At 35.5% G+C, this 144,179-nt stretch overlaps 10 protein-coding genes and 1 long non-coding RNA gene across 28 annotated transcripts; 3 read left to right on the top strand and 8 right to left on the bottom strand.

Moving 5' to 3' along the window:
* Positions 1 to 3,026: 3,026 nt before the first annotated feature.
* On the bottom strand, positions 3,027 to 4,668 carry LOC110819805 (Galactose oxidase/kelch repeat superfamily protein). The gene is given in 2 exon segments (XM_022049117.2): positions 3,027 to 4,541; positions 4,544 to 4,668. Coding segments are annotated over 2 exon segments (1,308 nt in total). The 5' UTR covers positions 4,614 to 4,668; the 3' UTR covers positions 3,027 to 3,303.
* A 21,519-nt stretch (positions 4,669 to 26,187) lies between these two features.
* On the top strand, positions 26,188 to 36,147 carry MAG2 (RINT-1 / TIP-1 family). 5 transcript variants are annotated; one of them, XM_088211172.1, is made up of 5 exons: positions 26,188 to 26,704; positions 26,942 to 27,055; positions 32,396 to 32,499; positions 32,586 to 34,505; positions 35,857 to 36,147. In XM_088211172.1, the coding sequence occupies exons 1-4, from the start codon at positions 26,410 to 26,412 to the stop codon at positions 34,500 to 34,502; spliced, it is 2,430 nt and encodes an 809-aa protein (XP_088067298.1). In that variant the 5' UTR covers positions 26,188 to 26,409; the 3' UTR covers positions 34,503 to 34,505; positions 35,857 to 36,147. The 5 variants fall into 5 exon arrangements, with proteins under 5 accessions (XP_088067298.1, XP_088067297.1, XP_088067299.1 ...); XM_088211171.1 differs by having other exon boundaries at positions 35,822 to 36,147; XM_088211173.1 differs by lacking the exon at positions 35,857 to 36,147 and having other exon boundaries at positions 26,948 to 27,055; positions 32,586 to 34,736.
* Positions 36,148 to 41,096: 4,949 nt separating this feature from the next.
* EB1A (microtubule end binding protein EB1A) lies at positions 41,097 to 47,290 on the bottom strand. Its single transcript, XM_022048973.2, has 8 exons — positions 46,898 to 47,290; positions 46,014 to 46,082; positions 45,841 to 45,927; positions 42,613 to 42,719; positions 42,339 to 42,481; positions 42,171 to 42,244; positions 41,645 to 41,758; positions 41,097 to 41,429 (listed from the first exon to the last, which is right to left on the bottom strand). Exons 1-8 carry the CDS (start codon positions 47,003 to 47,005, stop codon positions 41,298 to 41,300), a joined length of 834 nt encoding a protein of 277 aa, XP_021904665.2. The 5' UTR covers positions 47,006 to 47,290; the 3' UTR covers positions 41,097 to 41,297.
* A 1,912-nt stretch (positions 47,291 to 49,202) lies between these two features.
* Positions 49,203 to 63,717, top strand: LOC110819677 (Plant invertase/pectin methylesterase inhibitor superfamily protein). 4 transcript variants are annotated; one of them, XR_015816492.1, is made up of 3 exons: positions 49,203 to 50,121; positions 55,443 to 55,507; positions 63,502 to 63,717. XR_015816492.1 is itself a non-coding variant. In XM_088211784.1 (2 exons), exon 1 carries the CDS (start codon positions 49,403 to 49,405, stop codon positions 50,117 to 50,119), a length of 717 nt encoding a protein of 238 aa, XP_088067910.1. In that variant the 5' UTR covers positions 49,203 to 49,402; the 3' UTR covers positions 50,120 to 50,121; positions 63,502 to 63,717. The 4 variants fall into 4 exon arrangements, 3 of the variants coding, with proteins under 3 accessions (XP_088067910.1, XP_088067911.1, XP_021904646.2); XM_088211784.1 differs by lacking the exon at positions 55,443 to 55,507; XM_088211785.1 differs by lacking the exons at positions 55,443 to 55,507; positions 63,502 to 63,717 and adding an exon at positions 52,661 to 52,675.
* On the bottom strand, positions 50,512 to 84,965 carry LOC110819806 (Regulator of chromosome condensation (RCC1) family protein). Of its 10 annotated transcripts, none has more exons than XM_088211774.1 (12): positions 84,209 to 84,964; positions 83,952 to 84,094; positions 79,750 to 79,856; positions 72,444 to 72,773; positions 72,079 to 72,165; positions 68,133 to 68,222; positions 61,362 to 61,442; positions 56,828 to 57,016; positions 54,683 to 56,737; positions 52,611 to 52,757; positions 51,282 to 51,602; positions 50,512 to 50,788 (listed from the first exon to the last, which is right to left on the bottom strand). In XM_088211774.1, the coding sequence occupies exons 4-11, from the start codon at positions 72,489 to 72,491 to the stop codon at positions 51,543 to 51,545; spliced, it is 2,757 nt and encodes a 918-aa protein (XP_088067900.1). In that variant the 5' UTR covers positions 72,492 to 72,773; positions 79,750 to 79,856; positions 83,952 to 84,094; positions 84,209 to 84,964; the 3' UTR covers positions 50,512 to 50,788; positions 51,282 to 51,542. The 10 variants fall into 10 exon arrangements, with proteins under 10 accessions (XP_088067900.1, XP_088067902.1, XP_088067907.1 ...); XM_088211776.1 differs by lacking the exon at positions 83,952 to 84,094 and adding an exon at positions 79,492 to 79,568; XM_088211781.1 differs by lacking the exon at positions 83,952 to 84,094 and having other exon boundaries at positions 84,209 to 84,313; positions 84,412 to 84,964.
* Positions 64,789 to 66,661, top strand: LOC148240254 (uncharacterized). Its single transcript, XR_015816493.1, has 2 exons — positions 64,789 to 65,681; positions 66,336 to 66,661. It is a non-coding gene; the product is annotated as an uncharacterized LOC148240254 (long non-coding RNA).
* An 8,340-nt stretch (positions 84,966 to 93,305) lies between the features above and the next one.
* On the bottom strand, positions 93,306 to 95,586 carry HVA22A (HVA22 homolog A). The gene is made up of 5 exons (XM_088212181.1): positions 95,178 to 95,586; positions 94,994 to 95,020; positions 94,737 to 94,859; positions 93,973 to 94,216; positions 93,306 to 93,722 (listed from the first exon to the last, which is right to left on the bottom strand). Exons 1-5 carry the CDS (start codon positions 95,237 to 95,239, stop codon positions 93,663 to 93,665), a joined length of 516 nt encoding a protein of 171 aa, XP_088068307.1. The 5' UTR covers positions 95,240 to 95,586; the 3' UTR covers positions 93,306 to 93,662.
* A 690-nt stretch (positions 95,587 to 96,276) lies between these two features.
* Positions 96,277 to 98,877, bottom strand: PYE (basic helix-loop-helix (bHLH) DNA-binding superfamily protein). The gene is made up of 5 exons (XM_022040761.2): positions 98,629 to 98,877; positions 97,925 to 98,027; positions 97,274 to 97,377; positions 96,971 to 97,098; positions 96,277 to 96,861 (listed from the first exon to the last, which is right to left on the bottom strand). Exons 2-5 carry the CDS (start codon positions 97,993 to 97,995, stop codon positions 96,421 to 96,423), a joined length of 744 nt encoding a protein of 247 aa, XP_021896453.2. The 5' UTR covers positions 97,996 to 98,027; positions 98,629 to 98,877; the 3' UTR covers positions 96,277 to 96,420.
* Positions 98,878 to 99,539: 662 nt separating this feature from the next.
* On the bottom strand, positions 99,540 to 107,623 carry LOC110813622 (uncharacterized). 2 transcript variants are annotated; one of them, XM_088212179.1, is made up of 10 exons: positions 107,312 to 107,623; positions 106,193 to 106,362; positions 106,052 to 106,116; positions 102,824 to 102,864; positions 102,515 to 102,603; positions 102,316 to 102,429; positions 101,747 to 101,824; positions 101,471 to 101,536; positions 101,206 to 101,286; positions 99,540 to 99,746 (listed from the first exon to the last, which is right to left on the bottom strand). In XM_088212179.1, exons 1-10 carry the CDS (start codon positions 107,466 to 107,468, stop codon positions 99,639 to 99,641), a joined length of 969 nt encoding a protein of 322 aa, XP_088068305.1. In that variant the 5' UTR covers positions 107,469 to 107,623; the 3' UTR covers positions 99,540 to 99,638. The 2 variants fall into 2 exon arrangements, with proteins under 2 accessions (XP_088068305.1, XP_088068306.1); XM_088212180.1 differs by having other exon boundaries at positions 106,193 to 106,344; positions 107,312 to 107,622.
* Positions 107,624 to 112,982: 5,359 nt separating this feature from the next.
* TCP14 (TEOSINTE BRANCHED, cycloidea and PCF (TCP) 14) lies at positions 112,983 to 114,729 on the bottom strand. Its single transcript, XM_022034888.2, has one exon. The coding sequence runs from the start codon at positions 114,523 to 114,525 to the stop codon at positions 113,278 to 113,280; it is 1,248 nt and encodes a 415-aa protein (XP_021890580.2). The 5' UTR covers positions 114,526 to 114,729; the 3' UTR covers positions 112,983 to 113,277.
* Positions 114,730 to 119,294: 4,565 nt separating this feature from the next.
* LOC110809161 (NAP1-related protein 2-like) lies at positions 119,295 to 124,528 on the bottom strand. The gene is made up of 10 exons (XM_022034898.2): positions 124,268 to 124,528; positions 123,177 to 123,299; positions 123,046 to 123,096; positions 122,770 to 122,841; positions 122,511 to 122,624; positions 122,023 to 122,084; positions 120,822 to 120,882; positions 120,641 to 120,697; positions 120,458 to 120,502; positions 119,295 to 119,721 (listed from the first exon to the last, which is right to left on the bottom strand). The coding sequence occupies exons 1-10, from the start codon at positions 124,394 to 124,396 to the stop codon at positions 119,644 to 119,646; spliced, it is 792 nt and encodes a 263-aa protein (XP_021890590.2). The 5' UTR covers positions 124,397 to 124,528; the 3' UTR covers positions 119,295 to 119,643.
* Positions 124,529 to 144,179: the final 19,651 nt, after the last annotated feature.

Here is a 144,179-nt window from a genome sequence, read left to right as displayed (position 1 = left end):
AATTATGTCATGTCAAAATACATAATAAATTATTAATTTAATTAAATAAAAGAAAAACATTCAATTTCACATATCACTAAAGTTACTATTGCTTATACCATATCTCCGCAACTCTCATACCGTGATGGCCCTATAGGCATCTTAACCTCTATAAATTCGTGCAAAGTTCAAACTGATATTAAATATTATTATGCATATTTTTTACTTCTTCTTTTCTTTTGAAATTTTAGAAAACGTAATCATGTAACTCATATTTTACTTATAAAATCATTTCTTATATTGACGACAAAATAATTGTGTATGAATAATTTATTTGTTTGATTCTCTTAATCAGATAGAAAAACTGTCATAGTAATTTATTATTATTATTTTTTTGAGATAGAATGAGAGATATGATTTAATTATTTTCGAAACTATTTTGGTTTTAAATAGGTTAACAATATCTAAACTTTTAGCTAACAAGCTAAAACTTCTATTTATATTCTTTAGTCTTTAAATTACGACTATTTTTCTCTATTTTTGGATTTCTTCGCATAATAAAAGAAATTAAAAATTTTTATTTGAACTTTAACTATAAAAATGTTGTTTATAATAGAAACAAAATACTTCCTTATTTTGACAATAATTAAGTAAAATAATTACGAGATCATCTAAATGGAGTAATCTTCATCATTTATAATTTTTTTAGTAAAATAATATATATAGCGAATTTGTAAAAGATTATAATTAAAATTTATTTTTCAACGTAGAAAAGCAAAGAAACTATTAGATCAAAACTCGTCATTTTTATCATCTTAAAACATAAATAAATAGAATATAGTTTTACTTTGTCGATAATCCCCAAGAGAATAACTCTTGTAAAATGTTGAAGTGTAAAACAATACTTTTTGCATCATACACCTAGGTCGGAGCAGCTGGAATCCTTAACAATATTATGACACAGAGAAGATCCTTCCCTAAAATTCTCAAAAAATAAATTTACATAAAAGATTATTGAATAATACGAGTTCCACTGTGCTAAGAAGAAACTGAAGATTTTCCATTAATAAATTAAACCTAGTAAATCATTTTTGCAAATCTAGTCAAAGAGCATAACTTTCCTTCTTTGCCTTTTCTTTCTCAGTACACCAAACTCCATATCACAAGTCAAATAAGCCAAAATAACATCAAGCCATTGTTGATGACGTAGGGGCCAATACTACAAAATGATTAAAGTAACACCAAGAGAGAAAAAGAAAAAGAAGTCACTTCTTGCAAAACCATTTTTCAAAATCTTTACTTTTTCAGTTTTCTGATTTAGAAATCAACTTATTATGTTTGGTAAAGAATTGATTCATCCTTCAAATTCCATCACATCAAGGCTGCTCATATTTTTTCTTATAACCCTTTAGTTCTTTGATTCTTTTCTTCGTAAGCTTTGTTGTTACCTTGTTGAAGCCCGTAACACGAATCTATAGTAATATTTTTCAATCATTGACCACAACCCTCAGTCTTGATCATTTATGAGAATGACTGAAAGTAGAAAGGAAGCTCATTATCTCATTTCGATATCCCGACATAGACTTTATCAGACCACACCTGCACGAAATTACGAACATCAGATAGATGCCATGAGCTAAATACATAATATATTTTGCATATGGTATTTAAATCAATAGTAGACCAAGGAGGGACTACCATCGATCTTTATGATGTTTGTTGTTTTTGGTAAAAGACTGTGTTCTACTAGAAAATATCCAAACTTTAACAAGGCCATCACTCTAACAAGTAATGCATGTGTTAAAATATAACTGGTATAAAGTTCAAAAACATACCAGAAATCATCAATCTTTTAAAAAAAAACTTATAGCACAAGGATGTATATCACAAACAACACTAAATTGTTATAAATTTCTTGCGCTACAAATTTTTTTAAAAAGATTGATGATTCCAGGTATTCTCATAAAAACTGTGGGTCTTGTAGTGTTGATATATACACTATTGATGCAAGGGACTAACCAGTCTACCAACAAAGAGAAAATTTATTGTATAAAAGTAATTACAGGTGATTTACAAAGCTGTCAAGTGTCGAATCAGTATCCTAATCCACATGTCTTGGTAAATTTGGGAAACTGAAGTACTAGTTTTCTTAGGCAAGCATAAGTGGGAGCATTACTATGTGATGATCCAACTAATCATTTAGCTTCAGGAAAGAGCTAGAGTTAGATCAAAATTGGGTTAGGAAAAATAGACTGCAAGAATTATCTATACTAACGATTTAAATACCCAAATAATGCATCCTTTCCTGATCAACTTCTCTAAAATGATGCTATAATTAATATTTTGGGTTTGCATTAAAGCAAATAATAAATGTTCCCAAGATTTCAAACTTTCAGAAGAGGTCTGGCCAGAATTGCATCTTATAGTACCAAATGAATTCAATACAATTCTATTTGCTAACCACGTCATTGTAGTGACTATTTGTATTTCTTTTTACTGAATTCTTCATGATAATTAGTATTTAAATATACATATCTTCAGTCTCTTAGCACCACTTTCGCACAATCTGATGCAAACTTAATTAATAAGAGAAACTAACCAATTTTTTCTACCTTCTCATGTTAAGATTAACAATGCTATATATTGCAAAAACTTCTTAATCAAATTAACAAGTTGTTAATATATAATTTGATCAACTTGCTGTATATAGCATTGCTAATATATCGCATTAGTTTAAGGAAACAAGCCGTAAAACCATAATGAGTTTAAGGACATGCTATATATTGCAACAATTTGTTAATCAAGTTATATATTCTTCTCCATGAAACCGGAACAAGCCATGGATTAGCAAAATGGAACTATTGTCATTTGTTTGGCCACATTGAGTAATAATGTCTTGAGCACCGAAAGTCAAGCAACTGATTATAGGGTAAACCATTGAACCATTCATGCAACGAAATTTTTGCGAACATTCAAGAAAAACAGAAAATGAAGCAACTGTACTTCTATTATTCGACTTTACAAGCTTTACATTATGCCACCTTTGAAAGACCTCTCATTTGTAACTAGACAAAAGACAAACTTGCTAACACCATAAAGACACTAGACAAGAAGACCTTAAAACGAAACAAAGCGGTAAGATTAACAAAACTAAAAGTCAAGCAAGTACTAAGACTTCCTTCTACAACCTGTAACTATGGATCTAAATTAAAACCTGAAGTTCACCCCAAAAGAAAGGTAGAGATTACCCACTTCTAGAGTCCTTTCTCTTCAAAAACCATTGTTGTCTGCTAGAGGAAGTTGGTTTCAGCTAAACTTGAGGTCTCAGCATCCCATCACTGTACAATTGTACACAAAACTTCCTGAGCGTTTTGATGCAAGCAATTCCCATTCAGGAGGGCCTTCAGTAGGAATCCAACTGTTGATCTCAATGATTCCTCCACTCCTAGTATGATGTCCACCGATAACAATTAGACGATCTCCACAGGCCCTAAATGCCAGTCCCCAGCCATTCATTGAATATGCTCGGGGAGGCAATCCCCCGATTGTGATCCACTCATTCCTCTGTTTGTCATATTTCCTTAACACCTTTTCTGCATAATCAGCAGCATACAGCTCATTCTTTACAACCGCAAGCAAAGGAGGGGCACAACCTGCAGCAGGTGTGTTTGATGCTCCTTTCAGTGGAGGGTACATGTTAGGTATCTCAGTCCATGTCTTTTTCTTTGGATCATACACCTCAGCACAAGGAAGCAAATCTGGATTGTCTACCCCCATTCCACCAAGAACATAAAACTTCCCATCCATGAATACAGCAGAACACATTTTCCTTGCTCTGTTCATACTCGGAATAATCTCCCACTGCCCAGTTTCGGAACTATAACGTTCGGCTGAGCTCAAAATCTTGCCATGTGGATCACAGCCACCAGCCAGAATTCCCATTTCTCCAAGACTGGCAGAGCCAAACAAACACCTGGGTGTATTCATAGGGGTGCCATATGACCATGTGTTGGTCAAGAGACAGTATCGGTAAATAACAAGGGATGTTATTTCTCTTCCGAAAACAAGAACTTCAGTACCAACTGCCAATGACTCCTTATCTGAAAACATGAAGCAGTCATTCGAAATCATCTTTGGCAAGTACATCCAGCGACCACGGTTGGGATCAAAAGCTTCCCATTCAGGGAGATTGCAAGAGAAGTAAACCCAGTGTTCTACCCGCCCAATCTCTCTCCTCAGCCTGTAGATCTCACCACTCTTGATAAGAGAGTTGAAGCTCTTATTCAGTAATGCAACAGCGCCATAATCAGACCTGGAGCAATGAAGGAGACAGTTGATGGACATGTCTCGGCCAAGTTGGTAGATGAGTTGACTGCAATCGCCCTTATCCTCATTTTCTTGAGACTGGTTCTCTGCTTCACCAGCCTGGGAAAGCAATGCTGGTTCTTTCTCACTGGCTTCACCTTGCCTGCAAATCTTCCTGTCTGCATGGTCTTTTCCTCCCTCCATCTGATACTGCATACCTGTCGAGAGTTCAATGACACAATGAGTATTATGGTTTACTTAGTTTCTTGTTCGCTAGAGACTGGTAATTCCCTGGAGATTAGAAAAATGGTCCCTCCATCATGCTGCATTGATAATGGAAGACTTCTTCGTCATAACGGAAATGCAAAACCAATCAGTCAGCAGGGCAAAATGACACTCTTATTCAGTAAAATAAGCGATCAAAGAAAGAACCACAGCAAATATTTTGCACAGTGCATGAATCCCCTATAAATTCAGAGGAAAAGAGAAAAAGAAAACGACCCAATCAAATCCTACAAAATACAAATCCGGACCATATCGATTCTCATAAATTCAAATCTCGCCAACCCGATACATAAACAAAAACAGAAGAATGCTACCATTTTCGTTTTCGATTACAAGAGATCATAAACTCTATCCATCATTAAAAACTCTGCAAGAGAAGTGTAATCCAGTAGCGAAAACGTTCAAAAGCAGCAAAACCTCAGAAACAAATAAAATTCTGAGCAGAATAAAACGAAAAGAAGTGAGAGCCCCCACCAACCGAGAAACGAGAATTACGAAAATCGAACTTCGATATTCATATCAATGCAGGTTTACAGAAAGAAAACAAACTTATCAACTGTGAAATCCCATGCGAAACGATAATCAAAATCACAACAGTAAAACCGAAATTCAACTCCGCGAAAAACAGTTTTCCCTCCAAAAAATAAAAGAACACAGAAGCACAGAAACGAAGATGAAACCATCATCGAAATCACCAACATTCGACGATAAACCGGTTTCTTCGTTCCCGATACAGAAGAAACGGATTCTCTTCCCCCGATATCCAAAACACGCGAAACAGAAACAGAAAAGAACGAGCATATAAAGAGAACAGCAAGATAGAGGCTGGCAAAGAGCGAGAAACAGGAAAAAGGAGAACAACTCACGAATCGTACAACAAAGAAGAAGGAGATTTTGCTTGAATGGTATATGAGAATTGAAAATCAAAAACCAAATTGGCGTTTCTTCTCTAACTAAATTCTCTCTAGTTTCTCTGGTAATCTGGGTTGAGAAATGAGCGAGTATTTTTTTTTATATTGAAAGTTGGGAGAGTTAGAGTGGGTTTATATAAGCAGAGAAAATATTATTTTAACGTGAAAAAGACCAGTGGGGTCCACAAGCGCTAAGAAGGGTTAGGGGTAAAATCGTCAAATCGGTTCGTGAAATTGCGGCCTGGCCACCAAAGGAGAGAGTCAGTAAAAACTGAAACCGCTAACGGCCGTTTCTGCACGTGTTTCAACTTTCAACTCCACCCCACGCTTTGGACAGGTCAGCACCAAGCCCTCTTTTTTTTTTTTACCATTGAAAAAGGTAAATAAGTTAATTTAACAATTAAGAATATATTTTTTTATTAAAAAAAATACAAAAAAAAATTTTACATCTTTTTTTTTTTTCAAACTATTCTTATTTTATAAATATTAAAAATATATATTTTTATTTAAATAACTAAACTACAATATCACATGTTAGAATTGAATTTAAAACTAAATTTTTATACATTATTAATAAAAATTTAGTAATTAGTGAATTAAGGTTCATTAATTCATGTGTTTAATTAATAGTCCCTAAATTTAATATCTTAATTCATAGTTAAATAAATTAAATTTTTATCAATAATTAAAAAATTATTCGAATCTTGATCGATCAACAAAAAGAATATATGTCCAAATAACTAGATAAAACTGTTACTTTTTTTTTATTTTATAACATAATTATATAAAATTTGTCGTTTTCTATAATTATAAATTATCGTTGGTTTTTAATTTAATTAAGTGAATATTTTGTTAACAAATTTTATTAAATTATGTAATCATATAATAAAATAAACGAAAATAGATAAGTTTTTGGACGCATCGATAATTTTAAATTGAAACTTTTGTAATTTACTTAACTGATATTAGATATTTTTTAGAAAAAAATTGGTTTCAACTATTATACTTTTTAATATAATGATGTGGTTCTTATCATCCAAACATAACATTTTCACTATGATGTTATGCAAATATATATATATATATATATGTATTGGCTTTTTCTAGAAGACAAAGACGAATGATGTTCCTTCATCCATATTATGAATTATGGAGATATATATATATATATGTATAAACATAGATGTAAAAAATCCTAACTCTTATTTTGCTATTGAAATATATATATATATATATATATATATATATTAAAATATGTTTTTGCAGCATAAGAATTGGAGCATTTTATTGTGGTAATAGATTAATTAATTTATTCATTATGATGAACTAGGTTGCAAAATCTATTTTCAAGCTATTAATTTAAATAATTAGGGTATAAATAATTATTAAAATATTAATTTAAATTTTTTGAATAATCAAATCAATTATTTAGATAATAAAAAAAAGGTAAATGTTTAGAATTTAAATAGTATTTATACAATTTCAACTTGAACTTATTTTTACATAAAATTTTATGGTTATGTATTTAATTCGTATTTTCAACTATTTAAATTTAAATTTATACACGGATGAACATATTTAAATATAAATAAATATTTATAGTCTTTCAATTTTTGGAATAATCAATTTAATAAATTACTTAAAGAAATTCACTTGTAAATTTTATTGACCTTAATTTATGAAATTTTTAACATATGGTTATTAATTAAATCATTTTAAAATGAATTCCATATTAGAAAATAATTCAAGTCTAAATTCATAATTTTTGTAAACATCACATTAAGTAATACATTAATACATTTACATAATTAAAATTGTATAAATAACCAGTAAAAAAAAAGAAGAACTTACTTCTTTCTAGAAGGAGTAAAAAAAAAATTACAGTGTAGGATTTACAAAAATTAAGTTCCTTGTTTTTTTGCACCAAGTGACAAATGGTGTGTGTGCGTTGTAATATTTGGATCTTGTGGGTTCGGTGCATTTGTCTCTTTCTTTACTTTTATATATATATATATATATATATTATATATATCTCACGTATCTATGTGGATTCTTCTTACCCTTCAAAATTTATGTCACACATTTCTTCCGTTTTCACATCTCCTCTTCCCATTTTAGACCCTATTTAATTCCTCCTCTCCATTTTTAGACCCTAATTAATTTTATATTACCAAAAATATTTTAATTTATATGGGTAAAAATAAATTCATGATCTTCTTTTTTTTGTCAGTTTGTTAATACTTACAAAATATATATATATATATAAACAGTAAGCTCCAGCTAATTTGACTAGTAAAATTAAATTTGTATCTATCGGTGTATTTATAATGAATATAAGTTATTTTAATATGGTCAACGAGAGAATTTTGAATTATTATTATTATTATTTTGGTTTGTTTGCAATGTATTAAGTTTAACCCAAATTTTAATTTTGTAAATTGAGAAATGGAATAGAATATAATTATTATTATTTAGAGAAGAATAGAATAGAATATAGTTATTAGAAGAAGAAAAAAATTGAATGAATTAAAAAAATTTCATGTAAGGAAGTTAAAAAACTATATATATATTTTTTTTAATGAATTAAAGGGTAACGACGTACAAACAATTGTATATTTAATATATTATATAGTTTACTAGCTTATATTATTTTAAAGAAACAAACTCAAATAAACAAAAAGGTAACGCAGGGGCGGTTTCGGTGAGAAATCCAGAGTCATAGTTTTGACTTTGAAGTTGGCAGTCCAAACGAAACTCCAATTTTGCTCATCATCATTTACTATCATCTTAACCAGGAAACAAGAAGACAAGGATATTTATACATACACAATTAAAACCATTATTATATAATACATACACATACCATCTCACTTAAAATCTAAATATATCACGTTTTTTTTTTTTTTTTGGGTTCTAGAATAAGCGGCTTATAAACTTATCTTATAAACAAAAAATAAGCTTCTAAAAGATTTAATCACTTTTTTTGCCTCATAAACTATGCTAAGAAAATAAAGTTTTTCTTCTATAATTTTGAACTAAATATCTATATTTTGAGTTATAAATTGTTATAATATACATATAAATTATAATAATATATAAACTGTTAGTATAGTAATATATATATATAAATTGTTAATTTAAAAAAAAAAAAATTTGAGTTTATTCTTGTTTCTATAAGATAAACTAATTTCTTTCTACAATCATTCCAACAACGAAATAATTTTGCAATTAGATCTCCTACATAAAATAAGAAATTTTAATGTTAATTTTAGTATATTTTAACTTGAAAACTATGAATTGTAAATCTTGAAGTTGATTTGAGATAGATAAATGATCTAACATTTTAAAACCAAAAATAAGTCATGACTTCAAATTTTACCCACAGCTTATTTTGTAGTGATGTGTTTATGTCTTAACATTTTGCTTTAGGATGCTCCTCAAGAGATCTAAGTATGGACTTACTCAAGATGTGGGAGAATCATGGGACTATCTTGAAAATTATTAAGTACGTTTTTTTTTGTAAGATTTTAGTGATCAAATAAAATGAATAATCTAACAATTTGTTTAAAGTGAGTATAATTAATTATGTTGCGTATTTATGTGATTGATTTATTACATCTACTATTTCCATATAATCTTTTAATCTTTCTCTTATTTTCTTATGAAATAATTGATTGTAGACAATCATCTCAAAATTTTATCCGTCTTATCTTATTCCGATCACGTTAATAATGTATATAATAAAGAATTCATCCAATAAATGAAAAAAAAAAATTGGTACTTTGTCTTTTAAAAAAAGGAATTGGTAATTGGCAGTATAGAAAATTTACTACTTGAATAGGTTACTTAGAAAGATTCAAAATAACAAAAAATCGATAGTGCCCACAGCTCTAAAACTTTGCAAAATGATTTTAAACCTAAAAAGGAGAATAAGAGTTGATAACAAATGATGATATTGCTTTGTGTGTTCGTACTTACATACCTGGATACAAAGAGAAAGAGGAATTGATAACAAATGATGATGAACCAGAGACGAAGAGAAAAATGAGCTAGTGGCGCCATGAAGATGAAGAAGAATTGATTGTCGGTGCGGTCGGTTGACTTGAGACGGACTGCGGCGACTTCTTTTAATAAAAGATAAAAAACAGGTTTAGGGTTTCATTTTTCTTACTCCTTCTTGGTATATATATTTATAGATTTAATATTTATATTAATAAACATATATATATAGGATCACATTCGGATCTTACCAAATTAGAATCCGACCCAAACTTATTAGTTGGTTGAAAAAATTGCAATAAGATAAATTCAAGTAAGTTCATATAAAATATGTTAATACTACTATATATTTGGTTAGAATACACGATAAAAAATATTCAAATATGAAGGCTAGATTGAATTATTTAGAATACAATTTGATGTATTTTATATATGAATCTTGATTGTATTACTAAAAATTAAAGTGTGCATACATATCCTGCCTCAAAACTTTTGAAAAAATTCAATTAAGTTGTAGAGAATAATTAAAATGTATATGGTGTCAAATTATAATAACGAAGATGATGGTGTAATTAAAAAATTATAATCTAGTTTTTATTATTTTTGTAAAGGCCTAGAATTTAAAATGAAATAAAATCATAAATTGAATGCAGAAGCAGAATAATTTAGGGTTTACATTTCTTACACAATAGTTTTAAATATCCAATAGGATTACGAGAATGTCCCTTATAAAAGAACAAACGAAAATCAAAGAAATAAACGAAAAGTAGACAACTTAGCATTTTATGACGACCTTCACTAGTTTTTGAAGGAGTCGGGTTGGTGAACTATTCACAACTCCCTTATTGATCGGGATCTGGGTCTTGGTCCTCTTGATATGAAATAGTTAATGAAGGGGTGAGCTATACTAACTCAGTAAGAAAATCACACTACTCACCGATACAGAAAATGAAAGTTGCTAAAAATCATAAAAATAACTAATGGAGCTCTTAATTTAATTAAATTCATTTATCATAAGTAAAACCATTTATTGCATACTTACCGTTGTGAGATTTTCATCGACCTACAGAGACAATAGCTCAACAACATCATAATCTCATATTTAAGTAAGTAAGAATAACAACTTTATATTTTTATTTGTTTACTGGTATCCATGGTGGTCCATAGGGATGTCCCACTACGCGTGAACCAACATTTAACTTTATCAATTAACCAGCTGTTCCCATACCCCATCCACAATGAGTGCTAAAAATATGATCCATCAATATCTCTTTTGGTATAAAGGTAAAACGGGCCGTCCCCATACCTCGTCTGGTATGAGCACCAAAAATACTAATTCTCGATACTTTGTCGGGTATAAGGTGACGTTCACGGTAGGGTTCCCTATGTAAGCAGTCCGTCCACCATCTCCTAGGATATTCAGTAAGACTACCATTCATTCATTCACTTAACTAATCAATTTTTTATTTACATTTAATTTTTAGTTTTACAATTTAACCGTAAATCAACGTAAGACAAACAATACATGTATTAAGAAAACACAACTGAATCATTTTACTAATTCCAGTATATTATCATGCATTTAAAGCTGTAAAATCAAACAATCGGTTAAATAGGACAATAATAATAAATAACCAGTTCTGCCTCCATTAGTAACCTATAATTAATTCTTGAAGCTTTCTAAATTACGCAAAATACCGTATTATTAATAATTAAACTTCAATTTCATAACAGAGAATAAGGTGAGAGATTCTTAACCGAATCGGTGTTCGAAACACCGAATTTTCAGTTGCACCTATTGACGATTTTTGGGTTTCCTGAATTTTCTTGCAGAAGTTAAAACACACTTAACGTATCTAAAAATATCCCAAAAAATCTAAAATTGGTGTTAAAAACTTTTTTAGGCCAATTTCGAAATTCTGACACGGTGGCACTGCCGTGCTCCAGCGACGGCAGTTTGCCTCAGACTGGTCATTTTCTGCCAATTTTGGCCGATTTTGACTGGTTTTATACCCATCCCTATGAGAAAATACGTTAAGGGGACTCGATTGACAAAAAAAGTCAAAAAATAAAAATTTACCGGCGACGAAATTTTTCGGTGCAGCGGCTCCGCCAGCTCACCTTCGCGGCTGGACTTTTTTTTTCAGTAAACCTATAAAAAACAGAATAGTGAACACAATTATGAAAAAATTGCATGAAACAGAAAACGAGAATGGGCTCATCAGATGCGATTTTAGGTTTTGCCTGCGCCTCTGCTGCCGCGCTTTATCCGTAATTTTCAGTTCATCCGCTATTCTTTTTGCTCTGATTTAGCTATGAAGGTGTTCAAAATCAAATTTCAAGCGGATAAGAGAATTTTTACTTTTTTTTTTGCGATCGGCGGCGAGTGGTAGTCAGCTCTCTTCTCCAGTGATTGCTTCTTCTTCTTCGGCGGGGGGCTGGCAGGTAGGGTTTGGGTTTAGTGTGATGTGAGATATTTATACCTGTCTCCCTTAAATCTGGACCGTTCATCACGTTTAATCTCGACCGTCTGATCGCATTTAAAGAAGAAATGAATCCGAACCGTTCATCGCGATTTGATATGGACCATACGATTGTGTTTAAAGAAGAAACGAATCTGAACTGTTCATCACGTTTAATCACGACTCTCTGATCGCACCTGAGGGGGAAATGAATCCGGATCGTTTACACGCGCAGAAACGCATCCGGGCCGTGTAATTGCGAGCACGCGGATTGCCAGCATAGCCTCTCACGTGGCATCGAGTCAGTGTGCCTTGCCACACGGGATGCTCCGGTTCGTCGGGATTGTTGACTGGGCGATTTTACGTGGTGTAATTTTTTTTAATTATGTTTTAACCCCCAATTTTCAATTTTTCTTTCAAAAATATCACTCGAACCCAAATTTTCACCTCTTTTTTTAAAAAATTATTTTTAATTTCATCATCCACCTATTTTTTTTTTCTAATTTTACATTAAATAAAAATTTATAAATTTAAAAATTATATGTTTATATATTTTTTATATTATATTTATTTTTTTTAATTTTAAAATTAATCTCAAGCCAAATTTCATACCCATAAATTATAACTCTCCCATTCTTAAAAGAAATTTGGTTCCTCAAATTTGTCTCTCTCTCACTCAATCAAATAGTTAGGGATACTGAGCTCTGAAGTCTGATTCTAGCTCCCATGTGGCCTCTCTGTGTGTGTGATTCTGCCATATGACCTTAACAAAAGGAATTTTTCGGTTGCAGAGTACTCTACTCTTTCGGTCCATAATACCCACTGGTATCTCCTCATAAGACAGATCTTCCTAGAGTGAAAAGAGTTCATGGGCCAAGACGTGAGAGGGATTCAGATCATACTTGCGTAACATGGACAGCTGAAATACATTATGGACTCTAAATAGTTCTGGAGGTAGTGCCAGTCTGTAGATAGTGATACTAATTCTGTCTAAGATTTCAAATATTCTAATAAACTAGAGATTTAGTTTTCCCCTCTTGCCATACCTACTGATTCCTTGAAGGGAGTGACCTTAAGGAACAATCGATCACCTTTCTCAAATTCCAAATCCCTCATCCAGGTATCTGTATAACTCTTCTGTCTACTCTGAACTTTCTGCATGTTCTTCATGATCTTAACTATTTTGGCTGTAGTCATCTCTACAAGATCTGAACCGAACAATTTTTTATCATCCCCCTCTTTCTAACAGATCAGCAATCTGCATGAGCGGCTATATAACGCCTCGTACGGAGCCATGCCGATACTTGCTTGGTAATTATTATTGTAGACGAACTCTATTAAGGATAAATAATCATCCTAATGGCTCCCGAAGTTAAGAACACAAGCTCAGAGCATATCCTTCAATGTGCGGATCGTCCTTTCTGATTGTCCATCGGTTTGAGGGTAGAATACGGTACTAAGAGATAGTTTCGTTCTCATAACTTGTTGAAAACTAGACTAGAACCGAGAAGTAAACCTGAGGTCCCTGTCAGATACTACTGTTACTGGCACTCTATGTAACCTGACTCTCTTTCGGATATACATTCTTATTAGCTTGTCCAAGGAGTCGGTCATCTTGATGGATAAGAAGTGAAAAGACTTGGTGAGCCGGTCAACAATTACTCAAATAGCATCATGTCCTGAGCATGCCCTAGGCAATCATGTCACGAAATTCATTGTGATGTGTTCTCACTTCCACTACGGAATTGGTAATTGTTGAAGTAGCCGCTTGGGTATTGATGCTCTACCTTGACTTGCTAACATACTAAACACTTTGAAATAAAGTCGGCCACCTCTCTTTTCATCATATTTCATTAAAATTGGGATCGCATACTTTGATACATCTTAGTGCTTCTAGGATGTATGCCAAATTTTGAGCTATAAGTCTCTATCATGATGTCCTTTTTCAACTCACCATCACATGGAATACACATCATGTCCTGAAATCTAAGTAACCTATCGGCAAAGACTCAAAATTCTGAATTCACTATATGTCCTGCATCTTTCTTGAGGACTGCTAGGGTGGAATCGACGGATTGGACATCCTTTATTCTCTGGATCAACTCAGGTTGAACAGTTAAGTGGGCCAAGCAAGTAACTCTCTTCAGGTTCTAAAGTCGTACATGTTGTACGACCTCTATTACCCTACATTCTGAAACCATTAGGTGAGCTAATATACCTGCATTTTTTCTGCTAAGTGCGTCAACTACCACGTTGCCCTTGCCCGGGTGATACAAGATGTTGCAATCGTAGTTCTTGAGGAGTTCTATCCATCGTCTTTGACGCATGTTGAGATCTTTTTGAGTGAATATGTGTTTTAAGCTATTATGGTTGGTATAGATATGAAAAGTCTTCCCATACAAGTATTGGTGCTAAGTCTTCAAAGTGTGGATAATCGCAACAAGTTCTAAGTCATGGGTGTGATAGTTTTCCTCATGACTATTCAATTGCCTAGACTTATAGACTATAACATTCCTATGCTGTATCAGAACACAACACAATCCTAGGTAAGAGGCATCACTATAAACTGTATATTCATCTGTCTCCCTCGGTAAGACCAATACAGATGCAGTAGTCAACTGCTTCTTTAGTTCTGAAAAACTCCTTTCATAGTCATCGTTTCACTCAAACTTGATGTTCTTCTTTGTGAGCCAAGTTAAAGGAGTAGGTAGACTAGAAAATTCTTCCACAAACATGCGGTAATAACCTGTCATCCCTAGAAAGCTTTAAATCTCCTTGACCGAGGTTAATTTTTTCCAATCAAGTATTGTCTCAACATTTTCGGAGTTCACGGACACTCTATTCCTTGATATGATGTACTCTAAGAAGGTAGTCTGCTTGAGGCAGAACCCACACTTACTCAACTTTGCATACAACTTCTTTTCTCTAAGAACTTACAAAATCTGAGTCAGATGGTGAACTTGTTCTTCTCTGTTTTTTGAATAGAATAGGATATCATCAATAAATACAATGACAAACTGATCCAGAAATTGTCTGAAAACCCTGTTCATCAAATCTATGAAGATGACTGGTACGTTGGTTAGTCCAAATAGCATAACTAGAAACTCATAGTATCCGTACCTAGTTCGAAAAGCTATTTTGAGAATGTCTTCTGGCTTGATCTTTACCTGATGGTAACCTGAATGCAGGTCTATTTTGGAGAAGACTTGGGTACCCTGTAACTGATCAAAAAGGTCATCGATCTTAGGGAGGAGGTACTTGTTCTTGATCGTGACTTTGTTCAGTTCTCGTAGTCAATACATAACCTTAATGTTCCGTCCTCCTTCCTTACAAATGTGACTCCAATACCCTAAGGGGACACACTATGTCAGATAAATCCACTATCCTGTAATTCATTTATCTGTTTTCTTAGCTCTTCCATCTCAACATGACTCATTTGGTATGAGGCAACCGAAATAGGCTGGGTGTCTGGCTGAAGATCTATGGTGACTTCAACTTTTCTGACAAGTAGCAGTTCAGATAGTTCATCAGGGAACACATCTAGAAAGTTTCGGACTATCAGAATCTCTCGAATATAAATTTCTTTATTAGGTTTGCCTAGTTAGAGAAAACAGCTGAGTTAAAGTACTTAGTAATAGAAAAATTGCCATGAGGGAATAATGTTTAAAGAATTTTATTAATTTGTAAATGACTCTTCATTAGGAGAGTTGAATATAAGTTTCATATGAAAATAATTTATGGTGGCATGATACGCCGCTAGCTAGTTCATTCATAGGATTATATCAAAATCCCCCATGTCAATCTCTATTAGGTCCACATTCAATTTTCTATCTGCTATATCTATGATACAGACTCTGCATATAATCTCCCCCCAGTAGTGTCCTACTCCTAGGGGTAGACACAAACAATACAAAATCAAGTCTTTCAGGTAATACAATCAAGTTTGGTGTAAAAGCATGTGAAACAAATGAATGTGAGGCACCAATATCAATCAAAAGATATGCAATATGATTACAGATAGTGTACGTACCCTGTATCACGTATGGGTTAGATTTTACATCTTATTGAGTGAGGTTGTAAGCCTTGTCCTAGATAGGAGGTCTGGTCTAGTTCTGATTCCTCAGGCACTCTCTCGTGTAATGTTGGGAACTCCCACATATACGACAAATATTGTTGTGGCGATAGCAGAATCGGTTTCCATGATCCTTACCGCAGTGCTGGTAAGTCCTATCGCATCTTGTTGTTGGAATTTGAGGAGGAGCCTGAGTCATTGGCCTAGGTCTCTTGTTCTGTTGAGCAAGTATTGTAGGTGCTGGTCTGCGGTGTGAAACCGATGGCCTGAGGTTCCTTACTACTGGAGAAAAAATGAGAATGTTTCTCTCTACTAGCTATGCCTTGACCAAAACGGTTGAGTAAGTATTGAACTTGAACACATATTACTCCTGTATAATCACAGGATGTGGGCTCCATCCATCATACTCTCAGGGGAATATCGGCCAAACTCTAGGAATTTTCGGGCATATTCTAACACAGTCATATCATCCTGGATCAGGTGTGCAAACTCTATTTTCCTTAGATGTCAGAGATGCTTTGGGAGGTACTCTACATTGAAGGCCGTCAAGAACTATTCCCAAGTGACTAGAACGGGCATGGTGGCCTGCTTTAGTTACCATCAGCGACCTGCCTCTCCCACCAGCATGTAGGTGACAAATATGACTCTCTGTTCGGGAATCACTCCAAGAGTCGTGAAGCCCTTCTCTATCTCAGCTAATATAACGGCCCCGAAAATATTAAAAAGAAATGAGTATTTAAATATATCAAATGCGGAAGCGAGATCGAAATTTCAGTTAACATCCCTTACACGAAAAACCAGAAACGTACTTAAAATATAAAAGATTAAACTAACTAAGAGAGAAACTCGAAAATAAAACTATGAGTATGACTACAGAGTCTCTAGGTATCCCCTTCGTCGTCCTCCTGCGGAACGGGCTCGGGAACCATGTCTTCCTGATCTGAAATGGTTAAATAAGGAGTGAGCTACACTAGCCCAGTAAGAACATCACGATATCTCACCGTCACGGAGGTAAAGGTGGGTAGAAAAACACAAAAGACCAATGGAGCATGATTTGCAATAAACTCGTTTATTAACATGAAAACCTTTACCATCCATTTACATCGGTGGAATTCATGAAACAATATAAGAAAACAATAACATTATCACAAACATGGAATAATATAAGCTGTAAAACATAGCACTTATCACGCCTCTTGTAATTCAATCATTATACAACATATTCTTTTCTCATTTACCAGCCTACTAGTATCCATGAGGGTCCATAGGGGTCCCGCTACCCGTTAACCTTTAACATTCATAATCAGTTTCCAGGGCCGTCCCCATACCCCGTCCGGTATGGGCGCCAAAACCATAAACCTCAATACCCCGTCCGGTATGAGGGTGAAGCGGGCCGTCCCCATACCCCGTCCGGTATGGGCGCCAAAACCATAAGATCTCCATACCCCGTCCGGCATGTGAGACCACAATCCCGGTAGGGTTCCCTACGGACCCGGTCCGTCCACCATCTCCCAAGATATCTAGTCAGGCTGACCCCATCATACAATTATCAGTCTATACAATGTTTCATTTCCCTTTTCCTCAATAAGCATCATCAATTCACATTTAAACAAGCAAATCGTAATTCTTGCCGAACAGACAACATACAGTATCAGTTCTTCAGTCATTCAAACCATAATTAATAAAACAGTAATATATGCACTCGAAACTATAAAATGAACACATCAAACCTCATAATGCATTTAAAGCTGTAAAACAGGCCAAATAACAGTAAATCATCAATTACACTGGACTCGGGCTCCATTAGCAACCTTAAGCAATTTCACACATGCGTTAATTCAAGAAATACCGTTTTTATCATTTTGAACTTTAATACCGTGATAGGAAATAGGGTGAGGGGTCCTTACTTGTTTTCGGGATCCGAATACGATTCACAGTGCGCCTGCAGGCCGTCCCTAATTTTCCCTGAATTTTTCCCGGGGAACTGAAACACACTAACAGTACTTGCACGTGTTCCAAAAAAAAATCCAAATTAGGCCCAGGGCCCCTTTCGGACCAAATCGCAACTCCGGCATGGCGGCTCTGCCGTGCTCCGGCGACGGCGAGTCGCCTCGGGTTGGCTGTTTTCGGCCGAATTCGGCCACGCTCGCATTGGTCCTTGTCAGAAAACAACCCTAGGGCCCTCGGGGGGCCAAAAAATCACGGAAAAACGGAGCTTACCGGCGGCGGCGCTCTCGGGTGCAGCGGCTCTCCGGCGAGGTTCGTGTTTTGGTGATTCGGCTTCGGTCAACCTGTAGAGAAAAGAATGGTGATCACGGTGATATAAAAATTGCATCGAACGGAGGCCGGGAAGGGCCTCGTCGGAGGCAAAAACCGAGAGGGGGCGCGGCGGCGCCGCTGGGCTTCGGCCGCGTATTCCGGCCGTTTGGCCGGGATTTCGGCCTCGATTTGGCCATAGGAGGAATCAGCGGGGAAAAACGAGTCGGGGGTATGAAATTTACCTCGATCGGCGGTCGGAAATTTCCCCGGTGCGGCGGCGAGTGGCGGCGGGTGGCGGCGGTCGGCCTCTGGCTCGTCTTCTCCGGTGAGCGGCTGGCGGCTAGGGTTTTTGGTCTGGTGTGGGGGTTCTATTTATAACCCCTTGCCTTTTGATCACAGCCGTTCATTTCGTTTTAATCTGGGCCGTTCGTTTTTGATTGAATCTGGGCCGTCCGTGCGTTTGAATCTGGGCCGTCCGATCGCGCGATTGATCTGGGCCGTCGGATCGCACCCACGCGGATCGCCAACGTGGCTCCTTTCGGAGTGACGCGATCTTGCCACGTGGCAGGCCCTGGTTGGCCGGGACTGCTGACCGGGCCTGCTGACGTTGCTGCTGACGTGGCCCCCCCCTTTTTTTTTTTTTTTTTTTTTTTTTTTTTCCTCCTCCTTTCCGGGTGCTACAGCTAACTAGTATTCGGTCTCTTCGAAGGAGGGTGCCCCTACAAAAGTATATGGATTTAGCTTTTTATACCTCTCAATGTAGCATGGGTTTATCATGGGAGGAATTGGGTCTCGTGAAAGAGGAACTGGATTGTGCTGGGGATGGATCAGATGGCCCTATGGTAGTACTGGATGATACGGTGGAGACACTAGATTGTACTGTGGTGGTGCCGGATGATGCGATTACGGCACCGAGCTATACTGTGGTGGTGCTGAGTGATGCGGTTAGAGCATCAAACCATACTGTGGTGGTGCCAGATGGTACTATGGAGGAGCAGGATCATACTGGGATGGCTCAGAATCCTCCCGCTGCAGGGATGACTCAAACTGTGGCAACAGGAGATGATTAGGTAGCTCCCTCCTTTCCTTCCGGACTTTCTGGACAGTGATGAGTCTCTACAGTATTTTAAATAGTCGGTCAACATTCTCTCAAAACGAACCCTCCCGGGCTGCTCGGTTTAGTGGGGGTCTTCCTCTCCTCCTTTATTTGTACCTGCATTTCACAAAGAATGGTTGAGTGATAATTCATTATTTTTGGTGTTTCATAAGATTTTTGTGTAAGGAATAGTTCCGATGAACGCGGCTCTGATACCAACTGTAAAGGTCAAGAACTTAAAAGAAAATAAAATCATAAATTGAATGCGGAAGTGGAATAATAAAGTTAGGATTTACATTCCTTACACAATAATTTTAAATACTCAATAGGGTTACGAGAATGTCCATTATAAAAGAACAAATGAAAATCAAAGAAATAAATGAAAAGTAGACAACTTAGCATCCTAGAACGACCTTCACTAGCTTTTGAAGGAGTCCGGGTGGTGAACTATTCACAACCCCCTTGTTAATCGGGATCTGGGTCTTGATTCTCTTGATCTGAAATAATTAATGAAGGGGTGAGATACACTAACCTAGTAAGAATATCATACTTATCAATACAGAAAATTAAGGTTGGTAAAAATCATAAAAATAACCAATGGAGTTCTTAATTTAAGTAAATTCATTTATCATAAGTAAAACCATTTATTGATACTTACTGTTGCAAGATTTTGAAAATTGAACTATAGAGACAATAACTCAACAACATCATAATCTCATATTCAAGTAAGTAAGAATAACAACTTTCATTTTTTATTTGTCTACTGGTATCCATGGGGGTCTATAGGGATGTCCCACTACGCATGAACCAATATCCAACCTTGTCAACTAACCGGCCATCCCTATACCCCATCCGATATGAGCACCAAAAATATTATTCCTCAATGTCTCATCCGATACGAGGGTGAAACGGACCGTCCTCATACCTCGTTCGGTGTGAGCACCAAAAATACAAATTCTCAATATCCCGTTAGGTATGAGGCGACGTTCACGGTAGGGTTCCCTATGTACTTAGTCAGTCCACCATCTCCCAATATATCCAGTAAGGCTATCATTCATTTATTCATTTAATCAATTAATTTTTTCTTTATATTTAATTTTCAGTTTCACAATTTAACCGTAAATCAACGCAAGACAAACAATACATACATCAAAGAAACACAACTGAATCATTTTACCAATTTTAGTATATTATCATGCATTTAAAACTGTAAAATAAAACAATCGGTTAAATAGAGCAACAATAATAAATAACTGGTTCTGCCTCCACTAGTAATCTGTAATTAATTCTTAAAGTTTTTTAAATTATGCAAAATATCGTATTATTGATAATTAGACTTCAATTCCATAAGAGAGAATAAGGTGAGAGATTCTTACTCAAATCAGTGTTCGAAACACCAAACTTTTAACTGTGCCTACTAGCGGTCCTTAGGTTTCTTGAATTTTTCTGCAGAGGTTAAAACACGCTTCACGTATCTAAAAATACCCCAAAAGACCCATAATCGGTGTTTAGAACTTTTTTTGGCCAATTTTAAAATTCTAGCACGGCAGCACCGCCACCTACGATGGTGGTTTACCTCGAACTAGCCATTTTTGGCCAGTTTTGGTCAGTTTTAGCCAGTTTTATACCCATCCCTACGAGAAAACATGTTAGAGGCCTCAGTTGGCCAAAAAAAGTCAAAAAACAAAAATTACCAGCAGTGAGATTTTTCGGTGCAGCGGCTCCGCTAGCTCACCTTTGCAGCTAAGCATTTTTCTTCGGTCAACCTGTAGAAAATAAAATGGTGAACACAATGGTGAAAAATTGCACGAAACAGAAAACAGAAATGGGCTCATTAGAGGCGATTTTGGGTTTTGCCCACGGTAGTGGCACCTAGCTTTACCCTCGATTTCTTGCTCATCCACCATTCTTTTTGCTCTGATTTCTCTATGGGGGTGTTCAAAATCAAATTCCGAGTAGATGAGAGAATTTTTATTTTTTGGCGGTCGGAGGTGGCTCCGGCACTACGGGCGGCGGTCAGCTCCCTTCTCGGTGACTAGTTCTTCTTCTTCGGTGGGGGACTGGCAGCTAGGGTTTGGGTTTAGCATGATGTGAGATATTTATACCCATCTTCCTTAAATTTGGACCGTTCATCGCGTTTGATCTCGACTGTCCGATCCCGTTTAAAGATGAAATGAATCTATACCTTCATCGGATTTGATCTGGATCGTAAGATCGCGTTTAAAGAAGAAACGAATCTGAAAGTTCATCGCATTTAATCGCGGTTGTCCGATCCCGCCTGAAGGGGGAACGGATCCAACCGTCCACGCACGTGGGAATACATTCGGGCCGTCCGATTGCAGGCACGCGGATTGCCAGTGTAGCCTCCCGCGTGGTACTGAGTCAGCGTGTCTTGCCACACAGCACGTTCCAGTTCATTGGGGCTGCTAACTGGGCGGTCCTACGTGGTGTAATTTTTCTTAATTATGTTTTGACCTCTAGTTTCTAATTTTTCTTTCAAAAACACCCATGAACCCAAATTTTCACACTTTTTTCTTAAAATTATTTTTAATTTCATCATCTACCTATTTTTTTCATAATTTTACATTAAATAAAAATTTATAAATTTAAAAATTATATTTTTATATATTTTATTTATTTCAAAATTAATTACAGACCAAATTTCGGATCCGGGTATTACAATTTTCTATTTTTTGTGATTTAATTACTAATTCAAAATAATGCAATTCTTACTTTCATGAATAAACTCATTTATATACAAACATGTATGAATTTTAAAATAAAAATTTAGAAATAGTTTCATGTAACAAATGGAATTAAAGTTACTATAAGTCAAAAATTTTGTCAATAGTATCTCATTTGGATAATATAATATTTTCATTTAAATCATAAAAAATTAAAAAATAAATTTATATAATAAATGGAACTAAAATTTCTAAATTCCTTCACAAAAATATATAGTTCACATATGTAACATTTAACACCCTCAAAATGAGAACAAAAAGCTAAATAATTAAAATATTGTCTACTTCGATTTACTGTATGAATATCAAAGTAGAAATTACCATTCGGGAATCACTTTCCACCGTGAGAAATTAATTAAATCCATGGTTAAAAAGCTTATCAAGTATGCTATTGTTAGCATGAGAAATTAATTAAACATAATTATTCTTATATTAAATATAGAGGCTCGGAATTTTAAACGAAATGAATTTATAATTTAAGTGCAGAAGTGAATAATAGAGTTAGGGTTTACATTGCTTACACAATAATTTAGAATGTTCAATAAGACTACGAGAATTTTCCTTCTAAAAGATAAACAGTAATTAAAGAAATAAAAATAAATAAATAAATAAACATCATACGACAACCATTACTAGCACTTGAAGAGAGTTCGGGTGGTGTACTACTCACAACCCTCTTGCTGATCGAGATCTAGATCTTGATTTTCTTGATCTGAAATGGTTAATAAAATTGTGAGGTATACTAACCCAGTAAGACTATCACACTAATCACATATACGGAAAACTAAAGATTAGTAAAAATCAGAAAAACAACTAATTGAGCAATTACTTTAATTAAATACATTTAACTTAAAGATGTTTATTTGATACTTACTATAACGAGTTTTTCAAAAAAACAATCTATAAATACCTATATTCATACTATTTTTTATTTTCACGCATAAGAGAATAAGAGATGATAACTCTCATTTTTTTACTTACTTACTGGTATGCTTGGAGATTCATAAGGATGTCCCCCGAGTCCAATATTTAATTTTAACAATTAACCGGTCGTTCCCATACCCTGTCCGGTAATAGATGTCAAATATTTCATCGTCTCGATATCCTATCCGGTATAAGGGTGAACCATATCTCCCAAACATTTCTGATAAAGGACTTCTCAGTCCCGTTCGACTGAGATACCATTTACGGTAGGGTTTTTTATGTATCGGTCCCGTCCGCCCTTTCCTTAGGTTCCTAGTAAGTCTTTCACATAAAGATTCTCATCAATAAAATAATCAACAAACGCATACCAATATCTCATATTATATTTACTGATCAATTAGAACGACATTTATGCAAACGATATATTTTGTCATAACAACAGATCGAGTAACTAAATAACCGAATAAACCAGATAAATCGATAAGACCATAAAAATTATAAATTAAGAACATGCACCATCTAATAACAAGTAAGTAGAGCAGTATAAGAAAATAACCAGGAAATCAGGACAATCATAAACTAACTGGTTTCGCCTCCACTAGTGACCTATAATTATTTTTAGAGTTTTCTAATTTTTTTCATAAAAATACAAAATTATACATTGTTAAGCCCTAATTTATCGTAATAGAGAATATGGTGAGGGATTCATACCCGGATCGATATTTTGAAACGATGTACTGTCTACTACACCTCCTAACAGGTCTCAAATTTTTTGAATTTTTTTTGTGGAATCTAAAACACTCGTCATGTACCTAAAAATATCTCAAAATTCTAAAATCGGTGTCCAAAACTCTTTCCCACCAATTTTGGGGTTTCAGCATGGCGGCACTGCCGTGCTCCAACGTTGGCTCCGCTGCCCACGGCGGTTATTCGTCTCAGCCTGGTCGATTTTGATCAGTTTTAGCCGATTTTACAGGTATCCCTGTAGAAAAATATATTAGGGGACCTCGGTTGGCCCAAAAATCACAGAAAAATCGAACCTAACGACGGAGGTCTCCAGGTACCGCAGCTCCACTAATATTCCTTTGCGGCTGAGATTTCTTTTTCAGCTAACCTACACAGAAAAGAACGGTGAATATAATGATCAAAAAATCACATGAAACGAGAAGCGAGAAGGGGCTCATCAGAGGATTTTTTTTTTTATTTTGGCTGCTGCGGCTCCGTTAGGTTTTATCCACGATTTTCGGCTTACTCGCTGTCCCTCTTGCTCTAATTTATTCACATGGATGCTCGGAATCGAATTTCGAACAGGTAGGAAATTTTTTTACCTCTTTTGATTGTCAACAGTGCTTTGGTGCGGCAGTGGTTGGCGGTCGACCTTCTTCTCCAATGTTTAGTTCTTCTTTTCCGACGGAAGCTAGCGGCTAGGGTTTGGGTTCTCCTGTGATGCAGGGTATTTATACTAATATCACGTTGATCTGTACCGTTCATTGCTATTGAACTCGTCTGTTTGATCGTGCATAAGGAGGAAACGAATCTGAACCGTTCATTGCAATTAATCTCGTTCGTCTGATCGCGCCTAAGAAGGGAATGAATCTGAACTGTTCATACGCGCAGGATCAAACTTGGGCCGTCAGATCGTTGGGCACGTGGATCGCCCACGTGACACCGATGTCAGCATGTTTTGACATGCGACGTACTTCGGTTCGTCAAGACTACTGACTGAACTGTCCCACGTAGCCAAATTTTTTCTTTTTATATTTTAATCCTCTATTTTTAATTTTTCTTTCAAAAATACCCACTGAACTCAAATTTTTACATATTTTTTTCAAAATTATTTTCAATCTCACTCCCAATCTATTTTTTCTCAAAAAATCAATAAAATAAAACTAAAATAAATTAATTAATTATTTTAATAAAATAATTTCATAAGAAAAATTTATCCCGTACCATTTTTCGGGCCTGAGTATTACATTAAATATTTAATTAAAATAAATTTGCAACTCTTGTACAAAATAATAGCCTCATGATTTCAACTTCTAGAACACATGTTGTGTATATATAGACTCGAAAGCCATTAAACTTACTTCAATCCACTGAGATTTTCTTTCTTTCTCTCTAAAACAATCATAAAAGCATAGAAGAAAAACCTAATCATGGAGGTCGTGGTCTCCGTTCCACCACGTCCCAAACTTTGCCTCTACATCCCTCAAATTCATCAAACTCCTTTCAAATTTCCTCTCTTTTTACCTCCACCACCACGGCTTCCACCATCTCCTTCTCTGACCTCCAAGATTCAAGTTCTTGGACATGAAAATGGCAGGACCGTCCACAAAGTCCAATATAGCTCCTCCTCTCAGCTCTACGAGCACAAGACCATCCTTGCCACCAATGATCCCACTATTTGCCAACAGCTTTCACAGGAGATCGAAATTCTCCGATTCTCCAGTTCGCCACATGTTGTTCGTTGCCATGAATCTACGAGAAGCCTTCTTGAAAAGTCAAAATACTTTTGGAGTACATGGACGCCGGCTCTCTCAACAGCATTCTGCATGGAAAGAGTTCTTTCTTCAAAAAGTAACTGGTTCACGTCCATCGACAAGTTCTTGAAGATTTAAAATACTTCATAGCCTCAAGATTGTACATAGACTATGTATGTACACTTTATATGATTGATTAGAAATAAAATTTATTGAATTTACTTAATTAAATTCAAAATTAGCTAATATGAATAACATACATATATTGATGTCGATTATATTTAGTCTTTAATGGCATTAGCCGTACGGAATTTGAGGATATTAGATGGCAATTTCAGAGTATTGTGGAGCTAATGAAATTTTAATGTTTGATGGGCTTTTTCATATTTTCTAAAGATTATGAATATATAAGAATATAAGATATAAAATGTTTGAGTATATACTTTTTATTTATTTTTAATAAAACTTAACTATTTATTTTTTAAAATTAATATTTTATCTAAACTTATAGTTATTTAAAGTTTTCTTACATATCTAAAATAATTTAAAATAATCTACCGAACCATACATTTTTTTTTTTCAGAAATCTAAATTTTTTTAATAAGAAAATGATAAAATAATTTTTGTGATTTTGTTCTTCCAAAAATTCAAATCAAAACTCATTCTCATTCACAAAAGTTCAGCCCAGTAAAGAGACTGGATTTCAGTGGTTGACCTACATAGCCCATCGTCTCCGAAACCGAACTTCAGAACTGACTCAGATTTTCCTCCGAGTCTGACTCACTATGATCTCCATTGAAGCAACCAAGTAATAGCAGCTCCGTTTTAGAGTCTATGAGAAAGAAAAAACCCTAAAATACCCTCGACCCACAATCGAATTTCCCTCCTCCCCCATGAACTCCATCCAAACACTCCCTCTACCCTCGAGTCTCTCTTCCGCGGTCCTCTCATTCCTCGACGATAAGCTCAAAGCTGAGCAAGACCTTGTCCGAGCATCGACTCTCGTCTCTGAGTTAGGCACTCAATGCTCCGACTTGGATCTTGCCCTAATCGATCTCAACCGCAGACTCGAATCAATCCTTGCAAGTTATGTTAGTTTCTCTGATCGCATCGATTGTCTCTTCGTCAATATCAATGGTGGATTGGCCAATCTTTCTTCCTCAACCTGCGTTTCTACCTCCCACTCAGGTTCATTTTCTTTTCTGATTAATACACCTATACATTGACATTTCATGCGTGATCCAATGTCATCTGCATGGTAATTTCTTGCTTTTTGATTAGTATGAAAACGGTTAAATTCGAATTGTATTTGTGAATTATGGTACTTCTAGTATTCATTTCTTTTACCTCAAATAATCGATTTTAATATAAATTTTCTTCTTTTATAATCTGGTATGGATTTTTTTTTTCGATTTTTCTGTGTAGATGCAGGAAGAGGAAGAGAAGAGGGAGTGGAGAAAAAGGAGCAGACAGTGGGGGAGGAGCTGCAGACACTGGCAAAGGAGGTCGCCAGAGTAGAGACTGTTCGGTCATATGCAGGCTAGTTTTGTTTCCCCGTTTTTTTAATTTTTTTTATCACTTGCTTGGAAATATGGAATGTGTTACAGAGTGTATAGGAAATTAACATGCCATCAGATGAACATACGGTAATTTCTTTTTAATTCCTTTAATTACTACATGAATCGGGAAGAACTAGAATAGTTAGGATTTGAGGTGCGTATTGGACATCATGAACTTTGATCTGTGTGGTTTTTTGGCCCTTAATGTTGTATTTGGAATTTGTAAAGAATCTTGGTTTTAATGGGGTTTCTTTGAGTTACCAAAAAGCAATGAGAAAAACCAGAGGTTGGAATTTTGAACATTTTATTGGGACATGTGAAATAAGTTTCTTTAATCTGTTGATGAGGAGTGATTGCTGCATTATGTTTTATCAGTAATTCACATGGAAAAGTAGTTGGCCTTTTAATTGTAACTGTTTCTTTTTTCCATTTCCCATGTGTTTTCTATTAAACTTAAGTATATGGACTTGAGTATCCTCCATATTTTTTTTTTCGTAGTTCTGTGCTCTTTGCTATAGTATGATATGTTGTCTTTATTGTTTTTTTTTTTCTGTCTGAAGATTCATTTAATGAAAATAAACCACCAAGCAAGCATTTTGGTTCTCTATATATATATTAGTCTTAAGCTATGAAGTTTGTGATATACATATGTGTTATAATAAAAGGATGATCCTTGGAAACTGTAATCATGGCAGAGATTTCAATTTTGTTTTCAGCTTCCAAATGTTCATGTAATAACAATTTCAAGGAAAAAGTTGCTTTCAGATAACATCTGAATGATTTTATTCAATATTGCTTCGGGGAGATTTTCTGACATTCATCTTTAGCTAAAGCAACCAGAAAAACAGGGATTTTTCACAGGTGAGGGGTGTGATGGGAGGACCAGTAAAATGGGGGGAACATTTTTGAGTGCAAGCATTGATGCATGAGATCAGTAAGACAGAATTCAGTGGGGAACTATCCTTAATAATCAATGAAGTTTGGAATTTTTGAAGCAAGCTAATGATTTGGGGCCATAGGGCAATTGTCAATGTACCTGGCTAAGTCAAACTGGCTTTAATCATAGTTTGATATTTGGAGCAGTTTAGTGAGACTGATGCTTCGGAAGTACCATCATCTGTTGCTTGGTCTCTTCCTGCTATATACCTTGTTTTGTTCTTTTTTTTTCTTTGCAAATTCATATTTTGTGTTCGTAGCAAGCTTTTTAAGTTGAGCTGTCAAGGAACTTAATGATGTTTGATACTCAATTCAGGGATTCAGGTGCATTATCATGCTACTGTGGGTCATAAGTTTTCTCTTAGCCATTGTGTAATAAAGGGAAAGGCTTAACGCTCCATGATACTACCTAACGTATCTTTTCTTGTATAGCCATTGTTGAGAACCTAAGAATAAGAAAGGAAGCAGAGAATTGTGACGGCGCATGGAGAAGACTGTGAAACCGGCCGCAGGAAATCAAAAAACTGGTTTTGCTGAACCGCTTCTTTATTCAGTGAATCTAGCCGACTCCATCTGAACCGCTTCTTTTTCCTCCTTTGAATTGGAACAATTTTTCATCTTCTTTACTCCGTGCGATGCGACCGACGGGAAATAACCCTTTTGAACAGTGGCTTCCGGTTTCATGGCAACGATTGATTCATGTATTTAACTGGTGGATTGTAAACGAAAGAAAACATGTATCTTTGAAAATAAAATCTCAATCTTTCTCTCTCTAAACTCTCTGTCTCACTCTCTCTCTTGTCTCAGCTACCCCTCTCTTGGATGTTCTCTGTATTTCTCTTTCTTTCTCTCTCATTGGATAACATCTCACTCTCGGCCACATCTCTTTCTCTCTTTACATTCTCTTTCTATCTCTAACCATCCCTTTCTCTCCCGAAATCCCTCTTTTCTCTCTCTTCATCTATCCTTCTTTCTCAAATTTCCTTTTCTTTCTCTTCTATTTCTTTACTTCCAAAATCTTTCCTCATAATTTTAATTTTTTCTTCAAAATTATCTCTACTCAATTTTTGTCATAAATACTACAAATTAATTTCTTTTGCCAAAATTAAGGTTCCGGTGAATTATATAGCAGAGTTAAGTCATGACAACTTGATATCAGAGTAGGTTGATTATGATGAAATTCTTACAAGTTTTGTAAATATTGTAAAAAGTAAGGGTAAAGTTATGACGCCCATATCTTAAAAGATATCAATTTTAGAGGAAAAAAATGCGTGAGATGGACCAAAAGCTCTCAGGTTTAAGATCCGAAATATATGAATCACAACAACAAACTCGAGTTATTGTGGACCAAATATTGGCTATGTTCGGCCAACAATTGGGAAGATTCACTGAACTCTTGCAAGATAGCTCTTGGATAGGTGAAATAGCCACAAGGGTAAGTTCCTCTGTCTTTGTTTAAATATTGATAGAAGAAATTTTACTAAACCCTAAAACAAAAGAAATAGGGGTTGGCAGTTCAGACTGCATGGTAATCAAGCAATTACCTCGAAAAATGAAATTCTTATCTTTAATGGGAAAAGTTCTAGAACATGGATTAGACGATGCAACAAGTATTTTCATGTTTTCAACATCTGAAAAGATACAAAGTGAAAATAGTTTCAATGTATCTTGGAGATAAGGCAGAAATTTAGTTTCATGGGTGAGCAAATGATCTTAATATGTTTGAAGGAGAAATATTTGAGGTGAAATTGTGTGAAAGATTTAGAAGCTTAGAAAAATTTAACATTGTGGAAGAGTTTAATAAATTGATCCTAGAAGACACCGTCCTCCATTATCCAAAAAAAATTAAATAAATGAGATCTTTGTTATTAATAGAGAACCCCAGTCTTTCTGAAGCAAATTTATTTCCAGTTTTCTAAGTGATCTGAAGGATGAACTTAGACCGATAATGAGGACGCACAGGACGCCCACTTTGACTCAAGCATTTAGTCGACTCTATATTAAGAACAAACAGTAGATGCTATCAGCCGTCACAATAAGCTGAATCACTCTCTACAACTTCTTCCAAAGGAAGAGTTCCCATCGCTGAAAATTTCTCTAAAATTCAATATTTCTCCAAAATTCAAAATTTTCAAGATGCGGCATCTTTGAGGGGTCTAAATCATACATAATTGAGGAAGAATAATCTTCGCTACAAATGCAAGGAAAAATACTCTCCAGGGTATTAGTGGAGAGAAAAAATAGTCATGATAGTGGAGACATGTGAGGAAAAAGGAGACAATGAAGAGAATCAACCCTCGAATGACAAGCAATAGGATCATGTAGAAGATCCATAGAAAGTCCTTCGGTAGCATAGTAAAAATATATCTATATAAAATTATAATAAATAGTAAGTAAATATATTCTTGGACACTAAATGTTTGGAAGATGAATTTTAACGTTGATGCTCAAGGAGAGGGAATTGTTGAGAACTAGGTGCAAACACTCAATAATAAGCAAGGAAGCATAGAATCACGATGGGTGCGTGGAAAAGGACGTGAAACCGGCCGCAAGAAATAAAAAAAACCAATTTTACTGAACTTCTCCTTTATTCGGTGAATCGGCCGACTCCCTCTGAAGCGTCTCTTCTTTCTCCTTTGAACCGAGATACTTTTCATCTTCTTCTCTCCGTGTGACATGACCGATGGGAAACAACTCTTATGAACGGTGGCTTCCAATTTCATGACAATGATTGATTCACTTACTTAAATGGTAAATTGTAAATGAAAGAAAACATGTAATCTTTGGAAATAAAATGAAAACATGTAATCTTTGGATATAAAATCTCAGTTTGTTATCTTTCTCTCTCTAAACTCTCGGTCTCATTCTCTCTCCTCTCTCGGCTGTTCTCTCTCTCTCTCTGCATATTTCTCTCTTTCTCTCTCATTGGCTAACCTTTCTCTGTTGGCCGCATCTCTTTCTCTCTGCATTCTCTTTCTCTCTCAAATCCTCCCTCTCCCTTCCTCCCTAAACTCCATTTCTCTCTCTTCCAGAATCTTCCCTTCTTTTTCTAATTTCCTTTTTTGTCTCTTCTATGTCTTTACTTCAAAATCGTTCCCCATAATTTTTATTTGTTTTTTAAATACCTCTATTTCTCAATTTTTACCATAAATTCTACAAATTAATTTCTTTTGTTAAAAATAAGATTCTTGTGAATCACATATCAAAGTCAGGTCTTGACACGATCATATATCTTTTTGTTTCTTCAAAACATGTCACGGGTTAGCTCAAATATGGTGAAATGATGAACCAAATGATTCTCTATTGAACATGATGTTCTGCAATGACTTTTGCAACTAATGGTTTTCTACTCTCTGTTCTGCTAATGCCCATGAATTTTTCTCTTATAGCACTGTAGAACCATACTAATTATCAAGTCTTATGGAGATTGTTTACTTATAAAAGAATTCATGGGTGAGTATTTTCTTTCCTCCTTTCATGGCTGCTAATTTACCAATTGTTTGTTCCTTCCAAGATGTGTATACAACCCTTACCATCAACGACATGAGATGACCCTTTACTAACTAGGCCTTCTTTCTTGTCCTTGTTTTAATTGATTGATTTACTACTATTTTACAGAAATGCTTTTATAATATCTCATGATGTTATTTTTTTTTCTCTTCAGACAAAAAAGAAAAGGATCTTTTAATTAACATGGACCCAAGGGCTGGCTCCTAATTGCAAAAGAACATAGTCGAAATATCTATAATGTCTCCAGGATCCTCCTAAAAAGGGAGAGAATTCTCTTTTGACAAAAAAACAAGGGCATGGGCTGATGATCCAAAAGAAAATCATGACGCCATTCCAGGCCCGAAGTTCATTAGCCATCATACTTCTAATAACCCACTTAATACTAAGAAGATCAAGGGAGGCATTTCATAAAAGATGTGCCACGGGCCATCAAAGCAAAAGATGATTAAGCGACTCCTTTCCCCCTGGCACAAATAATATCTATTAACCAATTTTACCACTTATCTTCAAGTTCCAATGGTTTTACCCTAAGCTGCCTCCCTCGACTTCAAAAAAGCGAAAAAAAAAAGGAGTGGCTTTCTTCTTCAGTATTTGCTTCCAAGGTAACTTGCTGGCCTCATTGGCCTAGTCCGACATAGGATGATGACATGAACTTGCTGTCAAATTCCATTCTTGTTGAGTGACCAAATCAGCATATATCTGTACTGTCCTCTTCTTTGTTTTCTGTATCTATGTTGACATACATATATTACATTTTTCCCACAGGATTCCTAAAATCAGATCTCTCATTATGGCTTATTGCATGCTAGTACTGATGTGTGATTATTATACTCTTTCACGCTCTTCTCTCAAAAAGCTTCCTTTTATGCTTCAGAGACGGCACTAAAACTTGACTCTTCCATTGGTGACATCGAAGATGCTGTCTCTTCTGTTATGAACAAAAACCTAAAGAAACAATCTTCTGTACAAAATTCAGAAGTAAGCACTCTTTGTTTATGAGAACTAACTTTTCTGGAGGAATAGATTTCTGATCATCGCAGTGCATGTCAAACTATTTTTTTCAGGAAATGCGCATGCATGCTATTGAAGCACTTAAGCAGACAGAAGTTGTTTTAACTAGAGTAACAAAGGCGCGCCCTCAATGGGCACGCCTTGTTTCAGCAGTTGACCATAGAGTAGATCGGGCTTTGGCCATATTAAGACCGCAGGCCATTGCTGATCACCGCGCCCTTCTTGCTTCCCTTGGGTGGCCACCACCAGTGTCTAGTTTGACTTCCTCAGATCCAGACGCAAGGAAATCAACTGATGTCAGAAATCCTCTCTTCACAATGCAAGGGCACCTGAAACAGCAGTATTGTGAAAACTTTCTTGCCTTATGCAGTCTGCAGGAGTTGCAGAGACAAAGAAAATCTAGGCAGCTCGAGGGCCATAATCGGGAAGTTGCTCTCCACCAGCCACTTTGGGCTATTGAAGAGCTTGTTAGTCCTCTAGCAGTTGTATCCCAACGTTATTTCTCAAAGTGGGTTGATAAACCAGAATTCATTTTTGCCCTTGTTTATAAGATAACCAGAGATTATGTTGATTCTATGGATGAATTATTGCAACCCCTGGTTGATGAAGCAAAGCTACCAGGGTATAGCTGCAGAGAAGAATGGATATCAGGAATGGTAAACTCCTTATCTATGTACTTGGCCAAAGAGGTATTCCCTATTTATGTTGGTCAACTGGAAGAAGAAAGTGCCTCTGGCACTGAATCACAGGCTAGAATTTCATGGCTCCATCTTGTTGACTTGATGATATCATTTGATCAGCGAGTGAAGTTGCTGATATCTCATTCTGGAATATTGATTTCACTTGAGGATGATGTGAGCCTGCAGAAGGTGTCATCTCTATCCGTATTCTGTGATCGACCTGATTGGGTAGATTTATGGGCAGAAATAGAGGTTGGTGACATGCTAAAGAAGCTAAAACCTAAGATGAATGATGAGAGAAATTGGACTGTGAAAGTTCAGGGGGAAGTTGTTTTGTCTGGACCTGAAGGTTGCAAAATTCCTGCAGTTTCAACTGCTGTTGTTCGGTGTCTGTCATCTGTAATTGATCGATCCCGTTCATTGCCTATAGTTTCTTTGAGGTCAAGATTTCTCAGATTAACTGGTGCACCTATTATACAAAATTTTTTGGATTGTTTGATTCTCAGATGCCAAGAAGCTGAAGGACTAACTGCATTAACGGATGATGATGCTTTAATCAAAGTTGTAAACTGCGTTAATTCTGCTTGCTATTTTGAATCTCTTTTAAAAGAATGGTGTGAGGATGTCTTTTTGCTGGAGATGGGACTTCATCAGAATGACCAGTTGGGAATACCAGTTAGCGAGAGCATTGGTAGCGAGGGTCTGCTTGAAGGATCTAGTAATTGTATTTTCAATGAGGAGATAGGGAAGCTGGAGAAATTCAGAGCAGAGTGGGTTGATAAGTTATCAATTGTTGTTTTGAGGGGATTTGATGCCCGATCTCGGGATTATATGAAGAACAGGAAGAAGTGGCAGGAAAAGAGTGAAGACACATGGACAGTATCAAAGACCCTAGCTGCGGCTTTGGATTACATGCAAGGGAAAATGTCGATAATTGAAGGAAATTTGAATAGGATGGATTTTGTTGCCGTTTGGAGAAGTTTGGCAGCTAGTGTGGATCGGTTATTATTTAATGGTGTCCTTATGAGCAATGCAAAGTTCTCTGATGGTGGTGTTGAGAGATTTAGTAGTGACGTGGAGGTTCTGTTTGGGGTTTTTGGGGTTTGGTGCTTGAGACCAGAGGGTTTTTTTCCTCGAATTAGTGGGAGCTTGAAGCTGTTGAAAATGGGGGAGAAGGAACTTAAAGATAGCATTGCAGGAGGGGAAAAGTGGTTGAAGAATAACGGAATTAGACATTTGGCAGTAGCAGAGGCCGAAAAGATTGTGAAGAGCCGAGTATTCAACTCGTGAAAGGTAATTTTCCATTCTCTCATGCTGTTCTAAGAAGGCGCAGCAGGATCTGGACATAAAAAAGTGAGGTTAGCTAATATTTTACCTGACGTTTTTAAATTGTACTGGGTAAATGATAAATTGATGATAGGGCTTGTAAAATGACTCAACTATTCTTGACTGTGACCCATTTATTATTATTTTTTTTTTAAAAGAAAACTACAATAATGAATGATGGAAATTTATTGTTATTCATTTTGAGAGTCGTTCACTGTAAATGAAATTTGGGAGAAAGAGATTAATTGAAGCCTGTTTGGTGTATGGGTGATTAATTAGCCACAAAAATGGCCTCTGTGTTTAAAGGACTCTGTTTGTTCGTACATTTTTGAGGTTGAATTGTTTGTATCAGTTGGAAAACAGGGATGATGCGTCCATGTCCATTTCTCAGTTTCAAATCCCATATGATATATAAGAACACACTTTGAAGATGAATTAAAAAATCATAGATGTTGTATTACTATTATTATATAAATATCATTTAATTATGAAATTTATAAATTTTAATTTTTTTTTTTTTTTTTAAAATAAGAAATTAGTTTTGACATGTCAAGAAACAATGAATTAAAGATTTTGCCCATGTTAGCAAAAGATTATCTTCTTAAGCAGCATCCAAACACCGTACTTTAAGAAGCAAAAATATATTTAATATCTAATTAGTAATGATTAAACAAATCTTAATGAGCGAATTTTAAGATTTTAGTGATATGGGTGTGAATGTAAGAGAAATAAAGGACAAGACCTGGTTTTGGTAGAATGTAAACATCCCATCTGCAAATAAAATGGTAATCTCATATTTTGATTTTTAAGAATCTAATTACTTGATTGGTTGTGGGTCCATTCAGCATGCAAATGTGGGACAAATGGGACCCATTTAACACACACACACACACACACACATATATATATATATATATATACACACACACACTTGTGTTTTATCAATCAACTCTTAAATTATTATTATTCAAAAACTCCATAAATATAATAAACTTCTCTAGCTTCCCAGTTCCAAATTCCACCCGTTGACAAGAAAATCAACAATGAATGAAGAATTTGAAATGAATGATTTTGTTTCAAAGTTACAAGCTTTGCTGTCCCAACTTGATCATATCCCAAATTCAATGGTATATATATATATTTGTGTGTGTGTGTGTGGGTGATTTTGTTTATTATTATTATTTCTAATTGTAGAAAGTTTTTTTTTTTTTTTTGGTGTTAATATATATATATATATATATATATATTTATATGTGTGTGTGTGTGTGTGTGTGTATATGTAGGTGGCAACATCTGAAGTTGTGAAGGAAACATGCAGTTACATTAGGAGGCTACAAAGGGAGATTGATGATCTAAGTGAAAGGCTGTCTCGGCTGCTGGATGCCAATCCTATTGCTCTTCATGTCGACACTCTTATAGCCCTTCTGCAACAATAATATATATAAACTATATATATATATATATATATGTAACTTCTTTTCTTTTTCATTTCTAGTTTTCTTACAAAAGGTTTGGACTTTTGGAGTCTAAATATTTCTTCGTTTCAGCTATATATCTTTGTCTTTGTATACCGAGTGATCAGATATCAAATGAAGAATCATCTTCTTTTGGTTTGCGGCTTAAGTTTTAGTTTATCATTTATCATTCAAAAGCAAACACACACACACACACACACACACACATACACTCACTTATGTATCTCATTCAAATTTTAATCCTAATTTACTGACTAGGAATGCGAATACATATATTGAATATGTATTAATATTTTGTGATAAAAAAATATGTATTTATATTAGTAAAAATATAACTGTATTACCATTAGAAAATTAATTTCTGAGTATAAATGAAGTTAGTTCTATAATCTATCCAATATATAAATAATTATAATTAAAAAGTAAAATAAAATAAAATAAAATAAACTAAAGTAAAATTAAAAATACTTAATATATATATAATCTTTTATGTACATATTTTATAATTTATAATTAAAGTTAAAATATTTTAACATTAAATATATACATAACCGGGTATAAGTTTGAATGAATTTCTTTACCTTCAAACCTGAACTTGACTTGTGCCAACATAGTAAAATTCAACTTGAACTGGCTCACTTGGGCACAACTTTAGTTTAAAAAACATTTAAGCTAGTTGGTCTAGGTTTATTAGGTGACAAGTTTTTCTACCACTCTTAGATAATGACAGAAGGCAAGTGATTAGTTAATTCTGTAATATTCGATCTTGAAAATTTGACATGAGTTAATTTTTAAGTTATAAAAAATATATATAAATAATTAGATTTTTATTTTAGTTTAATTTTTGTTAAATTTTTTTTAAAAAAATAAATTAAGAACGAAATTGAAAATAATTTTAAGAAAAATAAGTGAAAGTGTAAATAAGGAGAGTGTTTTTGAAAGAAAACTTTAAAACATAGAGTAAAATTGTAAAAAGAAAAACTTTGGCCACGTAAGACGGTTTGGATAGCAGCCACAACAGGTCAGAACGCGCCACGTGGCGAGCACGCTGACCTCGGCTTCACGCAGGAAGCCACGCGAGTGATTCACGTGCCTGGGTGATCCGATGGCCCAGATCGCACCCCATGCGCACGAACAATTCAGATGCATTTCCCTTTTAAACGTGATCGGATAGACGAGATTGATCGCAATGGATGATCCAAATTTACCCACTCAATCGGTCTAGACAAGCAACGATCAGACGACTCTTCTCGCTCCACGTCGACGTAGATGAACGGCTAGGATCAGAGAGAAGAGAGGTATTTAAACCTCTCTTTAGTCGACCTTGAAACCCTAGCTGACACCCAGCCGGAGAATAAGAAGAATGAGGCAGTCGAAGGGAAGACTAGCTGACTGCCGACCGACAAAAGAAGTAAATTTTTTCCTTCCCACTCGGAATTCAATCCCGAGTCTCCCTATGCCCATACCGGAGCTAAAGGGTCGACAAGTGAGCCAAAAATTACAGGTAAAGCTCGGTCAAGCTGTCGCAGCAAAAACTCAAAACCTTCTCCGATAACTCCTTTTCTATTTTTCATTTCGTGTGTTTTTTACTACTGTGTTCTCCGTCCTTTTCTGGTGCAGGTAGCCGAAAAAAAACTTCAACCGCGAAGGAGAATCGGTAAAGCCGTTGCACCCGGAGATCTTCTGCTAGTAGGGTTTCGGTTTTTTATTTTTTTCAGCCAATCGAGACCTCCTAACTTAGTTTTTCACAAGTTTATGTGCAAAGCCGGCCAAAACTAGCCTAAATCGATCGAAACCGACCAGCCCAAGGTGAATCACCGATGCGAGCATCAGAGCACGGCCGCGCTGCCATGTCGAATCCCTAAAATCGATCGAAAAATTTTTAAAATGTCTATTTTGCCCTTTTAGGATATTTTTGGATACATAACTGGTATTTTAATTTTCGCGAAAAAAATTCAAAAAATTTGGGGACCGCTAAGAGGCATAATGGAAAGTATGGTATTTCGGACACCAATCCGAGTTAAGAGTCTCTCACCATTTTTCCTGTTACGGTAAATTGAAGCATAATAATCAATAATATTGTGTTTTGTAAAAATTAAAAAAATCTTAAAAATAATTACATGTTATTAATAGAGACAGAACTGATCAGTTCATATTTGCTCTAGTTCATTGTTTATTTTTTTTTATACTAATTGAAATGTTTACTATTATATTATGTGCATTAAATTGCTAGTTTTAATTGCTTTCTCGATTATTTAGTTTACCTAACTGCATAGCCTTCATTTAGTTGATTTGTTTTGCAATAAATATTTCAATCACGTTTCTTGATGTATGTATCACCTATTTGCATGATTTACTGTTGATTTATAAATATGAGATATTGGTATGTAACTAATAATTGATTAATAGTATAAATCTATGTATGAAAGACTTACTGTGTACCTTGAGAAATGGTGGACGGACCTGCTACATAGAGAATCCTACTGTGAGCATTACCTCAATCGAATGAACTTGAAAAGTCCTATACTGGAAGAGTTTGAGAAATATAATTCACCCTCATACCGGACGAGGTATCGAGAGGATGGTGTTTGGCACCCCTTATCGGATGGAGTATAGAGACGGTCAGTTAATTAACAAATTTAGATATTGGATTCACGTGCAGGAAAACATCCCTATAGACTTCCAGAAGTACTAGTGAGCAAATAAAAAGGAAAGTTGTTATTTTTACTCACTTGTATATGAAATCATAATGTTATTTAAGTTATTATCTTTATAGGTTGATTTTAAAAACTCGTAACGATAGGTATGAAATAAACGATTTTATGTTAAATGAATTTACCTAAATTAAATAGTTTCATTAGTTGTTTTATAATTTTTATCAACTTTTAATTTCTGTATCAGTAATTAGTGTTATATTCTTATCAGGTTAGTGTAGCTTACTTTCCTGTTAACCATTTCAGATTAAGAATACTAAGATTCAGATCCTGAAAGTAGGATAGTTGTGAGTGAGATTACCTCCCGAACCTTATCAAAGTTGTTAGTGGAGGTTAACTCCATATGATATTTATTTATTTATTTTCAACTATTTATTTCATTTTTTTATGAATTACTGTAAAATGGACATTCTCGTAAACTTATTGGGCACTTTAATTTACTGTGTAAAGAATATAAAAGCTAATATTATTATTTATTTCTGCCATTACAATATAAATTTTTTCCCTTAAGGTTCCGAACCTTTACGAATTCACCTCAATTTGCTCCTGATCCAGGACCTACACCGAAATATTGATGGTGATTCTCAAATATGACATAACAAAATGTGATATGATGAGATAGAATGCAATAGAAACAAGAACACAAGGAACGAGTTACCTACTCTTAATGGTTAAAGCAAGCCCTTTCGTTCTAATATTCTGAATTCTTTAATTCGAAATAAATCAAATTTTTTAAAATATAGTTCAAACCTATGACCAATCAGTTAACAGCTAACCGCACTACCACTAAGGTACAGAGGAATAATAGGAGATTAGATCTTATAGAGCTCAATTCTCGTTCTCAACCCATGACCAATATGAACTCGAACTTTCCTTCGTAACTCCCGAAACTTCTTCATAGTGGTTCCGTTCCATGTCTTATTTCATAGGAAACCTCAAAGTGACTCTATTTCATTATAATTATATTTCATCCATATTCAAATTTCATTCATTTAATATCTCTTTAGTTTCATTGACATTAGAGATTAAGGAGAGTAAAAACCCATAATTAATAAGGTATAGAACAAGTATTAATCAAAAGTTATAAGCACGAAAGGGGTGTATGACATGTATGAATTTAATGATAACTTGTCCAAACCTAGTCTATTATGCTCCAATATATATAAGATTAATAAAATTTTAGTTTTATTTTTAATTCTACACAATTTTATTAATAAATATTTAGTATTGTATCTTTATAATATTAACTTACATTTACTATGGATTATGTTTTAACTATTATTATAGATTATATTATATTTTAGTTAACATTTAATATTTTTTAACTACAAATTTTAATTACTTCTTTAAAATATTTTATTTCTTTAAGATAGAATATTTATAATTTCACATTACATTTGTATTTACTTCTAATTCAATAAATTTAAAAACAAAATTTATTTTTGATACCTGTAAAATATTGAGGAAACATAATTTTAATTAGTAAACTGATTAAAAAAATTACATATATATCATTTTGTTTTATATTAAATTCCTTGCATGTTAGTGACTGTTTGATCTAACTTTTTCTGGAAGAGGCTGATTAAGCCGACAACTAAACAGTAGCTGCTGTTTGTTTGGCAAGAAAGAAATCTGGAGAGGAAAATTTTGGTAAATAATTCAGAATGATGGAGAGAGAAGAGATAGCATTTGATCTTGATGGGTCAGTTTGATAGCAAACCAAGATTTGCTGGATACTTGATATAACAACAGAATCCACCTTCTTATAATCAGACAAGAAAATCATAACTTCTTTTTTTTCATCAGTATCAAGGAAAATTCTGAGGTAAAACCTAATCTCTTGAATGGAAATTCAAGATCTGAACCATGGCATATGAATTGAAATTTGGATATAAATCTAGATTTTGTCTCTCTCCCTCACCATTTCCTATATATGTGTATGTATGTATGTATGTGTGTATATATATATATATATATGTATGTATGTGGACAAGTGTTTGTGATATTAGATATTTTTTACTAAGAGTATACCATTTAAAGTATGCTACATCTTTAATTAAAGAAAAAACTGTCTACAAATTTTCATCTTTAACACAAATCAAACAACCATTCAGAAATTTTCATTTATATCATTATTACATAAGATCTGCCCTATTTCTCTTCTTGGGGATGTCATTTAACCTTGCTGATACAAATAATAGGTTCTATTTAAGCAATTTTTTACAGAACAAAATAAATAAAATTTTTGCCCATGATACCTACTTACTATGTTTTCAGAGGGTTTATAAATCCTATAGTTCATAAACTGCATTTTTAAAGTGAACTAAACACCTTGTAAATTCCTATGGTTTAGAAACTGCATTTTAAAGTGAACCAAAGAGTCTTACTGATGTCCTGAATCTTATTCAGGACATGAAGCTTGTCATTAGTAAATTAGTCAGTATTTTCAACTCTAGCAAGTTATCTATTCAGAACATACAAGAAAAACCTAACATTTTATGCTAGGTTATCTTAAGTCCAGTAACGAGTTTGCTTAACACAACAAACTCGGCCCTATTTGGTGTCAAAATTCAAGCATCCTGTTCCTCTTGTTCCTCGTCTTCATCCGCATCCATGGCTTGGCACACATATTCCTGCGCTTCTGCAAGTGCAGATTCTTTAGCATCTGCAGCATACAATATCTTCTTGATTGCTATAGCCATCTGCATGATGCATTTCAATAACACATAATAAGTTCAAACTGCCATCAAGCATGTAACTAACTTCAATATATTAAGAAGACAAAATGAACAAACAAACAAACAAATAAATATAAATGTATATAACAGTCACTGGGAAACAGCCAGAATTCGTTAGTATATTAATCATATGACTAATAGAACCAAAAATAAGTAGAGGGATTTCCACTAGGTCTTACTGGGAGATGCTCCAATTCAGGAGTCTGACAAAGTATTTCTATGTCTCGTAACTTTGAGAAGTAAAAATCTCTTTCCTTTGCCAAAACGTCAGCAGAGAGTTTGAGATCGGTAATCTGTATGATAAAAGTGAGAAAAAACTTAGATCCAACAAAAAGATGTCAACCAAACAGAGGCTAGTATTTGATTTAACAGACAGTTGAGATGAAAGCTATCTGAAAATCAGAAAATAGCCAAAGAAGCAGTCAACTGTCTCATAAACAAATTAGGAAAAGACAAGAAAAGCCCAGGCACTTATGTAACCAAGCTTCCAGGGGATTTTGGTCATTGTATCAATTCATCATAATGACCATCTCAAAAAACAGAACCAGAACTGTTATAGCAGTAGATAATTCTCCCCAAGTTTTCAAATATCCATGCATATCCCTCCAGTCACTAAGGGGAATAATTTGGGATAGGTGCGCAAAAGAACCAAACAATTGGAAAAAAAAAATCTTGTTTAGAAAGGAGAATTGTAATTGCTATTACCTCCTTTGACAGAGCTTGAACCTCGGCTGAAGAAGCTCCACTTGCCCCGGTATATACTTTTCCTTGTTTGGGCCCTGAAGCAATAAACATAAAGACAATTAAAAAGACTAAAAGGAAAAAAATAAAATAAAGGAATAACTCAAAAACGGAAATGATGTAATAGCTTACCACAAGTTTTGTTAAGGAGAGCTGAGTCACCAGAGCCAGGGCCATGCATGTTGTTTGCTTGCAGTGACTTTGAACTCTTATTACAACCCTTGAAGGTCCGCTCTTTTCCACCTTTGCCTCTTCGCTCCACAGGATTGTAATTCCTGCAAGAAGTTCCAAATGTTCAAAAACATTAAAAAATGAAAGTTCATATATATACATATATATACCTATGGGGAGACTGTCCAAGCATGATTATTACTTGTCAAAAGGAAACAGGAAGTAATCAACATACTCATTCATAATGCCACCATTTACAGAATCACAATAACGTTTTAGCCATTGCAGGAACTCCAAATTGTCCAAAGGCCGCCCTTTGACAAGCCTGTTGACTTCAACATGCTGCAAAATAATCAAGAACATTTATGAATTCGGTCCTAAATTATATTGTTGGCATAATTGGTTCCACTCCTTAAAAGTATGCAGGTGAATTTATGTGGGTATTGAAATTCTAATGAGCCACACGAGTTTAATCCATAAAAAAGGTAGAGTAAGAATAACAGATAGACATTTACATATTGGATAAGTATCATTTGATACAACGTATAACAATGAGGACTGCCTTTGCAGAAAAATAATCTTTATACAATTTCTTTTATACAGACATACAGACATACATACATACATCCAGGACATCAACGTAGCTTTTGTAAATAAGAAATTACATAAAAATTTATTTTGCTGTACAACTAAACCTCATTCGTTGATACTTATTCAAACTAAAGTAAATGATCAAACACACAATTGAATCTCTATCTAAACAAAGGACACATGAAAGAACAAGGAAATGTTTTAAATAGAAATTTTGGGTCGGGGTCAAGGATCTCTCATTAAGTGCACAGGAACTCCATTGTTCTAACTATTGTCCTCTGCAATTCATTAAAGACACTCCTATACACTAACACTTATTTTGACTATGACATTCAAAATCATCTCAAGTTTACTTTGAATCACGTTAATACTACAAACCATCACTAAGATATCATTGCATTCATCAGTATGTAATAGACCAGACTGCTTGCATCAGTTCTGACTTTGTAATGGAACCTTATTCTGTGAAACCCTTTTCCTCTCCTACACCAAGTCCTTTTCCCATATGCAAACTTAAGACAATTTGCCCAATCTAACAACTAAATTCTAAATAAATGAAATCCTGTGATCACTAAATAGTACTAGAATTTATTTCATAGTCAAATAAGCCATAGAATGAGGGAAACGTTATATAAATCTCAGCTTACTTCGAGCTCAACTTGAACTAGTGCTTGTTTCATCATCTTGTAAGTTCCCTCTTCTTTACTAAATTTTATACTTAAGTGCTTGCATTTTTTTTCCTCTCTTCATCCCCCCATTTCTTTCTGGGAAGCAGAGTATTATCATCTATAGGGAAGTTGATATGCATCCAAAGAGTATAACCGATTTGGGAGAAAGAGAAGGGTCTAGCTGTCTGGCCTAGAAAACAAAGAGATGTAGCCTATGATATAAAACAAGACGACTCCTCAGATTAGAATCATAATAAGGCTGCCTAGGGTAGTATGGGATATTACACCAAAACTGCAACCTCACTAATTTAGGCTTACCCTGAAACAAGCTTCAAGAAAGCAAAAACCTATGCAGTTTACACTCTAAAGGATATACTAATCTGACTCTTGGTCCCTGGACCGTGGCACTAATACCTGTCTATAAAGCAATACAAATCCACCCTTTTGCTTGTTCTAACCTTCATACAGAAGAAAGATGAGGAACATAACAAAAGGAGCCAATCACCTCAGCTCCATGCTTCAGTATCTTCTGGAGGCAATGATTCGTAAAAATGTTGGTCTTAATATTTCCTCAGATTCTCTTATTCTCATATTCCTCACATTTCAGATCTCCTTTCAAGTTTTACATTTGCTTGTGTACTGCTTTCAACCTTTGAGTGGTTTTAGACAAGGGCATACCAGGCCCAAATTCGGCAAGGTCAGCATCCATAATTTTTTTTTTTTTTTAAAATAAAAGAAGAGAAGATGTATTAATGTGAGGTGCTAAGGGAACACCGCCCATTTACAAAAAATTTACATGTCAATTAGTATATCTACAATAAAACCAAGATCTTCAAAACATTCTACATTATGCCCTAAAACAGTAGAATCAAAATAATGAAATCATTTATCTTTGATGCTATTAAAATTTTGTTATTACTCAAATCTTCCCATGCCAGAAGTTCGAAATAAACAGAATCTACCATTACCCAAGAGATCTCCAGAAGCCCGAGTATCATGTTCTAAAATTTGTGAGATGTTTGATATTTCAAGAATATATGACTACATGATTCAAGAAATAAACAGAATTTGCCATTACCCAAAAGATCTTTAGAAGACCGAGTATCATGCTCCAGAATTTATGAGATATTTGACATTTCAAGAGTAGATGACTACATGATTCAAGAAATCTCTTACATAAGAAACACCTGTTGACAGTAATATGGCATATTTTCATCAAATTGTCAATTGTCAGAATTTTCACTTTTGTGGCTTCCCATGCAAAAAAAACAATTCTTGGAGGGGCACCCGATTTCCAAATAATTTTTGAGGGGAAAAGATATTTTTCGTTAGAGTTATAACCGGCCTAAAAAGAGTAGAGAGAACTGACACTGAAGAGACCATTCTTTTTTAATTTTCAATGCAATTTATCGTTTTAATTTTGCAGCTGTATGTTTACCAATAAGTGAAGTAAGGATTGATACTCTTCTAGTTCTCAATCTTTAAGGTTCCTCACCACTAGGACACTCCAGGAAGCAGAAAAGACTAAACCAGCAATATCATTTATCGTGACAGCTTTGTTTTTAGCAATCTCGTAGATAAGAGGATATTTATATTTTAATTTTTCTGAACCGCACCAAAAATCTTCTCAGAAACGGACCTTGAATCCATTACCCATATTCCATTTTGAGCACTGAAATATCGCATTATTTAGTGTGATGATGTTATTTCATAAACTGTAACTATAGTTGTTTTTAATAAAAGAGAAATCTTGTGGATTACCATTATACCATTTTGACTTCATCACCATTTTCCAAAAAACTATCATTTTTCATTCCAATATCTCTAAATCCATTTACCAAGAAGCGCCTTGTTTAGTTTGACTATTGATCTTAGTCCCAACCCCCCTTCTTTTAAGGATTTTTTTATCTCTAACCCATTCACTAAGTAGTATTTCTTGCAATTTTCACTATCACCCCATAGAAAGGTCAGCATCCATAGTTGAATAAACTACAAGACCAAACAACCTATTTCTTGGAACTAAAAAGACACGAAGATGAGAAACTTTCTTTCAAGCTTGTTACAATAACTTCAGTTAGTGATTGCACAAAATAATCAGCCCTTCAGATGTGGATGACAAGACTAAATAATAGAAAGAGCACAACTTTCTCATAAGCACTGCATTAAAAAATATATATATAGGGCTGTAATCATGTTGAAATTACCTTTTCAATTTTCAGCTTGTTGAACACATCCTGCAAGATCTTGTAATTTTGGATCATATCATATTCTGTTTTTGCATCAAAATTCACCTGCAATTAAGAAACTTATAATCACATACATAATACTACAATGAAAAACCATTGAAATGAAGAAGAGGTAAAGATTAGCAACAGACCTTATGCATTGGAACGATTCCAGGATAAGTCATATCCAGCATCTGACACTGTACAGCACCAGATGCAGCCTAGCCATTTTATGAAAATGAAACATTAGGATCGAGACGAGAAATATTAGCAAAGAAAGATGTGGTCTCTATTGAAACATTTAAGCATTCAGTTAAAATGACTCTGATTGGCACGTTCGATTAACACAAACAGTAATCTATTTTAAAAACAGCATCCATGTGCAATTACCCTCAAAACCCTTAGCATTATAAACTAACTGTACATTGATTTCCACCATTAAAAGAAACACCAGTGGCAGCAGAATAAGCAAAATCTAGAAAGCATTAGCATAGTAAACAAGCCCACTTCTCCATGCAGGCAATAATTCAGGTACAAAGTCCACCATTAAACCCAAAGATAACTGTTTTATTACTTGCACAGATACCATCCCAAACTACAAGTATAACGAGATACATTTAAATGTAAGAATTAAGAAGTAAATAAGCATAATCATTCAAAAAGTCGCATGAACCCTTCATTCCAAATACCCACATGAAAGAAGTACACTTAAACAAGTTTCTCATCAGTCGTCTGCTTTATGGAGTCTATATTTCCGAACCCATCTCAAATTATCTATTCCTCCCCCATCCTTCATGATTGCCGACAACCAAACAAACCCATTACTAGATTAAAAAGAAAGCGATGGCAATGACAATCTACTGGCAAAACAATTTGCCCCCAATCAATCCTCCACGGGACGCCCAGCGGGGGCGATTACCATACAGTTATAGAAAGCAAAGGAAAGCGGCCAAAACAATAAAAGCCATTGCCCATTCATACGCAACCGTCACATGTTTCGGTTCTTTAAAAGAAAAGAATAAAGCGAAGGAAGAACCTCTTCAATACGAGAGAGATTGAGACGAAGCCTGTTATTGATCCATGAGAGAATCTCATTTCTGCCGACAAAGTAAGCACTATCCATCATTCCTATATTCGTCGCCATGAATTCGAAAATCCCCTGTAATGTATCTCTTCAATTGTTGGTTCAGCGCAACCCACACAACACAAGAGAGGGAAAGAAAGAGGTTGGATGGTAAGAGGGAAAATGAATGAAATCAAAGCGTGAAAGGAGGGTTTTTTGAATTTGATTTGAATTAATTGTTGTGATTTAAAAACAGAAAGTGAAGATTGAGAAATGAACGGATGAGAAGGGAGAGAGAAAGAGAAGGAAAGGCTGGAATTTTCTGTACCTGAGAATGTGAGACTTTAAACTTGCATTTGCATTTCTTCAGCCATCTTTTTTATCCATTTAAATATTTTTAAAACCAGTGAATTAGTTCCTGGTTTTCAAATTAATAAATTAATGATATAGTTAATGTTTTACTCTTAATTTGGGATTACCACTAGAGAGTTAGGAGCATCATTAATGTTATTATGATTTAAATGGTTAGATCATAATATGCCCAACAATCCCTCCATTTGTCAAATGCTAGCAACTCACATAACATACATATATATATATGTATGTGTATATGTATATACTTATGTATTTTACTCACACATTCATAATCTTATTATACATCATAACCCAACTTAGATTTCCATCTCCAGAAGGGAAGAGAGAGTTGAACTGGCACTATACAGTCAAATCCTATATTGATATGCAGCTATTATATGGTATTGAAGTAATAAGGCTAGGTTAATTTTTTTTTTTTTTAAAAAAAAAAACTCATTGTTTCTGCTCTAATTAATTAATTTAGTCATAAAAATGTTTTTTTTTTATTATTCAAACAAAGAAAAAAATCAAACAATCGTGAAATATTCTTTTTATTTAGAATATCACTATTTATTAATTATTGTAAATCATATATATGTACATATTAAAAAAATTTTGTTAATATTTGATCCATGTAATAAAAAATATATAAGATTTAATAAAATTATGTTCTCTATTTTATTTTCTAAGGCTCAGGTTTGAAATAATTTTTTAAGTTTCACTAATTATTTTATGTAATATCATTTTTCAATATAAATTATATTATTATGCTGATTATATTTAATAAAAATTTTATAAAATAATTTAATTTTTTATTAAAAGAGAAATCAGACATTACAAATTTATTATCAAACTCAAAAGTGTAAGACATTTGCCTTATGATGAATGTACGATTAGCATATTATTACATATATATATATATATTTATTCTTGTTATTATTGTATTTTTGAACAATTAGAAATTAAAAGTACATTTAAAATAAAAATAAACTAAATATTTAAGAAAAAAAGACCTTAACTCAAATCATTTCCCCCACATTTAAAGGGAGCTTCAAAATGTTAACACGAGATTTTATAAAAAGTTCAAGTAAACACTAAAATTGTTACCCTAATTTTATTAATGAAAAAACAAGTGGTGCAATAAAATATATAATCAGATTTTTATTGTGTGTCTTCTTCGCAGTTTATTCATGTAGAATTGAAATTTTTTTACTATATATTTCTTTCATAGTCTGTTCATGTAAAATGTAGATGGAATTAAGTGTTTCACATGCAAAATTATATTGACTTGAACTTGCTACGCATTTCAGATTAACTTGAATTTTGTTGCAAATCTCATACGCAAATAGTGACTGTTGAATCAGATTAACTTGAAATTCCAGCATTTGTTAATGCAAAAACAATATTTTTTTTCTTTTGTAAATCTGGAGATTCTACACTAAAATTTATGTCTTTTTTTAAAAAAAAATTTGTGGGGTATTGAAGTTTTTAGCAGTATAAGAGATAAGTTTTGACATTACTTATAAAATAATTTATATTTTGTGTAGTATTATAACATGAATGAATCTAAAGGATCATATGAATATAAAAGATCATACACGTAAGAGTTTGCCCATATGAAACATCTGAGTAATGAGTAAAATAATCTTTTCACAATGATTTGTATATTTTAATGATCATATTGATTGTGGATTGTATAATATTAATTTGTATATAAATATAAATAAAATATGTTTAGTGCATAATTGTTCCTGTCAGAGAATGCTTCAGCCAGTTAGCAAGAAAGTTGACAACAGGCTAACGAACCAGAACAGGGCAAAGTTCTACCGGGGGAAGGGACTGAGTCATTGTGTGTGTGTATATATATGTATAGATATATAGAATTTCCTCTTGCTATTAAATTTAGCTGGTAGAATATGTTTGAAATTCATTATGACCAAAACTTGGTCAAACTAAAAATTAGACGCCAGTGTGTATGTATGTTCGTATATAATTATTATTTATTAGCTTGCCTAATCCATGCCCTTCATTCTTCTCCATATATTTATATATATATAGATATATAATTGAACAAAATTCCATTTGAAGCTTGAGATTTTCGTCAACATTTTCTGCAATTGGAATATGGATTCCATTAACGCCTTGAAAGGATATGGCAAAGTAAGCCACCAAGAAAATCAGGTAGCCGATCAGAAACCTACCAGAAAGAGGCTACTCACCGTCATCGCCATCTCAGCAACTGTTCTCTTAATCCTAATAATCTCTTTGATAGTTGCAGCAGTTATCCATGAATCCAAAATCAAACAACCCGAGTCGTCATCATCATCATCCATCTCCTCCAGCGAGTCGATGAGAGCAGTCTGCAGCGTGACTCCGTATCCGGACTCCTGCTTCACCAGCATATCATCCCTCAACACCTCAATAAAGCCAGATCCAGAATTCGTATTCAATCTCTCTCTCAAAGTCTCCATAGCCGAGCTATCTAACCTCTCATCTTCTATCAAAACTCTCAACAATCTTCACGGGGACGCTGCTTTGCGCGATTGTGCGAGTCTGTTGGAGGACGCAGTGAGTGGACTCAGTGACTCGGTGTCGGCGATGGAGGTGGGAGCGGAAGGGAAGGTGTTGACTGCGGAGAAGGTTAACGATCTGCAGACGTGGATCAGCGCTGCCATGACTGATCAGGAGACTTGCGCTGATGGTTTGGAGGAGATGGGGGAAACGGTTGTTGACGAGGTGAAGAGGAGGATGCAAAAATCGAAAGAGTTGATGAGTAACAGCTTGGCTATTCTTGCCAAGATGGAGACGCTGTTGGAAAAGTTTCATCTTAAGATGCACTGAAGGTTTTGACCACTTCTTTTCCTCGTGTACGTATGTGTGTGTGTGTATATATATATATGTATGTATACACTGATTTTATCAGCTTGTGTTGTCTTTTGCTTGGAGTCTGTAATTGTTATCTGGTTAAAATTAGTTCGTATTTTGTTACAAATGATGCACAAAAATTAATAAATTCAGGGGAAGAAATCATCAAGATTTGCAACTATTTGTGGGGTGGTGTGTGAAAAAATTGGGTTAAATTTGAACATAATTTTTTGTTTAGTTTCCAAAAAAAAAATAATAATAGTAGATATTCATAATAGGATATATAATAACTCTACTTATATTTTTAATCCCATAACAACAATTTTGTATGTACAAAAGAATACATGTTTGTAAAAAGAGAAATCATGGAAGCAAGCAACTTTGAATTGAATATAGAATTAATTTGAAATTATTATTCAATTTCCATTAAAAGATGATGATCGTATTATTATATCATGTTTAATTTTTATCTTATAGAACTAAAATTTAAATTAAACTCAAGCTAAACGTAGAACAGAAAATAGGATAACAGTACAGAAGAACTACCCAAGTTATATTTGTTTCAGTGAGTTTATCTAAGCTTGAAAGAATGGTGCTTTTATTGGGTGCCTTTATTTGCCTTCATAAACCCCAAAAAGGAGCAACCTGCATTCAGCATAAGATGCCATCATCAGTTGTTTCTTGTTTAATTCGATTAAGAAAATAGAAGTTTCAGCAGATAAAAAAACACGGAGAGTAAGCTTTTATACGGATATATCTATACAACTCTTAGTTTTAGTGTAAGCAACTAAACCAGTAACTTCTCTCTCCTCATATTTACCAGACACATTTTCTCATCTATTTTCCCTGTAGACTTTGTTCAGGTTTTATTGTACAATGTTTTCTTTTCTTTTTTTTTCTCAATATACCTGGGTGCATCTCTTAATCTAGATTATTCAAAGTGATAGCCAATTAGAACAGATAATCAAAAGACATTTATTCAATATTCGGTTCTTGCATATACTAAGTTTCCTAGGCAGGATATATATAAGCATGTCTAAATCTAAGCACTGAATTTTCACTTAAAAAGTGTAAATCAACTTTAAAGCAAATAGTAACTAATATAATGTAAAGGAAACAAGAGAATGAATATATATACCTATCTTGAACTTTATCTGACCGGTTCCACACCTGGAAAACGAGAAAAGAGTTATCTACAAGAAGCCAAATTTGGGTCTCACTTCCCACTCTCTAATTCCTTGGCTGGTTCTTTTGCCACTAATTTTTCTAGTTCCAGCCATGTGTTACGATGGCAATCATGTTACTGAGAACTTGGCTGGTCAATTGCATCTCAGATGTGAAAATTCAAATGGTTCTTACTAGAAGCTGGACTAAGAACAGCATATGTAACTTCAGCAGCTTAAACTGATTTTCTGCATGGCATTGACTTTTCAGATACCCTTCCAGCCATCTCCATCAACTGCCAGATAAATCAAATATGTGAACACCATGAACAATAGTACTTGTCCTAATGGGAGACTCGCTGTGAATGTATAATGAGAAGCATCATAATGAACAACTCTTAGCTTCATCATCTTTTCCCTCCAGTTGTTTCGTAGTATGATACTGTTAACTGCATTAAGGTGTTGTAATACTTTGTAAACAAAAATAAAACATTTGCTACCAGCTCAAGGCAATTGAAGTCTAAGGCACTTATGCTATATCAAAATCATTACGTCTATAGAACTGCATCTTGCACATGCAATGCAAATTTATGCCCACATATTAGGAGGGTGTTTACTTTGGCTTCATTATTCCCTTGTAAGTAAGAGCCAAAAAAAGCTCCAAAAACCTACTTTTTCTTTTGACTTATAAATTACATAAAAAACCTAATTTTATCTTTTATAATTTTGATCAACATATTCCTATTATAAACTACCAATCCTTATTGGTTTGTTCATTTTAGTTTTTTTATTAAGTTTTTTAACTAATTAATATTCTTTACCAACCATTCTCTATCAATAAGTCAAACAACAATAGGATAAACCAAACATGTTTTCCTTTATTTTTTAAGAGCTTATAAGCTTCATTAGCCAAAAGAGTAAGTCAAATCAAACAGTCCTACTGCAGGAACTATGATAAGCCTATGGTGGTATAAAAAACATTCAGTCATTCAGACCACTTGAACGAGAATGCATTAAGTTTGCTTCACCTTTGTGATTTTTGCCTTTCCAGTTGGCTGGATGGCCGAACTATTGGTTCACTATTTGTTGTGTTCTCCCATCACAAGAATGCAGAGTCATTACTGAAGGGATAATAAGGGTAATCTGTGACACCATGCACCCTATACTAGTAGTAAAATAGAAATATAACTACATGTGCACACACCTATATAATATATATTTTTGGTCCAACTATATCAAAAATAACAATGTTTCTAAGTAATGGATTAATAGTGTTATGCATGCTTATTGCCTACATACTCAACCTGCATTGTTAATGATCTGATTTGTTCCTTTGAAGACTTGTTCTTTTCAGCCTCCTCCTGTGCTGTTACTGTTGCGTCTTTCAACTGTCTTGATGTTCTCTTGAGTTGTTCTTCTAGTTGCTGTGATTTTCGAGTGAGCTCCTCCACCTACAGGGGATATAGTCTTGTATAAAGTCATAATTCATTCCAGCTGGAGGGAAGATGTATATACTAGCAAGACCTTTTTTGTCTGTAATAAACCAAGTATCATGTTAACACTCATAGGTCCAAATACAGTGAATGTAGGATCTGTTTATTGCTGAGCAGCTAGACTTCCTGAGCTCGTTAAGAAAGATTAAGAATCCTTTTTGTTAAGCAAGTGACATGAATGTAACATGTCATAACCTGTTATGGTAAACTCAAAAAAGCTTATACTCCCCTTGAGCTACATTGGTAAACTCTTTGTTGTTTTGGAGAAAATATATCTCTATGTTTTTGTTAGAAGAAAATGGTACATATTTATATGCAAAAGTGGTTGACCTGCTTAGTATACTTTCTAGCTATCTTTCCTATTAATTTCCTACAACTACGGAAATATATAAATATACATGTAAAAGCCTATAAAAGGCATTGGCCTACTATAAATACGTACTTACTTTATTTATAAAACTCCTCTCAAATTCGAGAATAAATATTAATCATGCCTAACTTGTTACAGATAATAAATTCTTAGGACCTCCTACAGCTTTTGTGGAAGTATCACCCAATATTTTCTCCAGTTTAGACATGACCAATGGAGCATCATTCCTGCTTAACTTTTCTCCAAATCAAGTGACAATTAACGTTAATATTCTTTGATCTCTCATAAAAGACCGGACTTGAGACATGAAGAGCAGCTTGATTGCTCACACCACAATTTCACAATAAGCTTTGTACTTTCTGATTCTGCAATCTTTTGAGACACTACATTGTGCTTCTACTTGTTCTAGCGACACTAAGTTTCCACAAATAAACACACTATGCTTTAGTTGATCTCTAGTGCATTTTAGGACCAACAATATCTACATCTGAGTGTCTGCTTGGATCACTCCAAAACTCTAGTGGGACATCCCATAACTTCAGTATATTGTGCACTCTCTTGCCTTCTCTATATAAAAAGGAGAGATGATATATTTGCCTATTTGGACCTTCACATTTCTATGAAATTACACCATGGACTTTTAGTTGCAGCAACATATACCCTGAACTATTATATTGTTCTAAATAAACTTAACTGCTTAAAAAATTTGCTTGTTTTAACATCTTATAACATGTGAAACTCTTGGTAACAAATAAACTGATGTGGAAATAGTCGAATAAGGGTGTTGATGTCAGCTTTCCTGAAGGAGATATGGTAAGATGGAGATGGTAGAGTTACATTTACTTTTTAAGTTCTAATTTTTTGTCAAAAAAATTATATAAATTTTTGGACTAAAATGCCTTTGGACAAGTGTCAGTTTATCTGCTACCAATAAAGTTGTGTTGCAAGATTTTAGCTAACTGAAGATGTTTTAGTTTATTGGTTTCCAAGAATATCATATATCACATAATGGTAAAACTAACGTAATTTTTAGATAGATGGATTAATTTGATAGAATGTGACAGTAAATGTTGAACACTGTTACAATAGGAAGTGCTTGATACAAATGCAAAAGAGTAAGGAATTCTTTAAATATCATCCCTGAAAAGGAAATGAAATTGTTGGTTTTGTGCAAGCAATGAAATGCTTCATGGGCTTTGGGTTTAAAGAGTACTCAAGTCAAAAGGTGATATGAGCCTTGGATAAGATGAGAGATATTAGAAGGTAAAATTCTATCTTAAGATGTTTATTATAGATGCAAAAAAATTCCATGCATATTGATAAACAGCATGTTCTTTTTTACTTCCATGATTACGGATGCATAGCCCAATATGAGATTATAAGGAATTCATACATTCAAAACATTTAAAAGAAAAAAGTAAAGGAGAAGTTTTCTGATAGTAATTGATAAAGAAAAAGATAGAAGAAAGAGTTAAAACAATAAATGAAATTTCCTGGCTATCCATAGACTAACCTGCACCCTTAGTAAAGCAATTTCTTGGGTGAAACAGCTATCTGTCCGCTTTGAATCATCAAGAATGGATTCTGGATTAGTAATATTAGCATAAGCCATATTTCTTGTCATAGCAAGAGACGGACTTGATTTCACTGATACGGGAGATGTCCCTCGAGAAGCTCGTCTTGAACCAGGAAGAGAAGTAGCCATAAAACTTTCTAATGAGGCCATATCATTGTTCAAATCTACTTTCCCATTGTGCTTGATGTCTTGGATCTTAGTATATTTGGAAGAATCAAAAGAAGAAAGCCTGGAAAGTTGAGCAAAGGATCTTGAATTTGATGTTTCTCTGTCTTCTACCTCATTACTATTAGAATGTATACTACCAGTTGATTTCCTAGGAAATGCCGAAGATGATATAGGTTCTCTTGCTTTCTTTAATTTATCAAAACAATCATCACAAACATGAAAAGGCTTGTTTTTAATTGGAGCCATAGCAGCTTTAGAAGATTTCTTACTGCTGCATGCTTTACAGAAAACTAGTCCACAATTGTAGCAGTTCTGACGCTTTCTTCTGAAGTTGAATTGATTATGACAAGCTGAGCATAAAGAATTATCAACACTGGAAATGGCTTTTTGAAGACAAATGGCAGCTGTATAATTGGAACCACATACCACTGTTTTTACTTGTTTCCATTTCAATGCTTCAACCAGCGTTGGGTTGTTTCTGGCTTTGTTGTCTCCATGACCTAATTGGCCATTTGCTCCTTTTCCCCAGGTGTAAACCTCGGCTTTTGAGCCCAGAGCAGCAATATGATGGGAACCACATGCTATCTCTTCAATGTAAGTGTTCTTGATATTGCCCTCAATTCGAGTAGGAAGTTTATTAGTGCTTCCAAGACTTCCAACTAATCCATGATTAGCAATACCCATCGAATACACATGCCCAGACGTTGTTAGAGCAATTGTAATGCTGTGACCACAGGCTACTCTGCGAAAGCTGGAACCCTCTGACACTACCACACAAGATGGAACTAGTCTGGGTTCTTTGTCACCGTGCCCAAGTTGGCCTTTATCCCCATCACCCCAGGTAAACAGCTTCCCATATGGACTGTTATCAGAAACAGAGGTCTCAGTAGTAACCTCCACAATTGCAGCAGTGTGCCAAACACCACATGCTGTCATTACTGTTCGTAATCCTGTTAGTGTTTCAACTTCTCTAGGTATACTTGTGCTACTACGATCCCCGTGGCCGAGGGCTCCAAAAGTTCCATCCCCAAATGTAAACAACTTACCCACCGAGGTAACAGCAGCTGTATGCCAAGGTCCACAAGAGACATATGATACATAAATGCCCTCCCTCTGACCAAAAACTCTCATCGGTTTCCAGTGACTGACAGCACTACCAGAGCCACTAAGACCAAGACCATGAGTACCATCACCCCATGTGTACAGATCACCTGAAAGAGTTACAGCACAGGTGTGAAATTCCCCACAGGCAGCCAGTTCAATGGTTGACCCGCCAAGGGCATCGACAAGCTTCGGGTGAGAAACATCAGCTTCAACACCATGCCCAAGTCTGCCACTAGTTCCCTCACCCCAACTAAAGATCTGTCCCTGCTTCGTGACTAAGACAGCATGCTTCCGGCCACAAGCTATAAGTTGGGCATCAAGTGCTACTGTTGAATTGAGGGCCTTTGGTAAAAGGGCATCAATTTCAGAAGCAGTAGTATCAATTCTATGCATACCACCTCCCAACAGACCATTGCCAATTCCTTCCCCCCAAATAAAAACTTCACAGAGAGCATTTATATCTTCATGAGAAGAACAGTGGCTAGATGAACTGATAGCACTAGACAAACTACTTCTAAATGAATCAACTGCGGAGGAACGACAAGATTGATTATCTAAATCCTCACATGATAACGAGTTAAGGGACTTTGCAACTGACTCAACCCTAGAGATAGCCTTTACTGCTGTCGTACAAGATAAAACGTCAGAAAAAGCTTTTGCCAGTCTATTATTTGCAGAGTTCTCGTAAGGAACCGGAATGTTAGGAGCTTCTACTTGATCCTGCAAAGAAAAATATGTAAGAGACCATAACTTGGAATTAGTAAGTAGTTTTATCTCAAAGGAGAAAAAATGAACCAAGAAGCAACAGACCTTATAGATTATTTCACTACTGCAAGATGACACATTTGACGCAGAACTTTTTCGTGAGTAGTTATAAGTGCTATCTGATGAGAATCCATCATTTTTTGAATTGCACCTTAATTTGGTGGTGCTACCCCTTGAAATTAAGGCCTGAAGTGCAGCAAACCAGATCTCAGCCTCATCTTTGTCTTTGCAAACCTGTCAGGGGTGCCCAGCAACTAGGAGTTATAATGCATTAATCCTTTTACCATGAGCATATAATACGAATAACACCCCAGACCAAAATTGTTCATTTAAAGGAGTAAAATAAAGAATGACAAAGATGTAGGCTGATCCATAAATTGACAAAACAAACAACTTTCATGTTATATTCCAACCTGGAAATAAAGTAAGAAGATTTCATGTGAACAAAGAAAATGCAAAATCTATTAAAAGGGCCTTCAATTTGCCTTCCAGTGGTAAAGTTATAAATGCTTGGATGACTAGATAATTCAAAGCTTTAGACCAATAGAAATTACCCAAACGATATTTTAATATGATCCATCACGTACAAAGGCTACATTAAACTAAGCAAATGAATAAAAACCAAAGACTAATGGAAGGGCTTCGCATGGTGGCCTACTAATGGATGTGGAAGAATGGAATCATATGTTTATTATCGAATAACAACATACTACATACACACTTTTTGAGTATAAAAAGGAGGCCTTTCAATTATTTATATACGGGTATTTTACTATTATGCCATTCTACCCTAATTATACATTTACTTTCCCACACTCCTCAAGTTGGTGAATAGATATTATCCATTCCCAGCTTGGCAATGATTGTCCGGAATTTTACAAGTTGAAAATTGATAGATATGTAAGATGTACATGCCAAGCCACTATCTAGTTTCTCTTTCATAAAATACCCGTTAACTTCATTATGTTTTGTTCTGTCATGTCGCATTGGATTGTGAGTAATGTTGATTGCTGATTAATTGTTACAATAAAATCTTATTGGATCATCCCTTTTAACTTAGATATTCTAATATCATCTTCAATTATAGTACCTCACATGCTCCTTGAGTCGTTGTCTAGGATTCCGATTTTGCATTACACCTTACAACCACGTTATGTTTCATGCTCTTCCATATAACTAAATTTCCTCTAAGAAAGATGCAATAGTTGGTAATGGATCTTCTGTACAGTGCTGATCCAGCATGATAGTGTCAGTGTAGGCTTCAAAAAGTAACATGTTATTCCTCTTGAAAATGATACCCTTTTTTAGTGTCTTTTCAAGTAACGGAGAACTAAGTGTGCTGCTTGTAAATGCACTTCTTTGGGAGTGTGTATAAATTGACCTACCACACTTACCACATATGCAATGTCTAATCTTATATGTGACAAATAGATCAGTCTTCGAACCAGCCTCTGGTATGTCTCCTTGTTGACTTCTGTGTCTTTCTCTACTATTCGTAATTTGTGGTTGAGATTAATTGTTCTGCTAACAAAGTTTGCATGTCAGCTTACCTGCATTCTTTTGTAGGTCACTAATATACTTTTGTTGTGAGATGAAAATTTCAACATTTGAGTGAACTACTTCAATTTCAATGAAATATTTTAATTTACTAGTTCTTTAATCTCAAATTTTTTAACCAAACATTTTTTGGGCACTAATTTCTCATTTTCATCATTACCTATCATAATAATATCAATTGACATACATCAGAAAAGTTGTAACTCCTCCTGAGTTTGAGTGCTTTATGAACAGGGTAAGGTTTTCTTGACTCAGATTATGTCGCATTGCCAACATTACCTTTGTAATCTTCCAAACTATGCTACGGGTGACTGTTTGAATTTATAAAGTTCTTTTTTTAGTCTGCACATTTTATTTGCTCTTACATCTTTGGTGAATCCTAGTGAGACCTTTATATAAATTTTCTCTTGAAAATCTCCATACAAAAAAGTATTTTTCACATCAAATTGTTCTAATTGCCAATCAAAATTGGCAGCTAGGAACAACAGGACTTTTACTGTATTCATCTTGGCAACCGGTGCAAAAGCCTCTTAATAGTCTATCCCTATAAGTCTATATATATCATTTGGCCACCAGTTTAACTTTGTATCTTTCTTTGGTACCATCAGCCTTATACTTTATTGTGAATAACTATTTGCATCCCACAAATTTCTTTCCTTTAAGTAAGTCCACTACTTCCCAAGTTTGGTTTTTCTCCTATGCCTGTATTTCAACATTCATGGTTTCCATTTCTAACAAGATAATATCTCAGATAATTTTTTAGGAATAGAAATTGTATTTAAACTCATAATAAAATTTGCTTTGAGATGGAGAACGTATCAAATCACAAAAGATTCCAAATCAGATATAGTTGGTGTTTAGTACATTCCCTAATTCTTTTTCTGAGTGCAATGGATATATCCATGTTAAAAGACAAAGGATTTGCAGAAGTTACCTCATTCTCGTAACTGAATTCAGATGCTTGAACTCACTTTGATTCAAGATCCATATCTTTCATTCTTAAGTATGCCTGAGAGAACTGTGGGTCACACAAATACACATTTTCTGGACCTTGTGTCAAGTTTCTGCCTTTCATCTTGATGCCTGTGACCACATACTACACAACCAAAGATTCCAAAGACAAGATGGTTTGTGATCCTAACCTCAGGATAAAAGGGAGAAAGGAATTCTAATAGACCCTTGGACCCAGAAGCTGTGGTTTGTTGTTCAAGCACCTTACATGCACTTGTAAAAGACACTGAAGGTGGAGATTGGCTATTCCGAAGCTTGGTCATGGCGCTAGTTCACTAAACTACATACATTTTGCAAGTCTTAGACATTGCAAAGCACACAGATAGCATAGCAAGCAAGCGCAGAGGCACTCAAGCTTGCAAGGCAGAAGCACACTGTGAATGGCACTGAGTGTGCGAGGACATGTAAGAAAGGCCGAGGGATGTTGTTGTAGGTGAATGCGCAGCAACGGGCTGACACTTATAAGTGCTCCACAAGGGGTAAGCATGAGGGAGCGCACAGTGGTCTACCACGACCAGTGCAAGCATCGAGTGATGGGGACACTCGTGGGCACTTGGCAAGCTCTATGCACATAGGAGCATGTGCTAAATGTGGACATTGGCAGCAGACAGTACACATGAAGAGAACTATATGCATGCATCAGTTGGGAAGTCATGGGCGTGATAAAAGATTTCATATTGAGTAACACAAAGGACTATGGAGTGTTGTTAACAAGCTGCATGTTTCAGACATGGCTGGATCAAAACAAGCGGTTATCTAGAGTTATTGAGAACTAACACAGGATTGGCTCCTTCTGGATGGGGATTCCAGGCTAAGTGACATGTGATCTTGGTCTGAAATACAAGCATGTGCTTGTTTGCATGTGTGACATATCACCTATGTGATTTGGGGTGTCAACCACCGAGATAAGTGGCATGTGCCATTGTTCTAGCCTCTATATATAAAGAGGGCATTTCTGTACACACATAGGAGGATGTGAGAGTATAGTGAATGGGGTTTTTTTTGGGCAAGGAAAAATTGTTCACATATTGTAATGCTAAAGGTTTCCTTTATTTAGGTTAGGAGTTTTTCTGTAATTTTTATGTTCCTTATACAGAGTATTTGACTATGATTATCCCTAATTCTGGAAATTGGCTCTCTCTTTGTTGTTTTTTTAATATAAAAAATATTATTAGAGAAGGGAGAAACAACTTACAAGATTAGAGGATAAGACGTCCTCTAAAACTCCTCCTAGCTAGAACGGATGCAAAACCAACCAATAGAAAAAGTCATCACACAAGGGCACCCTATAAATAATTTGTTTATGCTTAGGTACTAATCGTTCTTTCCTCCTTCAGTGGAATGCTTGTTTCTGAGTCATCAAGTCTGAATCGGTTGGTTGTTAGTTCACAATAGTTAATGGTTTCATTTTATGGAAGTTTTTGCCCTAATTTTGTAGTCCATCCTTTTTTATTCGGAAGAGAGGAAGAGGAGAGCTCCTTTGGGTGTGTCTACCCCTTCTCTAAGATCCAAGATCATTGGTTATCCATGGATGCTCATCTTAGTGGATGCCAATACCAGAACAAACATACATCACTTTTTCCATTGGAAATAGAGAAAATAGCAAAGATAGTTAGGAAAATTAAGTCCAAAATAAAATTATTAACCAAAGAAGATAGCAGCTATGAACTTAGATACCAGATAATATGGTTTCAGTTTTTTTTTTCAAATGCAAACGTATAAGCTAGGTTTTTAAGACTCAATAGTTTTTTGTGAGAGATTCTAGTTATGCTAAAAGAGCTGTTGGTCATTAATTATGCATTTGAATTAACCTGATACAAGGATTACACCCTGAGGCACAGAATTAAAAACAGAAGCACTTAAAAATACTAAGATCTTGATAATAATTAAATTAAGTTGGGAATGCATATACAGAAACCATTTGTTAAGAAAATTGCTGTGGGAAAACATAAATGCATACTTTGGAGGGAAGTACTCCCAAGATGAGACCAAGGAAGGATAGAACACTAACCAAATCCAACGACCTCCCACTGTATATGAGAGAAAACGACTGATATTCCTTTTCAGGTTGTGGGTACCGCTGAAATATTACCTGACAAGTCATACAAAACAACATATCATCTTGATACAAATTGATTCTCATGAAAACAAGCACTCTCATGAACTGATACTTAAGATATTGACATAAGATATGATTTTCCTTTTCTTTAATCTGACAATTGAGTTATTAAAGCATTAATTTCTGTTTTCCACTGTTTTCCTGCAACCAATTGATTTTGGTGAGAGAGGCATGTAGTGAGGGAGAGATGGGATAGGGAGTTAAGAGGCGGAGAGATGCATATGTATAATACATGTGGTGGCTTTCCAGCAAGTTTATAAGATAAAAGACTAGTAGATCCTAGTTTAAGACTGTTGCCATAGATAAAAAACCATTTAATTTATGTAGCCTATATATTTTATATTAAAAAATATTTTTAGTCTGTATATTTTATATCTTTCCATTACTAAATTATATAACTGCAATTAGAGAGATATCAGCCTTAATCATTGTAAATTGCTAGAAATTAATTTTTTAACTTTTGTACATTCACCTATTTATTCAATGAAAGAATGACAGAAAATGATCAAACCATTCAATCAAAATTATTCTAAATCAAAAGTTATCATGACATTAGAACCCTAATCATAGAGTTTTATAATTTTTTTGTTCTTGGTGTTATTTGAGTTTTAGGCTATTGCAGATTGTAAGTTTTCATTTGTGTGATTTTTCGTCAAAGCAATATTTTTTGCTACTTTTGGTTGAGTTGCAGATCAAGTTTGGGTGGAGAGAAAGCTCACATATTTTGGTAATCTTTCAGTTATATTCGGTTGCTTATCTCTCTACATTTGAGTTAATTTTGAACTAATTTATATAGTAAAAATATCTGGTAATAAAAATGAATTTTATGTTAAATTAACGGAAAAAAATTATTCAACATGAGAATTTCAATTTTGATTATGTCACTGGAAAAGAATTACGGGTACCTTGATGGCACTGATCCAACACCAACAGATGCTATTAAATTGGAGCAATGGTAGATCAAGGATGCTAGGGTAATGTGTTGAATTATTGTGTCATGTAAACCTCAATTGATTCTTAATTTACGTTCATATAAAACTGAACAAACAATGTGGGAGTATTTGAAGAACCTATACAATCAAACAAATTTAGCCAAGAGATTTTTGTTGGAGTGTGATATTGCAAATTACACCCAAAAAGTCTATCTATTTAGGAATATTTTCTAGTTTTCAAAATTTATGCGTAGAATTTTCTGATATAGTTTATGCAGATGTGTTTAAAGATTCTCTTCTTGATATTTTGGCTGTTCATGAGATTAGAAAGCGTGACCAATTTTTAATTAAGTTACAATCAAATTTTGAAAATGCTCGTTCTAATCTAATGAATCATTATCCTCTTCCATCATTGGATGTGTGTTTTAGTGGATTGAAGAACAACGTATTCTTACACAACCACTCTTGAACAAGAGAAGATGACTACAATATACGTGACATTTTCAACTTAAGAAAAAGGCAAGGGAAGAGATATGAGTAAAATTTAATATTTTAGTTGCAAGAATTATAAGCATATTGCTTCAAATTATAACAAGAAATTTTGCAATTATTGTAAAAAATAATGACATTATCAAAAAATGTTCTATTCGCCCTCAAAATCGCCAGACCATTGCTTTTTAAGTAATTATTGACAGCTCTTCCAATGATCAGACTCAGACCGGGCCCTTGGCCACATCAGTTAATCAAAATGTTGTTCTTACTCCTGAAATGGTGCAATAAATGATAGTTTCAGCCTTATCAACTATGGGGATTCAAGATAATAGTAATTTTTCATGTAAGACTTGACTTGTTGATTCTACTACAACAAATCATATGACTGGTTCAGCTAATTTGCTGAAAAATATTTGCCTCTATCATGGTTCAGAACTTATTCAAGTTGCAAATACCAACAATTTGTCCATTATTGTGGTCGGTGATATTACTTCAATTTTTCACAACGTCTATCTACACCTTAACTTTCTAATAATCTTTTTTTAGTTGGTTAGTTAGTTGATAATAATTATGATGTACATTTCTCTCGTGATGATTGTTGTGCGCAGAATTAGGTATCGGGGATGATGATTGCAAATGGGCTTAAAGTTGGACGCTTGTTACCACTACATATTTCTATTTCTAATAATATTTTCTTAACTTGTTCTAATGTCATTTTAATAATAGTAAGGTTTGACACAAACGTTTGGAACACCGCAATTCGACTGTAATGTCTTATTTATTGAATTCTGGATTATTAAGTAATAAAAATCAATTCTCAGCTCCTTTTAGTTGTGCAACTTGTAAATTAGGAAAAAGTAAAATTCTTCCATATTTTATTACTGGTAGTCATGCAGATAAATGCTTTGAAATTATTCATAGTGATGCATGGGGAATCACACCGATTATTTTTCACACATTATAAGTATTTTGTGACATTTACTGATGATCACAGTCGGTTTACTTGGATTTATTTTCTTTGTTCCAAGTCTGAGGTTCTTTCAATTTTTAAGATTTTTGTTTCATGTCTTGAAACTCAATTTTCTATTGCCATTAAAATTTTTCGATTTGACTCTGGTGGAGAATGCATGTCTAATGCGTTATATGAACTTCTAAATGAAAAATTTATACTCTCACAACGTTCTTGTCCACACACATCTCAACAAAATGGTGTAGTAGAGCGAAAGAATCGTCATCTCTTAGAAGTTACTTACAGATTGTTACTTGAATTTTCTGTTCTAGCTCAATTTTGGGTAAAAATTTTATCTACAGCAACTTATTTTATTAATAGACTACCTTATCAAATTCTAAACTTTGACTCTATTTATTTCCATCTTTATCAACAACATTCTCACTATGAGCATCTACATACGTTTGGTTGTGTTTGCTTCGTTCACTTGTCCCCTCATGAACGCCATAAACTTTCTACTTAATCTGTCCAATGTGCATTTCTAGGATACAGTACAAATCACAAAAGTTTTGTTTGTTATGATTATTCTTTTAAGAATTTTTGTGTTTTCTTTAAAAATAAATTTTTTTTTTCATTCGTGATCAATCATTCCCTGATGTAGTTATTCTTCTTAATTTTTATGATTTACCTTCTTCTCCTTATTGGTTCAAGTCCTATACCACCACCTTTGAGACGCTCCAGAATTTCTATTGATTTTTGGAGAAAAAAAGTAATTTTATTTTTTAATTGTTATATTTAAAATATTTATAAAATTCATAACTTATTAATAAGAAAATTCTTATTCTAATAGAATTATAATAATATAAAATTATTATTTTCATAAAATTTTAATTATATAATATTAAATAATTAAATAATTAATTAATAAAATAATAAAATATGCTATTCAACACCCCTTCAAGTTAGTTGGTGTAGCGATATCACAGATATCCAATTTGCATATGAAGTTGCAAACTCGAAGTGTACACGCGCGGAAGAGTCCAAAAAAGACCAAAAAAAACTGGTTAGAGCGGCTTGCATGTAAAAGAAACGGATCTGTGCCGGATCGTGAAATTAGAGGCGGGCACGCATAGAAAAACTGGAAAAATGACTAGAAAAGGCTGGTCAAAGCGGCTTGCGCGCAAGAAAGCCTGGTTGTGAAATCAGAGGTGGTCCCGCACAAAGGACCAAAGAAGGTTGGTCGTAGCAGCTCGCGAGTGGAAGAAGCAGATCTATCTGGTAAGACAGCAACTCAGCTTGGCTCAAAACGGCTCAAAGTCGGCTAAAAGAAAGGCTTAAAGTCGGCTCAAAAACAGCTCGGGCTCGACTCCTTCGCCGGACAGAACTGACTTGCCGCGGCGCTAACGTTCTTCTTCTGCCGCGTCGCGCATCAGTGGTTGTGCAGATTTGGATCCGATCTGCGAACCCCGAAAACAATCGGATCAGACATTCTGTTCTCCCCGATCTGGTCGAAGGCAGAACTGAAGCAAGCTGATTGGCAACTAGGAAGCCTCTGGAACCAATATCTTCTTGTCAGACGCAGACGCAGATGCACCTGGAAGCTAGAGCCGGAAAGTAAAAACAGTGGAAATCGCGGATCAGAAGCTGTGCGAAGAGGCAGAGGTCAAATCAGAGACCGTAAGTGAACCAGTTGCTGCGTGCGAGGGAGCCATAGAAGAAAATACTGCAAACCAGAGGCTGTGCGCAAGGAAGCAGCGCGAACAGCCGAGTGCGGCCGGAACAGAGAGATCGGGTAGGTCGGAGACGCTCACCAGAATAGGGCGGCACGCCACTAGTGAGGTTAGGACTCCGTTTGACTGGGTGGTAAGAATATTTTAGGATTTTTAAATAAATTTTAAAATTAAAAATCTTAAAATATTTGTTCTGATGTCATTAATTTTTTTAAAAAAAATATAATTTTATATTTTATTTTTTAAATTGTTGAATTTAAAATATTTATAAAATTTTTTAACTTATTAATAAAAAAAAAATTTTAATAATATAAAATTATTATTCTCATAAAATTTTAATTATATAATACTAAATAATTAATTAATAAAATAATAAAATATGGTATTCAACAGTTTTTTGTCCATCTAATTGTATGGTCCTTATCATACATTATTTGGTGTTGTTTTATCTTTTATAACAGTTCCATATTTTTATTCACAAGTAGTTAAGAATGAGTGTCAGTAGCAATACAAGAGAAACTTCAGACTCTTCAAGATAATTTTACTTTGGATATTGTTTCATATCCAACTACAGTCAAACCTATTAGATGTAAATGGGTTTACTTACTCAAACTTTGCTCTAATTGGACTCTTGAGTGTTATAAGATTAGGTTGGTTGATCTTTGTAATCGATAAGAGTAGGGGTGTGGACTATGAGGAAACATATACTCCTGTGACTAAAATAACTACCGTGCGAATACTTCTTGTCATTATTACTTTACAGGGTTGGCCACTTAAACAAATGGATGTCAAAAATGTTTTTCTACATGGTGATCTTAGAGAGGGTATCTATATGACACCTCCTCCTAGTTTGTTCTCTTCATCTACCTCTGAAGTTTGTAAGTTGAACCGCTCATTGTATGGTTTAAAACAAACTCTCCGTACATGGTTTGAGAAGTTTCAATTGATCTTGCTTCAGTTTAATTTTGTACAAAGTCAAAATGACTTCTTTTTTTTTTTTTGTATAAAACTTCTACTAGAATTGTGCTTCTATTGATCTATGTTGATGATATTGTTATAACGGGAACAAATTCTTCATTGATTACTCAACTTCAGCATCATATTCGCAATTCATTTCATATGAAGGATCTTAATCAGCTTACATATTTTTTAAGATTAGAAGTTCACTCTAACTCTTTCAGTATATTTTTACATCAACATAAATATACTCAAGACTTAATTTCTTTAGCTGATCTTCAGGATTCTTCATTAGTTGATATAATGAAAATGAATGTAAAGTACTATACAGAAAAGGGAAACTACTTTCTTATCCATCTTTGTATTGACAATTAGTGGGGAACTTAAACTACTTAACTATTACTAGACCTGACATCTCGTTTGTTGTCCAATATGTTAATCGGTTTCTGCACTCTCCGCGACATCTTCACTTGGCTGCAATTCGTCGCATCATCAAATATCTTCATAGTTCTCCATATTGAGTTTTATTCTTTTCTGTTGAATCTTCTATACAATTTAGTGCTTTTAGTGATGCGGATTGGGCTAGTTGTCTCAATACTCGTCAATCCGTTACAAGTTGGTGCATGTTTCTTGGGGATTCCTTGATATTATGGAAGAGTAAGAAACAAGATCGAGTCTTCAAATCTTCCACCAAATCTGAGTATCATGTCATGTCTGCTGCATACTCAGAGATTACTTGGCTTAGAGGGTTGTTGACTGAGATCGGGTTCCCTCAATCTACTCCTACTCCTCTTCATTCAGATATTACAAGTGTTATTCAAATTGCTAATAATCCAGTCTACCATTAGCGTTTCAAACACATTGAAGTGGATTACCATTATATTCGAGAGGCTGTCCGTAATTGTGTTATTTCTCCTCCACGTGTTTCCACAATTTTGCAGATTGCTGATATATTTACTAAGTCACTTACTCGACAACGTCATCAATTTTTAGTTGGCAAATTGATACTTCTTGATCAACCAGCATCAAGTTGAGAGGAGATGTTGCCATAGATTAAAATAACATTTAATTTATATAATCTGTATATTTTATATTAAAAAGCATTTAAAGTCTGTATATTTTATATCATTCCATAATTAGATTATGTACCTATAACTAAAGAGATATCAACCTTGTTCATTGTAAATTACTGGAAATTAGTTTTTTGATTCTTGTATATTCACCTATTTATTCAATGAAAGAAGACAGAAAATGATCAAGTCATTCAATCAAAATTCTTCTAAATCAAAAGTTATCAAAAACTACTAAAATTTTGGATTCTATAAATAAGTAAAGTTATAGGTCCGAGTTTGAGAAGCTAATCAAAATACATCATATTTTTATGTAACTTTTCGAACTTTTAATTAAAAAATCAACTCAAAAATAAGATAGATCTTGTTGATCAAAATATTAAAATACTACTTATCATTTGCTGCAAGATACGGAAAAAAATTAAATTTGTGGTAATCTAAGCCCAGTTTGAAGCTGTGAATTTACGCATTCAAGATATCAGTGAAATTTGCATCCACATATTGTCATGTTTCATGAAGGATAGCATACTTACAGTTCGTTGTCCAGGTATGATCCTTGAAACCAGACTCAGTTTAAGTTGTTTCTCTAATTTTCCAGAGTACCAAAACAGTAAGTTTTCGTCCTGAAATATTGAGAAAAGAACTTCAGCATATAGAAAACCAATATAACGAGAAAGGTTTTCATCTTTATCTAGTATGGCTAAGTCAAATAAAAGACAAAATCTTCTTGGCAATATCACCTACTTAACCCAATAACTCCTGCCTATGAAAGAAATATACTTGGTCTCCACAGAACTCAGAATAATGGATTAGTTACAAGTTAGTGATTAAATTTCTGGAAATATCACTTGGTTTGACCAATAACCTGGTCCTACCTATAAAAGAAATGTATTCAGTTTCCAGAAAATTTACAAAAGAAAGCAAAAGAAATAATTTACATGTTAGTCAAAACCTCATTGATCTCTCCTAGATCTTCTATCAAATTGAGCATACAGCCCTTGAACAACAAAATAAAGATTTGAACCAACATCTCATCTCAGATGCTAATAAGAAAATAACAGATGCCCCCAAAAACTCTTTTATCTCCTTTCTTCCAAATAATCCACCAAGCAACCTGAGAGATGAGAAACTAATCTCTTTTTTTCTCTTATCAGTCAGGATACCTGGCCACACCCACAACTCATCCACTACCAGGCCATCCATGACTCATTGAACTTTAAGAAGTATCAAAATCATAGACCACATTCGAGATGAGAAACTGCACCTTAGCAAAAATGATCAAGATCCATTCACCATAGTCTCACTATGTTCGATGAGATTATCAATAGTGAGAATAAGCAGATAGCCAAGTAAAACAAGAAAAAAATTAGCTATTCCAGGAGAGTCATTTTCCTCCAATCTACTTTTGAGAGAACCGTGATGGACTAGCAGAAGGCTGGTCGATATGGAGATGGAACAACTTGACTGAGAATGAGCTTTTTGAGCAAAACTTCCACACAGGTCCATCCTCCCTATAAGTAGAAAATCAGCATGATTTCGATTTCATGCAATAAAAGAACACTAGTCATTTTTTTGCTAGTTATTGAAGTTCCTTTGAAAAAAAAAAATACCTCCAACACCACTTAGACCACCAAACTCTAAGAAATGGTTGCACAGAAAACCACCTTTTCTTCTAGCCAACGGAAACAAATTGGTGAACATGTGAGGAGCGTAGAAGAGCCAAACCAAACGCCATCCCAACATAAACTGTTCACATATCCCACCTTGGATTGGATACAAATTGCAAAATCTTTCCAATCCCTTGTTAATCAAACTCCAAAGACTATACCATAAGGATCCATACCCTTTTAGTCATGCAACACCTCTTCTCCAACCACCTATATTTTTCCCTGATCACCATTTGCCATAGACAGCCCCGGTTATAAAGTTCAAAAGCTTTTAACTAAGAGGCATTTTTTCTCAATGGCACCATTGGTACCAAATTCACCCAAATCCAAAAGAAGTTTGACCATAACCCCAGCCACCAAATGGAATCTTCTTTGCTCATCAGGATCACCCCATGAAAAGCAACCCTAGAAATCCACCTCCACAAACTGGTACCACAAGGGTGTCTGTATTAACTGGTTCTCCAGTCCCTATCTTGAGTACCAAACTTAGTCTGAACCACCTCTCACCAAAGTTGTGCCTTGCTGTTTATAAATCTCTACAACAGTTTAGCCAACAAAAGCCAAACCTCTCTCAGAGATTGGCTTTTTCACATTTTACAATCGACAAGGTGATAATCCTCTGAGCCTCATCGTAATTCCATTAAAATAGGCATTCTACAGACCCAAATGTTTCACCACCTTAGACAGGATTTGGAACAAAGATAAGAAATAAAGTGGAAGATTAGACAATGTGCTTTTAGTAAGGGTGAGTCTGTCAATGTTTGAAGACGTCCTCATTTCCAATAAGTTAGTCATTTTTCCATTTTTAAGCATGTTTTCTCCCACATATTGTCTTTAAATTTGGCTCGAATAGGCAAATCCAAATATTTTAGAAGGAGATAACTAACTTTACACATGAAAAACATTCCATAAGTCACCATCCCTAGAAGCCACCAATTCAAATTTATTTAGATTTATTCTTGGACTTGACACATCTTTAGAACACACCAGAAGGTATCTAAGATAAAGTATATAGTTCTTGTCCAGCCTGCAAAATAAATGAGTCATTTGCAAAAGGATTTGTCACCTCCTTACTCCCTTTCTCATTTCTAACACTAAGATCCTCACATTTGCCTCCTTTGCTTTTAGCAACATTCTATTAAAAGCCCCCATTACCAAAATAAAAAAAAAAATAAAAAGAAAAAACAAAACAAAATAAAAAAGAGAGTGGGAGAGAGAGAGGATATCGTTGTTGGGGCTTCTTAAAAGAGTGAAAGAACTTCAAAGGACCCGTTAACCAAGATGACAAAAAAGCAGTAGATATACATCTCCTCCTTATCCATTTCTTCCATAAAACCCATTCTTCCCCATTGGTGATTCAAGACTATAAAACATGGTCATAAGTTTTTTCAACATCCAAATACCACATGAATGGATGCTCGAATCAATCACTTCCTGAACAACTAAGGCAAAATCCATAAGATAATAGATTTCAACAGAGGCATGTTAAGCTACACCCACCACTTTAAGGACCACCCTTTTAAATATTAAAGCTAAAACTTTGGCGAGTAACATGTGAACACTGCCTATAAACTAATAAACATACAATCCTGTAAGTTTAAAGCATGCTCACGTTAGGGATCAAGGCCAAGAAAGCTGAATTTAGAGAGTAAAAAAATTTGTCTCATGAAACTCCTCAAACAAGTCCAAAATCTAACCCACAAAAAAATCCCAGCTATTTTTATAAAAGCCATAAAGAAACCATCCAGGTTAGGAGTTTTGCCCCACCATACTCATTCAAGGCTGTTCTTATCTCATCTTCAGAAAAATCTCTCTCAAGCCAATCTGTCAAAAGCAATACCACCCAACTCAAGTCTCCATGTTTCAGTCTCAGTGTAAAGCCGGGAATAGAACTCCGCAACTGCCTCCTTCGATGCTTTTATTTAATAAAAAATAGAAGTATTATTGAGAAAAGTTAGTGAACATTACAAAAAGTACAGCAATTTTCAATCTTCCATTCGGTCCCATCAACCTTGATGCTGGACATAAAATTTGACAGGAAAACGTAACCTGCTGAAACTAAAACAGAAAATAAATCTTATCAAGTCTACTTTGATTTCCAATCTTTCTTCTCTTCTATACTATTTCCTTAAAACTTGGTTTACTAGACCACAACATCATGCTAATATTGTAACAAGCATTATATTTGACGCTTAGTTGCGTGGTAGAAAGTTCTGTTACAACAGAATTTTGGACATGGATGGAATTGAAGCAACTAAGAAAAAGAAAGGATAATCTCACTAGCACCTTTGGTATTCTAGTGTTGCTTTAAGAAACAAAACAAAAGGAGATCAGAGACAACTAGGTTTCAGATTCTAAGTTAATGATTCAGTGATCAACCTCTCATGCATGAGGGAGAATTTTGAGACCTACATCTACCCTAAGTCCTATTTCCTTACTCCCGTGCATGGATGGCGTCCAATTGATGCCTAGCGAAGTTACTCACCATCATGCCTAGTGAAGTTACTCACCATCATGCCTAGTGAGGTTCCTGGAACCTAGAAAATAACAATCTGATCCTAGTCACAATTCACAAATTACTCAAAATCATGCCTGGGCTAAATCTAACAAGAACTTTACTGCCAAACTTAATCACTTCATGCTCACTTATTGTGGTATTTTTTGGGAGGTCTACTACTAATTATGAAAGAAAAATGAATATTTCAGTGTAACAATACACCTAATGTAAATTTGTGTAAACAGAATCACATTAAAGAAAATGAAAAGAACCAGATAATAATTCCAAATTTTTCATAAATAAAAAGACACATACATTAGAAAGCCGAAAGAGAAAAAACTTAGGCCTTCCACGACGCCCATGCTTAAGCAAATATGCTCCTTTCTTTAGAGCTGCAATGGCCTAAACAGATGAAAGGTTTACATGCATTAGAAAATAATACTAACCTAAATTTCCCTGAAATAGCATTCACAATACCAAATTTAACCTATCCAGAAAAAGAAAACAGTTACAGAGGAAATTACTTTTAAGACAGCAACATAAATCCAGAAAGAATCCTTTAACTTTGGATGTTAATTAACCCTTCTTCAAATCACACTAAAAAATAGAACTAACCAGACTAGTGTCACGTCAATATATGCTGACACTGAAAGATATTCTACGATTTGACAGCAAACTACCTGGTCGACGTTCCTCTCAGAGAGAGTAGTACCACAAAAATCAGCCATTCAAGTTTCAATATCAAGCTCAGCGCCAGCAGAGGATAACACCACAGTTCTAGAAAGGTACAAGACGATATCCATTTTTGCCCCATATAAAGCTTTCCTATGAATATATTCGCAGTTCATAGAGCATCAAATTCATCTATTTCATTCTGATAAGACCTTGAATAGTATCATTTGGCATAACAATCTCCCACAAAGCAAAATCCACGGTGGTGCATCACTGCTTTTGCGTTTATTTCCATTTGCAAGTTAATGGAGTTCTCTAATTTTGCAAGCAAGTCAACCCTACAAAAGTAATTTTTGAAAAAAGAACACCAGTTCTTCAGCAACAATCTTAACCAATCACAAATGTATTAACGCAAATTGACTATTGTATTAACCTCATTGAAAATAAATAAATAAAACAATTTGCATAAAAAAACACATCATATTATTTAAATCAATCAATGTTGGTAACGACGGGATTAGAACCCAAAATACACTACTCTATTAAAAATATGAGAAAAGAAATTAAATAGGACATAAAGATGATAGACAGCTGCCCTATGGTAATAGCTAACTAATTAGGGTCTATCTAAGTGTTCCAATAACAATTGCATGCATTCAAGTTATAAAAGCTCATAAAGAAATAAAAGGAGACATATTTGTAAGTCATGGCTGGGGAAGAAGATTAGAATACATTCAAATAAAAAGTAGAAACAAAATGGAAAACTAAAAAAATGAGGGTAAACAGCTTTTTTCATTATGAACATGTTGTAGTCCGTAGTCCAAATCAAAGAAAAGAGACAAACCAAAGTGAAGAATGAGGTTTTTGATGTGTAATACTGATTTACTTTTTACATATTTATATGCACTACGTTGGTTCAGAAAAGAAACTATATATAGATATTACTAATTTAGGATTTATATTAAGGAATATTTAGAAAATAATAAATTATTTTCTCAATAATCTCGGTAGTCAATACTCCTCAAGATGGTACATAAATACCTCTCATGTCCTTCTTGCAAATCAAACTATGAAATAGCTTATTTCCGAGTTCTTTATTGAAGGCATTTGCAAGTTGTAATTCAGAGGTTATATTGAAAATATTTAGAATATCACAACTTCTTTTTTCCTTGATAAAATGTCGATAAATTTCAATATGTTTTATTCTACCATATGTAACTAAATTACAGGTAACACTAATTATAGTGTTTGTTGTGATAATATAACACGACAGTCTTTCCTTTCTAACATCAATTCGTTCATCAAATTCTGAAGCCATGGTAGCTCACACACTTCTTGAGCTATAGTTTGATATTGAAGTCTGATACTTGATCTTGCCACAATAATCGGTTTTTTACTCCTCCAAGTAACCAAATTTTCTCTAATAAATGTGCAATATCCAAGTGTAGAGTTCTTATCATCAGGAGAGTCAACCAAATCTACATTGATTAAATCTTTTATCTTGAAGTGATCATTCTTAGAAAAAAATTAGTTGTCTTTCCAATGCGGACTTTATGTACCTCAATTGCAATTAACTGAATTGAGATATAGATCTCAAGGCTCATGTATGTATTGACTTACCACATTCGTAGCATAAGCTATACCAGGTTTGGTGTGATGGAGATAGATAATCTTCCAATCAATCTCGAATATCTACCAATTTCTACTGGTTTACTGATACCATCTTGTAGTTTATGGCTTGCTTCGATGAGGGAATCAGCTGGTTTACAACCCAATCACCTATCTCTTTAAGGAGGTCCAAAATATATTTGCATTGGGAAATGAAGATGTCTTTTCCTAATCTAGTAACTTGAATACCAATAAATTTTCTCCCTATTCAAGTCATTGATCTCGAATTTTGATGTAAGGGATTTCTTCAGCCTCATTATTTCTTTCGTATGATCCTTTGTCATTAGTATATCGTCCACATAGGTGTATAGTAATATTACTATCTAAGCATTTGAAGAATAAAATATAATTAGCATTGGTTTGATTATACTCAAAAATGGTCATAACATTACTGAATCTAGTAAAATCACGTCCTAGGAGTTTACTTTAACCCACAGAGTATTTTTTTTCAATTTACACATGTTTTGCTGACTTTTCTCAAGTTTAAATTTTAAAGGAAATTCCATGAAGAATTTCTCATCTAAGTCGCCCTGTAAAAAAGTATTTTTCACATTAGGTTATTCAAGGTTCTAGCCAAGATTGACTACACATGCTAAGAGAATTCTAATAGTATTCATTTTCGCAATTAGGGCAAATGATTGATAGGTAATCACATAAGTTTTGAAAAATCCTTTTATTACTAGTTGAGCCTTGAATCTCTTACAATAAACACCCGATCTTCTTCCCACTAGTTTATTTCTTAACAAAAGATCAACAAGTTCCTATGTCTTGTTTTTTATTAGATCTCTTATCTAATCATCCATAGTTCATTTCTTAATAGAAGATCAACAAGTTCTCATGTCTTTTATTAGACCTCTTAATTGATCATCTATAGCCCCTACCTTAATATCAATTAAAGCTTCTTATCAATCCTATATTATAAATAGTGTTAAAATATTATAAAATATATTACGAAATATTTTTATGTAATTATTAGTTGATTTCTTAACATTAATAGGGTGATTTATGTTTCCATAAATAGATTCCTCTTCTATGTATATATACCCCTAACTCTATGTAATGAAATATAAATATTCAGAATTTTTTTTTCCTAATTTTTACATGATATCAGAGCTAGAGTTAGATTTAGGATTTTAGGGGTCAATATTATATCATACTACAAGAAGGGTTGAACAACCCATTCTCGGTGCCAGAGAAAGACAACCACCTATCTCCGGTCAGTTCAGAGTGCGGCCAGTATGTTGATGTACGCGGGAGAAGTCGAGGAGAAGGTTTGTGCGGCAGTTATGGCTACGTGCATCGAATTTAATGGAGGAGGGCATTCTCGTGCGTGTTGGTTTCCTATTCGAAGAAAGAAGCCACAGAAGAGTTTGGTCGGCAAGTTCTGTGCACAAAACTAGAAGGCTGAAGAAGGGAAAACTGCAGCGGAGGAGATCATGCAACAACAAGTGATTCTCTGCTTTCCGATGTGATTTGGGGCGTTTCTGCGAGCACCATTCTGGATTAAGGTGTGCAATGGGGTTCTATGGTGACTTCCGGGCGAAAGGAGGATTTTTGGTAATTTCCGACGGCGGCGCATGGCTTTCTGACAGCAACACATGGCTTTCCGACGGTGGTGCGTGAGCTCTAGTGGTGGCAGTGTGGTTCTCTTAGTTTCTGTGGGTAAAGAGGTATTCTGTTTTCTTAAAAAGAAATTTTTATTTGCGGTGGTTTTCGAGTATTTTTAACTGTTATGTTTTGAGTATTTTGAGTACCATATTCCTTGTAATTTCTGAATTGAAATGAATATTGTCTACTATTACTGCCGTGAACAAGAGCATATAAAGCGGTATTATAAGAAATTGCAGAATCGTATGATACAAACCACTAATATTGTTGCTGCTACTGCTACCTCATCTTCTGAAAGAACTGTTATGATTTCAGCTGACGAGTATGCTAAATTCACGCAGTATCAAGAATCTTTAAATAAATTTTCTGTTCTTACTGAATTAGAGAAAAAATATCTTATCTCTTTCTCGAATAGATGGGTGATTGATTTTAGTGCTACAGATCACATGACAAGTAATTCTAATATTTTTTCTAATTTTCGACCATACAAAACACATTTTCCTATAACTATTGTTTATGGGTTGACCTATAACATTGTGGGTTCCGGAACTACAAAACCAACTTCATCCATTGCTCTTTCATCTGTGTTAAGTTTATCTAAACTTACTTTCAATATGATTTTTATAAGGAAGTTAACTAAAGATTTGAATTGTTATATTACATTCTTTCCTAATCACTGTATTCTTCAAGATCTTATGAGGAAACAGACTATCGGTAAAGAAAATATCAGATGGTCTCTATATTCTCGATACCTGCATGCTTCGATCAGTTGTTTGTTCTACTGTTATCTCTTCATTTGAAACACATTGTCAATTAGGACATCCCTCTCTACCTGTATTGAAAAAATTATGTTCTCAATTTCATGATATACTTTCATTGGATTGAGAGTCATGTCGGTTTGTAAAATATCATCGTAATCCGTCAGGTCCAAAGGTCAATAGACGAGTTGAGTCTACTTTTGAACTAGTTCATTCTAATGTTTGGGACCCCTGTCCTATTTCATTTAAAACAAATTTTAAATATTTTGTTACTTTTATGGATGATTTTTTTCGAATGATTTGAATGTATTTTATAAATAATTATTTTGAAGTATTCTCACTTTTGTGCTTTTTGTGCTGAAATCAAGACACGATTCAATATTTCTGTGTATGTATTGAGAAGTGATAATGTCAAAAAATATATGTCAAATTCATTTCAGAACTATATGACTCAAAAAGAGATCCTTCACCAATTTTCGTGTGTTAATACACCATCTCAAAATAACGTTACTGAGAGAAATAACAGACATTTTTTTGAGACAGCTTGAACTCTCTTATTCCAAATGTAAGTCCCTAAGTAATTCTGAACTGATACTGTTTTCACAGCATATTTTTTTATTAATCATATGTCATCTACAGTACTTTATGGAGATACTCCTTACAGTCTTCTCTTTCTAATCAAATTTTTGTTTCCGGTGCAACCTAAGATATTTGATAACACTTGTTATGTTCAAGATGTGCGACCTAGTGTGACAAAATTAAATCTAAAGATCCTGAAATGTGTATTTTTAGAATATTCTCGCCTTTATAAAGAATATCGGTACTACTCTCCAGATCTCAATAAATATTTGATTTCAACTGATATGGTTTTTTCAAAAAATATATTATTATTCTTCTTATTGTCCAAGTCTACAAGTCAGAGGGCAAACGATGAGTGACTCATTTATAGTTTCACATCAGGTGCTTCTACTGAACAAACAGATAATAGTATTTCTCTAAATGATATGCCTCCACCCCTAGTTGAGCAAGTTGATGATAGTGTTAATGTGCTTCTAACCCAAGTACCACCACCAATTGTTCATATTTATTTCAGAAGACAATAGACTTATGGTACATGTCTTGCACCAGCTCCATCATTGTCTGATTCTGCTTCACAGGATCTTGATCTTCCTATTGGTTTTCGTAAAGGTAAATGTCAATGCATCATTTCTCAACCAATTTATTCCATTGCTAATTATGTTTCGTATGACCATCTGTCTCCTTCGTCTATTTCTTTTATTACTTTTATAAATTCAATTTTTATACCTATAACAGTTAAGAAAACTTTGAATCATTTTAATTGACATAATGCAATGCTTGAAGAGATAAATGCTCTCGATGAAAATCATACTTGGGATTTGGTGGATTTACCCTAAGGAAAAATGATCGTGGGGTGAAAATAGGTGTTTCAGTCAAAATAAACCTAGATGGCTCAATAGCAAGACTTAAAATCTGACTTGTAGCAAAATTCTTATGGGATTGATTATTCTGATATCTTCTCTCCAGTTGCAAAACTTACATTTATCTGTTTATTCATCTCCATTGCAACATCTCAAAACTGGCCCTTACACCAGTTGGATATCAAGAATGCATTCCTTCATGGTGACCTTTTAAAAGAAGTGTATACGAAGCAACCACTTGAGTTTGTTACTCAGGGGAAGTATGAGAGAATCTGTCATGTGAAGAAATATTTGCATGATTTGAAGCAGAGTTCCCGTGCGTAATTTGACAAATTTAGTGAAGTAACTCTTGAATTCAAGTTGAAAAAGAACAAGTGTGATCACTCAGTCTTTATAGACAGTCAGTAACTGATCTTATATTTCTTATTGTCTATGTTGATAATATTGTCATTACAGTAGATGACTGTGCAGGAATATTTTCTCTCAAATAATTTTACATACCAAATTTCACACCAAAGACTTGAATCAGTTAAAATATTTTTTAGAAGTAGAAATAACAAAAAACAAGAAAAAAATTTTCTTATCTCAAAGAAAATATGTACTTGATCTACTTGTAGAAACTGAAAAGTTTGGAGCTAAATCATGTAACACATCAATGGTACCAAATGTATACCTTACTAAAGATGATGGTGACCCCTTTAATGATCCAGAAAGGTACAGACAATTAGTTAGAAAACTGAATTATCTTATAGTGATTCGGCCAGATATTGCATATCCTATCAGTATTGTTAATCAATTTATGTCTGCACCTACAGTTAAATATTGGGAGGCTTTGAAACAGATTTTGTGTTACCTAAAAGGTGCTCCAAGACTTGATATACTGTTTAGCAATCATGGGCACACTCACATTGAATGCTTTACAAATTCTGATTGAAATAAATCTAAAATTGATAAAAGACCTACTAAAGGTTATTGTGTTTTCGTTGATGGGAACCTGGAATCATGGAAGAGTAAGAAGCAGACCATTGTGTCCTAATCCAATGCAGAGTCTGAATATAGAGATATGACCCAGTATACATGTGAAATCTTATGGATACAACACCTTTTAAAGGAAGTGGTTTGAATCCCATATTACTTACAAAACTCTGGTGTGATAATCAAGTTGTCTTTCATATTATCTCAAATCCAATATACCATGAAAGAACCAAACACATTGAAATTGATTGTCACTTTATTCGTGAGAAAATTCAGGAGAACTTGATTTCTACCGGTTATGTGAAAACAAAGAAACAATTAGATGATATATTCACAAAAGTTTTGAATAGAACCCGAATTGAATATTTTCGTAACAAGTTGGGCATGATCAATATTTATGCTTCAACTTGAAGAGTGTTAGAATATTACAAAATATATTATGGAATATTCTTATCTAATTATTAGTTGATTTCCTAGCATTAATATAGTGATTTATGTTTTCACATATAGATTCCTGTTCTATGTATATATATTTCTAACTTTATGTAATGAAATATAAGTAAATATTCAAAATTTCTTTCTCTAATAGAAGATCAACAAGTTCTCACGTCTTATATTTTATTAGATCTCTTAATTGATCATCCATAGTCTCTACTTTAGCATCAGTTAAAGCTTCTTATCAAACCTGTATCATAGAAACAAAAGACAAAAACAACAAAAATATCTTATATTATTATGGTAGTGATTCACGCGAGATAAAATCGGATATAGGGTGTTTGGTACAAATATGAATCCTTTTTTCTTACAAAAATTTAAAAAAAAAAATCAAAATCACTATACTAGAATAAGAGTTTCGATGGACTCACCAAATGTTCCCAATGGAGCCGAATCCAGATTTGTTATTTGACTAGGTAGACTTCGTTCAACTACCTTGTGTCTATGGGAATAGATTCTTGGATTGAGTTTAATCAATCTATTAGAGTAAATATAAGAGTCAAGACTATCATGCTTATCACTAAAATTAGTACAAATATGAATAGATATGAATATGAAGGATAAATAAGGAAAGTTGCCTTTTCAACCAGACTCTCTCTGAAAAGGTATTTGGGTGAGGAAAAATACAGTTCAAATTTTTAAAAGTGATATATATAGTAATAAAATGTTTCTCAGGGAGAATGGTAATGTTTATAACCTTTTTGGATGGTAGAATATCCACTAAACATACTTGACAGCCCTCGTTTGCCAAAACCTTTTATGGACAAAACATACACTTCCATAAATCCTAAGAGGAATAATATAAGAACTAGTATCCAGCAACAATCCCAAAGTTATTCTCAAACCTAATGTTTTAAGGGCATGTAGCTAACGGGATAGGTGGCCAATAAAACTGCATCTCCATAATAGGATGGTGGCTTGTTCATGCTAAACATAAGTGCAGGGCAACTTCTAGGAAGTGCCAAATTCTTCTTACAGCCATTCCATTTTGAGCACCAGTATGAACATAGGTTATTTGATGGACTATCCCATGTGGATCAATGTACTCACTAAAGGCAACATCTCTATGTTTTATACCACTATCAATCTTAAAATTTTAAATTTTTGCTTCAAACTGTGTAGAAACTATTCTGTGAAATGACTTAAAGCACGAAAAGAAAATCATTTTTAGCATACAGAATATACAAGTCATTCTAGTACAAGATAAACCATTTACAACCAGATAAAGATACAGATTAAGTAGGTCTCCCATGCATCATAAAGAATAGTCATAAAAGGAAGAAAAGGTACTAATAAAATAATAAGACATTCTGGTGTGCTTTGCAAACTCTCAGGCATCACAGACCAATGACTCAAGATTTGCAAGTTTAAGACCAGATAAGATAAAGTTTTTCAAGAACAAACAAGGAGAAGACCAGATTGCCAATTTAGTTGGATCACTTGTTACGTATCAAGAGCAAAGACATCTATCATAGCTTGGTTGTTCTGAGAAACCAACGAAAATTTATTCTCGAGCAATACATAGAGGTCATCTTGTAGTCTACGGTATCCAATGGTTTTTCCCTGTTTTCAGTTTTTGAAAAAAACAATAAGGATAAAATCCAGCTTCGTTGTTAAGATTATCTATAATTGCATTAATAGACAAAAGGTCATTAGGAAAATCAGGGAATGAAGAACGGACAAAAATGTAATGAAAGAAGTGAAGTAATGAAACCTTTATTGATGATAGGATATAAAGATCCATCTGCAATACCGACTTTGTCATTACTTACCATGAAGTACAGGTTTCAAATAATTATGAGGAGCCTGTTGCATGTTCTAAAGCTCCTGAATCCATAACCCCACAAATTGTTTTATTTTTAAGATCAACAAGAAAGGTCATACCTTATTTTAGGAAGCACAAAGTTGAAGCAGTGGCTATATGAGAATCAAACTTAAACAAAAATGTCTTAGGGTTTGTATCACTTTATTAGAAAAACTCCCAACATTTGATGCTTCCCCACGTAATGTGTTTTTGTAGTCTCATACAAGTTTTCTTGTGGTGTTGCCATAGCCTATACTCCCATGACCTTGGGTTGGTCGACCATTAAGCTTCCTGCAACAATCTCTTGGATTTCTCGATTTACCACAATAGTCACATGTTAAGTGGCCTTTATCAAAGATATCCGGGTTACTGTGTTTAGGCTGTTCACAGGACAAATCAACAACCAACCTATATTTGTCTCCCGCTGATGTATTGGACATTGCACTCCTAGAACTTTCTTTCTGCTAAATATAAGAGGAAGTCACTGTTAGCCAAGGTAAAGGGTCCTTACCAAGAACCTAAACTCAATATTTAAACGTACAAGAAAATCTATACTAAATCCTTTTTTATCAACTTATCGAACTTTGATGCTCCATCAAGACAAGGTCCATGTAAGTCTTGGTGTAGTATATTGATTCCTATCATAACCATCTTAATTCTGCAAAGTATTCAGCAATTGTTATTTCTTTTTGTCTGTTTGCATGCACCTTTTTTTCCAATGCACAAATCAGTGTATCCAATTTGAGGACACGTTTGTTTTTTCTGATTGTATGTCTGATTGATAATTGAGGGCATGTTTGGCAGGCCGAATTCCAAATCTCAAGTAATAACTACCCTTGGAAAATCAGTGGCCGCATTAAATTAATTAGCCAAGACATAATACGAAAGTTCTCCTATTCTCACCGGTTGAGCGTGGCATCACCATCAGTTGGTCTAGGATTATAACCCCGTAAATGTACTCTTGCAGTCACGACCTTGGAGAAACAAAAACAAGACATCTGATTCCATCAAGCTTTAGCGGACTAATTTGTAAAGAACGATTTTCCCCACCACATTTATCCTCTGCCGTTTCTATTTACCTCTCTCTTCAAACGTCACCAAATCATTAACTCTGTCTCTCTCTTCGAACAAAATCGACAAGTCCACAGCATCATCTCTTTCTCCTCGGACACACAGGGCAGTGGCAAAGACGTAGCAGCGGTGTGTTTCTGCTTGTAAGGAAACTAGTCGCGCTTTCGTGTCCCATTTCTCGTCGCGCTTCTCTTCTGTAGTGGCGTTTCTGCTTCATGTCGTGCTTCTCTGCTCCAGACAAAGTCGTGATCAGTGTGTTTTTCGGCTCCAGACAAAGTCGCAAACTGTGCACGATGTGCTCCTTGGCTGCAAACCGTTCTCTGCACACAACAATTCTCGCTCATGTGGGCACTTCTTGGTGCTTCCCTGCTGAAAAAAACCAATCGCGGTCGTGACGATTCTCTATCACAACCACAGTGGCGCGAAGCCTATGGAGCTTGACTTCATAAAAAAGCAAAGGACTTGGCAAACACTGATCATGACTTTTGATTCCAGGAAGAAGGGAGCACGATATAACGATTCCAAGAAGCACCCATGAGCACGATATAACGATTCCAAGAAGCAACCATGGGCAGAAGCTCATGGTGCTTGTAATTCATGAACAAGAGAAAAGACGCAAATCAGAGTGAAGAATGAGGTTTTCGGTGTGTAACAAAAACGCTCTTATAGAGTGTTGGGAAACACGACTAATGAACTATATGCCTGGGTCATCAAACACGTATATCTCAACAAAGAGGCAGAAAAGGAGAAAAACTAATGGAAATTTATGCATTGATTCCTCAAAGATTCATATACTTATATCTCAATGTTCAAAATTTTACTAAATTGGAGTAGTTAGAATAGGTTAAAAGTCATATCTAATTTTATATTTTCCTTAAAAAGAAAATCTAGTCAAATATGAATCAACTCGATTTAGATAAATTATTATGTTACCCTTTCTTTACTAAGACAATAGAACTAATCTTACAATTTTCTTAGAATCATCAAAGAAATTATAGTTAAAAGAGCAAAGGATTTTAATATACAAACAAAAATTAACTGACTAATAAATTATAATTGATTAATTGAAATTACTTGTAAAACGTGAAATTTACCATACTCATTAGAAAGTATATTCTTAATTTTAATAAGTTACTTCAAGAATCAAGCCACCCAAAATAGCACCAGCAGAACATGTAGCATGAAACACTGCAATTGAATTCAGTTTAGACCAGTACAACGTAAAATATATGAAAAATGAAGTACAATGATAATTTAAAAGATTTTTTTAAACATAAAATTTCAGCACTAATATAAATTGCAATATATGTAGTTCATCAGACAGAATATACTAATATAAAAAAGATGGAATATTCAGTACTAATATAAATTATAATATATGCAGTTCATCAGACAGAATATATTAATATAGAAAAGACGAAATAATAAAAAACAGAGAGCATTTAATTGAAAAATATTGAATAAGAGCAAATCAGAACATCAATAAATTCAAACACAAATTACATTAACTGTAATTAAACCAATATAAAAATCCAGATTTATTGAAAAGAATAAACTTGACCCCTTAATTATTTCAAGTTTGCTGAAAATGAAATGACGATTCATGGATTAAAAGAAAAAAACTTGACCTAACCAAATCCCACTACAAAAACTGCTTAAACAACAAACCTTCTCGTGAACATAGCCATCTTTACATACCTTCAACAGACATTGGCCACGCAGTTTATATTCAAACTACCATTACTCAATCCAAATCCATATCACAGTTGTTCAATCTTAATACACCTCATAGTTGTTCAATACAAATCACATCCTCGGACATCCCAACATTATTCATTTCCCTTTTATTAACAAAACAGAGATCAAAAAAGCAAAAAAAAAATCTAATCTAAATTAATCTCGTCAATGAAGATATTAACATTTTCTTCAAAAAAAGTAGAGAGAGGGTAACTTACCTTAGTGTAGCAGAAAGTAAAAGAGAAGAATAACGGAGGATCGGAGATGAAAATTGAACTCCCTGGACCAGTGTGGGCGCTGCAAGGGGGAGCCTTGAGTTATCTCTTCAATCAACAACAGAGGTAATGGATAAGAGGATTGACATAGAGCTTGTGAGGTTGAGAAGATGTGCAGAAATGGAGATACAGAATTGAGTGAGAACCTCAACGCCGCTTCAAATCGGAGGAAGAAAAGGACTCCAGGGATGTGAAGAAGGGAGACCACCGAGGAAGGAGGCAGCAAGAGAACGTGTGCTTCCGGTGGTTTGGAGAAGAAGGAGATAAGATTGGATTGGAGAGCGATTATGCTTGATGCAAAGATCAGATGAGAAGAAAGAAAAAGAAACGGTTGCAATTCCTGTCGACTCAGGATTGGAAGAAGGGAAGATCAGTGTTTAGGGTTTTTTCATTGTTTTCTCTGGAAGATGATGATGATGATGATGAATAATGGTAAAGAAGAAGAAACGGAGAGAAGGGATGAGTCTGCGGCTGCTTGTGTAAATGGATGAGGGTGGCAACGAGAGAGATTGTGTTGGTTGGAAAAGGATCCGAAAAGGCTGATTGCAGTGCAAAAATGGAGACAAAATCAAGCTCCTAATAGCGGAGTAACAGATTCAGATTAGGATTTTTTTTTTTTTTTTTTTTTTTTTGTGTGGAAAGGGAAGAAGGGAAAGAGATCAGACAAGTCGTTGGTAATGGAAGGAAGAAGAAAAGAAGCAACGAGAATTCAGGGCTGTTTTTGAAAAGCGGTTAGGAATGCCGGGAGAATTTATAGTGTGTAGGAGTGTCTAGACTAGAGCTTAAAGGTCTCAAATGGGACCCACTTTCTCAACAGGCTTGGGCAATTTGAAAATGGACTTGGGCTTGGTTTGGACTTAAAATGAATCTTTTAATTAAAATATAAATTTACTCAGGGTTCTACTCATATTTTTTTTTTAGATCTTTTTTTTTTTTTTATAACAAATTTTTTTGAAAGTACAGCAAAGTCCAACTAATACACCTGAGTTATGTACTAAAGTTAAAAGACTTTAATACAACAGACTAATTTATCAAGAACATATATTTCGCGTTTTGATAAATCTAAATTCTACGTTGGATTTAGATAATTTTTATATATTCTTAAAAGAAGTGAATGTACATAAAATTAATGAAAGTTAAACCCAAAAAACAAAAGATAATAATAATATAAATCGGAATTCATAGTGAAATTAACACCAACCCTCATAATCCTTTAAAGAAGCCGATTAATTATGGTAAATAATTTTTATTAGAATTTCATATTTTTAGTATTTTTAAATTCTTTGAAAAGAACATATCAAAAGTCTCAACTCCAGTAGCATCACTAAGATACCAAGTCAAACCATTGCTCAAATCATCCCAAAGACCATTCAGTTTCCTCCACATGTGGGAATATGTGCTCAGGTTGGCGGTGTTCTTGCACTGGTAGTGCACTTGCGGTCCAAATTTTAACTAAAGTTCTCAACAAAGAGATGATTTTTATTAATGCTAACTCTAATTTGATTTTCGCTATCAAGACTTGACTTCTAAACAATTAAAATATCAAAATATAATATATCTATCGTGAGAGGAATCGTTGTGCTAATTATTTAGTGAATTATGCCTTCTCCTGATCTCCTAGATTCTATTACATACAATATGTACTGAGTTTCGAACAGAAATAAAATTAGTTGTGTAAATTAAATCAAACACAAATTAATTAGTAAAAACTAATAACTATCATCTCAATCTAAATTGATGCACAACTAATCAGTGAGAATGAAAAAAACTACATATCAAGATTCAAATCAGATCCACTATTAATAAAAATAAATATAAGATAATCCACCTATAATTAAATCCAGAACTGATAGAATAACTTTTTCTTTGTAAAGAATCAGAAGAAATAAATAAATAAAATCAAATTTAAATTTCTCTAGAAAAAAGACGAAATTGCTTATGTGGGCAATAATGTCAACAAGGAGAGAGAATGAAAACCACTTATTTTTCCTTCTCTTGTCAGCCACTCAACTTGTATATATATGTGTGTGTGTGTATATATATATATATATATATACTCAACTTGTATATATATGTGTGTGTGTATATATATATATATATATATGGTTCTCTTCTTCTTGCTTTTTTTCTCGCTGCACAGCCTCTCTCTCTCTTTCTTTTTTTCTTTTTTTTTTTTTTTCATGCAACATACATATGTATATATATATATATATATGAGTTGCAGCCCTAATTCCCTTTTTTTTTTCTTTTCTTTTTATTTACTACTTTGCCCTTTTTTAATATAATCTTAACAATCTCTTCCTCCAGCTCATGGAAGTATCCACTTATCTATTACTCAATTTTCACTCAATCCCCCTACTGTCTTAGTGTAAAATTAATGCTTGTAATGAATTTTGGTCATCATGTTAATCAGATCAGTCAAAATCTTCTTCAAATAACTCATCTTCTGCTTCATTTTATTTATCCAATGATTTTGCACTTCTTGAAAGTTTTTTAGTTCCTCATTTTCAATAATTGTAATATATTCAGAACTTGAATATCTTATAAATAAATAATGTGTTCTGTTTGACCTTTTAACCTGAGATTCTTAAAAAATCTGAGGTGGAAGGGGGTGCTCCCCCTGTTCAACATTATCATTTACATCTATTGGTACTGACACATAATTACTTTCATCTCCTTCATTATTAAAATTTCTGATTGTACGAGGAATCAATGCAAGAAAATAAATCTTTTCACTTGTAGTCTTCTCAGATACCTCAAAATTTAGTAGGATCTTATGTTCATCAAAGATTACATCTCTCGACCTGATGACTTTTTTCTTCATTGAATCCTATAACCTGTACTCAAACTCTGGATCTCCATAACCCAAAAAAAATACATGAAATTGTCATATCATCAAGCTTCTGTCTTTGCTCCTTAGATACATGCATAAATATCTTGCTGCAAAATACTTTTAAATGAGAATAACTAATATCCTTCCCAGATCATACTCTCTGAGGAATATCAAAATCTAAATGAGCTTATGGAAATCGATTCATTAAGTAGCATGCAGTGTAGAGTGCTTCACCCCAAAATAATTTTGGTAAATTAGTCATTTTTAACAAACATCTTACCTTCTTTAAGATGGTTTTATTTATTCTTTCAGAAAAACCATTATGTTGAGGAGTATCTAGAACAGTGTTTTCATGTTTTATTCCATGCTATAAATAGTAATTCTCAAATTTTTTTGAAGTATATTCGTCATCATTGTCACTGCACAGACACTTTAAAAGTATTCTTTTTTTTTACCATAGCACAGAACTACTTGAAACATTGTAGAATATGATCTTTTCTTTTCAAAACAAACACCCAAATTTTTTGTGAAGTATCATCAATAAATATAACAAATTATCTACTACCGCCTAACGATTCCACGTCAATGGAACTATATACATCAGAATAGAGTAACTCAAATACATTTATTTTTCTTTCGAAAGAATTACTAAAAAAAAATTCTATGTTGCTTACCACATAAATAATAATCACAAAAATTTAAACTCGTATCTTAAAATGAGAGACTTTTTTACCAGAATCTGCAATCTTTTCTCACTCATATGAGCCAACTTCCTATGCCATAAAAATGGCAAAACATCTTCTTCTACTACATTTAGAGTATTTCTAATTGTCTTCATTTGAGCCTTATACAATGTGTGACACAATCTACCCCTTGCAACCACAATTAAATATTTGATGAGATTTCATTTTCTACCATCAAATGAGTTGTAATAACCATCAAGATCCAGAGCATATGCAGAAATCAGATTTAGGCGTAAATCAAGTACATGTCACACATTTTTCAGAGTCAATATGCAACAAATATCCATTTACACAAAAATATCACCAATATCTACAATATCTACATAACTGGTATTATTTATCTTTACTCTGTCAAAGTTTCTCACTTTATACATAGTAAAGACATCATTTTTGGATGTAAAGATCTATATATGGTAGGATGCTGCTGAATCAACAACCCACTCAGTATCAAGATAAATAACATGATCATGATCTTCAACAAAAGAAAGTACAATCAGTTTTTCATTATTAATTACAGTTACTGTGGTATTCTAATCATCTATCATTTTCTAATTATTCTGTTTCTTTTTTTAAATTCTATAGTTTCATTTCATATTTCTTTCATTATTATAATGATAACAACTGAATTTGCCTTTATTACATCCTTTAGGACCTCTAATTTTGCTTCTACCCTTGCTCTTTTTGACAAGGGTTTGTAAGATATCAATGCATATATCCTTTCTTCTGATCTCCTTATTATAGAGACTATTCTTTACCATTGATGAAGACAAACATTGTCTGGAGCACAGTTACTAAGAGACACTACCAAGGTTTCCTAACTATATGTTAACAAACTCAAAAGTAATAACATCTGTATTTCATTATTTATAGTTAATTTTATAATATTCAATTGATTTATCAGATCTTAGAACTAACTCAAGTGTTCTATTATTGATTGTCCATCTTGCAGCTTTAAATTTACCAACTTTCTGATAACAAAACCTTTATTTTGAGTTTTTTTTTCTCTCTCGTACATATCCTCCAATTTTTTCTATAAATCCTGTACATTGACTTCTTTGCTTATGTAGTGATGGATATTGATATCCATCTACTGTCGAATAGTTCCAACAGCTTTCTTGTGCATTTTCTCTCAATCATTTTCTGATTTTCTAGTTGGCTTGACAATTCATAATTTAATAGGATCATATATAGATCTTTACAATAAAGAAGATCTTTCATCTTCGTATTCCAAATTTAATAATTTGAAGTTGCCAGTTTAATTTAGTACATGCGTATTAGTCCATCTTAATTTACACAATTAATTCTGGACCAAAGATCAACCAAGCTTCGATACTATTTGTTGAGTCCTGAACAAAAATAAAATTAATTAACAAAAACTAATAACCATAACCTCAAACTAAATTGATTAACCGAATAAAAATATTAAGTAGATAATAATTACAAAATTAAATAGACAGAATGTTATATAAAAAACACTTTAGTGTAGAAAAAAAAAATTATAGGTCAAGTTTCGAATTAAATTTACTATTAATAAAAATAAATATAAAGTAATTCACTAATAATTAAAATCAGAACAAAAAATAATAATTTTTTCTTTATGGAGAATTAGAAAAGGAGGTAAATAAAGTCAAATTTAAACTTTACTAAAAAAGGACGAAATTAATGATGCCTATGATAATGTCACCAAAGAAAGAAAATGAAAACCACTTGTTTTTTCTTCTCTTGTCAGCTACTCAACTTATATATATATATATATATATATATATATATATATATAAACCACTTTCTTTTTCTTTTTGCTGCATAGCCTCTCTTTTTTTACATACATATACATATATATATATATATATGAGTTGCATCCCTAATTCCATTTTTTTAAAAAAAATTACTAATTTGCTTTTTTTTTTTTTTTGCCAATTGGCTGAATCTTAACAGTACCCTCCTGCAGAACTCTTGAGAGAGGACCTCATTGGGATTTCCTAATCTATTATGTGTAATCCCTAAATTTGTCTTTGCCTTTTTACTTGTTTGTATTTGTTCTTTTCCTTTGTATACAAAACAAAATATTTACTTTTATTCTTTTATGATATGAAATTATTATTATTGAATTCATCATTATTTACCATTTTTATTTGCAACAAATTTTTTAGTTAATAAATATTATACAACTCAAGATTTATACTGGTAACATAATATTTGATGTAACCAACAATAATACTGATATAAATTGTAACGGCCCCAGAAATTTAAAATGAAATGTATTAAAAATATTAAATGCGAAAGCGAAGTCAAAAATTCGATTAACATCATTTACACTAAAACAAAAAACATGCTCACAAAATATAAAAGATCAAACTACTTAAAGAAGAAACTTGAAAGTAAAAACTACGAATATGACTATGGAGTCTTTATGCGTCCCATTCGTCGTCCTCCTGCGGAACCGGCTCGGGAACGATGTCTTCCTTATCTGAAATGATTAAATAAGGGATGAGCTACACTAGCCCAGTAAAGACATCACGATATCTCACCGTCACGGAGGTAAAGGTGGGTAGAAAACACAAAAAGACCAATGGAGTATAATTTACAACAAATTCTTTTATCAATAATAAATACTTCACCATCCACTTACCTCGTTGAAATCCATAAAACAGTATACGAAAGCAATAACATTATCATCATCATGAAATCATATATGAACTGTATAACATAATACTTATCAAGCCTTTTGTAATTCAATCGTTACACAACATATTTTCCTCATTTACCAGCCCACTAGTATCCATGGGGATCCATAGGGGTCCCGCTACCCGTTAACCCTTAACACTTGAAATCAGATTCCAGGGCCGTCACCATACCCCGTCCGGTATGGGCGCCAAAACTATCAACCTCATTACCCCGTCCGGTATGAGGGTGAAACGGGCCGTCCCCATACCCCATCCGGTATGGGCGCCAAAACACATAAGATCTTCATACCTCGTCCGGTATGGGAGACCATGATCCCGGTAGGGTTCCCTACGGACCCGGTCCGTCCACCATCTCCCAGGATATCTAGTCAAGCTGACCACATTATACAATTACCCATTTACATAATCTTTCATTCTCTTTTCCCTCAGTCAGCATCATCAATCCACATACAAACAAGCAAAACGGTAATTTATGTCAAACAGACAACATACAGCATCAATATCCCAATCATTCAATCCATAATCAGTAAAACAGTAAAATATGCACACGAAACTATAAAATGAAAACATCAAACCTCATACTGCATTTAAAACTGTAAAACAGGCCAAATAACAGTTAACCGACAAACACACTAGACTCGGGCTCCATTAGCGACCTTAAGCAATTTCACACATTTGTTGATTCATGAAATACTGTTTTATCATTTATTGAACTTTAATACCGTGATAGGAAATAGGGTGAGGGGTCCTTACTCGTTTCGGGATCCGAACACGGCTTCACAGTGCGCCTACGGGCTGTCCCTAATTTTTCCTGAATTTTTTCCGGGGAACTGAAACGCACTACTGGTACCTGCATGTGTTTCAAAAAATTCCAAATTAGGCCCCGGGCCCCTTTCGGCCAATATTGCAATTCCGGCACGGCGGCTCCGCTGTGCTCCGGCGACGGCGTCGCCGCTTGCGGCGGCGATTTGCCTTGGTTTGGCCGTTTTCGGTCGTTTCCAGCCGAATTCGGTCACACTTGTATCGATCCTTGCGATAAAACAACCCTAGGGCCCTCGGGGGGACAAAAAATTACGAAAAACCGAAGCTTACCAGCGGCGATGCTCTCGGGTGCGGCGGCTCTCTGGTGAAGTTCGTGTTTTGGTGATTCGGCTCCGATCAACCTGTAGAGAAAAGAATGGTGATCACGGTGATATAAAAATTGCATTAAACGGAGGCCGGGAAGGGCCTCATCGGAGGCAAAAACCGAGAAGGGGCGCGGCGGCGCCGCTGGCTTTCGACTGTGTTTTCCGGCCGTTTGGCCGGGATTTTGGCTCCGATTTGGCCACAGGAAAAATCAGCGTGGAAAAACGAGTCGGGGGTATGAAATTTACCTCGATCGGCGGTCGGAAATCTCCCCGGTGCGGCGGCGGGTGGCGGTGGCCGGCGTCTCCGGCGTCTGGTTCGTCTTCTCCGGCGAGGGCAGGCGGCTAGGGTTTTTTTGGTCTGGTGTGGGGGTTCTATTTATACCCTTTTGCCTTTTGATCTCAGCCGTCCATTTTGTTTTAATCTGGGCCGTCCGTGCGATTTCATCTAGGCCGTCCGTACGCACGCTTGATCTGAGCCGTCCGTTTTTTGATTAAATCTGGGCCATCCGTGCGATTTCATCTGGGCCGTCCGTACGCACGCTTGATCTGGGCCGTCCGATCGCGCGTACGCAGATCGCCAACATGACCCGTCCCCGGTCGATGTGGTTTTGCCACATGGCAGGTCTTGGTTGGCCGGGACTGCTGACTGGATCTGCTGACGTGACTGCTGACGTGACCCCCCCTTTTTTTTTTTTTCCGGGCGCTACATAAATGTAGTTCTTGATAACTTATATATGTCGTTATCTCTAAATTTGATAACATAAAAAAATATATATATATATATTTTACAGTAGAATAAACAAGTAAAAGCAGTTGGCATAAGCATAGATTTATAACAAAACAAAATTAGGTGAACGTTGGAAAAAAAATTTGAAAGTAAATACAAAAATGAAGACCAGAGACATACAAGGAATTTTTTTTGTTACAAGGTGAAAATTAGAAATAAATAAATAAAATTAAAGTATAAAAATGATAAATAGAAAAATGAAAGGAAAAATCTAAAACTAAGAAATATTAATTAAATATTCAATACAAATTAACTTATGTGTGTGTGTGTACATATATATATATATATGAACATATAATATTTAGTATATCCCACTTAATCTAATTTAAAAAGAAGAGAGTTCGAGTAGACACAATTTTAGAGTGTTAATAACACTCCATTTTGGAATACAAACTTCGAATAATTATTAAATATTATAAGAGTATAAATAAATATAATCCACTTAATCTAAATCTGTCAGAAAACTATGGAAAAAAAAAATTAAAAGTTTAACAATCAAAATTATGGAATCTTTCAACTATTAATTTTTAGCAATCTCCCACGTACAATAATAGTAAAGGTGAAAATGATGCGTCAATTGGGTAATGAAAATTGAAGTTTCACTTCTTCCAGAAAGGATTCGCATGGGTTTAAGAGTTGCCCAAGAAGAAACTTCTTTTAAGACCTTTGTGATATACAAATATATATATATATATCTAAGAAGGAACTTCCAACTGAACTTATCTTGCCAGAAAACCAATCAGTTGCTTACAAAAGAAGCGATAAAATTATCATTCTAAACAAAGCAAATAATCAATATCTCGTTCAATAAACTCGTGATTACCAAGTTGAATCCAAGCAACAGAAGGAATTGGACAAGGAGAAAAGAATTCAAAGTTATCCTATATTGAGAAAGTTCAATCAGCATGCTGTCAACCAGGCGATATGGGGTTCAGATAGAAGTGTGAATCACAAGAAATGCTTGTGATATACAACAAAATAAAATAGCTATTTTATACTTCCACTGCCTACCATAAGATAATACATGCATAGGAAAGATAGAAAGCAAGACAGCCTACGATAATTTACACGATATATAAATTACAAAAAACACAAGCATAGTTCAGAGGTTCCAAAGATCACATCCAGAAGCTGAACGAAAAACCGAGTATTAGAAAGCTAAGAAACCTTCACAAGTATTAGACATAATATCTCTCCACAAGGGGTTAAGTGGCAATTAGGGTTCAGTGTCTGTAGTCCTCATCAAAAATTGAGTAGCCGCTGTTTCTCTTGGATTTATCAGCCTGCAAGATACAAAAGAAAAAGGAACTTACCCAGGCAAGAAAAAGCTTAGTCTACACTAGCCATGGTTCAATACTTACTTCCATGCTGATAGATACAGTTTTGGAGAACCCATTACTTATAAAAGAGAAAATTAAGTAAAAATTTCCAAGGAAAATTATGATCTTCTACACCCTTCCATCCAGAACCAGCATAGTTTTAAAGTATATAAGGAAAATTTTTCAGAGCAATCAATGTCAATTAATAGCATACCTGATGAATGAGCTTCTCAAAAGCCTCTGTCCCATTCTCTTCCATGTATTTCTCTGCAGCTGTTATAATGTCATCCGGCTTACTGAACAAATCCTTCTTCCTTGGCACATACCAGATGTTAATCGTCTGTGGGTTGATAAAGAAAGGTCTCACGTAATGCTCATAAACATATGCAGCACCGCTGAAGTATGGGATGACGAGCCAGCAAGTCAAAATGAGCTTTGCATATGGCCAGATAGGAATCCTATCACGTAGATTAAAGAAATCCATCGTAAATTTTGGCTATATGAGATTTTCCTCCTACCTAAAACAGTAAAAGGCATTTGACGACTAGTGCCATTAGATACTTGGATAATTTTGGTTCTTTGGATGAAATCATTTCAAATCCTCTCTAATCATTAGCATAATGGTGATAGATACATTTTTAATAATGGAAAACAAGAATCAGGTCTCACATTAATGTTCCACAACACAATTACAGACAGACATATACTGACGAAAACTTCAATCATTCCAACGTGTAATTTTATTGAGCAGGTCATCAAATACAAAAAAATTTTCTCTTCAAACAGAATAATTTTATCATTCTTATTCCGCTAATTAATCAACAACAAGCACAGTCACTGAAAGGTGAGCAAAGAAAAAATGCAAAACAAACACAAGAACAAGGGTTAAACGTAAAGATGAAAGTTTCAATTATCATCTTAAGCAGTAACTTGTTCCTAAACCAACAAAGAGAATGTTATATTAACAACGTAACTCACCATTCAATTACTTTCGCAAAGGTGAGCTCAAAGAGCGTAAGTAAAGAATAGAGAACCCAATATGTAAGCCATTGTTGATCATCAACATGCGACTTGGACTCAATAGCCTTTATTGACGCATATCTGTTAAACAACATACCAATCTTATCTCAAATCCCACACAACACCAGATCATTCACTAAAATAATAAAGCGAATTCAAAATATTTAGGCATCTCGTAGAACAGAATGAAAGGAAAAGGGTAAGTCCCCGCTTACAGAGGATAAACGAGACTAACCACAGGCCTGCAAATAAACCCCATAAACCAAATTAGAACACAGTTGTAAAGACAAATTCGACTACTAAATGACTTTCTCACTGATCTGCTGAAGAAAATCGGCACGGCGGAGGGCTCAATTGTAAAAGCGAAATAAGAAGAAACGAAGAGAGTGAAGTACACACCCAGCAAGAACATCGAAGTTCTTGAGGAGGACCTTCAGGAAATTTCCAGCACCAGATCCCATTTTGCTTTGATTTTGATTTCAATTAAACAGCTAGGGTTTTGTACGTCCTGCTCAATTCTATTGAGATAAGTAAATCTCCTGCTTTACAGATGAGAGTGAGCGAGGGAGTGAGGGAATCAAATTTGGTCTTCTGAGTTCTGAGTTTTCAGAACTATGTAAGAGGCAATCAGTCGGTTGGTTCGGGGGGTATGATTCAGTGCTTCGTGCGTGTCGGTGCCGCGCCGGTCCTAATCATCGGCTGCCGACGTGTCAAGTTCTACACCTTCCAGATTGAGGACCACCATGGTTCTAAAGCAATGGGGTTCGAACTTTTTTTCTAACAGGGCTGGATCGGCGTGTTTGTTGGAACTAACCGGGAAGGAGGTATAGTTGATTAGAATGAAAGTTGGGACGTACACTCTTCTAATTCGTCATATGAATTTACGAAATTACCCTCACAATCTACTAGGTTCTAGAGCGCAGGCAAGAATCGTCTTCGCTGCCTTCGCAAGATGTTCGTTAATATTTATATTTTGAATTTATTTAAATAATAAAATGTTGTATTTAAAAAATTATTAGTGTTAGTGGCAGAACATGCCGTAGGACAACCACCGAGTGAGTAAGTGAAGGATGCGTTTCTCTCCATTTCTAACAATTGGAAAGAGACAATTTTTTTTTAAAAAAAATAAAAATAAAAATTTATTATTTGTTCAAATAGCTAATTCATAAATATTAATTGTTTATAAAACATTAAATGCATCAATCATTAAAATAAATAGTAATTAGTAATTACAAAAGCTTGTAAAGTGATATTTAAGGAGATACATCATCTCCAGACAGTAGCTGCTCTCGAGCTTTTGCCTTGGCCGCTACTACCTTATCATGGTGGTGACTTTTGGTGTAGAGTCATGATGCACCCACCCTCGGTTAATAGTAATATAATATATGTCACATGAAGTCCCAGATTCGAACGACATACGCTATTTTTAAAACCCAATTCAGCTTGTTTGGTGTTTAACCACTTGGCAGATATAAAACCCTACCTGTGCAAGCACATATAAGAATAACACTATATCATTTTCTATTTGCTTGGGTGGAAATCTACAAACTCGCCGAGGAGACACTGCCTACCTAGCTTGAAAACCAAGATGAGTTCTAAAGATACAAATTGCTGCTCTAAGAGTAGTCAAGTCGTAGAAATTCTAGCGGCCTTGTTCTGGTGAGTTGTTGACACCATCATCGCTACCCCTACATATAAATTCCTTGCCAGCTAGTGGCTGCTCTCTAAGAAGTTGGGATGGCCATGAGTCTGCTGGCGTGGGATACCTAGCATGTGGTTTACTCACATGTGATGGAGGTTTGAGCATGGGTTGTGTAATATCAGTCGCCGGATAAGCTTGGAGATCACGATGCAGGGGAACAACAAGAACAGCAGGTGCCTGCTGTAATGCGTCGCCAGCAGGCATCCCGAGACCATGTCCTGGAAAATGTGACATCAATTCTGATTGCTGAAATTCAAGGGGAGGTATATTCAAGTCAGGTTTACACTGAGCCACCCTTGCTTCTATCTCATTCTGGAGTTTCTCAATTTGAGTTTCCAATGCAGAATTCTCCTCCTTCAATTCTTTCTTCTCAATGGTTACCTGTAAAACAATGTGTGAAACTCAGATCCAATGAAGCAGCAGAAATGCAGAGAATTTGGTTCTCAACAATGTATAGAAGACCAATTTATAGAAATTTCATAGGCCTTACATCTCGAGACTCAGAAATGAGAGATGCATTCTCCTTCTTAAGGGATTCAATCTGATCAAACAAGTCCTTTAGAAGTCGGCTTGTCTCACAGAGAATGGAAGCCTTTCCGTTGTTCTGCTGAGTAAGTTCTACGCAAGAAAACTTTGCAGAGTGAGATGTGACGAAACACCATCTTACAAATGAATCACCTATACTACCATTGAAAAACTGACTTCAACAAGAAAGGAAGTTCTATTGGGGGTGTGAAATTAACAAGGCATTTCAAGTACATGGTGACAAGAAGAAATAAAGATTTGAAGTTACCAAGGGCATTGCCCAGCTCAATGAAAAGCTCATTCAAATGCTCCCGCTTCATTTTCTCCCTCTCTGCCTTGTGAACTCTTTTAGGAATTTTCCCTTTGCTTGATCTGCAACATAAATAAATTTCAGACACCTAAGCACGCTAAACTTCACTGATATAATTGGTACGTGAGAATCCACTAAAATTTCTTCAAATTTAGCATCACTATTGATCACAACCAAAAACAGTATGATCATGGAAACAGAGCTAAACACACATGAAAAAGTAATAATAACTGTAAGCCATGAGTGCCAACAGGTAATCTTAATTCTTTACAAATTAAAATCCCTTGATAAGAAGAATATTGCGCCCAAGAATTAAAAGTACAAAAGAGGCCATGGTGAGAAAAGAGGAAGCTAAAACTGGATTTTGTACTAAAAGAAACACATTCAGAAGCCTGGTCTAGTAGATCATAAACTTAAGACAGTGACCATCAACTTAAAGATTCTATTCAGGCATAAAACTATCAGGTGAAGAAAAATGGTGACGTTAGGAGTTTCATCGTCTACAAGTCCATACTCATTGTTTCTTTTTTTAAGCATCAACAGTGCAATGCAATCAGAAGATCAATAAAGACAATACTTAACAAAAAGGTAAAATCTTCAAGAACAAACCTGTTATCCGACACATTTGAGGGTACATAGACCTTCTCGACGTTCTCCGGAGCAGGAGTCTCCGAGACCATGTTGGAAAATGAGAAATATCAAGCAGAAGTCCCTGGAGTAACAAGAAGAGCGTTAGGATTAAAAACCTTCTTGTATAATCAGAAACCATCTGACAATCAAATCGAAAAGAGAAAATGAAATACAGATATCAATTAGCTTCCTGGCCCAAGTTGATCAACAAAAAGTAATCACTTGAATCATTTACATTCAAATCGTAATTCCTTCTCTATCATCCATTAATAGAAAGCATTCTTACTCTACAATAATATTAGAAGCTTATTATCTAAAATAATAAATTATCTAAATTATAACAACAATAATTTGACATATTCAAGTTTATCTCGTCCCCGCAAAATTTGAAGAAATAGATCCTACAAAAATACAAACATTTTATAGATTTTCTATGAAAGTCAATACGTTTCAAACTTCCTCCAGATAATCCACAACTTTTCTTTCTTTTCTAAACCATTACTTTCAAGTTTCCAACCCTCTCGGCCGCTTTCTCAGCAATCAAACAGCGAACGCCTTATAGACACGAAATTGAAATACAAGTATATTCATACGCGAGCAAACAACATCGTCAACGAGCATGTAAGTACATAATCTATAAATCCTCGTTTACAATAAAAAAATAAAGAGAGAGGGAGACCTACCTCTCAAAACAGAGACGATTTTGTAAGGAATCTGATCTTTAAACAAAGAAACAAGGGGGAATTTGAGAAAAATAAGTACGTAAACAAAGATTCAATGAAGAAATTAGGGCTCGTATTCAATCTTGCGACCAGGGAGGGTGTCAACTGTAAAAGGCCGAGGGAAGGCGTGTGGCGAGGGAGGAAGGCGCGTGGCCACCAAATTCCCTTAGAGCGCATTGAACCGGGACAGATCAGATGGACACGTGCTCTTCGTTTTCTCGCTTTTGTCTTTTTATCGTTCGTTTCCTTCCACGTCATCAACCTTCTTTTGCACCCGGGACACGTCATCTAGAGATTCGAGAAGGTCTTTTTAATAATAATAATAATTTTTTTAGAATCAATGAATATAAACTCTCTTTAAAAGTACTAAAACAAGTTTAAGTTAATCTTGATTTGCGACCCCCATGCCATATTAGGAACAAATTAGAAACTTAATGGAAGTTATTTGCAAATCAATAACCATTGTTTCTTAAATAATTAAAATTAATTATCTAATTTAAAATATCTGATTATTAATAATGATACTTACCAATTGTCTGATTAATTTTTTAATTACATTAATAAGTTTTGTTAAGTTAAACATGGATAAGATCCACGGGGTCGCGTGGCATCCACGGGAGGGCATACGTGGTCAGGTCAACAATTTTAGTCTTCGGCTGCGTCACTGTTAAGATGCAGAGCTGGATTAAATTAGTTTATGTATTAATTTTAAATATTTAAATTAAAATATGTATTAATTTTTTATTTTTTATTTTTCTACTTTTAAGAAATATAAGTATTAATTATTAATATAATTAGTAAAATTGTCTTTCTTCCTTTATAATGTTCTGTGTTTGCTGTTAAGTTTTCTTTTTAAGACAAATCTGGGGACATGGAGAAAGTTCAAGCTTAAAATTAGATTTTTTGTTTCATGGAAGCATTAGAAGATGAGATGGACAATGAAATATCATGCTTCTACTTCTCATCGAAACTCAGTTTCTTGCACAACCGAGTTGGAACCTACGAACTTTCATTTTTCCATCCAAAGCAAGCGCCAATAAGTGGTATTCCTCGACGTACCAGAGTTCAGAAACCACTGCCTGAATCACAAACAATAGCAAAAACACCATCATTTAGAGCCATTCGAAATGCAAACGAATACCCAGGGATTTACCTGAAAATGAGACATTAAACAAAAATAATGCACTTTCCAGCAACCTAATGCTTAGTATGAATTCCTCATCCAGTTTATTGTTTCCAGTGCAAGTAAATTGGTAAAGATCCTTGTCCAAATAATGCTATAACAACTGTGCTACACTAAGGAACAGATTAGAAATTTTCAAAAGTAAATTGAAAATTGAAATCGAGAATTTTCTTCTATTCTGATTACCATCTTCTCAACTAATGAAGTTTCACTAACTCCCTCCAAGCAGAGTATTTTATTCATCAAATTTGAATCTGTAACTAGTTACTGTCAAATTTATGAAAGCCTTGTTTCTTAAGTAGCAAAAGTAACATTCCCCATCAAAAGATTTCTGACTCCAATCAAATGGTTCGTCATAAAGAAGTTATTGTCTGTTGATCCCTCTCTAATATCAATATGTTGATCCCTTCCCAGTTTTGGTTTGTGTAAGGGTAAACAGAACAACAGTGAGAGCTAACAATCACCAAGTTATATAGCATTGCTGTCTTGGAAAAAACGTAGAATTTTACATTGATCATCATTTGTTGAAACAATTCTAACATCCCCATGACTTTACTTTTCAAGCTATTGGATTGGCCTTTTTTTATTTGAATGACAAAAAAAAAAATAATCAAATTTAGTAGAAAAAGGTACAAAAGCATAGGATGAGAAGTCCTCCAAAACCAAAAAACAAAAGACAGGAAAAAAACAGGAAAGAATCACCTAAAAAGATCAAGACAACACTGCATCATAATCTGTCTGCAAATAACCAAAAAGACATCCAAGGAACTCACAAGAAAGTAAAGAAAACTAATATGCTCCATGGGAAAAGAGGAAAACAAAGATCCTTGATAATTCTAGCATTCTGCTCCAACCCGAAAACCATTAACGAGCAAAGATAGATTCTCGCCAGAGCAGAGTAGGTTCATTCTTTCCCCCAACCCCCCAATTGATGGAGAGAGGAAACACTCAAGGGAAAGCGGGTGTGAGGGTACCCACGTAGTGCCAAAATTATCAAAAAGTATGGACCAAAATCTTCGAGCCACATCATAAAGCCAAAATAGATTGCAATTAGATTTGCTTATTTTCTTGAGCATACAAGCCCTTAAAATAAAATTTGTCAATTGCAATGGAATATTATGATAAAAGTTTTGGTTATGTTGCTAAAAGACCAATCTAAACAGTCTCAGTCTAATTGGTCTCAGTCCATCTAAAAATTCCAACTTGTCTCACTTACAAAGCACCAAACAAAACTACTGCATAAAGGATGCAGTAAGTGCATCCCAAGCAGCCAATGACCAATATAAAAGATGTTGCAAATATGCAAAGGGAAGTTGAAATAATAAAGTAAATAATGATAAAAATATAAAGCTTACCTTAAATCCACTGATTTGATTGTTTAGTTGAGTAACCAGCTCATGAAATAACAGGAGTTGATCTGAAGACTTTGAAGGTTCCTGCATATGCATGAATGAAGTAGACTTTAAGATATTTTCTTTTCCAGCTTTTTATTTTTGTTTGGGATATGTATAAACTTATCATTCCCCAGTGATTGCAGATGAAGTTGCTACTATCATGAACCTTGGAACTTGGAATGACACATGAATGAACAAGTATTAGAGAATAGTTCGAATGCAGTACCATTGCAGAAGGTCTAGGAGGACCCAGAAGCCTTGCGAATGATGTGTGAAGAATGGCAGGATCATACTGCACGAAGAAAGATATTTCAAGTGAAATAAACAAAAACATTTTTTTTACATAAATAAGTATAGATATCTTTTTTAGACCACAGGGTGAATGTTTTTGTAATCTGAAGTTCAGAATCATAAAAAACATTATCACTTTGAGACATGGACATTTCCTTCTTATTGACCTGATAAGTAGTAACAATAAATTCTTAAGTTTCTTAGTTCTTACAAGCTGCTTCTCTGGTGCATGTGGAAGTGCAGCTCTCAGTTTAGCACGGATAGTTATTGGATCTGTTCCCGATTTCACCTACAGAGATATAATTAACTAGATGAGTACTTACATGAAAAGATTTCATTCCTAATTAATCTTTCATGCGAACACTACACATGTGAGGCTAATATTAACATCCATTTTCATGAAAAAGAAAAGTAGCTTAAAAATGAAAAGAATATCAAAATATACATATGCTAATGAAAATCCATTTACAGGAAAGAAAAATAGTTCACATGCAAAGGTCTTTAAGCCTAACTAATCTTCCATGCCAACACTAGTCATGTGAGGCTAATCTGAACATCTACTTTCATGAAAAGGAAAAGTAGCTTAAAAATGACAAGAATATGCTAATGATAATCCCTTTACAAGAAGTGATTGGAAAATAGCACGAAACAGCAGATGCAATTCAAGCACAATCTACAACTTTATGGGGTATATTGAAAATCAAGGGCATCATCGTTGAGACAGCACGAAGAAGGAAATGGAGAAAAAATGCAGACAGTGTAAAAACTTGCATAAAGCACCTGCCAGCAGCCCAGAAGCACACCAGTTGAAGTTAAGATCACTCTGTCCAAAAAAATTTCCAAGGGGCATAGCTCCGCTGCAGCAGATTTGACAGCAGCTGCTTCAGCACCAATCTGAAAAACACAAGTTTAAAAGTTAAATTAAAGTTCATAAGAGGATAGCTGAAGAAACATAAAATCACTATGACAGGCTATTTACCTCTTGCTCGGTAGCAGGAACAGGTGAAATGTGATGTGAGGCATGAAACATGCTAAAATGATACAAACTAGAATTCTGAAACCAGATCACTAATAAAAACATATGTGAGTAAGTGATATTAACAGGTCTAAAATTAACAAATTCAGAAATAGACAAATAACCTAATTTCGTTCTCCTAATTTCAAGCATTTTATTTCTTCCCTTCTCTTTTTTTGAGAAACTGTTCCTCAGAAGTATTAGATTTTCTATAAGAAAAAATACCTATGAGAAAGACACCGAAATGAATAAATAAGCCAAAGACTAGCCTACCTTTGTCAAAGTATGGATCAAATATACGTTTGACTGTTTCCCTGCACCAAAGCAAGTATTGACACATATCATGTGTAAAGCAAGAAAAGAAACAAGAAAACAAAATCCCATAAATATGAGACATCAATATAAAAAGATAAAGCAGAATCTGAATTGTTTTCCTAACATATGTATTAAAGATTATCTAGACTTAAGCGAGTATTATTCATAAATCTGCAGCACTGGCTTTTCAAGCCATTGAACAGATATTAAACAAAAGAGCTCATGAATCCACAGCGCTGGGCTTTCAAGCAATTGAAGAGATATAAAACAAAAGAGTTGCAACATTTAAAATTTATCTCATCTTCCATGGTTAGTTACCTGCTGAACCTGTATCAGGGACTAACTATCTTAAAGGCTAGAGTACTAGTGAGTTTCGGCAAATCAATGAGCAAACTTATTCAATTTATCCAACATTGAACTTCAATTTATTGAAAGAAAAATAAAGGCAGGAAAAGTGAATGCCAATCAGGAGGCTACAACAGCAAGCAATATATGTCAATTTCATTATATATAACAATATAGAGATTGATTTTTTAAGAAAACTAAAGAGACTGATGCAACCAAGAAATCAATAATCACATTCTTCCCAATTATTCAAAGAGATACATACATGAGAAAAGAGAAGCATAATTCAATGGGTAAAGCAATTCAATTAAGCACTCACGAAGACTCTCATCAAATTAAATTTGTTCATCAAAATGCTCACAAAATCCCTGTTTAAATGTATGAGATTTCCTACACAGAACTTGAGGTGATTGATGATTTTTAATATAGTTCAAGAAGCAGGGGAATCATATCCTTTAATTTTCTTTGTCAAGGCAAAACAGCTTGCCAAAAGCAGTGATATCTATTACCAGATGCCATGCTTTTTTGTTATAACCACGGTAAATAGCTGTCAATCCAGCATTTACTAAACTGAGTTGATTAATGGTATAATATTGTGACAAGTGAACCTTCCATTTATGGCAAAGAACCAGCTCCTCCACAAATCAACAAAGCATACATGTTATGCCTCCTAATGCAGGAAAAGCACCAAATACAGCACATATTTTGAAGCAATGGTTTTGTCAATATTATAGCCGGAACATGCCCTTAAAGTAAGTGATATCTTCTTCTGTAATAGCATCACAAGAGTCCAAAAAGTTGACTAGTTTGAACACCAACTAAAGACAGGAATTTCAGTAACAGATAAGAGGTTCCTTTTACGTGCACTTCAAAGGAGCCCTTTCTCATGTTATCTGCTTACCATTACCTTGTGGTAAACTGATATCAGAATTTACCTAATTTCTTAAAATATCTAATTTTAGGAACAATATTTTATCTCCGAGAGAAAAAGGACATGCCCAAAGCACCTTCAACCCGAAATTTAGCTTGAATCACCTCCCTCTAAAGCTGATCCTAGCAAGTCATAAATCTCAACCATTTGGCTGACAGTAATTTATTCGTCTCAATCAAGGATCTGATGCCAATTAACAACCCCCCCCCCCCCCCCTTCCTTTAAGGGGTCGTTTCACTAAATTCCAAACACTGAATGATAGCTACTATCTGAATTACCCCACAGAAACCAGCACTGATGTGCCCTCCAAGGCCTTAGCCACCAAGGATGCGGCTGGAAAAAAGCATACAAAGAAGATGTGAACATTGGGTAAGGTGCTAGGTTAATCTCCTGCTTTTCAGAAGAAACTTCCTTTGCAACTAGCCAACCTCTTCTCCCCCTTCATCATCACAGGATCCCACAAGCTAATTTCTTTGAATCTTGCAAACAGTGGAAAATCCAAATATTTCAATGGAGACTTACCAATTTTACCTGAGAACAGAGCACCGTAGTCCACGTTTATGCCTTTCCTCAAAGATAGGAATTGAAATTTATACAGATTAATCCCAAGGCTATAGACAACTGCAAAACAAACCAAAGTGCATCTCAGCTTCAGCAATTGGTCCCTGTCCAGCTCCAGAACCAGAGGGAATTGTCAGCAAATAGCAAGAGGGTCACCCCATTGCATCTGTTGCCACTTCCAACAGACAAACCTTGAATGGTGTTATTACCTTAGGAACATCTTCTTAAAGGCCTCTTTACAAGAATAAAGAGCAATGTTGACAAAGAATCATCTAGCTGTAAGCCCCTTGAAGAAGAGAAGTCAACTGGCCTTCCATGGATCAAGATTGCAAAAGAAAGGAAAGAAATGCAATGATCAATTCACTTCCGCCATCTCTCTCCATAACCCCCCATTCTTCGAGACATGTACATGAGGAAAGATTTTTCTTTTTTGAATAATGTACATGAGGAAAGATAATAATACATAGTCATTGGCTTTCTCTACATCCAACTTGCAAATAAGCCTCCTCTGCTCTTACATAACACCAAATCAACCACCTCTTTGGCAACCAAAGCTACATCCAAAATTTACAGCTTCTCAGAAAAGCATTTTGAGCTTTACTGGAGAGGACATAGGTGACCAACATATATGTGTTGCTAACAATATTGATTGGCTTCTCATGCTTAATCTCCTTTGCATTCTCCTCATGGATCTTCAAATAAACCTAGAACATCATTACAATATACCTCTTGGGTTTTATCCCCATTACAGTGCATAAAGCTACCTTCTCCTTCTTTTCAGTAAAAGCTGTTACCAAAAATACAAGATCTTCTGCTCCTAGGCTCTAGAAAACAATTTTTTCTGGACTAGGCTCCAATCCTCCAACACAAATTTAAAACTATGTAGAAATCTTTGACTGCCCTCTTTAGACCATTTTCTATCATGCTTTGTCCCATCAATAACCATATTACACAAGAAGTTTTACCTATGATTATAATTAACTATCTAATGAAAACATTTCATCTTGTGGTTCCCTTATTTAACCAACAACAGTCTAGATCTCTGCCTTTGTGCCACTTCCTCCACTAGCATCCAATTTGCAATATCCACTTTTAAAATCTCTCTTTCTATCCTCCTTTGACAGGCTGAGTCATCTATCTTTATCCATCTTTAGGAATATTATTTTATTATGAACTTGATAAAATTTCCTGATTTTTAGAAGTATATTACAACCTCAAATAACGAGGAGTAGTAAAAAGCTAATCACTCCACTGATTTTAACTAATAAAATCATCTATTTGGTATGTTGCAATTATAGATTTCAAGAACATAACAAACAAAAAGACAATGGAAAACAGAAAATGCTTACGAGATACGCATCGAGTATTCTGAGTTCAGATACAGTACATTAGCTCGTACAGGAGGGTTTGCAGCCTACAGGACAGGCAAGCTGTGATTCGCTTCCTAGAATAAAAGAAATTGCAAAATTTTCATTTCTCCTTAATATTACCTTCAGAACAGGTGTTACAGATTCATCCTTCAAAGTGAAGAGATCTGAAAGTGACAATGACTGAGATGTTTCACCATGTTGAAGAAACTTTGGTCCATTCTCATCTAAATCCCTTTCCATTTTATCATACAATTTTGTCCGTTGCTCCATACCTGGGAAACCAGAAGAGGCTTGAAATATCTAAGAATTCAGTACAATATACGTAGCAAAAGCCATATATCAAAAGCCTCCTAGATAAAAATCATAAACCAAAGTCAGATGATATTAATGTGATAAATAAATAGATGTCAGAAACAGAGCAAAATCTGTACACAATCTTTTTGCCGTTTGGAGGAACCATTTAGAATTAGATCCCTAGAATTTGAAAAGAACCATAAACAGTTCAGTTAGATTCTTATTAGCATATACATTCACGTCAAATACAATTTTCCTATGAAATTGCAAAATCAAAAACACTGCAAACCACACCTCAAGTTGATTCATTTTTAAATTGTCTTTAAAGGCTATCCTTCAACTTCAACACTTGAATCCATCTTTAAAAGAGTACCAGAAGTAATTATCCAATAAGATAAAATGTAACGGCTGCTTTAAGCTAATTACTTCCATAGATATTAATGTCAGCAACACCTTAAACGTGGAATTCTACTGGAGATAATGCTAAGTGCAAAAATTCGACCGAATTTAAGATAGAGTATCCAACCAAGCCACCATATCAGTTTTTAAGTAAGTTTTTCCACGACTTTTATACGTCTAGATTAGTCTTCTAAACCTTTTTTTTTTTTTTTGAGGAACTATACCAGTGTTTCTAAAAAGATGAAATCCAACCTTCTCTCATCAAAGTCGACTCAGAATAAACATCATTCTCAATAGAAACAGGAAAAAAAAAATTCTATTCTCATCATTAATCAATTATTATATTTTTCCTTTCCAAAAACTCATTAATTGCAGATATATCTCGGGGGAAAAACTGAGACACGAAATCAATAGATACTAAGTCAAAAAGTTAATTAAGTTGCAGCAATCTCAGCAACCAAAACGAACCAACAAAAACTACACAATTGTACGAACAAAATATGAATTAGTTTGAAGAGAAAAGGAGATGGCACTTATAGAGCTTACCTGAAGAAAAAGAAGAAGAATAAGAAGAAGAAGAAGGGTAATTCTGCGGGGAATTGTGGAGAGCCATTTGGAAGAGGGAGTAAAATAATGTAAAGCAAATAGCCCAGAACAAAGCAACTTTCCTCGAATGGCTCCACCAATAAGTTGCCCTACCCATCACCTTTCATTTACATATTTTTGACGAATGATCCCATTTTCTTAAGATGATATTAAGGAAATAACCCAGATCAGAGCAACTGTTTTTCAATGGCTCCACCAATTTGCTGCCCGACGCGACGAATGATCCTATTCTTTGTTCAAGATGGAGTCTTCGGTCTTACATCACTTAAAACATGTGTTTGGATCAAAGTAAATAGTAGAATTTTAATGTATAATGTTTTATGGACATAAAAAAATTATATTTATTTTAACTTTTAATGATAACAAATGATATTTAACTGATAAATTTTGGAATGAATTTTTAAACTACCAAATTGATTTATTTGGTGGTCATTCTATTTGTTTCTCATTATACTCACGTCTAATTTAATTAATTCTATGTATGTCCTGATAATTAAAAATTTATTAAATTAATATGATAATAAAAATAATTATTATTTATTTTAATAAATATAAAATTTTAATTTAATTATATATAATAATTATTTATTTAAATATAAATATAATTATATTAATAAATAATTTTTTTTATATTTCTTTTATATCATTTACTATTATATATAATATGTAAGAATAAATTAGTAATTTAACTAAAAATATAACCATAATATTTTGTCATCCAAACAAAAATATGTCATTAACATACCATCATCCAAACGTAAAAAAAAAATTATCATTATAATCATATGTTATTATTATTTAATTACTGTCATTACTATATATTAATTAACCATCACTGAAATTTATTCAAACAAAACTTAAATGTTTGGCCGTTGATTTCTGTTTTTCTATTTTTGAAAATTTTCTAATGTATAATATATGTTTAACTCTTGTGCTACGATATAAAGTTGAATATCTTATATCGAATTATAATATATTTAAACCTAAAAAATATTTTTTGAAAAATTTTTTACAAGTTAAATTTTTTTAATTTAGATAACTACTATAATTAAACAATATCTAAACTACATTCCAAACCTGTATATTATCTACCATTATTCATCTTAACACTAACTTTGCATTCAAAGGAATTAAGAATTTTAAAATTTTGTTTAAATATACCATCATTTAATGGAAATTTTGATTTTCATTAATCAGTGATGTAGGTTTATTTTCTTGGATAATAATATTATTTCTACTTTATATTTAATGCACACAAAAATAAAGATTTTTAAGTACACCAAGACAAGAGGTTGATCAAAGATTTAAAAGATGATGCCCTTAATTTTAGATCCTGGCAAAAAAAAAATTAAAAAAAAATATCTTTTAAACAAACAAGACGAACTAAACGAAATTTAAAATGATTATTACTCGACCTCAAAAAACAGCATTGAATGATATAAACAATGACATTTGAACAAAGTAAAAGAATCGTCTGAAAAAATGAGGAAGAGGATTGGAAGTAGAGAAACCCACGTCAGATATAAAGAATGTTGGAACAAACCTACATCATACCAGTACGAAAAAAGGGTATGTTTAATAATAAGGGGCAAACAGAGGTCTGCAAAAATAGGAACATCTAGCTCCAATCAAAGTTCGTAATTTGAATAGAAAATTGTTTATAAAATGAAAGCCTAGGGTTCGCAAGGATGTTTCTAAAGTTTGGAAATAGAAAGCTCAAATATGATTCAGAGAAATTTTTCATGTAAATAGGAGTTTTTGAATAGAGCAAGGAAAGGGGCATATAGGATTGGAGAAGAGAAAACTCGTCTTAGGTTAAATTTTAGAGGAGGAGAGAGAGAGAGAAAGAGATAGAGAGAAAGAAAGACGTTAGAGGAGTCTTTTAAGATTTCTTGGGAAGACCATTTAGATAGAAAGTGGTGAAAGAGAACTCTAATCTGTAAACTAGGGGTTTGAGAAGCAGAAGAGATGAAGGTAAGAACATAGAGAAAGTGAGTTCAAAGAATTCTTTTTCTTCCACTTCTTATAGGTTGAGAGAGCTCAATTTTTTACTTCATAGAAGTATAATGTAACGGGCCCGAAAATTCAAAGGAAATACATATAATAATTTGAGTTTCTGATGCCGTTACAGTTGGTATCAGAGCTGCATCCTTCGGACCCGTTCCTTACACAATAATACTTAAAGAAACACCAAATAATGAATTATCACTCAACCCTTTACAGTGAAATGCAGGCACAAAAAAATGAGAAGAGGAAGACCCCCACTAAACCGAACAGCTCGGGATGATTCGCTCAGGGAAGACGTGGATAGAATATTTGAGATGTTAAAGATACTCATTGAGGCCCAGCAGGGCCAAGAGGAGAGGAAGGAGCTACCTGACCCTCCTCCACTGCCACAGGTTGAGCCACTACTGTAGTGAGAGGATCCTGAGCCACCCCGGTACGACCCTGCTCCTCTACAGTACCACCCGGCACCACCGTAGTATGATCCGGTGCCCCAACCATAGTACTGCCCAGCACCGCCACAGTATAATCCAGTGCTCTCACCGTATCAACAAGTACCACCACAGGGCCCCCCAGTCTACCATCAGCCTGGCTAAGTCCCTTTTCCACGGGACCCAGTTCCTTTCACGATTGACCCGGGCTACATAAAGAGATACAATAGACTAAACTCATCTACTTTTACATGGGGATCCTCTTTTGAAGATGCTGAGTACTGGTTAAGAGAGACAGAGAAGGCCTTCAAGACCTTAGGGGTGACTTCTGAGTAGAAGGTCACCCTTGCTACCTATATGCTAGTGGGAGAAGCAGACTGCTGGTGGGAACTCAAGCAGACCACCCTGCCTGTTCCAGTTACTTAGGAACAGTTCCTAGCAGCCTTTCATGCAGAGTACCTCCCAGAGTATCTCCGACATCTGAAGGAGATAGAGTTCGTCCACTTGGTCCAGGAGAACATGACTGTGTCAGAATATGCTCGTAAGTTCCTAGAGTTTGGCCGATACTCTCCTGAGACGCTGTTGGATGAGGGCAGGAAGGCTAAAAGATTCTAGTGGGGCCTCTGCCCAGAGATCAGGCATCATTTATTCGTGCTGGAGCTCAAGACCTATTCGACCGTTCTGGTCAAGACACAACTGATGGAGAGGAGCTTTCACACCCTCCCTCAGACAGCAGGGAACCTCAGACCCTTAGCTCCACCCCGCAGACCAACACCTACTGTGTCTGTCCAACAGAAAAAGAGGCCCAGGCTGGTGATCCAAGCTCCCCCTCAGGCTCCAGTGGTAGGACGTGGTAAGATCTATCAGCATTGCGGCAGGGATCACGGGGACTGACCCTGCTGCCATCTCAACAACACCTGTTGCATATGTGGTAGTGCCCAACATTATGCGAGAGAGTGCCCAAGGAACCAGAATAAGGGCAGACCTCCTATTTAGGGCGGAGCTTACAAACTCACCCAGCAGGATGCCGAAGCCGATCCGGATATGGTACAGGGTATGTACACTATCTGTAACAATGTTGCTCATATTTTGATTGACACTAGTGCATCGCATTCATTTGTTTCACCTGTTTTTGCATCAAAATTTAATGTATTACCTGATAACTATTTAAATTTATATTTCAATACATTTGTGCAAGCATTAGTCAAAAATTTAGTATTTCATAGAAGAAACAAGCACAGAAATACAACGTGTTGGGAATTGTATTTCTAAAAAAAAAAAGTTTATCTCAAGCACATAAAGACTCAAGATCAAGTTTGCATATATATGTGCGAGTCTTATAGTGAAAACGAAATTTATGAATTAAGGAGTGTTGAAAATAATAATTTAAAATTTTCAACATGTATATATTCTTTATCTTGCGAGAGAGTTAAATTAAATGTAGTTATGGACATAATAATAATATACTTGAATTCAATTATGGTTTATTAATTAAATATACATTTAAAATTTTAAAAATTATATTATTACCTACGTATATTTATGTACTTGAAATTTTTTTTACGACGACTATAAAAATTAAAATTGAATTTTTTATTAATTATTTTTTCATTTTTCTTCTTCCCATTTATAATAAAGTATTACTTAGAGCTCGCTATTTCTTAAAATTTATGCAACAGGAAGAACAAAAGAGATCAAGAACACATTAGAATTTTTTTGAGAAAACTGAAAGAAAGAAGTATATACCCTTAGATGTGGCCAACGATGACACAGAGATGCACGACCAACAACATAGCCAAGGTGTGTGGCCAATAATGAAGTAGATGAGTTGTAAAGGCAGGAAATTTGGTGGCAAAAAGAAGGAGGCGTTTTCGCGGCCAAGGAGATAAATAAACGCTGTGTGTGGCTGAAGAGGTTCAAAGTTGTGTAAAAAGTGAAGATGTAGAAAACATCAACAAAAGTGAGGGAGAGAGTTTAAAATAAAATTGGTTTTTCTTTACGAGTTATAATTAATTAGCATAAACACCTATAATAATCTACATTATTTATTAATTTCCACGTATCCATTTAGAATATACGTGGTACTTTCATAATTTTACGTAAAAACAATATCACATATGTGGTGACGTGAACTTAGATATTTATCGATAATATTTGTATACATACATACACATAAACGTATGGTTTTATATATGTATTTGAGTATTAATTATAAGAGGGTGGTCAAATACATAAATGAGAATCTGGGTGAAAAGCCGACTCAAAAATACTCATGCAATCTCCATTTACACTCTGTAATTAGAAACACTCAAGAACTGATCAGATCAGATCCCAATTGTTCAATCTGCCTATCAAATTAAAGAAAACCTGGCCCACCTGAATCAACCGTCCAGATTAATCAACCCACGGGCCAACCCAGTAGGGTCATTAAAAACCCACCAACGATCTCTGTGGTGCCAGCAAAATGCCCACACGTGTCTAATATAAATTGTATATACATACATGCATATTTATACATACAATACAAGTCGCTCACTTATAAATATACACACACACACACACACACATATGAGAGAGAGGGAGCGAGAGAGAGAGAGAGAGAGAGGAATGATCCACCTGTTTGTCAGTGACATTGTACATTGGTTTGGGAAATGAGCAGCAGCTGGGACCCACCACCTGAGCCAACACCTGGAACTGATAAGGTCTGGGGCCCACCCCTCCTATTAACCCTATCTCTCTCAAAAATCTTAATCATTGATGCAGTAAAACCTTGAGATTCATTCATGGCAGAGATTATTACAGTCAGCAAAACTTAAAAAGAAAATTGTTAAAAGGAAAAATTCAACTGCTAATATGATTTGTGTATATATATATATATGCGTATATATAACAACCCGCAGTGTCACTGTTTCATCTCTTTCACTGTACATGAAACATTTCTCCCTCTTGTTTTTTCACCACCCACCAACTACTAAATACTATACACACAAGAGAAAATTCAAATATTGGTAGTTAGGTAGGGGGAGAAAGCTGGTACTGTAAATGCCATGCCATCAATACATATCTCTCTATATATATATATATGTAGAATAGTCAATTTGCGCTGCAATATTACAAATCTATAAGCACAAATTTCACAATAGTAGTGCTTTGTATTTTTTTAGGGGAAGAAAAAATTTGCACAAACAATGATGTGATCATGAGATATATTGTAGCAGTAAATTAAAAAACCCAAGAAAAAAAGAAAATGAAGAACCCAGATGAGAAGTTTAGGCAAACGATGTTAAAAATATAGTGTCATCCTTCTCTTTGTCTCAGCTCTCAAACCCTAAATTAATAACCCCATATTAATCACACCCAAAAAAATTGGAATCAGAGAAAAAAAAAAAAAAACTCAAATTTCAATCAAACCTCACGTGTGTTACACATCAAACTACACAAGTGAATGGATGAATATCGTCATCGTCATCATCAGTTATGAGTAGTACTGGTTGTATCATGCCGATCATCTCCTGCTCCACGGGACCCACTTGCCTGTGATTCCTCAACGCCGGCACCTGAGACTGTCCGGTAAGGATTCAAGCCGGCGAGCATGTTGAAGTGGCTTTCGCTCACACCACCACCTCCACTGCTCCCGCTTCCACCCAGTTGCTGGCCGGGCAATAACGCCATGGGAGCTGCTGGGAAGTTCATGAAATGTAAGCCACTGGACACGGTTCCCCTATACAACCCACTGTTGTTAACGGGAGGAAACGTCCATATGGGATCCCCGCTCATCACTTGACTATTACTAGAATTAGTCAGCATCCAAAAATTCGCCGGGATTTGCGCGTGGCTGGCGGGAATCGCCCCGGCGCTCGACTGGAACAAGTAGCTTCCCATTTGATGCTGCGACGAGGACAACTCCTGCTCCGGTCTCCTCTTCTTGACCAAGCTCTCCTCAGTCTCCGACAGGTCTAGGGAACTCTCCTGCTTGGCTTGCAACACGGCATTCAGATTGGCCGACGACTGAAAGTTCAGAAACGACGTCGTGGCGGCGGTGTTGTCAGGGAAGAGGGCTCTGCTGCCGCGTAAGGAAGAGGGGAAGTTGGAGGCGTAAGGGGAAGAGCGGATTTGAGAAGGAAGGGACATGGTGGAGCCGGAGCTGCGGAGAGAGATGTTGAGGGAGGTGAAGTTGGCGGGGATTGTGCCGGTTCCAGTGGCGGCGATAACGGCGGGCTCAGCCTGCTGTAGAAGCCACTCAATGGTCTCGCCGTCAGATTTATGACCAAGTTCACGAGTGAGCTGAAAAACCCTAGCGGCACAAAGAGCTGGCATGCGGATCCTGCGGCCACGTCCGTCGACTTTGGTGTGTCGGTCTTTGGTTGAAGTCCTCTTAGGTGGGGCTTTCTTGGGCTGTTCTGGAGAGATTTGGAGACCCGAAACGGATCGATTTGAAGTGGGTTCTTGCTGTTGTTGCTGCTGTTGTTGCTGCTGTTGCTGTTGCTGTTGCTGTTGCTGTTGCTGTTGCTGTTGTTGTTGTTGTTGATGATGATGATGATGATGAGTTGAGAGAGGAGGATGAGGGGAATTAGGGAAAGGAGAAGAGGAAGAAGAACATGGCTGATCATCTTGATCTTTCTTTTCGAGTAATTGGAAAGGGAAGTTTGGACGGTGGTGATGGTGGTGGTGGTGGTGGTGGTGGAGTTGATGATGATCATCACCTCCTGCTCCTTCCATGATAGCATGAAAGTAGAATGTTGTTTCTCTAATGGCTTTTTTCTTTTCAGAAAGATAATTGAAGAGGATGATGTTGTGAGAGGAGAGAGTGTATTAAAGATGTGTATGTATGTGGGTCTACGCTAATTGTGTGTTTTTAGTTGTAGTAGTAAGTAGTAGTTACAAGTTTGTGTGTATGTATGTACGTATGTATATGTTTAGATTTTGATTAATTTAGTAGGTTTGTATAACATACAAGAATTCATGCGTTGAATGAGAGAGAGAGAGAGAGAGAGAGATATGGAAAGGATAAGAGAAGAATTATATGGGTGACCTTTAAAAAGCAAATATTTTTAAATCAAATATGTGGGTTAATTATATAATTAATTATACTTTTTTTTTTTTTTTTTTAAATAAAAAAAATATATTATTTATTAAAAAAAAAAAAAAAAAAATGTATTGTGGATGGACAGAGCCTTTGGTTCAGACTCCACGTGAGGTGCTCTTTTTATCATTCAATCCATAAAGACAATGGTGGCCTGGGTGGGTCCCAATCCCAAGTCAAAAAAAAAAAAAAAAATTTGAGAGACTTAGAGAAAGGGGAGGTTGTGGGTCCCACCTCATTCAAGTAATCATTTCCTTTTGCCTTTGTTCTGCACCTTTGCTGGGAGACTTCACTTTGGGATTCCTCTCTCTTTCCTTTTTCCCCCCACCCACTCTACCCTCTCTCTCTCTCTCATTCAAGTAATTAATTAGTATTAATCTGGATTTAATTGTTAATTAGTACACCAGGCTTAAAAGTGTATAAACAATATTTATTCATATATTATGGCAGCTGATGATGTCAAGGTAAAGGACATTTTGAAAATAATGTATCAGATTTCTCTTTAATCATTGCCAACATCTCACTCCCCTTGACTTGTACAGTTTTCCTCCTCCATACATATCTGTATGCCTAACCACTTTGGAATTCTTATTTCACTACCGGGTTCTCTTTGTTTTGTTTTCCTTAATACATGTACATATATTCTTCTGTCGTTAAAAGTTTTGTGATGTTGATTTTAATTTGTGAGTTAAATGGGTTTTGTAAATAAATTCTCTTTTTTTGTTGAAATCTTACTATATTGACTTAACAAAAAAAAAAAAGAGAGCTTTGGGTTGGGTTGGGTTACTTTCAATTATCATGGGGATTAGAGTTTTAATTAATCAACTAATATATAAATGAAATCCAACTTGAACTTTTGGAAGATAAAAAAGTTTGGAGTTTAATTTCTTCCTACAAATATAAATTTTTTATTCTAAAAATAATTAGTATCATATTTGATTGGAATATAATTTTTTTGAAAAAAAAAAAAAAAATTACTCAAATTTATTAATTATTATACAGTACTCGTGAAGGAAATTTATTAATTAAAAAATTAAGTTATTTCCTGTAATCTCAACACTAAAAACTAAATGAATAATTTTATTCAAAAATTTAAAATAATTATTCATTTAGTTCAAATCATATAAACTATTAATTTGAAAGAAAAGACAATAAATAAATAATTTACACCAATAAAAAGAGAGGAAAAAAAAAATAGTTAGCTATAATATCTATATATATACACACACACACACACACATATGAATGAATATTGGCCCCTCATATACAAGCATATAGATAAAATTATAATATAGAATTAAAATATTTTTATCTAAATAATATTTATATCTCTATTTAAATATACAATTATTTATATTCACGTACTAAACGTGGTTGCTTTGACTTATACACATTTGTTAGAAGTATCTCTAAATATAGATTACGAAATTAATAACTACTATAATCCGATTCACAAATAGAGAAGTTTATTCATAAGAGAGATCATTTTTATTTTTTAATATGCTTTATAAAATAGTTAGAAAAAATTAAATTTAATTGTGTTTATAGAAAGAGACTATCGAAAGGAGAGTCGTGTAGAACAAAATAAAATAAAACGAGTGAGTAACATAAACTCAAGTGTTTAATTTACTATCAAAGGTAATAAGAATCCAAACTTCACTAGTGTGGTTAATGCTACTAGCATACATAGATATATATATACTATAAAGATGTAATCATTATGTATGGTTTAAAGCTAAGAAAAATGAGAGGATGCCAACAAAGAGATTCATCACTCTTATGAGGGAGTGTATGTTCTATATGATTATGATTAATGATACTTAATTTATATATATATATATATATAAATAATATTAGGTTTGACATATCAATCCATAACTCACTTCATATTGGGCAATATGATGAAAGAACCTTACTAAATGATAACAAGTAAAATATATTAAAAGACATCATGATTTTATTCTTAATTTTTTTTATAGATATCCTCTTTCAAATCTCCAACTCAAATATACAAAATCGTTGTTTCATATTCTAACATTTTAGGCGTAGAGGAACAACATCAATCTATTCCGAACTTTGTGGATGAAATATTTCGAAACAAGAATGTTAAATTAGAAATATTGACAGATTTTTTTATTTTTATTTTTTACAAAGTCAAATAAATATATATAAACAAAAATTTAATGAAATCAATTGAAAACACATAAATAGATAATGCCAGCAGGATGAATGGATCTAATAGTTTCTGTTTTCTTTCTTTCTTTCTTTCCTCTCTTTTTTTTTACTGTCCTACAAGACATCAGCCGTAGGACCAATTTGATTATATATATATGTACATACCCATATATGCATACGTGTATCTATATGTTGCCTTTTATGAGACCACATGCCTTTGCTACTTATGTATTTTTCCTATTGAAGTAGACACCTTACCCTCTACCCAGCCTCACCATATTAGTATATGGAAATATAAATTGACTGTGAATAGCTGGAGCCATGGACCTAATTCAACTCTCCACCAGCTGTCAATTTAAAACTTATATCAATTTTCACTCAATAATTTTTAATTTTTTTATTTTATAAAAAATTGTAAATTTAAGTTAGATATGTTTGTATTGAGATATTGTTTTATATTTTATATTCATGTCGCATTATTAATAAAATATATAAATTTTTATCCGAAATAAGTGTGGGAAGATTGTAATTTTAGAGGGTATTTACAGACTAAATTTTTCCATATTGGGATTAAGTTTTTTCCTGTAAAAGTATAATTGAAGTGTAAATATTGCATGGTGTGGATTCATAATTTTACTGTTTGAGTGCTGTAAAGAAGATAAAAAATATCTTTGTTTTTTACCAACTAATCCTTGTTAATGGGAAGTATGAGATTTGACTAAACATCGATTGCCGGCAATGGAGGGGTACCCTTTTCACAATTGTGTTTTGTCTTGTAATGCACTATACATACAATGTGTGTGTGTGTGTGTATATATATATATAATTAACAGAGGGTGAAGCAATCAAATTACAAGGAGCAGGCCAAGGGGATGCTGTTAGGTGACCGTGTATGATTGCTAGTCCTCTTTCTTTCTCTCTTGATGGCATTCATAATTTTATATATTCAATATCTAATTGGATAAAATGTACTTATATTTAATAATGATAAACCTGCAATCATTTTAATTTATTACGAAATGAATCACATAAAAAACCTAATTTAATTCAGATATGAATTTTTTTTCCTGTAATTTAGACATATTAAAATTTTAATATTATTTTTATTTAAATATTTATCATGTCTGTAATTTTATTCTCGTATTCATATATTTTAATGTTAAAATATTTTTCATGCAATTAGCCAATTTATTTACCAGATTAAATAATTTAAATTTTTAATAAATTAGATATTAACCATTCCTTAATTAAGTTTTTTTTTTTTTTTTTTTATAAAAATACATCAAAAAAAAAAAAAACAAGATACCAAGAAATTAGTTTTTTAAAAATAAAAATAAAAATTGAAAAGAAAAAATAGAATGCCTAAAAAGTCCCAACTTAAAGAAACTTTTTTCCAACGAGGCTTACTACTTAGTTGACCACTGCACTGAATGAATCACTTGATACTCTGTCCCTCACTCCCCAAATTCTGCACAAACTTTTTGGTTATTAATATTAATAATTATTTAAATCAGTTTTTTTTTTTTTCGTTTCTTTTGACCTTTAAATGTGTTAAAATTAAAATTTATTTCTTTTTTTTTTTTTAAATATTTCTACACTGTGCAAATTATTTAAATAAATTCTGATATCAGATCTGTATTCAGTTCAATCCATAAACTTCTTTTATATTTTTATTATTAGATTATTCATATCAAAATCAGAAAAATTTTCAGAAAAGAAGAAAAAATGTAATCACAATCTTATTCCTTTTTACTTTATATCTCCATCTTTCTCTCATTTTCTCACCCACCAAACACATTCATTCTCTCTTCTCCTTTTCTTCATGTCTCTTTTCTCTCACTCAGAAGAAGACAACAAACGATGTGGAAAAGTCTATCAAAGCGTTGAAAGAGAAAACACGGATGGGAGAAAAATAAAAATTAGTCATCAAATCTGGAGAGTGTTTCTAGTATGTAAGATTTGGAGATCAACAGAAAATGGAGACTAGCTCCGAGTTAAGTAATGTCATAATTGTGTAAATATAACATCTTAAGATTTACAGGAATCAATTCAACTCTCATAGTGCTCTTGGTAATGCGATAAGGTCCACATACCAGGTTCATTAGACTGTCAACACTAAAACTACATTTCATAATTAACAGGATCCCCCAGAGGAGAACCTAAATGGCCTGATAAGTTGAACCCTGCCATACCCAACAAACTCTAGGGCACCATTGACAATACATCGCGGTTTAATAAGCTCTCATGTAGAATAAGAAGCCAATATAACATTTTATCATCTAGGAACATTCATGTTAAGGAGGAAGAAACCCATAAATATAGCACCATAATAGAACACTGAAAGAGAAAAGGAAAAAAGAAAGGTAAAAGAAAACAAAAAGAAAACCTTTCGGATTAAATAAAATAGTCAGAACTACTGGCCCGACCAAGATAGCGGTGGCTAGCAGCCTTTATAGCTACCAAGGGTAAGAGTCAAACATGGTCGACCTCCTCTATAACCGTAAGCAACCTCTAGAGACGACTTTACACATCTGTTATCAAAGCACCATCGCTAATAACTGGATGATGACAGTTTAGTTTCATTCATCCTCTCCATCTTCTTCATCATCTTCATCGTCATCTTCCTGATCGTCATCTTCAGAATCATCTTCCTTCCCCTGTCAGTGGTTCAAATTATTCAGACAACTGTTTTCAGCACAGTAACAATCTCGTTGCAAAGCAACCCAGCTTGCTGAACTCACAAAATTTCCAAGGCTATCAATGGGCTCCCGCAATGAACATCCCAAATTCATATTCATGCACAAGTTGTCATTTAGATGCAACTACTATTTTCTCAGGACATAACATTCAACAATAAAAATTACTTTTGACAGTGCAGTATCAAAGAAGAAAAGAACAGATACTAGTGCAAAACAATCTGAGGGCATAATATATACTCTTATTAATTAACAACAACACCAAAATTTCAGCAGAATGTATTCAAGTTGTAATAATGGCCGAAATTCAAACAATTGTAAACTTCAGTCACACTGCAAAATTGGCTGAACTCAAGCTAATTTATCTATTACTCATCTAATGAAAGAAATTGAGAGAGTATAAACTGGAACACAGTTATCATCATATCAAGTATACTCTCATCACAGATGCCAGTCTATCTTGCCAGAAGATAACAAATTTTTGACTATATAAAAAATGAAATATATATAAATATATATATCCGCATATATATAAGTCTTTAATAAAGTCAAGAATAAAGAAAGCCTCAAAGTCAGACCATGAGAACCACAGATAGGCCTACAGAAAACATTATACTTTTAAAGAGGCATTTTATATGATTAATGCAAAAAAGAGACATGTGAAACAGCTTTCTAAAAGCACATTAGAATTTTGTACCTCTTCCTCAGCTTCATCCCCTTCAAAATCCTCTTCATCAGCATCCTACAACGAACAAACCATCAATTACTACTGGAAGAGAGAGGAGGAAGAGGAGGAGGGGGGGGGGGGGGGGACTCAAGGGACAAGGAAGGGCTGCAGTTGTGCCTAAAGCATTATGAGAGAAAAGGAACAAAATATTACATTGTTGAAATAAGTGAGAGGGTTGGGCCATAAATCTTCCTTGATGATCTCTGCAACCTGCAATCAGGCAATAAAACTTGTAATCAGCAAGAAAAAGAAAACAATCAGCAAGAAAAAGAAAACCCCTGCACCACGCAACATGTAACTCTAAATAAATCAGCACATAGTGGAAAAAACTTACCTCATCATGTATGTCATCATCAATATCTTTTTGTTGAGTATCACTAAACCAGCTAAAGAAACTGAATTGATAACCATAAAATTAAGTCAGTTTCAAGGCCCAAAATCAAACATATGTCAAAACTTTATAGTTGGTCCAGATTATATTTAATGTTTGAATGATCTTACATATATCCATCAATATCATAAAGTTCTGCACATATACTTTCTCAAATGAAATATATCATTTTCTTCTTCTGAATTGTAACCAATGCATGCAATATATAACAAAGAATAGAACAAATAAGATGGGAAAACTGTTCCGCTAATTGCAGTACGTATCTATAGATTGCAAGTCACTCAATGTGAAAAGGACAACTTTAAAACAGAGTGTGCACCAAAAAAATTAACACCCTAAGAGCACATCTTAATAATATTAGTTACACGTGTATATAGAAGCCATGACCATAATATGACCATTAAGTTCTACAGACATAACCATCTTAAAAAATGGTAAAGGAAGAGCACGGGCCATAAAAATTTAAACCATTGAAGCACGTGTGGGGCACATTAGGTGTACAAGTTGAAATCGAAACCAGTGCATGCAACAATATAGCAATGATGATAACAAATAAGACTGAAAAACGATTCTGCTAATCTAGTAAGCATTATAAATTGTAAGTTACAGCACATACTCTGAAAACAACTTTAAGAAAAAGCAAGCAACACCAAACTAACACTAATTCAGAGGACGCTAAATGCACACAAGTACTGATGCCATTACCATAATATGAACATTAGGGTCAATTGGACAGAATTCTCTCAAAAAAAAGGTCAAGGACGATGGGCTATAAAAATTAAAACTAAAACACATCTAAAAAACATTTTGCACATATTGAATTCCTTTCATCTGATAGTTGTTCTCTTACATGGCCCAGCACATTTTTGTTACTCTAAAAATGTAAACAAAACCCATAATTAAGCTTAGCAATAGTCACAGGAATGAGCCTAATGAACCATCAATTAGAAGTTTTAGTCCCTAGCTGAACACAACACAGCAAATGAAAACAATGTCAGAAGACCTATTAATTAATATTTTGGGGGGCTAATTTTGAGTTCTTCTGGAAAGCCCTAAGGTTTGCCTTCATAGAGGATAGAAAGACCACTGAAGTAACAAAATCGACTAGTTTCACTTTCTGCACCTAAATGTAGAAGAAACCAACCTCTCTTCAGTCAATGGTCGTTTGTTCCCCTTCTTCTCATGATTAACACCGTTTGGCAAGCCCTATGCAGTTGAGAAAATTTCATGAATATAAGAAAGAAAAAGAGAATGCTCGCTAATGATGGCTTTTAAAAGCTGTATATTTATCCTTAAAAAAAGGAGAGAAACAGTTATCTGCTAAGAAGACATGTTTTTTGTGAATGCTTTCAGAAAATAAGATTTTAGGAACTGTTTTAAGGAAAGTATCTTTTCTGGAAATACCATTCTGACTTTGCCATTCTTTAATTATAATTAAATGTATGATTGATTATAATGAAAGATGTAAAAAGAAAATAGTTAAGATGTAAAGCAACTGAACAGGTTTTAATTGAAAACAAATTCAGCTTTTACATTTTGTTTTTTTATATACATTTTTTAGAAGAAAGAAAAAACACAAAACTAAATCAGGCTTGCTGAAAGATAGCCTGACAAAAGAAATTGAGTTCTTACCATGCCCTCTTTCCACTTGATTGATGTAGCAGTAATTTTCGTTGTCCCTTCATCAAGGAAGGTGAATGTTTTCGTAAGCTTTGTATCTTCAAAGTAAGGATTGGGGTTGAAGTTCTGAAAAGTTAGAATATATGCAAAATGAAAAAAAACAATAAGTGGATGATCAGACGCGTATCTTCAAGCTTTAAATGCAATTAGAAGAAGGTAGATGAGAGAACTGTTGACAATATTAAGCAAGCAGAGGAGCAAGTTAACTCACAAATGTTATAGAATATCCTGATTTCACATCTTTAAAGTCCTCCACTTCCATAGAGTTTAGATGCTTGAATATCTATGACATTAAAAGTAGTCAAGCAGTTTTACTAATATGGCAATATCTAACCAGAAGAATATAACTACCAGATAATATTTCAGTTTATGGTGAGAAAGAACAAAATAATTTACTGCAGCTCATTGTTGCAAGCAAATCAAATATTTTAAATAATATATAGATGAAATAACTAATCTTTTGGATCATACTGAAACAAGTCCAAACCTTTTGATCCTCCTCTGTCAGAAGTTCACCAAGAGCAGGATGACTCAAAAACTGCAGAGAACAAGAAGCAGGTCACATGTCAATTCAACAGCTGATAAATTTCAAAAAACCAGTTAATCACAGAAACTTACAGCAGTTAACCAAAAGTCTGGAATTGATTTGATGATATCGTTCCGCTTATCATAGACAGGCTTGCGTATTTCATTGTATTTCTGTTCCACTTCCAAGACTTTGTCACTAGCCTCTTCATTGATCTACAAGACATAAATGCAACAGAAGCAAAAGAGCAAACAGTTAAAAAAGTTGGAATTTCACTGGCAAGCTGATAAGTACATTAGTCATTAAAATATGAAGAGCAATATTGTTACAGGTAGAAGTGGATGTGTGGCTATATATCAGCGTGATAAGGTAAAACAAGAAATTTTGGTTGCATAACTCATCTCTAAATTTTAACAGAAAATAGCCAAAACCAAATCCTAAGCGTAACTAATCATGGCCAAATTGAGAATTAGGAAAATGATTTCCAAAAGAATCATACTTGGTTCACCCAGATGCACAACACTACAAATAGCTAACTGGTACTGAAATAAGCCATCACCACAATGAATGCTTAATCATTCCAAAACTGTGATTAAGCAAAAGAATTAAACCTAATGAACCCTAATTTAGTCTGCACGAAAAGAGAAACAGATTTTGCAATAAATCTACCTCAAATGATAGTGGAACACATGCAGCAATGAGAAAAGAAGGGGATCGGTCTTTAAATATTCACAAGAAAAGTTATTTAACAACATAGTAAGAGAAAACACATCTGCTAAGGCAATTATCACGCATTTAAAACAGTTATTCTACAATTTCTCCGCCACAGAAACATAAACATTGATCCGGAAATTTTCACACAGTCTATTACTCTCTAGGTTGCCCATTTTGGTTACTAACAGAAGACAAGACATTGTCCAACCAATTGAATTATAATCTATCCAATGCAACAATTCTTCAACTCAAACCAATCCCTGCACAACTATTGTGCAAAAACGAGAGACAGTTTCATTTAGAATAACAAAACTCAACAACACGAGGCATAAATCGATACCAGAATTACTAACTTAATGTCCATGAATTTTTTCATTAGGCAAACAGAGAAGAAGACAGAAGGGGAAAAAACACAAAAATTGAAAGCCCCAAAAAAGATGAACACATAAACGTACAACTACTAGTTCACCTTTTCAAGCTCATCTTGGATCTCTTGAAGCTTCTCGATAGAAAGAACGAGGTCTCCATCGATAGGCTCTGCGTTTTCTTCCTCCGTTTTCTCCACTATCTTCACCTTCTTGCTCTTATCTGCCACCATTTTCGCTCTCTCCGTTGTACGCACCAAAAACTTCTAACCCCAACCCTCAAAATCTCTCTCACTTTTGAGGATTAGCTAAAACCCTAGCACTTACCCTCTCTTTTGTATACGGTGAGGAGTGGAGTGCGTGAAGGAACAAAAGGGTTAGGGTTTTGGGAGTTTATACCTTCTCTGTTGAGGTGGTCATTATTTCAAATGACAAACCAATAGCATTTCGACACCTGGATAATTCGGGTCTTAAATAGTTATTCAACAGAATGTTGGAGGGGTAGTTTAGGGATTTCATTAGAAGATTCCTTTGGAGCTTAACATGGTGGTGGAATCCTCTGACTTCCAACACAGTTAATGAGGCAAGCTCGAAACTACATGAGATATTTTTGGATCAATTACCAATCAGCTGTACTTGCAAACAGAGATGGTAACAGAACGGATTTATTGAACCTGAATTCGACCGGTCGTTACAAAAATAAATCCGAATACACTTCAAATTTGGGGTAGGTTTAAACTTTTTAGTTTTTCTGGACCATGTTGAATTTACAAATTATCCAATTCAAATTGAATCTTTTTAGGTTTTTCTGAACTACATTGAATTTATGAGTTATCTAATTCGAACTCAATCTGATTATTTTATTTTATTAATATAATATATTATATTTACATTAATAAAAATTAAAATATAATTATATTTATTGATATAACATATCTTATTTATTTGTATAAATATAAATATATTTAGAGTAATAAAAAATTAATATATATACATAACATGTTAGGTTTGAACAAATTTTAGAATATCAACTCTGAACTCGTTTTAATCGCCCCCAACAAATCTCTTTTTTTCTTTTAATACAAATTCAATCCAATTCAGACCCATATTTAATGAAAAGATTATATCAAATTAGTTTTAGGTAAGTCCAGTTAATCGAGTTCCGTCAAAAATATTAGTATTATTATAACATAGATGATTAAAAATATGAATTAGTAGCTTTAAGAACATTATCATAATTATAATAATATAAATACTGTAACACCCGAGCCCGAAAATTTGGCTTGGGATAGTTTAATATTAATGAAAAATATATTAAAAATAATTTAGTTTACGTGGGATGGTCACGTCAACAGCACGAAGAATTAGAATGCGCCGCGTGGCAGACACGCTAACACCGGTTCCACGCGGGAGCCACGCATGCGATCCACATGTCTGGACGATCCAATGGCTTATATCGCATCTCACGCGCACGAACGGTCCAGATCTGTTCCTTCTTCAGATACAATCAGATAGCTGGATTTGATTGCGATAGACGACTCAGATTTACACACGTATCAGCCTAAACAGGCATAAAATCGGATGGTCCTCCTCGCTCCACATCTACGCAAATGAACGGCCAAGATTAGGGGAAGAAAAATATTTAAACCTCTCTTTAGTCAGCCCCAAAACCCTAGCCAACAACCCTGACCGGAGAAGAAGAATGAGTGCGGCTGGAGGGAAGATCAGCCATTGGAGGGACACCACCGCCACCGCACCGGAGCCACCGCCAATGCTGAAAAAGATAAAAAAATTTCCTTCCTCTCAAAATTGAATTCTGAACCACCTCACACTCATATCGGAGCAAAAAGGGCAGCGAGTGAGCTAAAAAAGACGAGCAAAGCTCGGCCGAGCTGTCGCGGCCGCAACTCAAAAACCTCTCTGATGACCCCCTTCTCATTTCCCGTTCCCCTTGATTCTCTGACCATTGTGATCCTCATTTCTTTCTGGTGCAAGTTAGCCGAAGAAACACCCAGACTGCAAAGGAGGAACAGTAAAGTCGCCGCACCCGGAGATCCTTCCGCTAGTAGGGTCTTGATTTTTCTATTTTTCCCCTAACTTTGTTTTTCATAGGTTTCCATACAAAACCAGCCTAAACCGGCCAAAAATGGCCAGGCCGAGAGGAACCACCGCCATGGGCAGCGGAGCCGATGCCGAAGTACGGCGGTGCTACCGTGTCAAAACCTTAAATTGGTTGAAAAAGTTCAAAAACACTTATTTTGGCTTTTTTGGATATCTTTGAATACGTGATGCATATTTTTTATTTTTTTAAAAAAAATTCAGGAAATCCGAGAACTGCCATGAGGCACAGTAAAAACTACAGTATTTCGGATACCAATTCGGGGTAAAAATCCTTCACTCTTCTCCCCGTTATGGTTAATTGAAGCTTAATAATTAATAACATTGTGTTTTGTAAAAATAAAAAAAAAACTCTAAAATTAATTTCAGGTCACTAGTGGAACCAGTTACTAGTTAGTATAAAATTACTTATTTGTCGATATTGGTTCTCTATTGGTAAGGCATGTTTGTTGGTTTGTCACGTGCACTTGTATTATGGATTTATTGCCCTCTCGGTATTGATTACCTAATTGTTTCTCTTATTTGCCTATTGATTGAAATAAATGTTTTAATTGTGTTTTTCTTAATTTACGTGATGTATATTTGCATGACTTACTATTGATTGGTAAAAATGAGATATTTGTATGTGATGTGTGATTGGTTGATGATGTGGATCTATAGATGAAAGGCTTATCGGGTACCCTGGGGAAGGATGGACGGACTTGGTATATAGAAAAAACCCTAGAATAGACATTATCTCAGTCAAACAAGCTTGAGAAGTCCCATACCAAAAGGAGTTGAGATGTATAGTTCACCTTCATACCAGACGGGATATAGAGGTAGTGGTATGTTTGACGCCTATTACTGTACGGGGTGTGAGGACAATCGGTCAATCGAGAAATTGGATATTGGGTTTATGCGTAGGGGGATATTCCTATGGACTCCCAAATGTACTGGTAAGTAGAAAAGTTTATTGTTATTACTCATTTGAATATGTAATCAAAATACGATTCGGGTTATTATCTTCATAAGTCGGTTATGAAAACTCATAAGGGTAAGTATGAAACTCACATTTTTATATTAAATAAATTTATTTAAGAAAGCAAATTGCTCTATTGGTTTTTTTATTATTTTTACCAATCTTTAGTTTTCTATTTCAGTGTTAAGTGTGATATTTTTATTAGCTAGTGTAGTTCATTCCTCTATTTAATCATTTCAGATAAGGAAGACCAAAATCCATATCCTGAACAACAAAAGGGTTACAAATAAAGGTTACTTCCTGAACCCCATCAAAGTTGCCCAACGGAGGTTAACCCTATAGGATTTTTATTTAGTTTTATTTTAATTAATTTAAACTTCTATAAAGGGACATTTTTGTATTCCTATTGGGTATCCTGATTCACCGTATAAAGAATGTAATTCCTAAATTCTAAATTACCTCCGCCTATAGTTGATATAATCTGATATTTTTATTTTCTTTAATTTTATACCTTTACAGTTGGTATCAGAGTCGCGTTATTCGGAATCATTCCTTACATAAAGATTCGAATCACTCAAATATAACCCAACTCTCAACTATTTCTTGTGAAATATAGGTACAAGGATATGAGGAGAGGAAAGCCCCCATTAAACCGAGCAAACCGGGATGGGTCACTTCGAGAGGATGTCAATCGACTCTTCGAGATGCTGGAGAGACTTATCTCTGCCCAAAAGGCCCAGAAAGAGATGAGGGAGCTACCTGACCCTCCACCACTACAGCAGTATAAACATCTCTGCAATGATAAGATCTAGTGCCACCTCAATACAGCCCTACTCCTCCATCATATCATTTGGCTCCATCACATTATAATCCAGTGCCTCCACCATACAATTAGATGCCGCCACAAGGCCACCGGCCCCTCCCCCAGCATAATCCAATCCCTTTTCAATGAGACCCAATTCTACCCATGATGGATCTACACTATATTAAAAGGTATAAGAGACTAAACTCATCTACGTTTACAGGGACATTCTCTTTCGAAGAGGCCAAGTACTGACTAACAGAGACAGAGAAGGTCTTCGTAACTCTTAGGGTGATTTTCAAACATAATGTTGTACTTGTTATCTACATACTCGTAGGTGAGGCATGTCACTAATGGCAGTTGAAGCAGGCCACTCTACCCATTCCAATCACTTGGGAACAGTTTCTAATAGCCTCAATACAGAGTACCTCCCAGAACATCTTCAACATTTGAAAGAAATAGAATTTTCACACCTAGTTCAATGTGAGATGACAGTGTCTGAGTATGCCAGAAAGTTTCTAGAGTTGGACATGTATTCTCTTGAGAGTATGATGGATGAAGGTAGAAAGGTAAGGAAGTTTGAGTGAGGCCTCCGTCCTAAGATCAGGCAACAATTGTATGTATTCAAGCTCAGTACCTACTCAGTAATTTTGGCTAAGGCACAGCTAATAAAAAGGAACTTTCATATCTTCACTCCAATAGTGGGTAATTCCAGACCCCTAGTTCCACACCATAGGCCAGCACCTATAGCACCGATTCAGTAGAACAAAAGATCTAAGTTTGTGACTCAAGCTCCTTCTTAGGCTCTGGTAATAGGACACGGTAGGACTTGCCAATATTGTACCAAAGATCATAGTGACTGACCCTGCTATCGCCTTAACATTACCTGCCACATATATGAAAGTGCCCAACACTACGCGAGTGAGTGTCTGCAAAATCAGAATCAGGCTAGACCTCCCATCTAGAGCAGAGCTTACATCCTCACCTAGCAGGATGCTAAAGTCAATTCAGACGTGATACAAGATATGTATATTATCAGTAATCACCTTGCACATGTTTTGATTAATATTGGTGCTTTACATTCTTTTATCTCACATGCTTTTGTAAAAAATTTGAATGTGTTACCTGAAAATCTTGATTCTGTATTGTTTATGTCTACCCCTAGAAATGAAACACTACTAGGGGAGGTTATATATAAAGTTTGTATCGTAGAAATAACATGTAAAAAATTGAGTATAGACTTGATAACAATGGACACGTGGGATTTTGATGTAATTCTTGGGATAAATTGGTTGGCAATGTATCACGCCACCGTAGATTACTTTCATAAGAAGTTTATATTCAATCTTCCTAATGAAGAGTCATTCACAAATTAATAAAAGTTTTAAATATTATTCCCTCACAGTAGCTGTATTATTTATATGATGTTTTAACTCAGTTGTTCTTTTCTACATTAAACAAGTCTAAGAAAGAAATTTGTATTCAATAGATCTTTGTGGTCTGAGAACTCCCAGATGTATTTCCTGATGAACTACCTAGACTGGTGGTGGATAGGAAAGTTAAGTTTACCATAGATCTTCAATCTGATACCCAACCCATTCCAGTTACCCCTTACCGTATGAATCGTGTAGAGATGGAAGAACTGAGAAAATAAATAAAAGAATTACAAGATAATGGGTTCATCCGACACAGTATATCTCATTGGGGTGCTAGAGTCACGTTTGCAAGAAAAGGGAATGAGTCTTTGAGATTGTGTATTGACTACAGAGAATTGAATAAAGTCACAATTAAGAACAAGTACCCCTTCCTCAGAATCGATGATTTTTTAAACTAATTATAGAGTACTCAGGTTTTCTCTAAGATTAACTTATTTTCAAGTTACCATCAAATAAAAATTAGGGTAGAGGACATTTCTAAGATAACCTTCAGAACCCGATACGGATACTAGGAATTCCTGGTCATGTCATTTGGGTTAACCAATGTGCCAACTATTTTTGTTGACTTGATGAATAGGGCTTTCAAGCAATTCATATATCCGTTCATCAGAATGTTTATTAATAATATTTGAATCTATTTAAAGAGCAGAGAGGAACAGACTCAGCACCTAACTCAGATTTTATAGGTTCTTAGGAAAAATAAATTGTATGCAAAATTGAGCAAGTGTAGGTTTTGACTCTTGTAGACTACCTTTCTAGGTCACATAATATCAAAGAATGGAATGTCAGTGAATCCTAAGAAGGTTGAAGCAGTACTGTATTAGGAGAAATTGACTTTAATTAAAGAGATTCGTAACTTTTTAGGAATGACAAGTTATTATTGCAGGTTTGTGGAAAGATTTTCTAGCCTAACTGCTCACTTGACTCGACTTACAAAAAAGAATGTCGAGTTTGAGTTGAATGAGAATTGTGGAATGAGCTTTACAGAACTCAAGAAGCGGTTGACTACCATGCCTGTTTTGGCTATACCAAGTGGGACAGGTGGATGCACAGTGTATATTGATGTTTTCTACCTAGGGTTGGACTGTGTTCTGATGCAGCATGAAAATGTCATAGCTTATGGGTCCAGGTAGTTGAAAAGTCATGAAAAGAATTACCCTACCCACAACTTAGAACTTGTCGCTATTATCAATGCCTTGAAGACCTAATGCCACTATTTGTATGAGGAGACTTTTAAGATTCATACAGACCATAAGAGCTTGAAACATATATTTACCTATAAGGATCTTAACATACATCAAATGAGTTGGTTAGAGATCTTCAAGGATTACGATTGTAAGATCTTGTATCATCCAGGTAAGGACAATGTGGTAGCTAGCACGTTCAGCAGAAAAAGTGCAAGTATGTTGGCTCACTTAATGGTTTCTAAATGCAGGGTAATAGGGCTTGTGCAACAGATACGGCTTCAAGATTTAAAGAGGGTTACATGTCTAGCTCATCTAACTGTTCAATCTAAACTGATTTAGAGAATAAAGAAAGCCGAATTGATTGATTCCACCCTAGTAGCTCTCAAGAATGATATAGAACAGGGGGTAAATCTAGAATTTTGAGTCTCTGTCGATGGGCTACTCAAGTTCTAGGATAGAGTGTGTGTCCCAGATTATAGTGAACTGAAAAAGGATATTATGGTAGAGACCCACAGTTCAAAGTTCACCATGCATTCCGGAAATATTAATATGTATCAAAACATACGATCTTAATTCTGGTGGAGCAGGATAAAGAGAAAAATTGTTGATTTTATCTCCAAATGCCTTGTATGTCAGCAGGTTAAAATAGAGCATCAACGCCCAAACATGTTACTTCAGCCATTAGCAATTCCGGAGTGGAAATGAAACATATCACTATGGATTTTGTAACAGGGTTGCCTAAGGTGCGCTTGGGGCATGATAGTCATCTGAATAATTGTTGACTGACTCACCAAGTCCTTTTATTTCTTGGCCATTAGAATGACTGACTCCTTAGACAAGCTAGCAAGAATCTATATCCGAAAAATAGTCAGACTACATAGAGTTTCGATAATAGTGATATCCAACAGAGACCCTAAGTTTACCTCTCGGTTATGGTTAAATTTTCACCAAACAATGGGATGAAACTGTCCTTCAGTATAACATTCCATTCTCAAACTGATGGACGATCAGAATGAATCGTACACTGGAGGATATATTTAGAGCTTGTGTTCTAGAATTCGGAGGACATTAGGATGATCACCCACCTCTGATAGAGTTTGCCTACAATAACAGTTATTAAATGAGTATCGGCATGGCCCCACATGAGGTATTGTATGATCGACTACGTAGATCGCTAATCTATTGGGAAGAGGTGGCTGATAGAAAATTATTTAACCCAGATCTTGTAGAGGAGACTACAGTTAAGATAGCTAAAATAAGAAAAAACCTCCAAACAACTCAGAGTACGTAGAAGAGTTATGCAGATACCCGAAAGAGAGAATTAGAATTTGAGAAAGGCAATCGACTATTTCTTAAGGTCACCCCCTTTAAGAGTATCAGCAGGTTTGGAAGGAGGAAAATGTTAAATCCTTGGTTCATTGGACCATTTAAGTTCTTGGACTGAGTTGGTACGTCCGCCTACAGATTAGCACTACCTCTAAAGCTATCCATAGTCCATAATGTATTTTACGTGTCCATGTTATACAAATCCAACCCAGATCTCTCACATATCTTGTCTTATGAGTTACTTTCACTCCAAGAGAATCTATCCTATGAGGAGGTACCGATAGGTATTTTGAACTAGAAGAGTAGAGTGCTTCACAACAGAGAAATTTTCTTCGTCAAGGTCTTATGGCAGAATCACGCGAAGGACGAGGCCACTTGGGAGCTAAAATCGAACTTAAGAGCTTAATACCCCCCAACTGTTTGACCTGTGAGATGGCAAAAAATTTGAGGGACTAAATTTTTTCTTAAGTGGAGGAGAGTTGTAACACCCGAGCTCGGAAATTTGTCCCGAGATAGTTTAATATTAATGGAAAAATATATTAAAAATAATTTAATTATAATTTTTAAGAAATTTTATTAAAAATTAGATTTTGGATGCGTTTGAAAATATTTTCAAAAATTAGGGCCAAATCAAAAATAAAGAAGACTTATTTGAAAAAAAATTTAAAAAATTGAGGTAAAAACATAATTTTTAAAAATATAGCTACGTGAGACGACCACATTAGTAGCACGGTGAATAAGAACGCAACACGTGGCGAACACGATGACATCAATCCCACGCAGGCGATCCGTGTGTCTGGGCGATCCAAAGGCCCAGATCGCATCTTGCGCCCACGAACGACTCATATCCTTTTCTTCTTCAAACATGATCGGACGACTGGATTTGATTGTGATGGATGACCTAGATTTACACACCTATCGGCCTAAATAGGAATCGAATCGGACGGTCCTCCTTGCTCTACGTCCACACGAATGAACGGCCAGAATCATGGGAAAAGAGGTATTTAAACCTCTCTTTAGTCGGCCCCAAAACCCTAGCCAACAACCTTGACCGGACAAAAGAATGAGAACGGTTGGAGGAAAGATCAGTCGTCGGAGGACACTGTCGTCGCTGTATTAGAGTCACCACTAACACTGAAAAAGGTAAAAAAATTTCCTTCCACTCGAAATTGAATTTTGAACCTTCTTATACCCATATCAGAGCAAAAAGGGCAGTAGGTGAGTTAAAAATGCGAGCAGAGCTCGGTTGAGCCGTTGCAGCTGCAACCCGAAATCCTCTATGATGACAACCTTTCTGTTTTCTATTCCCTTCAGTTCTTTAACCATTGTGGTCCTTGTTTCTTTCTGGTGCAGATTAGCTGAAGAAACTCCCCGACCGCAAAGGAGGAACAGTGAAGCCACTGCACCCAGAGACCCTTTCGCCGATAGGGTCTCGATTTTCCCTTTTTTCGGCCGACAGAGGCCTCCTAACTTTATCTTTCACAACTTTCCATGCAAAACTGGCCTAAATTGGCATAAAATGGCCAAACTACGAGGAATCGCCGCCGTGTGCAGTGGAACCGATGCTAAAGCACGGCGACATTGCCGTGCCAAAATCCTAAATTGGCCAAAAAAGTTCAAAAACACTTATTTCAGCCTTTTTGGGTACACAATGCATATTTTTTATTTTCTAAAGAAAAATCCAAGAAACTTGATAACTGCTGAGAGGTGCAGTGAAAAGTACGATATTTCAAATATCGATCTGGGGTAAGAATCCCTAACCCTTCTCCTCATTTTGATAAATTAAAGCTTAATAATCAATAACATTGTGTTTTGTGAAAATTAAAAAAAATCCTAAAATTAATTTCAGGTCACTAGTGTAGCCGGTAACTGATCAATATAAACTTTTCTATTTTGTCGATACTATTTCTCTATTGGTAGGGTATGTTTGTTAGTTTTCCACGTGCACTTGTATCATGGATTTATTGCCCTCTCGGTATTGATTACTTAACTATTTCTCTTATTTTTCTATTGATTACAATAAATGTTCTAATTGTGTTTTTCTTAATTTACATGTTTTCTACTTGCATGACTTATTATTGATTGGTAAAAATGATATGTTGGTATGTAATGTGTGATTGGCTGATGATGTGCATATATGGATGAAAGGCTTATCGGGTATCCTGGAAAAGGGTGTACGGACTCAGTACATAGGAAAAATCCTACCGCGGACATTATCTCAGTCAAAATGGCATGAAAAGTGCCATACCGGAAGGGGTTGGGAGGTATAGGTCACCCTCATACTGGATGGGGTATTGAGGTAGTGGTATGGTTCGCGCCCATTACCAGAAGGGATATGGGGACGATCAGTCAATCGAGAAATTAGATATTGGGTTCACGCATAGGGAGATATTCTTATAGACTCCTTGATGTACTGGTACATTGGTAAGTTTATTGTTATTGCTCATTTGAATATGTAATCAAAATACGATTCAGATTATTGTTTTCATAGGTCAGTTTTGGAAACTCATAAGGGTAAGTATGAAACTTATGTTTTTATATTAAATGAATTTATTTAAGAAAGCAAATGTCTCCATTAGTTAAATTATGATTTTTAATTGGTTTTCTGTTTTGATATTAAGTGTGATATTCTTATTGGATAGTGTAGCTCATTTTCTTATTTAATCATTTCATATTAAAAAACCAAGATCCAAATCCTGAATAGCAGGAGAGTTGCGAATAAATGTTACCTCTCGAATCTCTTCAGAGTTGCCCAATGGAGATTAACCCTATAAGAATTTTATTTAGTTTTATTTTAATTAATTTGAACTTTTATAAAAGAACATTCTTGTAGCCCTATTGGGTATTCTGATTCACTGTGTAAGGAATATAAACCCTAAATTCTAAATTATTTCCGCTTATAGTTGATATAATTCAATATTTTTATTTCCTTAAGTTTTGGGCCTTTACAAAAATAATTTTGTATTAATTTTTAATATAAGTTATTTTAAAAATTAAAGAAGTGGAATGCAAATTCTAGTTGCAACGTGGCATTGTGATGAGGGTGTTTTTCAACATTTTTTGGTCTCATTTTTAGCTATTTTTATGCCTTTTTTAGTTATTTCCAAATAATTTTTTGTAATTTATGGTCACATACTATGATAAAATGGTACTTTTAGAGGATTAACATTGTGGCAATTTTATAATTAAATAAAGATCAAGGTTAGATTTAGGAAAAAATATATAAATAAGATACTATAGTGATTTTAATGTATTACTTAGGTAAGTTGTAACGGCCCCGGAAAATATTAAAATGAAATGAGTATTTAAATATATCGAATGCGGAAGCGAGATCAAAATTTCAGTTAACATCCCTTACACGAAAAACCAAACAAACGTACTTAAAGTATAAAAGGTTAAACTAACTAAGAAAGAAAACTCGAAAATAAACTATGCGTATGACTACAGAGTCTCTAGGCATCCCCTTCGTCGTCCTCCTGCGGAACGGGCTCGGGAACCATGTCTTCCTGATCTGAAATGGTTAATTAAGGAGTGAGCTACACTAGCCCAGTAAGAACATCACGATATCTCACCGTCACGGAGATAAAGGTGGGTAGAAAACCACAAAAAGACCAATGGAGCATAATTTACAACAAAACCTTTTATCAATAATAAAACTTTTACCATCCACTTACCTTGGTGGAATTTATGAAAACAATATGAGAAAAATAATAACATTATCATAATCATTGAATAATCTAAGCTGTAAAACATAACACTTATCACGCCTCTTGTAATTCAATCATTGTACAACATATCTTTTTTTTTTTTCATTTACCAGCCTACTAGTATCCGTGGGGGTCCATAGGGGTTCCGCTACCCGTTAACCTTTAACATTCATAATCAGTTTCCAGGGCCGTCCCCATACCCCGTCCGGTATGGGCGCCAAAACCATGAACCTCAATACCCCGTTCGGTATGAGGGTGAAACGGGCCGTCCCCATACCCCGTCCGGTATGGGCGCCAAAACCATAAACCTCAATACCCCGTCCGGTATGAGGGTGAAACGGGCCGTCCCCATACCCCGTCCGGTATGGGCGCCAAAACCATAAGATCTCCATACCCCGTCCGGCATGTGAGACCACAATCCCGGTAGGGTTCCCTACGGACCCGGTCCGTCCACCATCTCCCAGGATATCTAGTCAGGCTGACCCCCATAATACAATTATCAGTCTACACAATCTTTCATTTTCCTTTTCCTCAATCAGCATCATCAATTCACATTTAAACAAGCAAATCGTAATTCATACCAAACAGACAACATACAGTATCAGTTTTTCAGTCATTCAACCCATAATTAATAAAAACGTAGTACATGCACACAAATCTGTAAAATGAACACATCAAACCTCATTTTGCATTTAAAGCTGTAAACAGGCCAAATAACAGTAAATCATCAATCACACTAGACTCGGGCTCCATTAGCAACCTTAAGCAATTTCACACATGCGTTAATTCAAGAAATACTGTTTTATCATTTTGAACTTTAATACCGTGATAGGAAATAGGGTGAGGGGTCCTTACTTGTTTTCGGGATCCGAATACGATTCACAGTGCGCCTGCAGGCTGTCCCTAATTTTCCCTGAATTTTTTCCGGGGAACTGAAACACACTAACAGTACCTGCACGTGTTCCAAAAAAAATCCACATTAGGCCCAGGGCCTCTTTCGGCCCAAATCGCAACTCCGGCACGGCGGCTCCGCCGTGCTCCGGCGACGGCGCCGCCGCTGGCGGCGGCGAGTCGTCTCGGGTTGACTGTTTTCGGCCGTTTTCGGCCGAATTCAGCCACTCTCGCATTGGTCCTTGTCAGAAAACAACCCTAGGGCCCTCAGGGGGCCAAAAAATACGGAAAAACGGAGCTTACCGGCGGCGGCGCTCTCGGGTGCAGCGGCTCTCCAGCGAGGTTCGTGTTTTGGTGATTCAGCTCCGGTCAACCTGTAGAGAAAAGAATGGTGATCACGGTGATATAAAAATTGCATTGAACGGAGGCCGGGAAGGGCCTCGTCGGAGGCAAAAACCGAGAGGGGCGCGGCGGCGCCGCTGGGTTTCGGCCGCGTATTCCGGCCGTTTGGCCAGGATTTTGGCCTCAATTTGGCCATAGGAGGAATTAGTGGAGAAAAACGAGTCGGGGGTATGAAATTTACCTCGATCGGCGGTCTGAAATTTCCCCGGTGCGGCGGCGAGTGGCGGCGGGTGGCGGCGGTCGGCCTCTGGTTCGTCTTCTCCGGCGAGCGGCTGGCGGCTAGGGTTTTTGGTCTGGTGTGGGGGTTTTATTTATAACCCCTTGCCTTTTGATCACAGCCGTTCATTTCGTTTTAATCTGGGCCGTTCGTTTTTGATTGAATCTGGGCCGTCCGTGCGTTTGAATCTGGGCCGTCCGATCGCGCGATTGATCTGGGCCGTCGGATCGCACCCACGCGGATCGCCAACGTGGCTCCTTTCGGAGTGACGCGATCTTGCCACGTGGCAGGCCCTGGTTGGCCGGGACTGCTGACCGGGCCTGCTGACGTGGCTGCTGACGTGGCTACTGACGTGGCCCCCCCCCCCCTTTTTTTTTTTTTTTTTTTTTTTCCTCCTCCTTTCCGGGTGCTACAACTCTCCCCCCCACAAAGAAATTTGGTCCCCAAATTTGCCTCATTACTCTTGATCAAACAGATGAGGATATTGGGCCCTAAATTCTGATTCCAGCTCCCAAGTCGCCTCCCTAGGCGTGTGGTTCTGCCATAAGACTTTTACAAATGATATTTCCCGGTTACGGAGTATTCTGCTTTCTCGGTCCGTGATACTGACCGGTACTTCTTCATAAGACAAGTCCTCTCGGAGTGAAAGCGGTTCATGAGCCACGACATGAGAAGGGTCCGGATTGTACTTGCGCAGCATAGATACATGAAACACATTGTGAACCCGGGAGAGCTCAGGGGGCAGTGCAAGTCTGTAGGCAGTGGTACCAATCTTGTCTAAGATTTCAAAGGGTCCAATGTATCTGGGGTTTAATTTTCCCCTTCTGCCGAACCTACTAATTCCCTTGAAGGGGGTGACCTTAAGAAACACCCGGTCACCTTTCTCAAAGGTCAGGTCTCTCCTCCGGGTATCAGCATAGCTCTTCTGCCTACTCTGAGCTGTCTGGATGTTCCTCTTGATCTTAACTATCTTGGACGTGGTTTCTTCCACCAAATCCGGGCCAAACAATCTTCTATCGCCCACTTCCTCCCAACAAATCGGTGACCTGCACGGACGCCCGTATAGCGCCTCGTATGGGGCCATGCCGATGCTTGCTTGGTAACTGTTGTTGTAGGCAAACTCTATCAGGGGTAGATGGTCGTCCCAATGGCCTCCGGAGTCAAGGACACAAGCTCGGAGCATATCCTCCAGCGTACGGATTGTCCTCTCTGATTGTCCATCGGTTTGGGGGTGGAAGGCAGTACTAAGGGACAGCTTTGTTCCCATAGCTTGCTGGAAACTATTCCAGAACCGAGAAGTGAATCTGGGATCCCTGTCGGACACCACTGTTACTGGGACCCCATGCAGTCTGACTATTTACCGGACATACATTCTTGCCAACTTGTCCAACGAATCAGTCATTCTGATGGCCAGGAAGTGGGAAGACTTAGTGAGTCGATCAACAATTACCCATATGGCATCGTGTCCCGATCGTGCCTTGGGTAGTCCCGATACGAAGTCCATGGTGATGTGTTCCCACTTCCATTCTGGAATCGGTAAAGGCTGAAGCAACCCCCCTGGGCGTTGATGTTCTGCTTTGACCTGCTGACATACCAAGCACTTAGATACAAAGTCGGCTATATCTCTCTTCATCCCATTCCACCAGAATCGGGGTCGCATAGTTTGGTACATTTTTGTACTTCCTGGATGCATGGCGAACCTTGAACTATGGGACTCTGTCATGATGTCTCTTTTTAATTCATTGTCGTCTGGGACACACATTCTGTCCTTGAAACGAATCAATCCGTCGGCAGAGATCTGAAATTCTGAGTTCACTCCCTGTTCTGCATCCTTCTTGCGGTTTACTAGGGCGGGGTCGATTGACTGGGCTTCCTTTATTCTTTGGATTAACTCGGGTTGGACTGCTAGGTGGCTCAAACATGTGGCCCTCTTCAGATCTTGCAGTCGAACCTGCTGCGTAGCCCCAATGGACCTGCATTCCGAAACCATCAGATGGGCTAGGGTGCCTGCACTCTTCCTACTGAGGGCATCGGCTACTACGTTGCCCTTACCTGGATGGTATAGGATGTCACAATCATAGTCCTTGAGGAGTTCCATCCACCTTCTCTGACGCATGTTGAGATCCTTCTGAGTGAAGATGTGCTTCAAACTCTTATGATCGGTGTAGATCTGAAAGGTCTCTCCATACAAATAATGGCGCCAGATTTTCAAGGCGTGTATGATTGCGGCAAGCTCCAAGTCATGGGTAGGATAGTTCTTCTCATGATTCTTTAGCTGTCTAGACCCATATGCTATAACCTTTCCATGCTGCATCAGGACACAACCCAGGCCCAGATAGGAGGCATCACTATAAACTGTATACCCTCCTGATCCACTCGGTAGAGCCAGCACGGGTGCAGTAGTCAGTCGCTTCTTCAATTCTGAAAAACTTCTTTCGCAGTTCTCATTCCAATCAAACTTTGCATTCTTCTTTGTGAGTCGGGTTAGAGGGGCCGCTAGACTGGAGAACCCTTCGACAAACCGGCGGTAATAACCCGCCATCCCTAGGAAACTGCGAATTTCCTTAACTGTTGTCAGCCTTTTCCAACCAAGTACCGCTTCAACCTTTTCGGGGTTCACCGACACCCCTTCCTTCGATATAACATGTCCTAGGAAGGCGGTTTGCTCGAGCCAAAATCCACACTTGCTCAACTTTGCATACAACTTCTTTTCCCTGAGTACCTGGAGGACTTGGGCAAGATGATGAGCATGTTCTTCTCTACTTTTTGAGTAGACTAAGATATCATCGATGAACACGATGACAAATTTATCCAAGAACTCTCTGAAGATTCTGTTCATTAGATCCATAAAGATGGCCGGGGCGTTGGTTAGCCCAAACGGCATAACCAGGAACTCATAGTGTCCGTACCTGGTTCAGAATGCCGTCTTGGGGATGTCTTCTGCTCTCACTTTTACCTGATGGTAACCTGATCGTAGATCTATTTTAGAAAAGACATGTGCACCCTGCAACTGATCGAAAAGGTCATCAATCTGGGGGAGAGGGTACTTGTTTTTAATTGTTACCTTGTTTATCCTTCTATAATCAATACACAGTCTCAACATTCCATCTCCTTTCTTTGCAAAAGTAACCCCGGCACCCCATGGGGAAATGCTGTGTCTAATGAAGCCACTATTTTGTAGCTCAGTGATTTGTTTCCTTAGCTCTTCCATCTCGATGCGGCTCATTCGGTAAGGAGCTACCGAGATGGGTTGGGTTCCTGGCTGTAAGTCTATGGTGAACTCGACCTCTCTGTCCCCTGGTAGACCGGGCAGTTCATCCGGAAATACGTCTGGAAAGTCTCGGACTACTGGAATCTCTTGGATACAAACTTCCTTCTTGGGTTTACCTAGTTAGGGAAAATACAATATCAACGCACTGGGAATTAAGAAGAAAAGAATTTGTCATTAGGGAGAATCAGTACCGAATAATTTTATTAACTTGTAAATGGCTCCTCGTTGGGAGGATTAAATACAATCTTTTTATTAAAGCAGTCTATGGTGGCGTGATACGCCGCCAGCCAATCCATTCCTAGGATTACATCAAAATCCCCTGTGTCTAACCCTATCAGGTCTACCCTCAATTTCCTATCTGCTATCTCCACGGCACATGCCCTGTAGACAACCTCTCCTAGTAATGTCTCCCCCCCAGCGGTAGATACAAACAATAATGAATCAAGTCTATCAGGTGGTACACAAATTTTGGAAGCAAGAACATGTGAAATAACAGAATGTGATGCACCAGTATCAAACAAAATATGAGCAATGTGGCCAGAGATAGTATACATACCATGTACCACGTCCGGGTCTGCATCGGCATCCTTCTGGGTAAGGTTGTAAACTCTGCCCTGGATTGGAGGCCTCCCTTGATTCTGGTTCCTAGGGCACTCCCTCGCATAGTGCTGGGCACTGCCGCATATGCGACAGGTGTTGTTGAGGCGGTAGCAGGGTCGGTCCCCATGATCCCTGCCGCAGTACTGGCAGATCTTCCCACGAGCTACCCCCATAGCCTGAGGAGGGCCCTGAACGGCAGGCCTGGGTCTCTTACTGGGTTGGACAGGCATGGTAGGCGCTGGCCTGCGGAGCGGGGCTGAAGGTCGGGAACTTCCCGTTAGCTGAGGGCGGGTGTCGAAGCTCCTTTCTATGATCTGCGCCTTTGCCAGGACTGCCGAATATGTCTCGAGCTCCATCACCAACAAGTGCTGTCTGATCGCCGGGCGGAGACCCCACTGGAATTTCCTGGCCTTTCGGCCCTCATCCAACAATGTCTCCGGGGCATGTCGGCCCAGCTCCAGGAACTTGCGGGCATACTCCGACACTGTCATATTACCCTGGACCAACTGAGCAAATTCAATTTCCTTTAAATGTTGGATGTGCTTAGGGAGATACTCCGCATGGAAAGCCGCTAGGAACTGCTCCCAAGTAACTGGTACAGGCAGGGTGGCCCGCTTGAGCTCCCACCAGCGTACTGCTTCCCCTACCAGCATGTAGGAGGCAATGGCAGCCCTCTGCTCAGGAATTACTCCCAAGGTCTCAAAGGCTCTCTCAGTCTCCGCCAGCCAGTATTGGGCCTCTTCAAAAGAGGATCCCCCTGAAAAAGTAGAAGGGTTCAGTCTCCTGTACCTCTCTATGAAGCCGGGGTCGATCAAGGAGGGGGCGGGGTCCCGAGGTAAAGGAACTGGGGCCGGCTGAGGGTGAACTGGGGGACCCTGTGGTGGCGCCTGCTGATGGGGTGGGGGCACTGGAATATGCTGTGGCGGTACCTGTTGGTACTGTGGCTGTGGTACCGGGTCGTACCGCGGCTGTGGTGCCGGGTGGTACTGTGGAGGGACAGGCTCCTGCCGGGGTGGCTCGGGATCAGCCTGCTGTAACGGGGGCTCAACCTGCGCTAGCGGAGGAGGTCCGGGTAACTCCCTTCTCTCCTCTTGCCTTCGCTGGGGAGCTACGAGAGCTTCCACCATCTCATATAATCTGTCCAAATCCTCCCGAAGCGAATTATCTTGGGCCGCTCGGTTTAGTGGGGGCCTTCCTCTCCTCATTTCTGTGTACCTGCATTTACAAGGAATGGTTGAGTAACGACCCATCGGTGAGTATTTCTTTAAAGGACTATAGTGTAAGGGATGGGTCCGAGGAAACCTGGCTCTGATACCAACTGTAACGGCCCCGAAAAATATTAAAATGAAATGAGTATTTAAATATATCGAATGCGGAAGCGAGATCAAAATTTCAGTTAACATCCCTTACACGAAAAACCAAACAAACGTACTTAAAGTATAAAAGGTTAAACTAACTAAGAAAGAAAACTCGAAAATAAACTATGCGTATGACTACAGAGTCTCTAGGCATCCCCTTCGTCGTCCTCCTGCGGAACGGGCTCGGGAACCATGTCTTCCTGATCTGAAATGGTTAATTAAGGAGTGAGCTACACTAGCCCAGTAAGAACATCATGATATCTCACCGTCACGGAGATAAAGGTGGGTAGAAAACCACAAAAAGACCAATGGAGCATAATTTACAACAAAACCTTTTATCAATAATAAAACTTTTACCATCTACTTACCTTGGTGGAATTTATGAAAACAATATGAGAAAAACAATAACATTATCATAATCATTGAATAATCTAAGCTGTAAAACATAACACTTATCACGCCTCTTGTAATTCAATCATTGTACAACATATCTTTTTTTTTTTTCATTTACCAGCCTACTAGTATCCGTGGGGGTCCATAGGGGTTCCGCTACCCGTTAACCTTTAACATTCATAATCAGTTTCCAGGGCCGTCCCCATACCCCGTCCGGTATGGGCGCCAAAACCATGAACCTCAATACCCCGTCCGGTATGAGGGTGAAACGGGCCGTCCCCATACCCCGTCCGGTATGGGCGCCAAAACCATAAACCTCAATACCCCGTCCGGTATGAGGGTGAAACGGGCCGTCCCCATACCCCGTCCGGTATGGGCGCCAAAACCATAAGATCTCCATACCCCGTCCGGCATGTGAGACCACAATCCCGGTAGGGTTCCCTACGGACCCGGTCCGTCCACCATCTCCCAGGATATCTAGTCAGGCTGACCCCCATAATACAATTATCAGTCTACACAATCTTTCATTTTCCTTTTCCTCAATCAGCATCATCAATTCACATTTAAACAAGCAAATCGTAATTCATACCAAACAGACAACATACAGTATCAGTTTTTCAGTCATTCAACCCATAATTAATAAAAACGTAGTACATGCACACAAATCTGTAAAATGAACACATCAAACCTCATTTTGCATTTAAAACTGTAAACAGGCCAAATAACAGTAAATCATCAATCACACTAGACTCGGGCTCCATTAGCAACCTTAAGCAATTTCACACATGCGTTAATTCAAGAAATACCGTTTTATCATTTTGAACTTTAATACCGTGATAGAAAATAGGGTGAGGGGTCCTTACTTGTTTTCGGGATCCGAATACGATTCACAGTGCGCCTGCAGGCTGTCCCTAATTTTTCCTGAATTTTTTCCGGGGAACTGAAACACACTAACAGTACCTGCACGTGTTCCAAAAAAAATCCACATTAGGCCCAGGGCCTCTTTCGGCCCAAATCGCAACTCCGGCACGGCGGCTCCGCCGTGCTCCGGCGACGGCGCCGCCGCTGGCGGCGGCGAGTCGCCTCGGGTTGACTGTTTTCGGCCGTTTTCGGTCGAATTCGGCCACTCTCGCATTGGTCCTTGTCAGAAAACAACCCTAGGGCCCTCGGGGGGCCAAAAAATCACGAAAAAACGGAGCTTACCGGCGGCGGCGCTCTCGGGTGCAGCGGCTCTCCGGCGAGGTTCGTGTTTTGGTGATTCGGCTCCGGTCAACCTGTAGAGAAAAGAATGGTGATCACGGTGATATAAAAATTGCATCGAACGGAGGCCGGGAAGGGCCTCGTCGGAGG

Source organism: Carica papaya, chromosome 9, assembly GCF_054855325.1.
Source record: "Carica papaya isolate Zhongbai chromosome 9, ASM5485532v1, whole genome shotgun sequence".
In the NCBI taxonomy this organism is placed as follows: Eukaryota; Viridiplantae; Streptophyta; class Magnoliopsida; order Brassicales; family Caricaceae; genus Carica; species Carica papaya.
This window is presented reverse-complemented; position numbering and strand designations above follow the sequence as displayed.

What these genes read in the sequence shown, in the direction of transcription:
- HVA22A (XM_088212181.1), bottom strand. Translation starts at nt 95,239, where the DNA reads ATGGGATCTGGTGCTGGAAATTTCCTGAAGGTCCTCCTCAAGAACTTC. An exon ending in GTTAGTCTCGTTTATCCTCT is followed by an intron (nt 94,860 to 94,993) that starts GTAAGCGGGGAC and finishes GTTGTTTAACAG; the next exon opens with ATATGCGTCAATAAAGGCTA. An exon ending in TTTGCGAAAGTAATTGAATG is followed by an intron (nt 94,217 to 94,736) that starts GTGAGTTACGTT and finishes TCTACGTGATAG; the next exon opens with GATTCCTATCTGGCCATATG.
- EB1A (XM_022048973.2), bottom strand. Translation starts at nt 47,005, where the DNA reads ATGGCGACGAATATAGGAATGATGGATAGTGCTTACTTTGTCGGCAGA. An exon ending in AATGGTGGCATTATGAATGA is followed by an intron (nt 42,482 to 42,612) that starts GTATGTTGATTA and finishes AACTTCTTGCAG; the next exon opens with GAATTACAATCCTGTGGAGC. An exon ending in CTGAATTGGAGCATCTCCCA is followed by an intron (nt 41,430 to 41,644) that starts GTAAGACCTAGT and finishes TGCATCATGCAG; the next exon opens with ATGGCTATAGCAATCAAGAA.
- LOC110813622 (XM_088212179.1), bottom strand. Translation starts at nt 107,468, where the DNA reads ATGGGTAGGGCAACTTATTGGTGGAGCCATTCGAGGAAAGTTGCTTTG. An exon ending in TGATCCATACTTTGACAAAG is followed by an intron (nt 102,604 to 102,823) that starts GTAGGCTAGTCT and finishes TGTTTTTATTAG; the next exon opens with TGATCTGGTTTCAGAATTCT. An exon ending in ATCAAATCAGTGGATTTAAG is followed by an intron (nt 99,747 to 101,205) that starts GTAAGCTTTATA and finishes TTTGTGATTCAG; the next exon opens with GCAGTGGTTTCTGAACTCTG.
- LOC110819806 (XM_088211774.1), bottom strand. Translation starts at nt 72,491, where the DNA reads ATGGCTGATTTTTGTGGTACTACTCTCTCTGAGAGGAACGTCGACCAG. An exon ending in GTAGTGAAATAATCTATAAG is followed by an intron (nt 56,738 to 56,827) that starts GTCTGTTGCTTC and finishes TTTTCTTTGCAG; the next exon opens with GATCAAGTAGAAGCTCCTAA. An exon ending in TTGCTTTACTAAGGGTGCAG is followed by an intron (nt 52,758 to 54,682) that starts GTTAGTCTATGG and finishes TATCCCCTGTAG; the next exon opens with GTGGAGGAGCTCACTCGAAA.
- LOC110809161 (XM_022034898.2), bottom strand. Translation starts at nt 124,396, where the DNA reads ATGGTGGCAGATAAGAGCAAGAAGGTGAAGATAGTGGAGAAAACGGAG. An exon ending in ATGATGACATACATGATGAG is followed by an intron (nt 120,698 to 120,821) that starts GTAAGTTTTTTC and finishes GCCTGATTGCAG; the next exon opens with GTTGCAGAGATCATCAAGGA. An exon ending in CTCTCACTTATTTCAACAAT is followed by an intron (nt 120,503 to 120,640) that starts GTAATATTTTGT and finishes TGTTCGTTGTAG; the next exon opens with GATGCTGATGAAGAGGATTT.
- TCP14 (XM_022034888.2), bottom strand. Translation starts at nt 114,525, where the DNA reads ATGGAAGGAGCAGGAGGTGATGATCATCATCAACTCCACCACCACCAC.
- MAG2 (XM_088211172.1), top strand. Translation starts at nt 26,410, where the DNA reads ATGAACTCCATCCAAACACTCCCTCTACCCTCGAGTCTCTCTTCCGCG. An exon ending in CGTTTCTACCTCCCACTCAG is followed by an intron (nt 26,705 to 26,941) that starts GTTCATTTTCTT and finishes TTTTCTGTGTAG; the next exon opens with ATGCAGGAAGAGGAAGAGAA. An exon ending in GACTGTTCGGTCATATGCAG is followed by an intron (nt 27,056 to 32,395) that starts GCTAGTTTTGTT and finishes TTTATGCTTCAG; the next exon opens with AGACGGCACTAAAACTTGAC.
- LOC110819677 (XM_088211784.1), top strand. Translation starts at nt 49,403, where the DNA reads ATGGATTCCATTAACGCCTTGAAAGGATATGGCAAAGTAAGCCACCAA.
- PYE (XM_022040761.2), bottom strand. Translation starts at nt 97,995, where the DNA reads ATGGTCTCGGAGACTCCTGCTCCGGAGAACGTCGAGAAGGTCTATGTA. An exon ending in TCAAATGTGTCGGATAACAG is followed by an intron (nt 97,378 to 97,924) that starts GTTTGTTCTTGA and finishes TTTATGTTGCAG; the next exon opens with ATCAAGCAAAGGGAAAATTC. An exon ending in TCATTTCTGAGTCTCGAGAT is followed by an intron (nt 96,862 to 96,970) that starts GTAAGGCCTATG and finishes ATTGTTTTACAG; the next exon opens with GTAACCATTGAGAAGAAAGA.